Source organism: Monodon monoceros, unplaced genomic scaffold (genome assembly GCF_005190385.1).
Source record: "Monodon monoceros isolate NGI ecotype Baffin Bay Population unplaced genomic scaffold, NGI_Narwhal_1 Super_Scaffold_12, whole genome shotgun sequence".
NCBI lineage: Eukaryota > Metazoa > Chordata > Mammalia > Artiodactyla > Monodontidae > Monodon > Monodon monoceros.
In genome coordinates, this window is record NW_021703768.1 from 56,614,354 (window position 1) to 56,722,208 (window position 107,855).

Sequence of the window (107,855 nt, forward strand, 5' to 3'; positions counted from 1 at the left end):
TTTATTTATTTATTTATTTATTTATTTATTTATTTATTTATTTATTTAGGCTGCGCCGGGTCTTAGTTGCAGCACGCGGGATCTTTGTTGTGGCATGCAGGATCTTTTTTAGTTGCAGCACATGGACTTCCTAGTAGCGGCATGCATGCGGGATCTAGTTCCCTGACCAGGGATCGAACCCTGGCCCCCTGCATTGGGAGCGTAGAGTCTTACCCACTGGACCACCAGGGAAGTCCCCCACATTACATTTATTCATCATATTTTCTTAATCTCCCTCAAACCGTGACAGTTCCTATGACCTTAAACACTCTTTTTTTTTTTTTTAAGCTAAGGGGAAAGTCAAGAGACTTCTTCCCAACAGGATGGAAATTTTATTTTATTTATTTATTTTTGGTTGCATTGGGCCTTCGTTACTGTGCGTGGGCTTTTCTCTAGTTGTGGCGAGCGGGGGCTACTCTTTGTTGTGGTGCACGAGCTTCTCATTGCGGTGGCTTCTCTTGTTGTGGAGCACGGGCTCTAGGTGCGCAGGCTTCAGTAGTTCTGGTGCACGGGCTTAGTTCTCTGCGGCATGTGGGATCTTCCTGGACCAGGGATTGAACCCGTGTCCCCTGCATTGGCAGGCAGATTCTTAACCACTGTGCCACCAGGGAAGTCCCATGACCTTAACACTCTTGAAGAGGAGTAGTTAGATATTTTTAGAATGTCCCTCAATTTGGGTTTATCTGTGTGTTCTCATTAATAGGCCGAGGTTATGGATTTTTGGAAAAATATCACAGAGGAAAAGTACTCTTCTCATCCCGTGTTATCAGTGGGCACATGATGTCAGCATGATTTATCACTGGTGATGTTAACCTTGATCGCTTTGTTAAGGGGATATTTGCCAGATTTCTCCACTGTAATGTTACTGCTGTATATTTCTCCTTCCACAAATATTCACGAGTCTCTACATCGAGCCCACACCCAAGGGGAGGGGAATTAAGCACCATTTCCTGAAGGGCAGGGTATCAAAGAATTTGTGATCATATCTTAGAACCACCACAATAATTAGTGAATTTTAGGAGCAATACTTTGAGGCTATGTTTCCCCTTACATCTTCTCCCACTAATTTTAGCCTTTATCAATGGATCCTGCCGACAGCAATGATTACTGTGGTATTCTAATGATGAGCTGTTTTGCTCATTTATTCTACATTTATTAATTGGAATTCTTCTTTAAGGAAGACCTATCCTTCTCTTTATTTATTTATTCAATCATCTCAGAATGGACTCATGGATATTAATTTTGTTCTTTACATTATAATCCAATATTATCATTATATAATTAGCGTCTCAAATCGTTCTAGGTTTGGCTATTGAGAGCTTTTTCAGGTTGGCTCCTGTATGCCCCCTCCATCCTTTTTTTTCACCTTAGAATCAGCCATTTCCCCAAGTAGCCTTGGATTCTTTTATTGAAGCAAGGTATTTAGAAACTAAGATCTGGGCACTGGGCATGATGTGGCTACTGGGTGTTAACTGTTTCTAGGCTGTCTCTGCAGACAAAAGTAGGAAGTACATATGTGTCAACCAACCTACTTGTGCTCATAGTATTTGTTTCAGATCTCTCCTATAAGGTGAGGTGCCGCCGTCTACCCTGTTTTCTGACTGTCTGTGTACATAGCAGATATTCTCTACCACCCCATATGCTCTCAGAGAGCAGAGTTCATGCCTGAGACATGTTATATGCACTCTGGTGCCTGGCATATGAGAGGAACCTGGTGTATGTTCATTGGTTGCATAAATGAGTAGTGGGGATCACAGGCTTTATGATTTATCTGTTTTTTTCTTTTAATGGTAAGAGCCACAAGTGTTGAGTTGAAGCATATTTAAGTTACTAATATAAACAGGTTCTGCCATTTGAGGGGCGATCCCACTCGTGTGGAACAACTTGGTCCTTTCCAATGCTGGAAGCAGGGAAGGTTCCTACGTTGTTATTGTAACAGCTGATGTTTGGAGAACTCAGATTTGCTGCCTGGCAGGGGACAAGCTGTGCTTCTGTGTGCCATCCCCATATTTAGCTCTCCCACAGATGCCCGAGGCTGGTGCTTCGTCTGCCCTGCCCCCAGCAGGCCTGGTCCCACTGCCTCAGGTCCCGATTAGTCAGTCACTCAAACGTATGAGAACAAATATTTTTTGCTTTCACCAGTCCACTCCTTCTATGCTCCCCAAACCCAGGGACTGTGGCCATAGTTTCATAACTCAGGAAGCCTCTCCACCTGTCAGCTTGGGTTCCTATTTGCAGGCCTAACAGTTTTTAGCTGCTGGTTTTCTCTAAGGCCTTCTGGGTGAGAATCTAGACTCTGTTTCTGGTTGTGCTGACCCCGATTCCTCTCCTGGCCACCAGCACCCACTCTCACCCTTTCCTGACCCTGGTTTGATGTTAGGTCAGGCGGTCAGTAAGCACATGCTCAGCCACTGCTCTGTTGCATACTGGAGGCCGGGGCAGGGTGCAGCTGGGTCGCCCAGGCCTAGGCTGGCAGCTGGGAATAGGGTGCCCCCCCACCCAACTCCGGACAGTGGCTTTCCCCTCCTGCTGGACTATCCCCTGCCTGCTAAGAGGCAGAGCAGCATGTGGTCCCCCCGCCCCCCCGCTCCACCTGGGCTGGGAACCAGAGCCTGCAGCCCAGCGTCGGCACTGTTTGATCTGGGCCTGGCTCAGCAGCTGCGGGGTAGCCAGGCAGGCCGGGTGGCTCCTTGGGTCGGGCGTGCGGTGGCTCACATTCACATGGGTTGCTGTGAACCACGACCTGGTATTTGCTCTGGCTGTTTGCCATAGGGATGTCTGTGAGAAGCCAAAGAGGGGAAACAGTAAGAATGGGCCTGGGGAGACCAGGGGTCAGATGCAACCAGGAGGTGGGAGGAGGCATGAGCATCTTGCCAGCACCTCAGGTCCAGTAGGAGCTGAGTCCTGCCTGGAAGATCAGCGATGACATGGCATCTTTGTTGCTCGTGTGCATTCTCATTCTCTCTCTCTCCCCCCCCCCCCCCACCACTCTTCCACTCTGGGATCTACAATACAGAGTGAGAGAGCGGCATCCTATTCATACCCCGAGTGTCACCAATGGAAACAAGAGGGATTCCTGCGACAATCACCAGCCTCACTAAGGGTCACAGCTACAGGGTCCCTGGACCTTGTGGAACAGCTGGCTCTCCTTTCCATCCCCACCCAAGGGGCTGTTTCTCTTCGGAGCTCTGCAAAGGACTGGCTCGAGTTTGCTTCTTGCACACCCTGGCCTCCTTGTCCCCGGGGCCCTGCCCATCTGTTCCATCCAGGCTGCTGGGAGGCTAGCAGACAGAGAGCCTACCCCAGGGGCAGGGGCCGTGCTGCGTGTTTGAGCGCTTAACTCACTTTAATGGCTTCAACCAGCTTTCTTCTCCCTTCAGATAGGAGGCCATTCACAGTATTAATTTCCTTTGCATAATTTTCTCCCTGGGCCTGGCTCACAGGCTATTGTTCTGAGAACACAGACAGGCAGCACCAGGCCTCCACCCAGATTCAGCAAACTCCTCAATGCCGGCAGGAGATGATTTTCTAAGGCAGATTAACTTGAGAAGGTTCCACCATGCAGAGGATCCCAGGAACCACTGGGAAAAGACCCGATGGGCCTGGTGACAGCCAGGGTAACCCTGGATTCGGGGAAAAGAGAAGACAGCAATACCTCAGGAAGCATCTCTGAGTGAATGAACCTTCTAGGAGAGAAAAATGTATTCTAGAAAATGCCAAACTCTAAAAGTATTTTTAGGGGGATAGACAGACGCATATCTTTATTTTTCTTGAAGAGCAGTCATTGAACCTAATTTAATTTTTTTCTTTCTTGGGAGACTAATTATCACAGGCTGCTAGTACTGTGGAGTGGTCAGTGTCTTCTGAGATGTGTGGTGCTGCTCACCCCTTCCCTGAATGATCCTAGACTCCGAGTCTCTGGAACTCTCTGTCCTTCTTTTTCTTTTTTAATTTTTTCCCTTCTGTCTTCTTTATTGTTAGCTACTTCATCTGTTGGAGGTACCAGTGCACCTGTTTCTTGGATTGCTCATTCCCCTAATTTGTAGATTTTGGTCTGTTGTGAGCTTGCAAACTGGATTTATAAACTTGTTATATTATGTTTAAAGTAAAAATGATTAGATAAATCCTAAGGAATACACACACACACATACACACACACACACACCACACACACCACTATTGGAAATATTAAACAAGTTCAGCAAGTTGACGTGATACAAAAATCAATTATAGGGGCTTCCTTGATGGTGCAGTGGTTAAGAATCCGCCTGCCAATGCAGGGGACATGGCTTCGAGCCCGGGTCTGGGAAGATCGACATGCCGCGGAGCAACTAAGCCCGTGCGCCACAGCTACTGAGCCTGTGCTCTACAGCCCACAAGCCGCAACTACTGGGCTTGCCTGCCACAACTACTGAAGCCCACGTGCCTAGAGCCTGTGCTCCGCAACGAGGGAAGCCACTGCAATGAGAAGCCCGCGCACCACAACGAAGAGTAGCCCCCACTCGCCGCAACTAGAGAAAGCCCGCGTGCAGCAACGAGGACCCAACGCAGCCAAAAATAAAATAAATTAAATAAATAAACTTAAAAAAATCAATTATATTTCCACATATGAGCAGTGAACACTGGAAAAAGAAGGAAAACAATCCCATTCATAATATCATTAAAAAGAATAAAATACTTAGGAATAAATTTAACAAAAGAAGGACAAGATTATACATTGAAAATTACAGAATGCTGCTGAGGGAAATTAGAGAGGATCCAACTAAACAGAGAGGCGTTTCACATTCGTGGATTGGAAGACTCAGCAGTGTTAAGATGGCACTTATTCCCGTACTGATCTATAATTTCTATAAAAATTTCAACCTTTTTTTCTTTTTTAATAGAAAGTGACAGGCTATTCCTAAAATTTGTATGGAAAAGCAAAACCTAGAATAACCAGAGTAATTCTGCAAAAAAAAGAACAAAGTTGGAGGACTTTCACTTCCTAATTTCAAAGCTTGCTGTAAAGCTACGATGATCAAGACAGTGTAGTATTGGCATGAGGATAGGCATATAGATCAATGAGACAGAACTGAGAGTCTAGAAATAAACCCTTGTACTTAAAGTTGATTGATTTTGACAAAGGTGCAAGGCAGTTCAGTGGAGAAAGAAGATATATGATCACTAAAGACCTGAAAATATGCTCAACATCATTCGTCGTTAGGGAAATGCAAATTGAAGCCACAATGAGGTACCATTTCACACCCACTAGAATTGCTGTAATCAGAAAGACAGATGATAACAAATGGTGGTGAAGATGTAGAAAAATGGGAACACTCCTACGCTGCTGTGAACATATAAAATGGTCTAGCCACTTTGGAAAACACTTTGACAGTTTCTTAAGTTAAACGTAAGTGTACCATATAGCACAGCAATTCTACTCCTAGGTTTCTACCCCCCAAAAATGAAAACACGTTGACACAAAGACTTGCACACAAATGTTAATAGCAGCACTATTCATACAGCTAAAAAGTGGAAACCATCCGAATGTCCATCAATTGATGAGTGGATAAATAAAATGTGATATATCCATACAATGGAATATTATTCAACCATAAAAGGGAAAGAAGTACTCCTACACGCTACGACATGGGTGAACCTCACGGTCATCACGCTAAATGAAAGAAGCCGGACACAAAAGACTACATATATCTATGATTCCATTTATATGAAGTGTCCAGAAAAGGCAAATATGGAGATAGAAAGTAGGCAAATGGTTGGTTAGGGATGGAAACAGGGATTAATTGCAAATGAGATGAGATGAATTTGTTGAGATGAGGAAAATGTTCTAAAACGATTATGGTGATAGCTACACATCTCTATAAACTTAGAACTCATTGAATTATATGTTTAAAGTGGGTGAATTTTATAATATATAGATTATATCTCAATAAAGTTAAGTTTTTAAAAAGAGTAGTTAGGAGCTCAGTGAGGAGCCCAGGTACTCTCCCTCAAGTAAAGTACTTGCGCCATAGTCATACATTAAGTTGTACGCTTTTCCACCAGCAGTATCTGGGAGGGTGGGGTCCTATTTAATAATCTCCTTATCCTCCTTTCTGGGGCGTAGCAGTTCTCAATGCGTCTTGGTAGAAGAAAGGCATGGGTGAATGATGGGGCCACTAGTTTGGTTGCTAGAGGTGACGTGCTCTTTCTTTCTTGGTTCTTGGAGCATTGTGCATGGTTGGTGTTCCCTGTGCCATACCTGTTCCAGCTCCCCTGACCTCTCTCCTCTGAACTGCTAGCGGGCTGGTGATTGTTCCACAAAGCCAGTGCTTACCCAAAGCCCCTTTATCATGCTGTTGATCCCTGTGTGCTAGTCCGGAGGGCAGAATTCTTGTCCTGCCACCCTTATGTTCCTTAGAAAGCCCAGCAAGAGCATCTCGTGTCCTCTGCAGCTCGACTCATTTGCTCTTAACCCTGAGGCTGTCAAGTCACTGGGGAGGCAGAGTCTGAGAGATGGAGCTTCAGACGGTGTTTCCCATAGAGGCTAATGACCGAGAGGTACTCCAGCCAGGTGTAAGTGAGAGAGCCAAGCTGGGGGGTCTGCAAAGCTCGGCCTTTGAAACTACAGGCTGGATGTTTCAGTCTCTGCAAACCAGACCATTTCATTTCTTGCCCTCTCTGTTTATTATGTTTTCCTCCATTACTTGTTCCCTCCATTTGGTAAGGACAATACATTTCCAAAATGTGGCGAATGTTCTCAGATCTACAGAAATAAGATGCTGCCCTTTTTGTAAGTAAGGTGAAAAGACAAAACAGATCGTATTAAAATAGATGCATTTCTTTCACACCATAGAGACCATCTAGTCTAACCCTGTGTGTTTTCCAGATAAGGAGACTGAGATCCAGAGAGGGTTAAAAAAAAAACAAACTCGCCCAGAATAACATAACTTGAAAGTGGCACAGGCAGGATTCCAGCTCGGTTCTGACTCTGCAGAGGTCAGCCGGCACCAAGCAGCGGAGCCAACACCATGTGGGAAGTGAAGGCAGGAAGGCAAAGTGGAATATCTTGATTTCTACATCTGGGGAAAAATAAGTCCCCAGTTTGCAGACACCTAGAAGATCGCAGGCTTGAGGGCAAAAATAAAACTTGCTTTCTGACAGCGCAAATCTTGTCAGACTAATCTAATTTCTCCTGGCCTGGGAGCCAGGCTTGGCTGTTGAGAAGGAAACAGACTTGCTGCGTAGGGGTTTGGCTGGACCCGGTGGGGCCTCTCCACTAAGGATCTCCCTCGTCACCTTTGGCCCTGGTGTCTCTGGAGTTTGTTACCAGGTTGGAGGGAGCTTCCTTGGCCTCTCCCATCCCCAGAAGGGGAGTCCTGCCCAAGGGGGAGGTGGTCACAGGGAAATGAGATAAAAGATCCAAGAAGCTGAAGTCTGAACAAAGGGTTTCACTTGCTCTTTATTCCCTTTTATTTAATACTGGGTATTTTCCACGTTGCTTCAACTTTCTGCCCAAAGGTGGGATCATTCGACCCTCCAAATAACCTCAAAACCTCCAAGCTGGTGTCTCCTTTGGTGACAGGGACAGACTGCAGAGGGCTTTGCAACAAATGGCTTGCAGATGAGCTCTGAGTTGGCAACAGTTGACCCTGCAATTGGGTTCTGAAGGTAGGGAGTATTCTGACCCATCTCTTGTTTCACCAAGGGCAGGAATTAAGAGCTCTGCAACATTTACTCTCCATCACTTTTCACCTTATTTGGGTGCAAATGGACAAGCTCTCCCCTCATCTCTCCTTTAAAAAATGTGTGGGCATGTAGGTCACATCAAAAGAGCAAGCTATCGTGATTTCTAAACAGAAGGATTGTTAAAAAAGGATTTTCAGAGAGCATCCTGTTTCCTCTGTTGTTGCCGATACGCAGCCCATCTCCTGGAAGGGCTTCAGAGAGCCACAGACATGGTGCATGGTTCTGGTCTGCTTTCCCAGAGGAGGAAAGGACCCTCCACTCTGAGGACAGGGACCTCAGGCCAACGTAGTGCCCGTTCCCCAGGTGCCCATCGTGCGCAGGTCTAGTGGATTGTAGATGCTTTATAAATGTTTGTTGCACTGCCCCGAGCAGAGGTGAGACCACATGGGGAAGTGAAAGTTGAAAAATGCGGCCACAGCTTTTTTAAGGGTTATCACCGGTAAAGCTGGGGCGGGGGGGGGGGGGGCATCTTTTAATGTTTCCTTCCCATTCCCTTTCGTTCACTCCTCTGTCTCCTTCACTGAATTTAGACCCTTACAATGACACTCATCTGCCCTTTTCTCCAATTTCATGGTGTCATCACTTTAGACCTCATTATTACCAACAGTGTCCTTGCTGGCTTTCCTGCCAAGGCTGGTCTGTCTGCTGTTTAGCTGATTTTCTAAAACACAGCTTCTATTCAATATGTCACATTGCCCGGCCTGAGCACTGGCCTGGCCTCCTATGACTGTCACTGACTCCAGAGTCTTCTGCGTGCTTTTCAGAGCTTCCAAGTTCTGGCCCCAGCCCCAGTGATCTGGGGCATTCTTTATGGCTCCCAGCTCATGCCACGCTTCAGCCAGGCGGGTCTGCTCTGTCCCCCTCAGGGCCAGGGCTGCTCCCACCTTTGCTCCTGCCGTTGCTTTGCCTGGGATGTCCTCTATTCTTCCCACTTAACTAACAAAACGCTTCGATCTTTAGGCCTAGATGCTATTCCTGATGGAAACTCTGCCAAATAGTCTAGCCCACACTAGTCATGGTGGAGAAGGTGATCCTGGTAGGAACAGTGACAGATTATTAAGCACCTACTGTGTCAGCCAATGTGGTATAGTGGTTAAGACTGCATCTAGCCAGTCTGTCTGGGTATAAATTCTGGCTCCGTCACCTACTAGCTGCTGACCTTGGGCAAGTTACTTATATCTTAGGGACTCAGTCACCTGCTTTATATATTGGGGATGGTAATAGTACCTACCTCATAGAGTTAATCTATGTAACAGTACGTGATAGATAATAAGCACTATAGGAATGTTATCACTATATGGTAATTTATGTATGTTATCTGTAATCTTTAAAACAGTCCAGAAAGGTGAGTGTTCTTATTCCCATTTTACAGATAAGTAAAATGAGGCTCAGGGAGATTAAGCAACTGTCCAAAGTCACTGAACTAATATGCAGCAGGTCTGGAATGTTGGCTGTGGTTTACCTGCCCCTGCTGACCAGTGCCTGCCTGTCATTTCGATCGCACTTAGGGCTGCTTCCACAAAGTTTAATGTCCGGATGCCCTCTAATTCTTCCCCGCATACATGCTGCTTTATCTCCCCAGATTTTAAGCTGCTTGGGGGCAGGATTGTTTCTTACACATTGTGTCGTTGCAGTGTTTGGTGGGAAAGTATCGATGACACAAGTGCACTCTCTGTGAATAAAGGGCACAGACAATTAACTGTAGGCCGATGGCTGTGAATAGCAGGGTCCTCCCCGTCGGAAGGGCCAGGTCCTCTGGCCTTCCAGTCCCCGTGGAGCTGTCCAACAATGAGTGAGTCCACCTGACAAGGGAGAGGATTCTGTCAGCTCCTCTGAGACGTCCTTACGGGCAGGGTCACATAAAACTTCTTTAGCATCCGTAGAGTGTGGACAGTGGTCACTCAGGTATGGCATCTGGATATCAAGGGGTTGGGAACCAAAATATCTGCCATGAACAATAAAGATGTGGGGAGAATTTAAAAAAACAAAGTATCCCAGGCCCATGATAGACTCCCATGCCCCAGCCCCTGTGGACCGGGCATTGCCCTCTCACAGTTATGAGGCCGAGCATATCTGGTCAGATGTCAGGGTCAGAGAGAAGCTTCACGTTCACGTGATGTGAGCCCATCCCTGTGATAGAGGCCCATTTGTGACCATCCTGCCATGGTCATCCAGACTCAAACAGGGATAGGAAGCTCGCTAGCCCAGAGCTCGAATCATTTAAGAGTGTTCCACATAGAGCCGAAATCTTCCAGCCCCTGTCCAGCTCTGCCCCACAGCAGGGCACAGACAGATCCCTTGTTCTCCCGCCACTCTGCATGTGTGTGAAGGTCTGGCACCCCCTGCCTGGGCCTCTTCTCCTTCAGGTTCTGCATCCTTACTTCTTATGGCTTCCTCTTATTCCCGCAATACAAAGCCCTTTGCAAATAAGCCTCAGGGTGACTTTTCCCCCCATTTAAAACACAAATTTAAATCATTTCATCCCAAGTATGTCAGGTTTAGAAACTAGACTTCCCAGATTATTGCTGACTCAATCGCTCTGTCTCTGCCATCATTTCACTGCAAAACGCTTGTGGCCATTTTCACCGCAAAACTCACAGGCAATGGCAGGTGGAAAGGGCATTTTCTGTCTGAAGCGCTCTGTCCCTGCTCTGCCAGCTGCCTACTTGCCTGTGTGTGCTGGGCAGTGGCTGAGTGTCTCTGCAAACAAATTTACACCCCGCTCTCACACTCTCTTATCAAAGCCACTTGATGGAGGGAGTGGATTCAAGCAGAGGAGGTGCCCAATTAGTGTAGGCCTGCTGGAATGGTGTTGATTAGCAATATCTGTATTGCAGCGTGTCCTCCAATCTGTTTGCTCAAATCCGTTAATAACACCTTGCACCAGCAACTTAAAAATTAACCCTTCATGAAGATTTCCTGATCTGCCACAAGTCCAGGGAATCATTTGAAGATGGAGGCTGACATTCTAATTAGAGGTGTCGAAGCTCCTGAGTGGGTCCTGCCCACAAAGGCGGGGCAGGTGGGAGGGGTATTAGCTTGAGGACTAAGCTTACATAAAGGGAGTAGTTAGGGAGGAACTCAAATTAGAAAGAGACTGAAGTGAGGACCAAGCAAAGGGGATGTGGTGGACATGTTGGTACCTGGGCAGAGCAGTAACTGAGGGACCAGAGGCAGGGGTCAGTAGGGGCAGAGCTGTGGGGTTGCCCAGCCCAGGAGAGAAATCCTTGAAATGTGGGTCTGAGGAAGGGCATTTCTTCACACTGAGCTTGGAGCATCTTATCTGAGCAGGTTGCTTCATAAAGGAGTTGCATGGACTCTACTCAGCCTAAACTCCATAGAATATCAGCATCGGATATGACCTTGAGGACCTTAATTCCAGCTGTCTCTGCTTGTAGACATGGCAGCAGAAGCCCAGAAGGGCTAAGTGATTTATCCAAAGACACACAGTTATTAGGTAAAGTAGCTAGACGTGAAGGCAGGATTTCTGATTCCACAGCTGGTGCCATCTCCATTGCATAAAGCTACTCCATTGTTATTTTGTCGCTTAATTTATTCAGGAAATGTCACTCATTTAGGTCATTCACTCATTCTATGAACATCTACTATGTATTATCAGGCATTGTGCTAGGTGCTGGGAATAAATAGAGTTACCATCCCTCTCCCCACAAGGAGTTCACAGTAGTGCAACAAAGGCAGATTGAGTAAACAATGGTAACAAATGCAATGTGAACCCTGCTAGGGTCAGGACGTGGGTGTGTCGTGAGCACAGAGGGTGTGTCTGTGCCCCCCCCTTGCCAATGAGGAAACATCACTGCCTGTGGTCACACGGCAAGGAGGCAATGGACACAAAGTTCAAAGACAGATTTGTCTGAATCAAAGCCCGTCCATCGTGGGTTCCCCTCGTGCGTTCCACCAGCGTGTTGGGCTTTACCTCGTAGCTCACCCTTCTTTAGATATTGGGCTGTATCCAGGGCCTGGCATTGTTGGGGCTGAATTCAAGCCTGATAAGTATAGACATGACATTTTATTGACCCTCGTCCAGGAAGCGGTCCCTGAACCCAGCTCCCTTCTCTGTGCTCACGTGGCACAGGACCTGGCACACGGTAGACAAGCATCACACGCCTGTGTTACGCTTGGCCCCTGTGCATTCCAGGATACACGATTCCAGCTGCCCATGTGGCTGGTTTGGGAATGATTACTTTGCCTCAGTCATCAGCTGGCCCTTCCTTGGGAAGCAGTCAGAGGCCTCCCTCTGAATTCACAGACTCAGAGAGCGGTAGCCTGCAGCTTCCCTGAGAAGAGACTGCTGTTGGGAGAACAGCTGCCTCAAAAAATTCCAACCTGCTTTCTCTCTCACTCTGGGCCTGCAGTGTTAATTAGGAAGACTGCATGTGTGAACGCTTGGCTTTCCTTTTCTTTCTTTTCTTTTCTAATCTCTCAGAAAAGCTCTTTTGATCAGCACCGTGAGTAGACGTGCAAAGGCGGGTTGAGAACATGCAGGAGGTGCCGCCTCTTTGACGCTGGCCTCTGCACCCTGAGAGGGGGTTTCAGAGCATTTTGTCCTCTGTTCCCAGCTCCCAGATGGCCTGGACCACTGTTGCTTGCACTTGGAACAGCTCTCCTACTTTCTGCTCCTGCCTGAGCCCCTGCCTAATGAGTTTGTGCAGAATCAGAAAGGCCAGGCCTAGCTGGCTACCCTCGGTGCCCGGGAGAGCCTATGGCCAGATGGGGCTGCCTTCACCTGGATCCCTGGCAGCCTGGGCCCACGTGCTGGGGCTGGTGTTTGCCCCCAATCCTGGGCACTGCCCCTGTGAATGACCACGTGGGTGGACTTGCTTTGGAAGAAGGGAGATGGGGAGGTATGGGGTGGTGTGGATGGGGGCACTGCAGAATGTGCAGGATGGAGGCCCGGGCTACTAAGTAGATGTAAAGGAATGTGGGGTCAGAATTCGCAACTTCCATCGTCTTTTCTCACCCCCATCCGTTACACCAACCATCTTTTATCACCATAGGAATCAGGTGCATATGTACGTGGCTGTCCCCTAGTTTTCCCCCACGCCACCCCCAAAGCAGGATTTTGCATCTTCCTGCATCTCTTAGAAAGGAAACTCACTCCAAGAGGCATTAGTGAGAAATGTAGACTTTACTAATGGTTTGTAGTGGGGTCTGTATTGCATAGCACAGAGAATTTCGTGAGACAGAGAGGAAGGAAGGAAGGAAGGAAGGGAGGGAGGGAGGGAGGGAGGGAGGAAGAGTGGAGGGAGGGAGGAAGAGTGGAGGGAGGGAGGGAGGGGGAGGAAGGGAAACCTCATTAGGGTTTTGCTTTCCTCAAGTCTTACTTCCCAGTGTTCAGCCACAGGCTGTGCCTCTCCCTTCATTCCCTCCCCATGAAGCCTCTAATTCTCCCCCAAGTCCTGTCTACCACTCAGGACTTCCCAGAGGACTTCTCTGTGTCTTCCTGTCTGATCTGACATTTGGCACAGGCCCTGTTCCTGCAGTTTGCATCTTCCCTGTTATCACTAGCTCAGCAAATAATGTACCCCTGAGCTGCTTCAAAAGCAGTAGGAATACTAAATAACCTCCATTTGTTCTTGTCAACAAAATGAAAGTTGTAAGAGCTCCAAACAGTACAGAAGTGTGGAAAGTGAACGACCACACTCCCCCTCTCTCCCAGATCCCAGTCCTACACCTGGCCCTCCGGTTCCCTCCCCCAGCCTCTGAATTCCTGTCACAGGGACTTGCAAATGACTCAGGACCCTCTTCTTCTCATGTCACACACGCATTTCTTTTTCCTAAAACCCAAGAGGTATTATTCATTGCATTTGGATTCTGGAGTTGTTGTTAGAAGTTTCAGAGAATGCCTTTGGTGCATAGAGGAAAATCACCAAAAGGGACTCCCTCCAAATAAATATAGAGCAGAAATCTCACAAATGTAATGGAACTCATCACAGCAAATTAACTTCTCTGGTACAAAACATTCTTTCAAAACATGCCAGAGGCCTTGTGCTGCACAGATTCTTCCTTGGAGTGAAGTAAAAGACATGGTTTACCTCATCTGTCCTCTCCATCCCTGGCTCAGCTGCCAGTGCAGCTGTACCCTCTAACGAGATCAGGTATTATTGTTGGGAGCAGGTATGAACGAGACCACGGCATCGAGGGAGAACACTCGTCTCCCCTCTCCCCTCGGCGCTGCCAAAGATGGCCCTCCGTGCCGGCTCTGTGTATCTGTCTCCGTGTATCACGTCTCGAGCCAGGCTCTGTTCTGTTCCCAGACCCTCTCAGAGCTGCGCTCGCAGTTTGGGCCGGGACTGAGAAACGGGGTAACGTTTGTCAGCGGCTGTGATCCAGCACCTTCCCTCACTGGAATGTGTCAGCATACAAAAGGCAGTAGCTTTCAACCAAGAAAAGGAAATGTTTGAATTAGCTTGTGGAGATTTAAGTTGACACAAAAGGGGGCGTTGGCTGAGTTATAAGCTGTTTTCTTTTGGAGAAAATGGAGATCTAGCTTTTAGTTGACATAACAAAGCCAAAGCATATGACCCACTTATTTTAGTGATTTACCTGCAGAGAGAGAGATATATATATAAAATATATGTATTTATATAGTATAATATACATAAAATAACATTATAATATGACATATGTCTATAATATAGAGACATATAATATACATATGCTATATATATACATACGTGTGTGTGTATATATATATATATATATATATATATACATATAAAATGTCAATAACACTTTGCTCTAAAACGATCCGTCCTCTCTCCAGCTTCCTATTGGTGCCTGAGAGCATGTTTGTATCATGGGACAATAAACAGAGAAGCTGGCAGACTAAGAACCCATCCCTGGTTGCAGTTGCTTGGGGAAGAGAGGGCAGGAGTACTGATCTCACGAAGGCTTAGCTGATCTTAGCTGAGCGGCGTTCCTCCAACTTCCCTTTCCCCAGGTGGCTTTCTGCATTCCTCTTGCCACAGCCGTGCAGGGCTGCATGTCCACGTCCAGTGAAATGGAACACTGACAGACTGACACCTGGGCTTTGGTCCCACCTACCTCTCCACCGTTTAGGCAAGCATTCCCACAGACCCAGCCGAGCCATCGGAGCAAAGGGCCCTGGGCCAGGAAGGGGGTCTGTGGCAGTGATTTGTGATGGAGGTGGTGTGGGGTAAGGGCTGGGGAGGCCCCTTTGTCTGTGCCACCGCAAAGCCGGGTGGCTCTCCCCACGTGACTCCCCTTCCCTGCGGCTGCTTCTCCTCGTGGGGTTAATTACACCCACCCGAATCTCAGGGAGGGTGAGTGAATTGCCAAACACTTTACAATTATCAGGAGCCCACGAGGTGCTTCACCACCATAAAGCATTACCTCTAATTATTGTCCATAATTATAAAGGCTCTGAAGTGCCAAGGACTCCCATGGCAACCTTAACTCTTTTCCCTTCTCTCTCTCACACACAGTGATAGAGTTTTTCATTACAGTACTAAATGCAGCTCATAAATCTGCCGCATTATTGGGCAAATATTTATTTTTATAAGCTGAGATAAGTAGGCAGTGCTGGGGTAATGATTCCTGTTCTGAACTCTCTGGATATCCCAGTCCTCAGGCTGATGGCGTATACACAAGGTGCCCAGAATCGCAGCCAATGCACCTTGCTTCATCTGCAGCAACAAAGTCTTTATCGGATAGACGTCACGAGGAAGGATGAGGAGTGTGCCTTTATTTACTAAGAAGAACCCAGGTTGACTGAGAGTGTCTTATAAAAATAGCAGAAACATATCCTTAAACAAGCAATATAGGAGAATATAGACCATTGATCAATTGAAAGGCTGCTTTGCAGGGAGATGATGGGTTGTGTCCCAGAATGAAAGTTCAAGGCTAAGAGACTTGGCAAGTTTATCATGTTGGCTAAATGAACTGCTCTTAAAAGTCCAGTATAAAAGCAGCTTGACTCTTACAGATGCTTTGTGCGTAGTAATGGTGGCATCAGTGGAAGGAAATCAACCTTGTTTACATGGATATACTTGAAACTCAGCTATGTGTCTAGCCTGGGGCATCTGCAACACGAAGTTTCCTAAAGCTGGTGGTTTGGGGTTGTCTGGAAATGCTGCTACCAGGGGGGTCTCGTGTGGATGCTCCACTCTCACCATCTGGTTGGGGGGTGTATCGATTGGTTCTGTAGTTCTCAGTGGGGACTGGTGGTTAGACTTGGCTTTCTTCTCTTCTGCACACCTGGAGCCTAGAGCTGATTTCCTCTGGGACTTTCCTTCTTGAAGAAGAGCAGCTCTGACCCCTGTGCTTGACTTAAATTTGGAGAGAATACTGGATGCTTTCAGTAATGTCTTCAGGTCTGGGGTGATGGCCAGTGCCCTTGACTAGAGCCCACTGACGCTATTAGGTGGAGCTGTGCAGGCAACAAAGGAGGGGGATATTTATCTGGAAAGATGGTAAACCCAAACCTCAAGCCAAGGGAGGAAAAGCTCATGAAAAGAAAAGACCACAGTGCTATAGCGAAGGTGCAGCCCTGAAGAGCTGGCCCTCTCTGAGTCAAGTGACCTGGCCAAGTGAGTGAGTCAGTGTACATGGGGTGGGTATGCTCTGTCTATAGTGTCCAGGGAGGGACTGCAAAAGAAATAAAAATAAGATAGTGGACTCACCTTCCAGTAGCTCAGAGGCTGGGTGTGGTGAATGGGGTGGGGATCAGAGATCCAAATGGAAAAAGACCTCAGTGGGCTGCAAAGAAAGAGATTTGGTAAAGGGAAGATTGTCATGGAACTGCAAGTCGGCAATCAGGGCCAAGGGTGTGGTTCAGAACACCTCCACAGGAAATGCAGGGTCGTGACCTCAGGGCTGCTCAGACCTGGCTGGAATCCTGGCTCAGCCACTTAACCAGCTGTGAGACTGTGGGGAAGTTACTTCACCTCGCCTGGCTTCAGTCTCCTGTTCTGAAAAATGAGGGACAATAGTAGCATATATATTGAGAAGTAATTGTGAAAATCAAATGAGGTACTGGATGTAAAGTATTTACCACACTGCTTGACACACAGTGAGTGTTCCATAAATATTAGTGTTAGTGTTAATTGATAAGCTTGAGAGGGTGAGGAGGGACCTAGGTGGGTAATGAGAGAATATGTAGATTAAAGACATTGAGATTTGAGAGTGGGTCTCTGTGGTGATGCTTGTTATCTCAGGTAAGCTTTGAAGGTGCAGAGTTTTCAGCTTGGGCTCAGACTAAGACGGTCTGGGTTTATATCCCGACTGTGCCTCATGCTAGGTGTATTCGGCAAGTTATTCACCTCTGTACCTGGGTTTGCTCATTTGTAAATGGGGATGATTACAATAATACCCATCACTTAGGACTGTTATAAGAAAATGAATTAATACATAAAACACTGAGAACAGTGTCTGGCACATAGTAAGTGCTACATGGTACTGGCTGTACATGGTATTATTGATGTTATTGTTATGTTGTTTCATATGTATACTTACTTAGAGCTAAATAAAAACCTTTACTGGTTATCAGCTATAAACACAGAGTATCCAACCCAAGAGTGTTCGATTGGCAAAGTAAAAACAATATCCATGAGCTACCAACGTCAGGCCCAAGTGCCTGAGGGGCACTCACAGGAATAAAGGACGTTGCTGAAGTGAGCGGTTCTTGGGTACCACTGTGGCAATGTGACGACAGCTGGAGCATCCGCCACATCTGTATCATGTTCAAAGTGAAATCTTGGTTGCACAATGAACGCCAGAGGAGAGACACCAGTGTCCAGGATGCAATAAAAATTCAGGAACACGTGATAATAGTAGATCCCAGCAGTGACTAGGGTCACAGAATAAAGACTAGGATATGAATTTTCTTGGGTGGCTCTGCATCATGCCGGCTGAGGGACCTCCCCATCGTAACCATGAGGAACATGGTTTAAAGGAACAACCATGAGGGCTTAGATGGCGGTGCTGGGGTACACGGCTATTAAATTTTGAGTCTATAGTCAGTTAGCTTATTGCTTATATGGTTACGAAGCCCTTGCTTTAGTTTCGTCGGAAACTACGATGCAAAGTTTCCAAGCCTGGGCAGGAGTGACAGGATCAGTGCTTTTTGCACATGCGGAGACCAAGGCCAAGTGCTGAGGAGCCAGCGCAGGCAGTCTGGCAGGCTCCAACCTCCTCCAAGTGCGTCGCATATGAACACAGTATAGGGCTGCTGGCAACCTGGAGGGAAGGTTGGAGAAAGCATTTGTTGGGACTTGGCATAGGAGATGTGACAGCATTCACCTGTCAATTCACCCATCCATTTATTCACCAAATATTTATTGAGCATTTTCATGTACCAAACTCTGTGCTGGGCTCTGGGTTGCAACAACACACAAGGCAGATGTGGTCCCTGGGCTGTTGACAGGCCGTTAAGGTATAGTTGGCAGGTGTTATGTAGGGAAGGTGGAGCACAGATCACTTAAAAAGAGGAAAGTAGAGGTTCTGAGCTACCTTCGGCAGCTGAGAGGTCAAACTCCCTGCAGAAAGGGAGACAAACAATCCAAATTTGGTGTTTATCTTGAGCAGAATCGATAACTTTTGGTGAGGTCTGATGGAGTTGTTTAAACCACGGGGGCTAGCCCCACAATGTGCTTCTATCCCACTTCTAAGCACAGGACAGCTGAGCTATGCTAACGCCAGCAAAAGCGTTGCCTTCTGTATGTCATAGGTTTCCAGGCCTTGGGTGGAGCAATACAGTGGGATCACAGGTACAAACACAGGACAGGACCTGGAGCTGAATCAAGGCTCTAAAATCTGTTCCTCTCTACCTATCTTTCTGGGGAATAGAACGAACTGCGGAGTAGTATAAGGATCATTGACCTTTAAAAGCAGATTTCAGCTTAATACTTGTGAAGGACCTCAAAGACATACATAAAAGGTTTGAAACACATAATAAAATCCATGATAAATAGATCTCTCCACTCCATCTCTTACCTCATGCCACAATTCTTTGTCCATTTATTTTCCAGGGAACATGGGAAGTTTAAAAATGAAGTTGCAGCCAGTGCTTCTAGCAATGCTGTGATGTCCGGCACACCAAGTCATTTTTCTTCCAAAGGAAGTAGGAGTCACCTTTTTTGTATGCTCTTGACACCCACCTACCAAACCTTAGGAAGACCCCTCAACCTTGCTGTCCTGACCTTTATCAATTACTATACCGAAAGAAATTTTTGTTGCTTAAGTTCAAGTAGGCCAATAGGGTTTTCTCTTTACAGAGAACTTTATAGAGACCTCTGTAAAATCAGAAAGTAAATCTCAATAACAACTGAGAAAAAAAGAGTCATTCACAGCTCTACAGGAAGATAGCATTGAAAGAATCCAGATTCATAATTCACACAGATTAAATTACTCCTTAACTGCTTGATGTCAAGAACCATGTTACTGATGCATATTTTAAGCATCTCTTAAATAAGATTCATTTGTAGAATGACAGGTAATGCCACTCACAAGGGGAAAATAACAATTTATCCTCCTAGATTACGAATTAAAAAGCATTTCACGGCAATTTAACAGATGAGCCAGAACCTTCACCTGGAGATCAGTTCTCATCATCGCGGTATGCAGCTCATTGACTGGGGGACATGCGGAAGAGGTAGGACGCCCGTGGGCTTTGTGCGGGCCCATCTGCGGGTCCACCCTCTGGGCTGCACCTCCTCTGCAGAGGAGGGAGCCATCTTACAATGTACCTAAGCAGCAGTCTTTAAACATGTAGCCCTGTCTTTCATGACTTTGGCTTTAGCTTAAATCATATTTATTTTCCGATTACAAAATAAATAGAAAACAGTATTTATTGAAAATAATTAGAGGGACTTGCCCAGCGGTCCAGTGGTTAAGACTCTGCACTTCCACTGCAGGGGGTGCAGGTTCGATCCCTGGTTGGGGAACTAAGATCCCACACGCCACACAACGTGGCCAAGATAAATAAATAACTAAATTTTTAAAGAAAAGAAGATAATTAGAAAATTTTTAAAAAGCACAAAGGACAAAATAGTAGTTTTCAAAATCCTATCCCTTGAGATGCACACTGGTAACATCTCCCTTTGTCTGACGAGTTTGTACCTACAACGTTTCGGAAGAGGGACAACGCTTGATGGAAAGTGAAAAGGCTTTGTGGTGAGAGCAGGTTGCTGTGTCCAAGAAGGAGCAGATGTCGCTGGAGCAGAGTAAGCCAAGAGCAAGAAGGAGAATGTTAGGAGAGGTGGTCAGAGAGATAAACAGGGGCCAGAACTTACGAGTTCTTACAGGTCAGAGCAAGGATTTGGGGTTTTATTCTGAGTGAGACAGGAAACCACTGAAAGGTGTTCATCAAGGGAGTGACATAATATGACTAAACTTCTAAAAGGATCTCTCTTCTTGGGAGAGGGGAGGTGAGGAGCACAAGGGTAGGAATCATCAAGAAATGATGCTGGCTTGGAAGAGGATGCCAGTGGTAGAGGTGGTTAAAAAAAAAAGGGGTTAGATTCCGGATGTAACTCAAAGGCAGAGCCTAAAGAATTACTGATAAATTGCATGTAGAGGACAAGAGAGAGGAGTGAGGATGGTTCCTGTGTTTTTCTTTTGTTGTTTTTTTTTTTTTAGCGGTACACGGGCCTCTCACCGTTGTGGCCTCTCCCGTTGCGGAGCACAGGCTCTGGACGCGCAGGCTCAGCGGCCATGGCTCACGGGCCCAGCCGCTCCGCGGCATGCGGGATCCTCCCGGAACGGGGCACAAACCCGTGTCCCCTGCATCGGCAGGTGGACTCTCAACCACTGCGCCACCAGGGAAGCCTGGTTCCTGTGTTTTTGTCCTGAGCAACAAGAAGGCATTACTGTTTACTGAGAAGTGGCAGACTGAGGAAAAGCAGATTAAAGTCAGGAGCTTAGCTTTGGGTGTGTCACATTTGAGATGTCACTTAGATATCCAAGTAGAGGTAACAAGTGGGCAGTTGGATTTATGACTCTGCAGTTTGGGCTACAGAATTAAATTTTGGAGTTGTCAACCCGGAGCTGGCATCTGAGGCCACTAAGCTTAATGAAATCACGCAGGGAGTGAGTGTACATAGAGATGTGAAGAGATCTGAGAATGACATCAGAGGAGCTCAAGAAGGAGCAGCCAGGGCGAGAGGAGGGGAAACAAGAGGTTGGTGTCGCAGAGGTCAGTTAAGAAAGTCTTTCAAGAGTGAGGCAGAAATCATCCATCAAATCAAAACTGCTGATAGGTTGCGTCAGATTTGCTGAGCAATGGCCATTGACTTTGGCAATGCTGAAGTCAACAGTGACCTTGACAAGAGCAGCTGCAGTGGAATATTTGAAGTGCAGGGGCTTCACGAGCGGATGGGAGGAGAGAAAGGGGAGATGAGAGGTAGAGGCCAAATAGTAGCTCAAAGCAAACATTCGGCAAGAATCTCAAGGCATTCATTGTCAATGTAGTGAAATTATGAAAAGTCTGAGTGTTTACTCAAGAAAGAGAAATTCACTTCTGTCTGTGGGCATCTGTGAGGATCAGCTTGCTGGGTGTCTGCTAGATCGGGGATGGTGACGATTTACCCAACTGAGAGCTTCAGAGAAATGCTTATGTCTCTAAAGATGGGATTAATGATGTCCAGCAGAGAACCCTTTACTGTCCATTAGCTGTCATCAGATAAGAAATGCAAAAACTGGAATAATTTGATAAAAGCAGCTCACATTTTTCTGTTGGCTTTCGCTTTGCAAAAGTGTCTTCACACATGTCACCTGATCCCCACAAGGGCAGGGGAGGGAGCCATTATTTCACAGGTGAGGAAACTGGAACTCAGTCAAGGTCACAGATGGTGTGAATAGAGGAGCTGGGACTCAACACAAGTTTTTTGACTCCAGATGCCAGCTCATTCCACTTTATCATCCTGCCTCACTTAAAAGGGCGACATTGCTTTTTTATTTTTTTAAGCTTGCTTACAACAGTGAAATAGTTACCATGAGTCAGGCCCTCCTTGATGGGCTTTCCATGAATATACCATGTCAACCTCAGAACAACGCTATCGGGCAGTCACTATTATTATCCTCACTCTATAGAGGAGGAAGTTGAAACAGAGAGGCTAAGCAACTTGCCCAAAGTCACACAGCTAGGAGGCTGTGAATTAGGATTAGAACCCAGGCATTTTAACTTTAGAACCCATGCTCTTAATGACTACCTTCTGCCATTTCATCTTCTACTTACACAGCCCTTCAAGCAGAGAAAATATGAATTTATTTGACCAGAGTCACATGCGGATTGATATTGATCCTAGTCCAGAATTCTGATAATTTCGGTCAACTAAAGGGATTTTTACTGAGCACCTTCTGAGAGTGACACATAGGGTTACTTTGAAATTAGTCACAAAAGAAGTTGAGATATGGTTTCTTCGTTTGAGGAGGTTACAGTGTCAGCAAATGTGCCATCAGTTGTCTTGTTTGGCAATTCTACTGTGATTCAGGGCAGTAAGGAGAATTGCATGGTCCAGTAGATTATATTATTGTTCAGCAAATATTCACTCTCCCCTATACCTTCCCCCGACCCATGGGAAGAGTGTACTTCCCTGCCCATGTTGGGTTTGGCCATGTCATCTGCTTTGGCCAGCAAAATATTGGCAGATACAGTGTGAGCAGAGGTTCTAATTGTGCTTTCAGAGTTTGGCTTGGTCTCTTGCATTTCTTCCATCCACCATGAAAGTTATACATCCCTGGGAGCCTCTTAGCCTGTCCCAGGATGAGAGACACAGGGAGCAGACCCAACTCTGACTTGCAGCCTCAGGCCACGCCTAGCTGACTCTGCTTGAGTTCAGCTGAAGCCAAAAGAGCCACAACTCAGATCCACAAATGAGAAATAAGTATTTGTTGTTTACGTCACTGGGGTTGTTGGAGTAGATACGCAGCATTATTATAGAAAGAGATGATGAATCCACATAGGATACACAGACAGAAAATTCACAAATACGGTTGGAAAACTTAGTTACCGTTTCAGTTGATAGGCGATATCTATCTGTAAATTAGAACAGATCAGTTCACTGCAGCCCCGGTTAACGGCCATTGCCTTTCCCCTTGGAGCCACACTTTGAAAATACTCTTTGAAGGATAGAAAACCAACTGCATGTCCATCACCCCCCCACACTGCTTTTTTTTTTCTTTTATATTAGACATGTCAACCATGATGACTGTCACACCCGTGTAGAACAAAATGCACCACAGCCACTGGTAGAGGGACAGGCTTAGGCAGCCACATTCTAAGTCATACACGTATAACCCAATCTCTCCCAGCTACATCTGATTGGACCAGAGGCAGACACCTGACCTAAGAACAGCTGACCCATAGGCTGGCCTGAAAAAAATGATTAGCTCAGCCAATCAAGTCCCTCCAAAATTTGAACTAGGAAGTACTGAAACTTGGTTGTTTAAGTAGAGACGCAGAGAAAATTAGAATAGAAGCAGAGGAGAGGCACAGTCTCCTTAAGGCATGACTAGACAGCTGCAGACTGAAGATCCAGGAAACCCTCCTGCAGGGGACCCCGTGATTCCTGGGGTCCAGAATTGCCCTCCAGCTCCATTGTGTAGGAAGCTTGGCCCCCAGGCACTTCCTGTTCTGAGATGTTCCTGAGATGCTCTTTCCATTGTTTCTCAATAGGCAATCTTCCAGCCAAGCCCCATACTCACCCAAGCTAACCTAGAAATGTTCTGTTCCTCGCACATTTCTCATCCATCCTTGAAAACCCACTCAGTTCTTCTCCTCCCTCACTTCCCTGGCTCTGACGGAGAGGAAAGGCAGCAGCCACTTCTTGCGTTATTTTAATGACCTGTGATATTGTAATATATGGTTGGAATGCAAAGAGAATCAATTGAAATAAAACACCACAAAGTGTGTCCCTTTCGAAGTGAAAGGCAGAGATGTTTTGCAGGCTGTTGAATAGCATGCACAATCACACACCCATGCTCAAGACTCAGTGCTCATGGCAGACAGCTCAGAGAAGGTACGAGGACATGGTGGCCTGAAGGAGGAAGCTGCAGAGGCATGTAGGGCAGAAGGGGACACCAGCTTCAGAGAAATATTGTCTCCTGGAGTAAAAATACCACTTTTGCATTCAGAGATGATATTCTAATTTCCTCTGGAAGTGATAATAATAAATGAGGTTATTAATATGCCCCATTTAAAAAACTGTTTCATCATTCTATTTTTTTTTAACATTTTTATTGGAGTATAATTGCTTTACAATGTGTGTTAGTTTCCGCTTTATAACAAAGTGAATCAGCTATACATATACATATATCCCCATATCCCCTCCCTCTTGTGTCTCCCTCCCACCCTCCCTATCCCACCGTCTAGGTGGTCACAAAGCACCAAGCTGATCTCCCTGTGCTATGCGGCTGCTTCCCACTTGTTATCTGTTTTTTGTTTTTTTGTTTTGCGGTTCGCGGGCTTCTCACTGTTGTGGCCTCTCCCGTTGCGGAGCACAGGCTCCGGACCCGCAGGCCCAGTGGCCATGGCTCACGGGCCTAGCTGCTCCGCGGCATGTGGGATCTTCCCGGACCGGGGCACGAACCCATGTCCCCTGCATCGGCAGGCGGACTCTCAACCACTGCACCACCAGGGAAGCCCCTTGCTATCTGTTTTACATTTGGTAGTGTATATATGTCCATGACACTGTCTCACTTCGTCCCAGCTTCCCCTTCCCCCTCCGCATGTCCTCAAGTCCATTCTCTACGTCCACATCTTTATTCCTGTCCTGCCCCTAGGTTCTTTAGAACCTTTTTTTTTAGATTCCATATATATATGTGTTAGCATACGGTATTTATTTGTCTCTTTCTGACTTACTTCGCTCTGTATGACAGACTTTAGGTCCATTCACCTGACTACAAATAGCTCAATTTCGTTTTTTTTTTTATGGCTGAGTAATATTCCATTGTATATATGTACCACATCTTCTTTATCCATTCGTCTGTCGGTGGGCATTTAGGTTGCTTCCATGACCTGGCTATTGAAAATAGTGCTTCAATGAACATTGGGGTGCATGTGTCTTTTTCAACTGTGGTTTTCTCAGGGTATATGCCCAGTAGTGGGATTGCTGGATAATATGGTAATTCTATTTTTAGTTTTACAATGAACCTCCATACTCTTCTCCATAGTGGCTGTATCAGTTTACATTCCCACCAACAGTGCAAGAGGGTTCCCTTTTCTGCACACCCTCTCCAGCATTTGTTGTTTATAGATTTTCTGATGGTGCCCATTCTAACTGGTGTGAGGTGATACCTCATTGTAGTTTTGATTTGCATTTCTCTAATAATTAGGGATGTTGAGCAGCTTTTCTTGTGCTTCTTGGCCATCTGTATGTCTTCTTTGAGAAATGTCTATTTGGTGTTCTGCTAATTTTTGGATTCGGTTGTTTGTTTTTTTAATATCGAGCTGCATGAACTGTTTATATATTTTGGAGATTAATCCTTTGTCCGTTGATTCGTTTGCAAATATTATCTCCCATACTGAGGGTTGTCTTTTCGTCTTGTTTATGGTTTCCTTTGCTGTGCAAAAGCTTTTAAGTTTCATTAGGTCCCATTTGTTTATCTTTGTTTTTATTTCCATTACTCTAGGAGGTGGATCAAAAAAGATCTTGCTGTAATTTATGTCAAAGAGTGTTCTTCCTATGTTTTCCTCTAAGAGTTTTATAGTGTCCGCTCTTACGTTTAGGTCTCTAATCCATTTTGAGTTTATTTTTGTGTATGGTGTTAAGGAGTGTTCTAATTTCATCCTTTTACATGTAGCTGTCCAGTTTTCCCAGCACCACTTATTGAAGAGACTGTCTTTTCTCCATTCTATATCCTTGCCTCCTTTGTCATAGATTAGTTGACCATAGGTGCATGGGTTTACCTCTGGGCTTTCTATCTTGTTCCATTGATCTATGTTTCTGTTTTTGTGCCGGTACCATATTGTCTTGATTACTGTAGCTTTGTAGTATAGTCTGAAGTCAGGGAGTCTGATTCCTCCAGCTCCATTTTTTTCCCTCAAGACTGCTTTGGCTATTCAGGGTCTTTTGTGTCTCCATACAAATTTTAAGATTTTTTGTTCTAGTTCTGTGAAAAATGCCAGTGGTAATTTGATAGGAATTGCATTGAATCTGTAGATTGCTCTGGGTAGTATAGTCATTTTCACAATACTGATTCTTCCAATCCAAAAACATGGTATATCTCTCCATCTGTTGGTATCAGCTTTAATTTATTTCATCTTTATCTTATAGTTTTCTGCATACAGGTCTTTTGTCTCCCTAGGTAGGTTTATTACTAGGTATTTTATTCTTTTAGTTGCAGTGGTGAATGGGAGTGTTACCTTTATTTCTCTTTCAGATATTTCATCATTAGTGTATAGGAATGCAAGAGATTTCTGTGCATTAATTTTGTATCTTGCAACTTTACCAAATTCATTGATTAGCTCTAGTAATTTTCTGGTGGCATCTTTAGGATTCTCTATGTATAGTATCATGTCATCTGCAAACAGTGACCGTTTTACTTCTTCTTTTCCAATTTGTATTCATTTTATTTCTTTTTCTTCTCTGATTGCCGAGGCTAGGACTTCCAAAACTATGTTGAATCATAGCAGTGAGAGTGGACATCCTTGTCTTGTTCCTGATCTTAGAAGAAATGCTTTCAGTTTTTCACCATTGAGAATGATGTTTGCTGTGGGTTTGTCGTATATGGCCTTTATTATGTTGAGAGGGGTTCCCTCTATGCCCATTTTCTGGAGAGTTTTTTTCATAAATGGGTGTTGAATTTTGTCAAAAGCTCTTTCAGCATCTATTGAGATGATCATGTGGTTTTTATTCTTCAATTTGTTAACATGGTGTATCACATTGATTGATTTGTGTATATTGAAGAATCCTTGCATCCCTGGGATAAATCCCACTTGATCATGGTGTATGATCCTTTTAATGTGCTGTTGGATTCTGTTTGCTAGTATTTTGTTGAGGATTTTTGAATCTATATTCATGAGTGATATTGGTCTGTAATTTTCTTTTTTTGTAGTATCTTTGTCTGGTTTTGGTATCAGGGTGATGGTGGCCTCAGAATGAGTTTGGGAGTGTTCCTTCCTCCACAGTTTTTTGGAAGAGTTTGAGAAGAATGGGTGTTAGCTCTTCTCTAAATGTTTGATAGAATTCACCTGTGAAGCCATCTGGTCCTGGAGTTTTGTTTGTTGGAAGATTTTTAATCACACTTTCAATTTCATTACTTGTGATTGGTCTATTCATACTTTCTATTTCTTCCTGGTTCAGTCTTGGAAGGTTATACCTTTCTAAGAATTTGTCCATTTCTTCCAGGTTGTTCATTTTATTGGCATAGAGTTGCTTGTGGTAGTCTCTTAGGATGCTTTGTATTTCTGCGGTGTCTGTTGTAACTTCTCCTTTTTCATTTCATTTTTATTGATTTGAGTCCTCTCCCTCATTTTCTTGGTGAGTCTGGCTAATGATTTAACAATTTTGTTTATCTTCTCAAAGAACCAGCGTTTAGTTTTATTGATCTTTGCTATTGTTTTCTTTGTTTCTATTTCATTTATTTCTGCTCTGATCTTTATGATTTCTTTCCTTCTGCTAACTTTGGGTTTTGTTTGTTCTTCTTTCTCTAGTTCCTTTAGGTGTAAGGTTAGATTATTTATTTGAGATTTTTCTTGTTTCTTGAGGTAGGCTTGTATAGCTATAGACTTCCCTCTTAGAACTGCTTTTGCTGCATCCCATAGGTTTTGGATTGTTGTGTTTTCATTGTCATTTGTCTCTAGGTAGTTTTTGATTTCCTCTTTGATTTCTTCAGTAATCGCTTGCTTATTTAGTAACGTAGTGTTTAGCCTCCATGTGCTTGTGATTTTTACGTTTTTTCCCCTCTAATTCATTTCTAATCTCATAGCGTTGTGGTCAGAAAAGTTGCTTGATATGATTTCAGTTTTCTTAAATTTACTGAGGCTTGATTTGTGACCCAAGATGTGATCTATCCTGGGGAATATTCCGTGCGTACTTGGGAAGAAAGTTGAATCTACTGTTTTTGGATGGAATGTCCTATAAATATCAATTAAATCTATCTGGTCTATTGTGTCATTGAAAGTTTCTGTTTCCTTATTAACTTTTATTTTAGATCATCTGTCCACTGGTGTAAGTGAGGTGTTAAAGTCCCCCACTATTATTGTGTTACTGTCGATTTCCTCTTTTAGAGCTGTTAGCAGTTGCCTTATGTATTGAGGTGCTCCTATGTTGGGTGCATATATATTTATAATTGTTGTATCTTATTCTTGGATTGATCCCTTGATCACTATGTAGTGTCCTTCCTTGTCTCTTGTAACATTCTTTATTTTGAAATCTATTTTATCTGATATGAGTATTGCTACTCCAGCTTTCTTTTGATTTCCATTTGCATGGAATATCTTTTTCCATTCCCTCACTTTCAGTCTGTATGTGTCACTAGGTCTGAAGTGGGTCTCTTGTAGACAACATATATATGGGTCTTGTTTTTGTATCCATTCAGCAAGCCTGTGTCTGTTGGTTGGAGCATTTAATCCAGTCACGTTTAAGGTAATTATCGATATGTATGTTCCTGTGACCATTTTCTTAATTTTTGGGGGGTTTCTTTTTGTAGGTCCTTTTCTTCACTTGTGTTTCCCACGTAGAGAAGTTCCTTTAGCATTTGTTGTAGAGCTGGTTTGGTGGTGCTGAATTCTCTTAGCTTTTGCTTGTCTGTAAAGCTTTTGATTTCTCCATCGAATCTGAAAGAGATCCTTGGCAGGTAGAGTAATCTTGGTTGTAGGTTCTTCCCTTTCATCACTTTAACTATATCATGCCACTCCCTTCTGGCTTGTAGAGTTTCTGCTGAGAAATTAGCTTTTAACCTTATGTGAGTTCCCTTGTATGTTATTTGTCATTTTTCCCTTGCTGCTTTCAATAATTTTTCTTTGTCGTTAATTTTTGCCAATTTGATTACTATGTGTCTTGGCGTGTTTCTCCTTGGGTTTATCCTGTATGGGACTCGCTGTGCTTCCTGGACTTGGGTGGTATTTCCTTTCCCATGTTAAGGAAGTTTTCGACTATAATCTCTTCAATTATTTTCTCGGGTCCTTTCTCTCTCTCTTCTTCTGGGACCCCTATAATGAGAATGTTGTTGCATTTAATGTTGTCCTAGAGGTCTCTTAGGCTCTCTTCATTTCTTTTCATTCTTTTTTCTTTATTCTGTTCCACAGCAGCGAATTCCATCCTTCTGTCTTCCAGGTCACTTATCTGTTCTTCTGCCTCAGTTATTCTGCTATTGTTTCCTTCTAGTGTAGTTTTCATTTCAGTTATTGTATTGTTCATCTCTGTTTGTTTGTTCTTTAACTCTTGTAGGTCTTTGTTAAACATTTCTTGCATCTTCTCGATCTTTGCCTGCATTCTTTTTCCGAGGTCCTGGATCATCTTCACTAATATTATTCTGAATTGTTTTTCTGGAAGGCTGCCTAGCTCCACTTTATTTCATTGTTTTTCTGGGGTTTTATCTTGTTCCTTCATCTGGTACATACCCTCTGTCTTTTCATCTTGTCTATCTTTCTGTGAATTTAGTCTTTGTTCCACAGGCTGCAGGATTGTAGTTCTTCTTGCTTCTGCTGTCTGTCCTCCATATAACATTCTTAAAATGACTAAATTATAGAGATGGAGAACAGGTGAGTGACCACCAGAGGTTAGAGATAGTGGGGGGTGGGTGGCAGTAAGTATAACTGTAAAGAGGTAGCATGAAGTCACTGATTTAGAGCATACATTGTGTCCTGAAGGATGGCACCCCATCATTGCAAGGTACCCCTTCCACATTTGCACTTTAGCTGTTCCTTCAGTATGTCATTCCATTACTCTGTCATGCTAGCTGCTTCTGGGTTGTATGGCATTGACATAACCAGTGGATCCCCTTCACATAGATGCTTTGCTCTAAAATGATGACTTCCTCTGTAAACGTCCAGTGGTAGAGTTGGCTTATACCCTGTGGGTAGGGGAGACAAATCCATATCTGAATATGTATCTCTTATTGTCAGAGTGAAGCACTTCCCCTTCCAGGATGACTGAAGTCCAATGTAATCAACCTGCCACCAAGTGACTGGTTGACCTGCTTGAAGGATGGTGCCATATCAGGGACATGTCCTTGGTGACCGAGGCTAGCAGGTTGGACATTCAACAGCAGCATGGGCAAGATCAGCCTTTGTAAGTGGGAGGCATGTTGTTGGTGCTATACAGTCTCCATCCCTACTGTGATTATTCACGAGACCGTTGTATTGTCACTGGCATGGCCAATGGTAGGGGCTGGCTGATGTCAAGTGGATTTTTAATGGTTCTTCCAGGGTGGGTATTAACATGAAATACTAAAGTCTCCATATTTCAAGCTTACTCCCATTTGTCCATCCACATCCCTCTGCCCTCTACCTCTTCTTTGTCCCTGACCTTCCCATCTGTTTCCTCCCAAACTTTTGATCAGCTGGCTATGCCATTTGCCACTGCCCATGGGTCTCTGTGAGTTCTAACCTCTGACCATTTCTCTTGTCACACAAAGTAGATGAGCAGATTCACTGCCAGGCTCTGCTCATTGAGAGGATTTCCCCTCACCACTGTCTTCAGGTTCACCCATGAGTGTGAACAGTCATCTGTTTTTGGCTTATACTCACAACCAAACCAACCCATCTATGAACTGAACGTAGGCTTCTTTTCTCCTTTGTCATCTGGTCGTAAGGGATCCCCCCGACGTGGCCACATGTATGAGCTGATGGAGAAGCACTCTTCAGCTGCAGCAATTTCCAAAGAAGGCTGACAGCTGGCACCAGTCCCAGCAGCTGGGAGGAATGTCTTGAAGGAGAATCTGAAGGACGTACAACTTTTGTTGTGTCCAACAAAAGTATCAACTACGGCTAAAGATATACCTACCCTATCACCCAGACATTCCTCTCTTAGGTAAACATGGAAAAGGAATGAGTGCATTTGTCCAACAGCAACAAAGAAAAATATAACAATTTTCATAGCAGCTTTATTCATAATAGCCCCAAGCCTGAAACAACACAGATGACCATGAACAGGAGAAAAGATAAATGAATCAGGAGTGTTGTCCTACAATGGAATATGAAACCACAATGTAAAAGAACACACTGCTGATAGGTACAATAACATGGATGAACCTTACAAACATTATGTTGAGTGAAAAAGCCAGAACCCAAAGAGTATAGACTGCCTGATTTCTTTTGTGTAGTTTATCAAGGACAGGCAGAACTCACTTATTGTGTTGGAAGTAAGAATACTTCTGGCAGAGGTTGGTGGGTGTTGCCTGGGAACTTTCTGGGATGGTGGAAATATTTTGTCTCTTGATCTGGAGGTTGGTTATGTTGAAATAGATACATGTATGTAAAAATTCATGAAGCTATGCGGGTGAGATTTATTTGTGTACTTTACAGATTTCACTTTAACAAAATTTTATACCTCAATTTTAAAAAACTGCAAATAAGTAGCATCTGCAAGTGAAACAAGAAAATAATAGTGTGCAGTAAAAAAGATATACTATGTGGTTTCTTAATTTATGACACCTCTGTTTTGACTTTCTCAGCCGTTTTTTAATAGGCAAAGCCTCAGGGCATAAACACTATGTTAATCCCACTTTGCTATCAATAAATTACATAGTTACAGTGTTGTGAATTTACCTGATGTGATTCTTTTTGGGTCTTGGGGTTTCTGCTCAACTGTCCTCCATCTACAGCAGCATCTTCTCTCTGACCTTCCTGGAATAATTTCCATTTCTGGAGCAAACTGCATTCTACAAAATATAAATATGCTCCAGTTCCCTTCCCTGTACCTCTAAATCTTCTCCTGTGGCTGGTGTCCTGTGTCTTTTATATTAGAGGCATTTGATGTCACTATTCCTCAGCTATTTTCAATTACCCTGTCACTTCCCTTTCCTCATCCGGCAAGGCTTTCTGTGTGTGGATGATTTAGCAGGACTCAGTAATCAGGTATTTAAAGGGACCAGCTTCTTTTGCAACAAGACAAGTTTTTCTACACAAAATTAAGCCCAGTTAACACCATGATATGAGTTATGCACAGCCTTGTTCCCATGGTGAATATGTCAGGCAATGATTTATCTGTTGGGGGTAGGCAGGTGTGATGGGAGCATTCTATTCAAGTTATTTAACCATTTTCTTCATCTGTAAAATAGAGAAATAATGAGGGGTAATAGGATTGCTGTGGAAATTATGCCAGTAGATATAAAACACTAAAACAGTTCCTGACAACGGTGAGTACCTTAATGAGAATTCTGATCTGAACCACGATGCTCACTGAGCATGTGCAGAACACATCCATGGAAACCGGCAACAGCAGGAAAATGTCTCTTGTGTAAATAAATGCACCTCACTTGAGAAGGACGAGTCCCAAACAGGAAATGATCTCCTGTTGTTAACAGGCAAAACAGAGAGAATGATTTAAGTTGCATAGAGAGAATTTCTTTAAAGACTGAGCTGAATTAATTATTAAAGACGTACGTGATGTGTAGGCAGGATAATATCAAGGAGTTTTAAATTATTTACACTTTATTGCTGTCTGTCTGTGGGCATCTGACATGCCTCATCTTCTATTGGGGGATTCTGCAGAATGTTCTTAGCCCAGAATATTTCCTGGTAATGCACCTCCCTGAGAAGATCTTGAAGCTTCTTACTCATTTAAAATAATCAGTGTCTTGAATTCCCTATTACCAAGATTCTGCTTTGGGGAATAGCTTCTTTCAGGTTGCAGATTGTACCTTCGATTTTAAGATGTGTGAGATGCAAGCACTGTTTGCAAGGGACATGTTAGTTCTGAATGTACAATCAACTCTCTACCGTTTCTGAAAATCTTGATATGGTGATAAAAACAATAGGAGGAAGGTTTCTCTTTTCAGATGCACCTTACTGCTTCTTCTACTTGGGTTATTTCCTGGTGCCTTGGAGTTCCAAATTGTCCGAATACGCCCATGTACTGTACTGTGGTAATAAAAGTTAACCAACTATTGTGTCTTACCTACACGTCTCCTGGGCCTGATGCATGTGTATGGGAAGGGAACTGAAAAGTTCTCATGGTACCAAGCTGCACAAATATGAGAAGAAGGTGTGTTTGTGAACACCTATGAAGAGAATTTTGAAAAGGGATGAGGGCTCAGTGACTAACCTGGGGCTCTTTCTCATCTTTAAGTGTAAGTAGAGAATGACAGGCATAAAAGTCCTGTGCAAATAAATTGTCATGGGGTCTCTTGAGCACCCCAGCTTCCCAACCTTGCTCTGCCTCCATCAGGATGACTGATTTTGGGGTCCCACCAAAGGCCAGGTGTCTTGGATAGGTTATGGAAAAATCCAATGCATCTATTATTTTTTACATCAATTTTCCCCAGGCGTGCAGAGCCCTGGCTGTAAGAAATAGCCTAAAGCTAGGATTTGGGGTGGATGTGGGGCAGTGGAGGTGGTAGAGAAGGAAACAGGAGGGTTAAAGTGGGTTTCACTTTGACCACTGTCTCCTGACAGAAAGGTTTCTACTCTAGGAATCTCTATGTCAACATGCTTACCTTGGTTTATATCCTTTGGATTAAGGAAGAAACTAGGAATTTGAGAGAGATGATGAAAAACCCTAATCAGGGGCCATCCGTAGCACTTATTTACCTTCTTTTTGTAATCCTACCATCATCTCTGTGCACCTAACTTCTTGACTTTTGGGTCAGCTACAGTTGGGCTGATTGATTCTAATGGGGTCTTTGGGTTATTAGAAGATAAAAGAGGAGGGGGCAAAATCTCTCAGTCCTAATCCTCAGGTATGCCTGGTAAGGCTTGTGAATCCAAACACCATCTTCCTTCCCTTCAGGGGGTTTGAATAGCCAGGAAGCAGAAGAGTGGCTCTGTTTGGGCAGGTCTTGGCAATGCTCTGGAGGTGATGTGTCTATTCCCTGGAGTGGGGTGAGGACCAGAGGCTGTTAGCAACACGGCGAATTGAGGTGCTCCATCCGAGTTAGTTCTTGTTTTTGTTTCTTTTTTTTGCGGTACTCGGGCCTCTCACTGTTGTGGCCTCTCCCGTTGCGGAGCACAGACTCCGGACGCGCAGGCTCAGCGGCCATGGCTCACGGGCCCAGTCGCTCCGCGGCATGTGGTATCTTCCCGGACCGGGGCACAAACCCGTGTCCCCTGCATCAGCAGGCGGACACTCAACCACTGCACCACCAGGGAAGCCCCGAGTTAGTTCTTATATCTCAGATGCAGTCTTTTGTTCTGCATTAATTTCCAGGCTCTCGGGGAGATCTTTATTCAAATGAATTAATTCAGAAGAACAACCCCCGATTAATTAGTGTGGGTGATTTTAATGTTCCCCTAAATCAGAGTGGTGGCTCTCACTGTCCTTGTGCCTGCCCATGCTTGACCCCCGCAGCGCTGTAACCGGGTCCTGCCATTCCCCACCTTCTCCCTGTACTCTCCTCAGGTTTGGCTTGCATTCCAGATCCTCTGCATTTCTTTTCACAAGGTCTTTGACTGTTTCTAATTCTACATTCCAGACGATTCCTGACCTGCAGCTGCTGCTCTTTATGGGAGCTCTGGATGTGGCCTTGTCAGGATAGAGGCCCTTGGCTCCTGTTGGCCAACAAGCTGGCTGATCCCTTAATGTGACTGAAGGTCTTTTCATTTTTAAATTTCAGTTTCCCCTCCCCTCAGAGACCTTAGGAAGTCTTCTGTATCTTTGCCCTTATTCTCAGATGGTGCGTTAAATCTGTAGAGGTGTTTTCTCTCTAAATCCCAGCCTTTTTCCTTTCCCCCATGCTAGGAGAAACCCTTTTTTCTTCAGAAAGAGGCCTTCTGGTTGCTTTCCCCAGCCCCTTCTTCCTTCCCTTAGTTGCTATCCACAGCATCCTTGAAGCTTATCTGCAAGTGTGTGGGTGGGTCTTCGGGGAAGGGACAGGCAAGAAGACCCAGGACTGAACAATGACCAGTCCTTGCTTAATGAGTGTGGCCCCAGGAGAAGGGGCTTGGCTAGGTGAGGCGGGAATGCATCCCTTCCCTGGCTTGTTTCTGTCTTGTCCAAAAACTGCAGCTCTGCATCCCATGACACCCAGGGCAGCACTGTCTTCCCAGACACCAAGTAAGAGTAGCCTTCCTTTACTGTTGGCAGCCATAATGGCTAATATATGTGGCTACTTAGCATGTGCTAAGCTTGGTACATTATTTTATTTCATCCTTGCTCTGAAGCAATTCTGAGAGGTGGGTCCTATTATTCTCTCAGTTTTACAGATGAGGACACTGAATTCTAATGCAAAGGAAGTGGCAGAACTCTGCTTGAACTCAACTCTGCCCCTAGAGCTGGAAGGCTTGCCCTGGCCCCAACATGAGCCCAGTCACTCCTGCTCTGTGACTGCCCTGCCAGTGTCCTCTCTGTTGTCAGATTATTTGGGAAGCTGCAGCAACTCTCTCAAGTGGAGGGGACACTTTGAGTAAATCAACGTTGACAGGCACGGTCAAAATAGCAGTGTGTTCTGCCCTGTCAAGCTATTCCTTGTTCTCTATGTGAAAACCCTGGCTCCCTGTCACTCTGGGCCATTGTCACTTTGGTGTGACTAGTTTGGGTTCAGTTTTGAGTGTTTTCATTTCTTTTTTTCCCCAGACAGAATCAGATCCAGACTTTCTGCCTCATCCCTTTTTGGAGGCACTCATCCTTTCTCTGTAAGTGATTGACCAGTCGGGGCTGAACCTAGCCGGAGCCCTGTCTTGTTTCTACTCCCCTGCTGTGCCTGTCCACTGTACTTTCAAAGCCCCTTGGACATACTTTCCCTTCCTATAAGATTGCAACTGACCTTCTGTTGCCTCTCCTAGACCAGCAGTCTCTAGAACATGGTGGACAGCCAATAAATGTTTGTTGAATGAACGATTGAATTAGGCTTTCAATGTGTCTAGAGAATCATGGCACTCTGACAGAACTGCTGTTATAATCCCCTTGGGAAGGATCCACGTGCTTAATTTCAGGCTAGAAGGATTGTGGCAAGTACATTGTACTGACCTCTGTCTCTTTTGATAGCTTTGGCTTCATCCCAGACCCTTCCCATGCCTGCCAAAGAGAAACTCACACACTAGCTAGGTGAGAGGCAGACTGGTATTGGGCTCTTCCCACCCCAGCCCAGCATTTCCATTTAGGGGCTCGGAAGTAAGCGGACCATTGTCCTTCTGTTTCAGTAGAGTCAGTGTGACATCATCATGTTCATCCCATGCCATTGGGCAAGAGCACGTAGGTGGGGCATTGCCTCAGATGCTATATTCTCGTGAGATATAAAACTTCAGTTTCCAGCTCTGGAGGGGAGAATAAGGCCTTATCGAGATTGCCTGGCAGAGCACGTTATTTATAAACCCACCTGGCTTATCACCAATGAGAATGTAATCTTCACTGAGAGAGGCTTTTAAAGATTTCTCTTTAATAGTTGCTTCATCATTTCAGAAAGTCTTTAGCTAGGCCTGATCAGACAGTTATTTCTGGCTGGGTACAAATTCCATTTTCAGAATATTGCTTGGCTCTCTGTTCCTTTCCCCTCCATGCTATCCAACCCCTAGCCTGACTTTTCTCTTCTAGAACCTCCTCTGTCCTTCCTTAAACCACTGGGAGTGATTTACTAAAGGCATTTCCCAGCCAGCTCCCAGACGCTGGCTAGAAAGACCAATTAACGGGAACAAAATGTCCCCAAGTTATCACTGGGTCATGATCCAAAATTCATTTGAGAATCAGCTATTGGAATTAACAATGTGTTTTCTCATAGGTACAGTGGTGGTGCTGGGTGGGGGTGGGGGGCAGCTCAAGACATCCTTCTGAAGCCATTTTATCCATAGCAAAGCTGAATTATAATGCAAATTAGGGGTCTAGGAACAGAATATTGGTGTGGTACAGGAGAGGGTATACAGGGCAGTGGGGGAGATAGAAGAAGAAATGGGAGTAGAAGGGGGATTTTTTTCCACCTTCCCTTATTAATACAGTTCTAGTCTTGGGCCATAGTTCATAATAATCAGGTCTTATGCAGGCAGTCTCTTGTGGCCTTAGAGTCAAAAAGGATTAGAGTTCAGGGTCTGACCCCTGTTAAACAAGCTTATAGTAGCTTGATGTACCAATCAGAATAACATTATTGGCTATCTAGTCCCTGCATAAGCATGTTGCTACCAGTTTCCTCCTTGGTAGCAAATCTGTAAAGGAAGCTAGAGAGCAATCAGAAAGCTATGTGGTAAGCCTCACTTAGATCAGGACATCAGCTGTCACAGGACTGGACAGGACATCTTTAGGTCCCACTATTCTCTCCTCTGGTTACAGCATGCATAATCAAAACTCAGGGCTTTCTTCTTTCACCTTCCCTTTTCTAAGCTTCCAGGTCCTTTGCTAGATACATTCTTGCTCTAACAGTGGTGGTTTCTTCAATCAGATTAGAGCCAAATCTGATTTCCCAATAGGACTGATTCTTTAAAGCTGATGTAGTATCACTCCCTCTGTTCTGATCCAACAATTGGGTTTTGTAGTTTAACTAGCAGGAAACAATGTTATCAGAGGTCACTTCAATTTAATGTTTCTAACCCCCTAACCATGTTCCAACTATATATTCAACTATAGACAGCATCACTGTTTTATGTATGTATGGGAGGGAGAGGGAGAGGGGAGGGAGAGGGAGAGGGGAGGGAGAGGGAGAGGGGAGGGCAAAATCAGTCTATCTTTTTTCATAAAATCCTCAAAATCCAGAAATATTTGCTGCCTCAAATCCTTTTCAGAAGTAGCAGGAATACAAAATAGGACAGAAGACATGAAGAAATATACAGTCATTTACTAACTTTCATCCTTAATTGGAACTTCCTTTTCCTTAGAGCAAGTGATCTCAGCAATATGTTAGAAAGACAAGTGGACAAATTTTTTTAGTAATTTATACTAATGTGTGAATGACTACTAACATCTCTAATAACATCCAAGGAGCTTTTGATCTTTTAAAAAGAGGGTATACAGTGATACATATGCATCTTTAACCAGTAGAATTGCAGGCAGTATAAGAAGCTATTTCCCATAGAAGAAAACTTTGGGGAGTATTGTGGGGAAGACTTCAGGTTCAGGCTGGTCTTTTGCTTTGGAGTTCAGCTTCCCTCAGCTAGTTATAGCATCTTCTTTTCTTTCTGAACATCAATCTCAGAGATTCATAAGTCTCCAGGGTTTATCACAAAAATTCCCATGGCAGTACTATCAGGACCTCTAGTTGTGGGTGTGAGAGAGGGGCCAGGCTGCTCAGGGGAGAGGGAGGGCAATTGTTGGCACATTTGTACAATGGGAGACCCCTCTACTAGCTTAACTTGACCTTTTATCCACTTCTGTTGCTCAAGTTTCTCATCTCTTTCCAAATGCCCTGTTTCCTTTAATGTTTTGGCATTGCTTTTAAAAATGAGCTTGGCGCCTTTACAATTCAAGCATTTCCCTGACATTTTCCTGAAATCATTCATGTTTTGTTTCCTCTCCTTCCTTTCTCCTATCTCGCTTAACCTTGGTACCCAGGATCCCACTGTATCAGGATCTTCTTGTTTCCTAGCAACTCAGTTTGATGCTGACTTTACTGGGTTAGTTTCCTCCTTTTTCACTAGTTTCTGAAGTTCTCCCCCATCTTGGGGAGAAGTATTCTACCAGCCGTATGAATACCTACAACATGCCTCACCCTCAGCTTCACAAGCCCCCTGTCCTCTGACCCTCGTTGCTGGATACTCAGCGGGGCCCTCGGTGGCTGCTCCTGACCAACAGAGAGATGACTTGAATAGTATCTGTAATGGACGATTTGGTTCTACCATGTACCCCTTAGCCACATCTGGACTAATCCCAAGCTCTGCATCTAGACTAAGAATAGGGGTCCTTAGCTATGGTAGGGCTGGGAAATGCTATAGAACAAGTTTTTGGTTTTGCTTTTTAAAACTTCACATTGATTACTCTCACAATATAAGCATACTGCTTGTGAGAATTGGCCAGAATGACCTCTAGGGCCTCTGCTATCCTTTTGTTCTATGAATCTAGATCTCAAACAAAGCAAATTGGATGGGGACACCAATGCTAGGGACCATGGGGTACGCTTGGGACGTATTTCACAAGAAACCTTGTCGTCCTCTTTCAAAGGGCAACTGATATTTCCTCATAACTACTCTCCTACCTTAAAGAGATTCTTTGTCATCAATTTTTAAGAATCCCAGTGACCTAGTTAAACATTCAATGAATTGGCCCCATGAATATGTAAAAAAATCATTTTATTTGTGCCTGAAGGTTTAAGAAACCAATATCGACAGTACCAAGAAGCTGAAAAAGTTTCCGTGTATATGGTTACTCTTATCAAATCAAACATTGATGGAGTACCTACTGTGTGTGGCACACTGTGCTAGACCTCAGGGACATTGCAGTGAAGAAAGGTCCACATCTGCTCTCCTGGATCTTCAGGCAAAAAGAAAATCATGGTACTTTTTCCTGACATGTAGAAGACCAACCTTTCCCAGTGGCCCATGCCATATTTTATCTACTGTAGGTGTATATGCAAATCCTCATCCGATTTCTCCTGCTAGACTGTAAACTCCTTGAGGGCACGAGTTGTTTCACTTTGGTGCTTTTCCTTGGAGCCCTATGCTGTGCTTTCCTGTTGCTTGCCTCATGGCTCTATGATGTTCTCCTCCCTTGGGTGTAATGGCGGATGCATACTGAGTGCTTACTGAATGCCACACTCCTGTTCATGACCTTGCTTTACCCAAACACCATCCCTAAAGGAAGCTGCTATTATGGGCCCCAGTTAACACTGTTCTTACCTTGGGTCTACATAGCCCAGTATGACCTGGCTGCAGCCTCAGCTCTCCTACCTACGGCCACTTCCCCTTGCTCACAACCTCCGCCACCCTGGTCCCTTCCGACTGTTTGGCCACAGCAGCCATGCTCCCAGCTTGCTCTTCTCTCTGCCTAGAATGCTGTCCTCCCAGACTGCCATGTGGGCCTCTGCTGACTCAGCCAGATCTCTGACCGATGCTACCTCCTCAGAGAGGTGTTTCCTGACCATCTAATAAGCAACCTCCTCCTCCATTCACTGTCCACTCTCCCTGCCCTGCTTTTCTTCATAGCACTTATCATTCCTGACATATTATATATCTGTTGTTTCATTTTTAATATCCACTTGTCAATATCTGAACGCCAACGTCACTTGGGAGGGATTTTGTCCGTCTGGTCCAGAGCTAGAGACATAGCACCTAGCCTGTGCTGGGCATATAGTGGGTCTTCAATAAATATTTGTTAGATAAATGAGTCTCCATTTTACAGATGAGGATATGGAAGCTTAGAAAGATTAAGTGACTTATTCAAGGCCACACAACTAGGAAATGTCAGAGATGAGATTTCAACCTGTGTCATCTGATGCCAAAGTCCATATTCTTAACCACTCTATGTGTGTATTTAACTTTCATTCTTCTCCACCAAGCTCTCAGATTCTCCATGACAAGGACTATTTGTTTTCCATCTTGTAGCCTAAATGCTCAAAGGGTGTCACCCATGGAGGGGGTTTTATAAATGTCAGATGAAAAAAATACGGTCAGCTAATGTATGACTGCTTGAGCAGGCAGAGAGAGGCACGTTCCAGTGAAGCCACAGTGTAGATATAGACACGAGGGCCTAAGGAACATATTGGAAATAGCAAAGTACTATTCAGCAGAGTGACAATGCCTGTGAGAGTGGCTAGCTTATCACCAGGGGCGGCTTAGGCAATATGAAAAATATAATCTGTTGAGTAAGTATAATCATTGCACATCCCCTTGTAGCAGCTGGAGCCATTGTCCCATACCTTGCTCACGGTGCACACGCAGGTTTAAATGCCTGAAATGCTTTGCTAATCTCCCAAAGACTTCATTACGATGCACTGGAGCCATGGTAAAAATGCACTAGTCTTTAAAACAAGGACAGATGGCAAATTGATAACACTATAAAATGGCCACAAGACTTAACACTGGTTCTGAATGTCTGCCAGACGACAGGTGCAATGTTAACGTTTACTGAGAGAGTTGGACGTAAATGATCCCAGTGAATCTGGAGGTGCCTGTCCAACAACAGATTTATTTTGTTACTTAACTGCAGAACTCTGGGCTCTCAAGGGTAAATAATAGTCTGGTGGAAAGCAGTGGTAGAAGAGCCAATTGTCCTGTTTTTCAGAGCTGGTCCCCTTCTTCCTTATAACATGTTGGTTTCTTTGCACAGCTCTCGTGCTTTCCTCAGCAGGCGAAGCAGGAAGGAGGTGCAATCAGAGCCCTCCCTTGGGGTTGGCCCATGTGAGCCAAGACAGATCCTCCCAGCTGGCTGGCTAGAGGGGTGTCCACCATTGTGTGCTACCATCAGGAGAGTGTGGAGTGAGATGCACATCTCCTTTTCCACCATGGAGATTTGGTCACTTACGATGCATCCCTTTTCTAGGGTCCTTCTCTCCCACCCATTTTATATACCCTCTTCCATCATCACTCATCATATCATCCTACCCTTCTCCCATTAGCTCTGCATCAAAGAAAATGTGCTGCCCGACTGGCAGGTATTATACCGGGGAAGCAACGTTTCAAAGCTTAACTGCTTGTCTCTTGAAAAGTGCTTTCTAAATTAAATTGGTGTGTTTCCCAGCCTCTTAAACACCTTTTTTTTCTGTGGGAAGATGGAGCCAATCTCCTGCTGTGAGATTACAAAGATGGAAGCATCCATCTTCTTGTTGCTTGTCCAGAACCTCTTCAGAGCCCTGACCACCCCCTCTAAAGTCTGTTGAATGGCAAGAGGCAGGAGACATTGGCTCTGACACCAGAGGCCACTGCGAGCACTGCTAGGCCTGCGCTGAGAGGGATGTTCTTTCCTTTATGGTTTGTACTTTGTTCGTCATAGTTAAGAAATAATTCTCTATGCTGAGTTTGTAGGACTTTCTCCTCTATTGTCTTCTAAAAATGTCTTCATTGTACCATGTGCACTTAAGTCTTTAATCCACGTGGAGTTGATATCTGTGTACGGTACGAGGTAGGGATCAGATTTCATCTTTCTATATGAGAAACTGTCTAACCTCCATTTATTGTATAGCTCATCCTTTCCTTGCTAACATGTAATGCCTGTTGTTATAAATCCAGTTTCCATATATACATGAGCCTGTTTTGAGGATCTCTGGTCCGTCCCAGCCATCTGTTTGTCTATTCCTACACCTGTACTATACTGTCTTAATTTCTGTACCTTTATAATAAATCTTTCTAGGGGTTAGTATCCCCTGCCCCACCTTGTTCTTCTTCAGAAGCATTATTCTTTGTTCTTTGATTATGAACACACACACACACACAAGTCAGCTTGCTGAGTTCCATGAAAAACCTAGTTGGGAGTTTGATTGGACTTGCATTAGTTTTATAGATACATTTTTTGAGAGAATGAACATCTTCATTATATTGAGTCTTTCTATCCAATAACATGGAATACTGCTTCCTTTGTTTAGCTTTTCCCTGTCTTTCGGTAAATTTTTATAATTATAATTTTTTTCCAAAAAGGCATATATTGTACATCTGTATTTAAATGTCTTTTTTTTTTTTTTTTTTTGTGGTACGCGGGCCTCTCACTGTTGTGGCCTCTCCCGTTGCGGAGCACAGGCTCCGGACGCGCAGGCTCAGCGGCCATGGCTCACGGGCCCAGCTGCTCCACAGCATGTGGGATCTTCCCGGACTGGGGCACGAACCCGTGTCCCCTGCATCGGCAGGTGGACTCTCAACTATTGTGCCACCAGGGAAGCCCTAAATGTCTCTTTAGAAATTCTTTTGTTGTTGCTGTTATTGTAACATCTTTCAATAACTGACATTTTTTATTTTGTCTAATATATAGAAATGTCACTGATTTTTTAATATTGATTTTGTATATAGCAACCTTGCTACTAATTCTAATAATTTATCTACATATTCTCAGGATTTCTTTGTGAACAATCATAGCACCTACAAATAGTGACAGTTAAATATTCTTTTCAAATCCTTATACTTTATTTTTCTTTTCCATCTGTATGGTTAAGATCTCTAGTCCAATGTTGAAAAGGAGCAGTGAAAGCAGATCTTCATGACCTTAAGCATTCTACCATTAAGTATGTTGTTTACTGTAAATTGTGTTTAGGAAGTTTCTTTCTATTCCAAGTTTAACTAGAGTTATATTTCTTTTTAAAGCTGAATGGATGTTACATTTTATCGAATGCTCTTTCTGCAACTCCCATGATTATCTTATGTGTTTACTCATAATTTATTAATATGATGGATTACATTAACCAACTTTTTAAACCAATCATCTAATCTTGGGACATACCCAACTTGGTCATGATGTTTTATCTTTCTTTACACATTGTTGAATTCACTTTGTTAATATTTTGCTTAGGATTTTTGCATCTACTTTTATCAGTTCTACTGGCCTGCTAGCTTCCTTTTTCTTTCCTTGTCTAGCTGTGTTATCATGGATATTCTAGACTCATATTCTAGACTCATAGAATGAATTGGGCATGTCCTCTTTTTTTTAATGTTTTCTTTTACATCTTCATTAAGGTATAATTTATATGTAGTAACATTCACCTTTTTAAAGTGTTCAGTTTGATCAGTTTTGGAAAAATGCACACATTTAGCAACCATCATAATGAACTTTTAAAATATTTATATTGCCCTGAAAAAATTGTAGACAGTATATACTTGGATCTCCCTTTCTTATCCAGTGTGTCAATCTGTCTTTTGACTGGAGTGTTAGTACTTTCACATTAATTTAATAATTAACATGTTTGGATACAGATGTGCCTTTTTGTTATTTGTTTCCTATTTGTCTCCTTTCTCTTTTGTTCTTCTGTGGCTGCAAGAACCTTAATTGTAGTTGCTGCGCTACACTTGGGGACACTTGCTAGAGCAGATTAAGAAGGCCTCAGACATATGGCCTAAGGTCAGTAGCTTTTGTGAATGTGTTCTTTTCTATTCTGATCACAAAAGATTAGAAAGAGTTTGTATTTATACGAAATGGACAATAAATATTCATTTTCAGTTTTGCCCTAGGGTTATGTTAACTTCCCCACTTTCTGTCATAATATATTCCAAGGAGATCTGGACTGTCTAGACATCCTGTGGAACATTACATTAATCTATTACTGATTAGGAAAAATGAGCAAGAGAAGGTAGTGCACTGAAGTCCATTTAAAACCCATGGGGTCCAGAAAGTGGGAGAAGAACCCTAGACAGTTCGGGAACCTGACACTTCAGTAAAGTTTTTAGGGTGTAGTGGTCAGGGATGTGCTAGGATATCTCCACCAAAGTATGAGAAAAAGGATAGCATTTTGCATCCCCTGTCACAAAGAAGGAAGCACAGTGCCTGGTAGGCCGCTTGGGTTCCAGAGACAACCCATTCCACACCTAGGAATGTTGCCCTGGCCTGAACACCTGGCTGCCAGCTTTGAGTGGGGTCCAGAGTAAGAAAGAGCTCTGCAGCAAGTCCAGGCTGTGGTGTAGGCAGTCCTGCTATGTGGGTCATACAGTCTAACAGGCCCTATGGTGTTGGAGGTGTCAGTGGTGGGAAAAGATGCAGTGTGGAATTTATGGCAAGCCTCTGTGAAAGAATGGCAACACAGGCCTCTGAGGTTCTGGAGCAAGGTCATGACATTTGCAGCAGAGAAATATACACCTTTTGAAAAACTGCTCTTGGCATGATATTGGGCCCTGGTAGAGATAGAATGCTTGGTTATCTGGAGAACCAAATGACCCTGCACCTGGGACTATCCATTCTGTTCTGGGGACTATCAGGTCTGTCAAATCATAAAGTTGGACAAGCCCAGTATCGGTCTATAATAAAACGGAAATGTTCTAGGTTCAAGCCTAAGCAGAACCGAGAGCACAGATAACTGCATGGGCAGGTCACCCATACTTCCATGTCGCTCACTATAGTTGCAGCAACACCCATCTCCCAGCTCATGCCTGTGGCTGTAGGGAAGATCTCATATGATTAGCTGAGGGAGGAGGTAAAAGCCTGAACTTGTTATCCAGTTGAGTTGACTCAGTGTGTGGAAGCCAGCTGAAAACAGATAGTGCTGCATTATATCCACATTCATGGGTGACCTTGAGAGACAGTGAAAAGGGAAGATCTTCCCAGTAGGCAGTAGCCAGTAGGCAAGTGACACAACTGGTCATTCACTTTGAATGGAAAGAGAAGTAACACGAGGTCAGAATATATGTGCAGATTCCTAGACAGTGTCCAATGGCCTGGGTGGTTGGTCTGGGCCCTGGATGGTAAACAGGGAGATCAGTGACAAGGCTGTGTCAATCGAGTAGAGGCTTGTACATGGACACATGGGAGTGGGAACAATGTGAGATTTAACACCCACTAGAAAACATCCAACAGAAGAGCCGTTGAATAATAAAGTAAACGGAATGTTTCAGTTAGTTGACATTAGCCAACCTTCGTCATTGCCAACCCAGAACTGGAATGATGGGCACATGAACAGTTGCTTATATGGATGTTCTCTCACCACAATATAATTAAGTTAGAAATCAACAACAAAAAAGATATATCTATAAAACCCCTCAGTTATTTGGAGAGTTAACAATAGATTTTCTAAATAATCCATGAAACAAAGAGGAAATCATGAGAGAAATTAGAAAATATTTTGAAATGAATGGAAATGGGAGCACAACATGTCAAAATTTGTGAGATGCAGCTATAGAAATTTTGGGGATTTATGGCATTAAATGCTTACATTAGAGAACAAAAAAAAATATAAAGTCAATGATCTAAACTTTTACCTAAAAAGCTAGGAAAAAAAGAGCAAATTAAACCAAAATAAGCAAAATATAAAAACATAAAGATGAGTGAAAATCAGTAAAACAATAAGCCTACAAATAATTGGCAAAATGAACAAAGCCAACAGTTGTTTCATTGAAAAAGATTTTTGTTTTTGAAATTGATGAATCCAGACCAAAATTGACCAAGAAAAAAAGAGAGAAAACACAAATTATACCAGGAATGAGAGAAGACATCACTACAGCATCTATAGATGAGAGAAGGAATGAGAGAAGACATCACTACAGCATCTATAGATGAAAGAAGGAATGAGAGAAGACATCACTACAGCATCTATAGATATTGAAAAGATAATGAGATATTATGAATTCATTTTAATGCTAATAAATGTGGTAATTTAGATGAACTAGATAAATTTATTGAAAGATATAACTTAGCAAAACTAACACAAGAAATATAAAATCTGAATAGCTACATCTGTTAAGGAAATTGAATTAATAATAAAATACTTTCACACAAATCTCCAGGCTGCATGGTTTCACTGGTGAGTTCTGTTCAACATTTTTAAGTAGGAAGTAAGATCAATCCTATAAAATCTTTCAGAATAGAGAGAAAAGTGGGATGCTTCACAACTGATTTTATGAGTTCAGCATAATCCTGATACCAAAAGCTGACAAGACATCAAAACAAACAAACAAACCAAAAAGCCAGACCCATATCCCTCCTATAACTAGATGTAAAAATCCTTAACAATATTGTCAGTTGAATCAAACAAGATACAAAGAGGATACTTACATCAAGACAAAGTGGGAGATTGTTTTAGGAAGGCACGTTTGGTTTAATATTAGGAAATCAATAAAAGTAAGTAAGAACATCAACAGAACCAAGGAGAAAATTATGATTAGCTCAATAGATGCAAAAAAAGCATTTGACAAAATTCCAACATTTATTCATGACAAAAGTAGAAGCTCTCAACAAATTTGCCATAAAGGGAAACTTCCTCAACTTGATAACAGCTATCTACAAAATAATTAGCTAACATCATGTAATAAAACTAAAATATTGAATTGAAAACAAGTCAAGGATAGGATATGTGTTCTCACAATTTGTATTCAGCATTGTATTGGAAATCTTAGGCAGGGCTAAAAAGAAAGATTTAAAAAAGACAGAAGGATTGGAAAGGGAGAAGTAGAACGTTTATTCACAGATGAGATATAGCTGTCTACACAGATAATCTGATTTCAAAGGAATCTACCAAAAACTATTAAAACTAATAAGTGAATTTAGTAAGGACATAGGATACAAAGTCAGTATCTAAAAATAATTTGTATTTCTACATACTAGAAATAAAAATTAGAAAATGAAATATAAAAGTCTACATTTACATTTACAATAGCATTGTAAGGTACAAAATACTGAGGAATACATTTATCAGAAGATGTGCAAGACTCCTAAACTGAAAGCTATAAACTACAAAACATTGCTAAAATGAAGAAGACATAAGTAAATGGAGAGATATACTGTGTTCGTGGATGAGACAGTCCAATATTGTTAAAATGTTATTTCTCCCCCCTTTAATCCAAAAAATTCAACGTAATCCCAACTAAAACCTCAGCAGCCTTTTTTACTGGTAGAAATTGTTAAGCCAGTACCAAAATTTCGATAAAAATAAAAAGGAACAAGAATAGTGAAAACAATCTTGAAAAAAGCAACAAAGTTGGAAAACTAACATTCCCTACTTTCAAGAGTAAATATAGGGACTTCCCTGGTGGTGCAGTGGTTAAGAATCCATCTGCCATTGCAGGGGACAAGGGTTCGAGCCCGGGTCTGGGAAGATCCCACATGCTGCAGAGCAACTAAGCCTGTGCGCCACAACTACCGAGCTTGCGCTCTAGAGCTTGCGAGCCTGAAGCCCGTGTGCCTAGAGCCTGTGCTCCACAACAAGAGAAGCCACCACAATGAGAAGCCCGCACACCGCAATGAAGAGTAGCCCCTGCTCGCTGCAACTAGAGAAAACCTGCGTGCAGCAACGAAGACCCAATACAGCCAAAAATAAATACATTAATTAATTTTTAAAAAAGAATAAATATAAAGCAGTAGTAATTAGAAGAGTTGGTATTGACATAATGATAGACAAACAGATCAGTGGTATAGAATTCAGATTCCAGATATAGATATAGTCAATTGGTTTTTGTTTTGTTTTTTAATAAAAGCACCATCACAATTCAATGGGGAAAGGAAAGCCTTTTCTACAAATGATGCTGGAATAGCTAGATAACTGTACAGCAAAAAATGAACCTCAACTACTACTTTACACCATATGCTAGAATTAAGTCGAGATGGATCATAGACCTAAATGTAAAGGCTAAAGTTATGAAGCATCTTAAAGAAACTTAGGAGAATATCTTCATGAGCTTCGGATAGGCAAAGATTTTTTTAGACAGGACGCAGTAAGCACTAACCACAAAAATAATTATAAATTTGACTTAATCAACATTAAAAACTTCTGCTCAGCTTTCTCCTAGTCTGAGGCCTACTTATCTATTTTCTGACAGAAGAAAAAGTTGTAATCAGAATATTTTAAAACTTCTTAAAATCAATAATAAGAAAACAAACAACCCAATACAGAAATTGACCAAGGAGTTGAACAGACACTACATAACGGAAGATATGCAAATGATCGGCATGCACATGGAAATATGCTTGATATTACTGGCCATCAAAGAAATGCAAATTAAAACCACAGTGAGATTCCATTTCAAACCCACTAGGATGGCTAAAATTTAAAAGATCAACAATACCAAATATTAGTGAGAATGTATATTGCTGATACAATCCTTTCAGAAAATTGGCTTTTTTTCATCAAGTTAAACATATACCTGTCCTATGACCCGGAAATTCCATTCCTAGCTATTTACCCAGAAAAATGAAAACATATGTTCACAAAAACAATTGTATAAGAATATTTATAGCTGCTTTAGTCATGATTACCAAAATCTGGAAACAACTCCAATGTCTACCACCAGGAGAATAGACAAACAAATTGTGGTACATTCATAAATGGAATCTGCTTAGCAACAAAAAGAAGTAAATTACTGAAACCTGCAAGAAGATGGCTGAATCTCAAAAGTATTAAGTGGAACAAGAGAAGTCAGACATCACAGAGTACAAACTGCACTATGATTCCATTTATGTAAAGTCCAGGCTAATCTATGGTGATGGAAATCCAAACAGCAGTTGTCTCTGGGAAGGACTGGGGGATTGACTAGGAAGGGACATTAAGGAACATTTTGGGGCAATAGAAATGTTCTCAATCTTGATGAGGGTTTAGATTAATTGGGTATACACATCTGTCAAAACTCATCCTATACTTAATGCCTGTGCATTTCTCTTTATGTAAATTATAGCTAAATTTTTTAAAAGAAAAGAACAAGAATATACTGAGTATCTGCTATTCTCTGGCATTGTTCCAGGGGCTAGGGATACAGCTGAAAACAAACTGACAAAAATGTTCCTGCCCTCGTGAAGGTTAATTCTAGATTACACATCAGATGTATCAATAAAATGCTGATGTGCTAAATTGAACCTCTGCAATCACAGATTTCCCCCTGCCTGTAGAAAATGGCTTAGGGTGTCACACCTCCTTACCCCTTCCCATTAATCATCTTGCTGCCCTGATGGTAGATGCTCTCAAGATGTGGAGATAGGCCAGTCCACCTGGTTGGGAAGTGGTGTGTTGGCATTTGGTATTTCCTATAGACCAAGATGTGTTAACTGAACTGAAAATGAGCTGTGGAAGAAAACCCCTCTGGGCCGTATTTCATTTCCACATAAAGCAGGATTCATTCAATTACATGCTTTGAATGGGATTTGTGGGGACAGGCTTGGTTTGGGCAGATGGTGCAGGGGAGGCAGCAACGAGGTTGCTACAGAGCCTGTGATCTTATCAATCTGCAGAGGCTGGGCCCTAGGCTCATCTATTAAAGGCATGCTTTACAAAGCACATGGGACAGACTTGAAGGGGCACAGGAGAATAGACCTCCTGCTAGGACAAAGTTTAAACCCAGGCAGCGTCCAGCAACTCCAGACATCCTAGGGACTTTCAGCCTTTTGTGAGTAGTTAGACCCTTTGTTTTCCCTTTCTAAACCTGTCTTGGGGCTGAGAAGGTAAGAAGTTGACAGGAGAAGGTAAAAAGTGGTTGTGAAGACATCTCTTTCTCTGTTCTAGTCCTCCCCAGGAAGCTACTCAATCATATACGATTCTAGGGCCAGGGTTCCAAGGTGTCGTATGAATTTGCGTCTTGGGCTGGAAGGTGCTGAGATGGGAGTGAGTGGGAAGTTGCTAGTAGAAATGAACAAGTTGACTTTCAAGGTTCTTTCTAGATCTCTTAACTGTGATGGTGTTGGATGCCTTCTTCTTCTACTGAGAATTTGACAAAATTTTTATCATTGCTAATATTTACATAATGATTTATATTTTATAAAGCACATTTCTTATAATAACCACAGCTAGCTTTATTGATTGTGTGTGTGTGTGTGCCTGAGTATCTTACTCAGATTCCCCTAAATGCAGACTCTGAGAAAAGAATTGAAGTGCAAGGTTTTTTTTGAAGTATAGTTGATTTACAATATTATATTAGTTTCAAGTGTACAGCATAGTGATTCAGTATTTTTATAGATTATACTCCATTAAAAGTTGTTACAAGCACAGGGAACTCTACTCAATACTCTGTAATGGCCTATATGGGAAAAGAATCTAAAAACGAGTGGAGATATACATATATATATATATATATATATATGTATGTATAACTGATTCACTTTGCTGTACATCTGAAACTAACACAACATTGTAACTCAACTACACTCTAATAAAAATTTTGAAAGAAAGTTGTTACAGGATAATGACTATAATTCCTTGTGCCATACAGAATATCCCTGTTGCTTATCTATCTTATACATAGTAGTTTGTATCTCTTAATCCCATACCCTTAATTTGCCCCTCCCCCTTCCTTCTCCCCATTGGTAACCACTAGTTTGTTTTCTATATCTGAGTCTGTTTCTGTTTTGCATATACATTCATTTGTATTATTTTTTAGATTCCATATATGTCACATCATATAATATTTGTCCTTCTCTGATTTATTTTACTAAGTATAATGTTCTCTAGGCCCATCCTCATGCTGCAAGTGGCAGAATGTCATTCTTTTTATGGCTGAGTAATATTCCATTGTCTATATATACCACATCTTTTTATCCATTTGTCTGTTGATGGGAAGTGAGAGTATTTTATATCAATATTTGGGAGATGGAGGAAAAACTGGTAGGAGAGTAGGGAAGTAAGACAGGGAGGAAAAGTCAGCCAATAAAAGGTACATCTTGTTGGCCAGGTACCACTAGCGGAACATGAGACAATAGCCTGAGTTGCCCTACTGAGAGGGAAGGTTACTGGCTTGCTTATACAGCTACCATTAGACATTGGTTGAGGGTTGTTCCTTGGGGGAACATTCATTCCCTGGCCCATTGGTCCCTGGCACGCTGGACAGCAACTCTGGTCCAGCTGCAAGAAAAATCCCTCAGAAAAGAAATGCAGGTGTTGGCAGTTGGAAGGTTGAAGGTAGAGATGGTGTTCTCTGGGGTGTAAGGCAGGTGGGTCACCAGTAGCATCTGCTACACAGCACTGTGCTAAATGCTTCTTAAGCATTTTTGACTGAGCACTCACAGCTCTATGAGTTGGCACCATGGCCTTCATTTTAAAGAGAGGCAACTGAGACGCAGAGAGGTTCAGTAGCTTCATCAAGGTTGAATTACTGATGGAGAGTTGGCTCTTCTGACTCCAGAACTCATTCTTACTATGCTATTCTGTTTTGTGTTTCTTAATTGCTTTAACTGCATAATAAACAAGAGGCATTTTTCTTACTTCATTTGGTAAATAAGGAAACAAAGCCTCACTGGCGTCAAACAACTTGCCCAATCGAACAAATTAGACCTCTAGTCTTTGAAGACAGAACTATCAGAGAGGACATAGAATGTGTTCAGTATAAAAATTAAGTGAAGTCCAAGATCAAGTGTCTAGAAGGAGATATTTTGGTCAAATTTGATCACAATAAGCCAACACTTTTATGAGCTTGAATCCAGTTAACATTCCTGGAGATGTCTGAGCCACAGCTGCATAGATAGCAGATGGGAAGATCTTTTTCTGCATATAGAAGCTCAACCTGCAGGGGTAAGAATTCTGACAGGACCAAAGGAAATCTTGAGATACCGTAGGTATAGAACTTACTCCCCTAAAATGGCCCAAGGAAGGCCTCAACCATGGCTTGAACTCTTCCATGTAACCAATGGGGAACTAATTCAGTTCTCCAAACTTCTGTGCCACTGGAGGTTGGCCATTGGTCTTTCATCCAGATATCTGGCTTCCCACCTCTGTGGGGAGATGTGCGAACCACGGAGGTGTGCTGCTGCTCAGATATCCTTTCAAGAGAACTTGCTGCAAAGATGGTACCTGGAGGATATCTTCCAGATGCCGCAAATTCAGGTCTCCAGCAGAGCTCCCACTGAGGCCATGTTCTCCCTGGTTTGACATCTGCCAGGACTGAGCATAGCAGGGACTCTAGAGCCATGCCATTTCTGTTCAACACGAGACTCCTATTATGGGAAATCTTTGCTCTGGGGCTCTCTGTCTGTCTAGCTGAGACCTTCTCAGATCTGCCCTGCAGTCAGGGGTTCTCCTGCCTGTCCTCCTTTCTTACCTTTCTCCTTTTACCTTGACACCCTGTAGAGGGATCATTTGAAACTAAGGGCCATTAAAAAACAATTCAGGACTACGTGTGAGAGCCAGACAGCCTCTTTGGACAATTAAAAAGAGTCTCTTATCCCCCTGCAGTGGAATAATGATCATAGTTGAAGAGAAGCCTCAGAATCTAATAGTTTCTCAGAGCTCCAGAGACATTTAAATGATCAACCAAAACAGGGCTGTTATGCTAAGGTCAAGGCCCTGGCTGGGAAAACCTTGGACCCTGAAACTTTGCATAAGGACATCTTAGTGGATGCCCCCAAGACTTTTAGCTATGTAGACTCCCCTGAACCTTTAAAACTTGCTAAGGCAGCCCAGCCCTGTCTATTAAGAGATGTACTTCCCAGTTTCTTGGGACACAGACAAAATCCTACCCTGGGGTATGGGGAAAATTCATGGCTAAAGTGGCTCTTAGAAGCCTAAAGAATGTAATGGGTAACACTGAGCAAAGTGGACATTCCTGAATTGCTCTGGCAGATGGTAGAGAAAGGAATTAAAAGACCCAGGGAGGAGAGGATGCTGGAATCAATATTATATGTGACATCAGAAGGACTGGATTGCTTAGGAGAGTCCAGAGGACACACCATTCATCAGGCCATCAGGAATACTCTGTGAAGTTCAGTGGCGGCAGGGGTGAGCTGGGCTTATTGATAGCAATGGGAAAATGGAACCTGGAAGTAATAGAGGCCAGGTGGCAGCACTAAACCACTGGAAGCTAGGGGACTGCAATTGCCATAATGACTGGCAATGGCAGAGGGGCAGCCAAGGGGGCTTGGCCACAGGGAATTGTGGAGATGGTCAGTGGAATATGGCCAAATAGATGAGAAGCCAAGAATACTGCTTAATAACGATCAGAAGAAGATAAGAATAGAGGAGAAGGAGATTGAAGACAGTTACCATGATATAAGGTCATGATCACCTGCTCAATTACCAGTCTTGAGCCAGTATTCTGATCTGGGATCCATTGACTGAAGAGGTGGCCAGATCTCCAGGAGAAACACCACAGAAACTATATGCTATAATGACTCCCTTCCTCAAAAATACCTATGGCCATTTACTTGGGTGACTGTACACTGGAAAAGAGGAATACCCAAACATTTCAATGAGTGTTGGACACAGAGACTGAGTTAAAATTGACATTTAAAGACCCAAAATGTTATTATAACCCCCTAATGAATGGAGACCAGTTTAGTCTGGTTTACAGTGGGTTCAAATGTCCATAGACCCGTACTTGGCAATTGGAATAACCCTTATTTTAACCCTTGCCCTGTGGGTAAGAGCTTGCATAGTAAGAAGGTGAAGGGGAAGCCTCCAAAGTTAGTAAAAACACTCTCACATCCAGAGGTTTTGTTTTGGGGTTTTTTTTTTTTTTTTTTGGAAGGAGATGGATGGTGGAGATTAGTACCACCATTTAAGATCTATGGGATGCAGGGATGGTGGTTCTTACCACATTTCCATCTAATTTACCAGTCTGAACCCTACAGATACAAGGTAGATCATGGAGAGTGGCTGTAGACTACCACAAGCTCAACCAGGTAGTAGCCGTGATGCCAGTGCTATCTCAGACATAGTATCTTTGCTACAGCTAATTAATAAGGTCTCAGGTAATGGCTATTGATTTGGCACCTGCATCCTTTCTGCTCCAGTCAAGAAACCGAAAGATCAGAAACAGTTTGCATTCACATTGAACAAACAACAATATTTATTTAGTTTGGCCCAGGTCTATGTGAAACATTCCCCCTCACTGTCATAATATAATCTGAATAGATCTGAAGCATCTAGAAACCAAGAGGGTGAAAGCAAGAATAGCTCCACTTGCCATCGTTCTCAGTGACCCACACGGGGGCTTTGCACTTCCCATCCCCATAATTCTGGGCTTTGCAAGGTTAGAGGTTCTAGTCTCCAGAGAGGATACATTTTTGTCAGAGGATACATCGTGTATCCCATTGTACTACAAGCTATGGTTTACACCTGAGCATCTTGAACGTCTAGTGTCCAAGGATCAGCCGGTGAGAAGAGGAGTCATCATTGTGGCAGGGGTAATTGTCCTTGGTAATTTTGGCAGAGGACGAAGGGCTACTCTGACACAATAGGGACAGAGAGGAATATGTGTGAAATGCAGTAGAGCCAATTGGGCACCTTTTAGGGGTCTTTGCTCAGTGGTACTGGGGGCTCAGACCTTTTAGGAATGAGAGATTGGAGTCTACCATTGGGTAAGCGATCAAGACCTGCCCAGGCGACACTGAAGGTGAGGGGCGTTTAGAAGGGATAGTGGAGGACGGAGGCAATGACCAACTGCAGAGATGGGGCTATAGTTTACCCAACTAACCTCTTCTAATTTTCTCCTGTAGAGGAGATGCCAGTGGGAAGTGGGGGATGCTGCTTGCTGAACACGTGTAGAAAAATGGAACTGTGTGGACATGGCAGCCATGGAAGTCTCCCTTCAAGAGAAGTTGCTCTAAGGAGAGTAGTTCATGGGCAGCTTCCTGCTGTGCGCCTTTGGATCGAACGCAGCATTCACGCTGAGGCCTTGCTTTCTAAAGGTTGCATTTACCCAGTGGCCAAGCACGGTAAGGAGACCAGAGCCATTGTTGCCCAATATGGGACTCCTCTAATGGACAATCTTTCCACCGGGGCTCCCTATTGACCTGGCTGGGGCTTTATCAGAGTTTCACTGCAGTCTAAACCTCCTCCTACCCACTTCTCCTTTTTCCCTTCCTCTTAAACAGCTATCAGCCCTGCCTAGGGGTCTGAAGGCTCTCCCTGCTCAGTTCTGCTCCCTCCCCCCTGAGCAATGTTCACAAACATTTCCCTTCTGTGTGTTTTATTCTGGTTGGCATCTGCTTCTCCAAGAGGCACAGGAAGCCTCGGAAAATGGTAAATAAAATACCTCTACTAAAAAATTGAAAAAATTATACCATCTACTGCTGGATGGAGGAGTGATTGGGAAAGCATTCAGATATCCATTTTCTGGACATTTTTAGAAATTCAAGGAAACAGGAGTAACTGTCAAAGAGAAAGTCTTTATTCCAAAGCTATTTTCGAGTGTCTCCATAATTCCAAGTTCTGTTAACTTGTGTGAAAGCTCTCATGCTTGTCAGGTCAAATTCTTGTTCTCTGCCATGATTGGGACGTTTCCCTGCCAAGTGGCAAAGGCCAATAATTGAACTTGTGGTCCTGAATCTTGATTGGAAGGGGATTGGCCCAAATCTTATCTCTCCCCAGCCTCTCTGAGATCACCAAGGGCGACACTCCTCCTGACTTCCAGAGGGAGTCGTGGAAAAGCATTAACACATTGCACTTTAGAGCTTGTCTTGAGGGGCTGAGAGCATGTCCTCACCCATCTTCTTGTTACCAATCCTGTGTCTGCCAGGTCAAGGAGAGTCTCTGCTAGTACCTCTTTTTTTAAGCAATTGGATGATTTGCCACTTCCACCCCATCATGTGCTTAAAAGTAAGATATAATTGTACACTGAATAGTTGAAACTAGAGCTAAGCCGAAAAAGTGACATTCCCTGCCTTTGGTAGAAGAAATAGAAGCAGTGCCATATGGGAAATTGTTGAGAAAAAACTGAGGCTAAAAATAGGTCAGAAAGAGAAGCAGACTCTCGCTCTGCGATTGTAAAAGAAGCAGCAGGTCCTCTGCCTACAACAGGCCGTTTCTCATGTCTGTATTTTTTTTTAACAACAGGCTTGAAGCTACTGAAAAAATTTTCACCACACTCATTTTTCTCCTCCCAAATCAATAAATGAAACAAGAAAATATCCATGACTCAGTTGAATCAAATCCTCTGTCAAAACCTGAGTTATTCCACGAATGAAGGAAACGAGAATGGATGAAAACGGCCTTCGTTCCAATGATAACGGCTGCAATGGCCGAGCGTGTGCAATGTGCCAGGGGCTTTCCATAGCTGCTCTCAGCCCCAAGGACACTACAAGGTGAGTATAATTTCCCCCACTGTGCAGAGGGTATCACCAGACTCAAAGATGTCAGGGAATGTTCCCAGGTCATGAAGCTTGGACAAGGCAGAGTCCAGGCAGGTGTGTTTCCAAAGCTGGTCCATCCTCTCACCTTTCCATCTTCAGGTGAGAGAAAGATAGAGGAGGGTCAGGGAGACGCTGAGGGGGAAATCATCTTCAGACCAGTGGCAATCCTTATAGTGAAAGGAAATCAAACCAAATCATGAGTTTTACAATAGTTGGCAAAAATGAGAGCCACACTGATAACATTAGGGATACTGTAAGATCTGGGGAATAATCTTGGCAGGGAGCATTTAAAGGGCAAGCAGGTAATTCTTCCTCTTCTGAACTTTGCACTCCATTTGAGCATGTCGTCTGGCCCATATTAGAGCTCAATAGGTATTTTGAACGAATAAATAAATAAATTTGTACCTCTATCAAAATAGCATTGACTTTTTGCCTTGTATTATAGGTATTTCTACATGCTTTAAATCTTCCCTGCTGGGCAGTCAGTATCTTCGTATCAATATAGACCCTTACATTTATATAGCACTTTATAGGCAGATTTTGTGTACATCATTTTATTCAGAGCGATGTTATGAGGTTCGAAAGACAAGCATTCTTTTCTTCATTTTGAAGACTTTGAAGCTCAGAGTGGTTAAGTGATTTGCCCAAAATCATATACCTAGCAGGGAAAGCTTGAACTTGAATTAAGGATTTCTAACTTCACATCTGTTTTCTTTCAAACATGCCAAGTCTTCTTACAGAAAACGTCCCCTTGTGACTCATCAGTGCAGTTTAACACAGCCAAGGCCCACACCTGACTCATGATCACGTTCCATACATATCTGTTGGCTCACTTTTGTGAATGAATGACTGAATGAGGGAAGGAATAAATGAAATTCTCCATAAAGTGGCCTAATGTTGTTCGCTTTGGGCAGTTTGACTTTCAGATCTGGATGGAAGGTGTTCTAGAAAATTATTCTGTCTACTCACATTTCATTTAAATAAACGTCCTCCCTGATGTTCTCAAAGGAGATAGCGTTACTGCACTTTCTACTTGAAAAATGTTTGTGTTTGGTCCTTTCAGATATCATAAATCTCTCTAATCAGTTCCTGATGGTTTGGGGGATGACTCTGAGCAAGTATCCCATTAATTGAAAGAAGAGTGTTGTCATCTGCCACAGAGATTCCTCATTATGTTTCATCAAATTCAAAACAGAGCCCTGTTTGGAATTCTGTTATGAGCAGTGTAATTACACTGCATCCTATGGTGTTTGGAAGTAGCGCTCACAATTAGCATCTCTGTCGTGAGTGGGAAGTGATCCATGCGAAATCGGAGCTGGGCCAGATGGGTCTTGCTAAGACCCTCTCCCCTCCCCCTTCAGCTCCATTAAATTAAGCCGTCCCTATGTGTGTGCAAAAGATACAAATCAATCTTCTACTTCTGTGTATTAAAGAAAAGCATCCGCTTCCATTAATTAAAAGTCAAATGCTTCTGTTTACAGTGATCAGGGTAAAACAGACCCTTATGCCAAAGAATTCCGGAGAAGCAGATCCTGGTGAGATGCCACAGGCCTCCGCATGCTGGGCAGCAAGAGGAACTCAGATGTGAATGAGCCTGTCCTTGTCTTGGGAGGTAAGGGACAGCACCTCAGCACACCCAGGTCTCTATTTCCTTGCTGCAAAGTGGCCCCATCCTGGGGACCTGGCTGGTATTCTCCACAGCTGCACAGAACTCAGGGCCGTGCCTGATGAGTGGGGGGCCCCTGACATGCCAGTCACGTGTAGCAATGTACACTTTGTCCTGGGGTCTCCAATTTCCTCCTGTGACAGTCATTTCTAATTGTCCCTTTCACTTCAACCCCTTTCTCCTCCCACCCCTACATGCCCTTCCCCAACACACACACACACACACACACTCATGATCTTTTCAGGTATTTACTGCTCTCTTGTCTTATTCTTCCCTTCTCCCCTTGCAGTTGTTGCTAAGTCATATATCAATCATTCACACCTTAGTAAGAAGTTTAGCCAATGGGGCTTCCCATATATACAATATTATATATTGTATGTATGTATCTATGTATATTATATAAAGTATATAGAGTACATACTCCATATATTTAGTATACATATACATATATAGTATATATTAATACATATATACATATATAGTATATATTAATACATATATACATATATAGTGTATATGTATGTGTGTATATATGTGTGTGTACATATATGTGTGTGTGTGTGTGTGTGTGTGTGTATATATATATATATTTATAGCTTAGTTCTTCATTATGGGGAAAAAAGGTTTTGTAACTGATTAGAGAAATTTTCAGACTTCATTCTTAGGTATCGATGTTCTTTTTCTGCCATAAAACAAGTGTAATAATGGATAAATTGGGGGAAATTCTTAAAGGAAAAGTAAAGGAATCCCACCTATAATCCTATCCCTCAGAATTGACTGCTATAAATATTTTGGTGTATTTTTCCTTCTCTTTTCCACTTACAAAATTTTGAAATTATTTTGCTTACAATAAATTATAGAGAATAATATAATAAACGTTACATATGTATGCACCCAATTCAAGAAAAAGAAATTAGATATATAATTTCCTTTCTTACTCACCAGAGCTAACTAGTATTCAAAGTTTGATGGTTATTGTGTTTAGTGTTCTCATGCATTTCTTTATCCTTTACAACAAATCTATGTACCTATAAACAAAATATGATATTGCTTACATACTGTTAAGTTTCAGGTAAGTGGTATTATTCTACAGCTTGCTTTTAAAGTTCTTCTAAAACTTGTGTTTTTGCTGAAATTATGTTTTGTGAAAATTAACTAGGTTATATGTTAATTTACATGTAGTTCTATTTATTCACTTTAACTGCTGTATAATATTCTAATGTTAGACTAAATATATCACAATTTATTACCCATTCTCCTGGAGACGGACATTTAGGTCATTTTTAAGCCTTCTGCTACCTCAAATAGTGCTCCAGTGAATATTACGCCATGCCTGCCAAATACACACGTGGGAGGGTTCTCCAGGGGATAAAGCCTGGCTCTCTCAACTGTGGCCTGTGGGCAATCCCAGGAGACAGACAGGGATGCTGTGACCGACCCCTGTGGAAGGGAGAAGGCAGTGCTCATGGGAGGAGACATGGTTGCACTGAGATAGCCCAAATTGTCTTCTGATATTCAGAGTTCATAGCCTAGGCAGTGGACAAGTCAGGAGTTCATCATAAGGCCATTAACAATAACCTTGCAAACATCCATGTCTCCGTGTAAATTCATACCGGGCATATAGTCCACCTCATTTACCTTGGGTTCCTTATAACAAATTTTGACACGGGGCAGTGGAGCAGAAAAAGCCCCAGAACAGTCAAATAAGTAAATCTAAAGGCTGAAGCTCATGAACTTTAATCAGAAGAGGGATGACATGTCCCTCAACTGGAAACTGCTTACTCTCTTGTTTCAAGCATGGCTCTGACAAGCTTGGTTTCATTATTTCCCAGTCCACAGTAGATTAGAGATAGAAATTTTAATGCAGGGAGATTGACAAGGGAAGACAGCAAGCAGGAAAGAATTGTAACTCCCCTACTCTGCACTCCCGTGTTTATCCTCTCACAGGCTGATGAATGAGAAAAACAGAGTCAGACATAAGAGTTGGGGGCCTTTAGTGTAGGGCAAATAGTTCTTTATATACAGCTTGAAACTGAGTCATCAAGAAAACGCCTTGAACTCTTTAGAGAAGGCTGAAAGCTTTGTGATACTTTTTCGCAACATTTCCATTGAAATTTAGGTATTTGGAGATTTTAACTTTGGGACAAAATAGTACTCGATGTCTGCAAAATTTGCAATTTAGTAAACACTCTCACAAAACTTGTCTTCACAACCAGATTGTGAGCCCAGGTAGCCAAGCATTTTCCTTAAGAACAAGGAAACCAAGACCCAGATAGGCTTAAATATATACACAGATATTTTAATAAATTAATTAATTTATTTTTGGCTACGTTGGGTCTTCGTTGCTGTGCACGGGCTTTCTCTAGTTATGGCGAGCAGGGGCTACTCTTCGTTGCGGTGCACGGGCTTCTCATCGCAGTGGCTTCTCTTGTTGTGGAGCACGGGGGAGCTCTAGGTGCATGGGCTTCAGTAGTTGTGGCACGCGGGCTCAGTAGTTGTGGCTCATGGGCTCTAGAGCGCAGGCTCAGTAGTTGTGGCACACGGGCTTAGTTGCTCCGCAGCATGTGGTATCTTCCCAGACCAGGGCTCGAACCCATGTAGCCTGCATTGGCAGGCGGATTCTTAACCACTGCACCACCAGTGAAGTCCCAGGCTTAAATATATTGCCCAGGTTAGCCGTGGTTCTTCTGGCTCCTCACCTTGCATTTTTCCTGTCTGGCAATACCCCCCTTTTTTCTTGGAACCCTTCCCTGGAGAACTGGGACGGGGTGCTACAGGGTCAAAGCTAAGAACACTGATTTAACACAGGTGACTTCTCTGTGTGGTGCTTAGAACACGCATTCCAGGGATAGATAGCCTGGGTTTGACCCCTGGCTTAGCGACTCACTAGTAGTGTGACCTATCTGGGCCTCCATTTACACATCTGTACTGTGGGGAGAATATCCTACCTACAGCTTAGGGTTATTGGGATAGTTAAATGAGTTAATTCACATGAAGTACTTAGACAAATTCTTACTGTAGGCAGTAAGTACGATATCCCAGCCCCCAACCTATAACAGTATAGATGTGAATCTAAAGTATTTAGGAAATAAATTATGATTTGATTGTAGGAACTTGAATAGAATAACACATCTCTGCCTTCCATAGAATATTTTAATGCTTCTGCGCTAGTTTATTACTAAGTAGGTTTTGTTCTAATAGTTTTCTTATTTTTTTAAGTTAGTTTTCTGCCTCAACATATATATTTTAGTAAAATGTTAAACATAAAAAATGATATACTGTTAAATGTAAAACATTTATGTTTGAGCACCAGCAAATTGCTATAGTCTGCCTACGCTTTTTTTTTTTTTTTTGCGGTACGCGGGCCTCTCACTGTTGTGGCCTCTCCCGTTGCGGAGCACAGGCTCCGGACGCGCAGGCTCAGCGGCCATGGCTCATGGCCCCAGCCGCTCCGCGGCATGTGGGATCTTCCCGGACCGGGACATGAACCGGTGTCCCCTGCATCTGCAGGCGGACTCTCAACCACTGCGCCACCAGGGAAGCCCTGCCTATGCTTTTGACTCATGGTGTGGTTTGGGTCCCTGTGTCTGTCAAAGTTTGGGAACAGTGTTAATGACATTTTAGTAAAATATTTTAAAATATGTAAACGGGGCTGTGCTGCACCTCCTCATCCCCAGCCCTAGTCTCAAGCCTGAGGAGGGGTCCTGCTGTAGGGAAATTGAGTAACCACTTTTCAAAATTATAAAAATACCTTTATTTACTGCCACCAGTGCGATGTTTACAGGAAGCCACCGAATGATCCTCTCTAGTGGCAGCTGGTGTGGTTGGGTTGGCAGTTGGGAAGCTGTGAAAAACTCACACTTCGCCTTTAGCAAATAAAAATATTCACGTTATTTCATGCAAAGTCCTCCCTTTTTCTTACAATATTCTGGAATAGACTGGGAACGTCGGAAGGAAGAGTGAGCTGCTTGGTTGGAGCCAGTGAGAGCATCTTTCTCTTTGGTGCCTATTATTAAAGCAGCTCCACAGGCATTCTGCCCCTTCTCTCTCTGTTCTCTTCTGATTATAATTATTTCCACTTACAAACATAATTGCTGTGAAATTATGATCATCATATGAATACTATTTTGCAGTCTTTGTTTTTCACGGACCATAAACCATTTAAAAATGTTTCTGTCAAGTCTTCCCTTGTCTCCTTTAAAATTGTATGAGATTTTATCTTATAAATTCACTGCAAGTTTATTTGACCCTATCATTGGACATTTCCCAATATTTTCCTATAAATATCTTTTTACGTGTAGTTTTCTCCTTTTTCTTCTTTTGAGATGTTATTTTGGGACCCTTTCCCAAGGTTAGGATTAATAGATCAAGGAATGTGAATACATTGTTGTTTTTGTCACATATCACTGTTAGGACTTCCAGAAAATGTCAACAAACATTGCTGTGGAGATGATTCTTTTTAAGAGAAAGTAAAATAGAATTTTATATTCAGCGATTCACTTATATATATATGTGTATATATATATATATATATATATATATATTCTTTTTAATATTATTTTCCCGTATAGGTTATTAAAAAATACTGAGTATAGTTCCCTGTGCTATATAGTAGGTCCTTGTTGGTTATCTATTTTATATATAGTAGTGTGTATATGTTAATCCCAACCTCCTAATGTATCCCTCCCCGCTTCCCCTTTTGGTAACCATGAGTTTGTTTTCTATGTCTTATGAGTCTTTTTCTGTTTTGTAAATAAGTTCACTCGTATCATTGTTTTTAGACTCCTCATACGAGCGATATCATATGATATTTGTCTTTGGCTTCACTTAGTATGATCATCTCTAGGTCCATCCATATTGCTGCAAGTGGCATTATTTCATTCTTTTTTATGGCTGAGTAATATTCCATCGTATATACGTACCACATCTTCTTTATCCACTCATCTATCAATGGACATTTAGGTTGCTTCCGTGTCTTGGCTATTATAAATAGTGCTGCTATGAACATTGGGGTGCATATATCTTTTTGAATTATAGCCTCTTACTTTAACTTTCAGGGCATCCAGTAGAATCATTCCATATGTTAGCCTATTGGCCATGAAGCTTTACTACTGGTACTTTTTGGTACTTTGGGCCTCATACACCTCCCATTTATTTATTTATTTATTTTAAAATTTATTTAAAAGTTTATTTTTGCTGTGTTGGGTCTTCGTTTCTGTGTGAGGGCTTTCTCTAGTTGTGGCAAGCGGGGGCCACTCTTCATCGCGGTGCACGGGCCTCTCACTATCGCGGCCTCTCTTGTTGCAGAGCACAGGCTCCAGACACGCAGGCTCAGTAGTTGTGGCTCACGGGCCTAGTTGTTCCGCGGCATATGGGATCCTCCCAGACCAGGGCTCGAACCCGTGTCCCCTGCATTGGCAGGCAGATTCTCAACCACTGCGCCACCAGGGAAGCCCCCTCCCATTTATTTTTAATCATTTGGATGGGTCCTTGGTTAGGAGGGTAGATACTTTTCCCATCAGAAGAGTGTGAAATGAGCTCACAGGCCCAGTAATTGGCAGAATATAGACCTTTAGATTGCCGACCCTGGGGTTTATTTATTGACCCTTTCAATGAATGGGAGAAGGGGGAGGTGTCATTTCTGGAAGAGTCTGAGCTTTAATTTCCCACTAGTGAATTTCATTTGAATAACAAAACACCCACATGTGTATTGCTATTGACAGTATTGAGTTGAGGGTATCTTGCTCTGAGATTCCCAGGATGTCACCACCATGCACCCAGGTAGTCACCTTCTGTTTGTTTATCCTTAAAGATAACCTCACCATGATGGGTTTTCTTTCTTGAAGTATGTGAGAAGCATAGGTATGAATTCTTGCAGTCTGTAAGTATCCCAAATTCAAGGGCATGTTGGATTTCCAAAACTACAGGTCAGATGTTTGTGACTTAAAATAATTTCCCATTAGAAAAAATTATAAAAACGACATCTCACTTCTTAATCATGTTTAATAGCTTTCAGCTATTGCTCAGGTGTTCATGTGTAAATTGTTATGTGATTTCATTTGATCCTCACAACGATTTCGGGTAGGGAGTATTATTAGTCTACATTACAGATGGTGGAGTAAAAAGAGACAGAGAAACTAAGTCAGACTTTTCAAGTTCATGGAGCTGGTGAGTGGTAGAACCAGATCACTAACCCATGTCCTTGGACTCTAAGTCCAGTATCTTTCCATGTCAACACTGTTGGCCAGGTTCCTGGTTCAACACTTAGGAGGCTCTTTTACCCACGATTATTAACACTGCAATTTAGGGAAAGTGTTTGCCTCCCAGTTTCAGGATTGGAGGCAGGCTCTAGGATGTGAAATGATCTGTAATCTGATGTTGTGAAATCAACTATGCTAAGCTTGTCTTTTGAGCCCTTGGGCTCTTTCTCTGTACCCCTGATGCTCTTTTCACTGGCCCAGCTCCAAGTACACTAAATTAGATTATCCAGAATCACTGTCCAAGAATTTGTATTTAAAAAATAATAATCTCACACAAAAGAAGACAAACAAAATGGAAAGGTAAACCAATTTCTTGCATAAGAAAACAGGAAGACTTAACATGAAGACGTCATTTTCCCCTACATTAACCTGTATGTTAATACCTCAAAACAATACTTCAGGGAAAAAAAAAACTGGAAGTGATTCGCTGATGCTAAAGTTTGCTTGGACAAACTAACAAGCATGAGGCCAGAATTTCTGAAAAAGGAGAGCAGTAGATGCCTTGCAGGATTTTATAACATGATGTGAAGGAGCCAGCTCCTTCCATCTCGCTAGTATGGCACTTCCCTCAGATACAGGCCGAGGTGAGCTACGCACAGTCATTGTGCTCGTCTTCATCAAGTCAGCGCTGAATGTTTGAGGAGACGAGAGCCTGGCTGTGAGCAGAGAAAGCGTGGCCAGACATGAGAAGAATGACTTGGCTCTGAAGAACATTGGCGAGACAATGGCTTAAAAGATTTAAGAAGACGCATGTACATGAAAGTGTGTAGAAACAGGCACTCATATATTGCTGGTAGGTAATTATCCTCAGATACCATGTATCAAATATCATACATACAAGGGTCTTTATTCTTTAAAATCTATCTTCTAATCCTTCAATAATGTCATTCCCTTCTTCACTTCTGAACCTACAGGGTCTTCAAAAACTGGCAATTTTCCCAAATTTCTCAATTTTTAGGAGCAGTGAGGCCCTCCGGGGAGATCAGGATGCAGGAAGACATTTTCTTCTGTGTATTGTTTGTGAAGCACATATTTCCAAGTATTAAGTGAACTGAGCAAAGTCCTAGTTTGCTCAGACACTCACAGTGTACGGTTGTTGTCCCATATTTAATATAATTATTAAGATTTCTTCTCATAGATGTCCTGATATGGACGATAAACTATATGATCACTCTGTTTATAAGGCATCTTTGTGTAGGTGTATGATAGCTTTGCCTAGATGACTTTGCATTCCTCTCTAAGATATGGAAGAGGGTCCCCCACACCCCAAACTCCCTTGTCTTGGGTTGACTCAAGGGCTCTTGGGGACTTGGGGCTGAAACAGCCTTGAGTCCTCATAAACAAGATGGGATCCCGGAGTGTTCCATCAAATGCACCCCCGTTAAGCTGTCATTTATCCAGTTGGAACTGTGTGTGTGTGTGTGTGTGTGTGTGTGTGTGTGTGTGTACTCACATAAATGGGTGTGGTAGGAACCTAATCTTTCCATGGGTCAGAAGAAAAGTAGAAATACGGAGAGAAATGCTCTTTATTACTGGAAATGCCTGATCTGTCTGTTTGCAATACAAAGGAGAGAGAGAAAGGTTGAGATGTATTTAAGGCCACCATTGACTCCAGGGTCCTCTCCCTCCCCTGCCCCCAGGCACACACTTCAGTGAGAGTGGCTCTAATAGGAATGTTTTTTGTAAAAGGCAGCCTGTCTCCGAGCTGCTGTACAGTGACCAGTGACGCTGGTCGTCTCTATAGAGACGAGTCGCTTTCCTAGGAAACCTCGGTAAGCAGGAAACCGTAGCAACCAGTTGAAGGCCTTGTTTTTTTTTAATATGAGGATTTTCTGTACTTGAATTCAAAAGACCCCTCCCTGGGAAAGCAGCTTGTGTCAGGCAGAAGAGGGCGGGCTAGTTTGCCTGGAGGCTGAGAGTTTGGGAATAAGATTGGAAGGCTGTTGGTGGACCAGGGTAGGAGAGGGAGGAAGAGAGGTTACTGTTTGCTATGCCAGGTTGGCTGGTTACAGCCTGAATTCATCTTCAGCCTGCTGTATGGGAGCCCACCACTGCCAATTAATCCACGAAATGATACCCCTAGGGACAAAACAAAGCTTCGATTGCCTTAGCAACCTCATCATGGTTTTCCTTTTCACCTGGTAAATTCCGGGCATTAGTAGCAGGGAGAGATCAGGAGCTCAGGGGTTGCAAATCCAAACGCTATGCAACCCAGCGAACCTGCTTACTTGGCACAAAGTAAATGCTCCATTTAACTGACATTTAGTTCCTGCCTGTTCCCATGGAATCAGCGCAAACATCACTTCTTAAGGAACGTCTTCGTTCTTAGTAAGAGATTGCACTGGGCTGCATGTAAAGAGAACCAACTGAGGAGTTTGACCAAATAGGGATACTTTTCACCTAAGAAGTCTGGAAGTGGGCAGTTCAGGGGGCTGCCAGCTCCGTGGTGTCATTCACGTCCTAGCTCCTTTTGGCTCTCTGCTTGACCATTTTTGGAAAGTGTCCCTCCACGGTATAAGAGAGACCCCCTCCAGCCATCATTCCATGTAGGATGAAGGAGCAGCAAAAATTAAGGAGGAAAGAGAGGTGCCCGCGTAAAGAAGCAAGACCTTTCCCAGCAGGTTTCTAGTTCCTTCTCATTGGCCAGAACTGGGTCCTATGACTGTAGCCTCCAGGGAGGCTGTGATGTGTGTTTTTTTGGCTGAGCAAGTTGCCACCATAAACAAAACAGTGGTTGCGTTTTTTCCTTTTTTTTTTTTTTTTTTACTTAACTAAAATTCATTTATTTTTCATTTACATTAAATCACATTACCCTAAAAATTTAATATACATATTTTACACATAAAATTTAAACTTAGAAATGAAGCAACTGGTCTTGCTTTTACAGCCCTTTCCGCCCAAAATATGAAAAGAGGATTCTGGCTCCATGGCTCAGAGGGATAGGACACTGATATGAGTGTTAGAAAATGAACAATTAGTTCTTCATCATGAATAGCAGAAAGGCAATATTCAGACATGGCAGGTGTCTGCCCAGCTATCGGACCTCAGTATTGAGGTAGAGCATCAATCACGTTGACCGAGTCCTTCACTAGGAAGCATCATCAAACACTGTGATAGTGTCAGCTCCGAAATGGCTTTTGCAGTCTTACAGGAATCAATTCTCGGTCCCCAACATTCAGAGAATTCACAACATACATATTCCATCCACTGTCAACCTAGAGTGAAAATGCAGTCAGTTCTGTTGTTGGGCCATTATCTGGCTACCTGGCTGAATTTCCATTTTCAGGTTCTATACGGAGGCTGTGGTGTAGGAGTGGATGACTACCTACATCTTATGATTTCAGGGGGTCCCAGAAATTAACGTCCAGAGTAAATCTGTAACAGCTGTGAGCTGGTGGTCATCACCCAGACAACCACACTGCATGAACCACAAACTATGAAATATTAACCTACATAAACAGGGGGAAATAGTCAGGGTTCTCCCAAAAAACAGAACCAAAGGGCTGTGTATATATATAGAGAGAGGGACATTTATTATAAGGAATTGACTCACATGATTATGGAGACAGGTTCCAAATCTGCAGGGTGAGTCAGCAAGCTGGAGACCCAGGAGGGGCAATGGTTTAGTTCCAGTCTGAGTCTGAAGGCCTGAGAACCAGGTGAGCCAATGGTGTAGCTCCCATCTGAAGGCCGACAGGCTCAAGGCATAGGAAGAGCCAATGTTTCGAGACCAACAGTAGAAGAAAAGCCAATGTCCCCGTTTGAAGGCAGTCAGGCAGTAAGAATTCCATTACTTGGGATGAGGGCAGTGTTTTTGTTCTATTCAGGCCTTCAGCTGATTGGACAAGGCCCACCCACATTAAGGAAGGCAATCTGCTTGACTTAGTCTCCAATATAAATGTTACTCTCATCCAAAAACACCTTCAGAGAAACACCCAGAATAATGTTTGACCAAATATCTGGGCACCCCGTGGCCCAGTCAAGTGGACACATAAAATTAACCATCACAAAGGGTAATTTAGTGGTTTGGAGAAGGCCCAACTGTCACGATTCCACCCAATTCCCCCTTTTTTGTTTTGGCCACACCTCATGGCTTGCGGGATCTTTGTTCCCTGACCAGGCGTCAAACCCCGGGCCCCTGCAGTGGAAGCATGGAGTTCTAACCACTGGACTGCAGGGAATTCCCTCCGCCCAATTCTTTTTTAAATTTATTTATTTAATTTATTTTATTTTTGGCTGTGTTGAATCTTGGTTGCTGTGTGCGGGCTTTCTCTAGTTGCGGCGAGTGGGGGCTACTCTTTGTTGCAGTGCATGGGCTTCTCATTGCGGTGGCTTCTCTTGTTGCGGAGCACGGGCTCTAGGTGCACGGGCTTCAGTAGTTATGGCTCGTGGGCTCAGTAGTTGTGACTCACGGGCTCTATAGCGCAGGCTCAGTAGTTGTGGTGCATGGGCTTAGCTGCTCCACGGCATGTGGGATCTTTCTGGACCAGGGCTCGAACCCGTGTCCCCTGCATTAGCAGGCGGATTCTTAACCACTGTGCCACCAGGGAAGCTGGGGAGAGGTGTGACGAGATGGTTTTCAGAGCGTATGTGCAAGTTGGGCCAGGGGCATCAAAGCCTACAAGTCATAACTATCAACAAGAAAATACAATTTTATGGGCCTGGGGCCAAAGTAGGTAAAGGTCTGGACTGTGCCCAGCTCAAGACAGAACAGCTGCCTGTACAAAAGGCCAGTACATCAGACCACTCTTATATGTATTCCAGAATTTCTGTCTCAGGTCCAAAAATATGTCAACCTTTTGCTGGAGAATACTCATACCGAAGTAGAAGGCAGAGACGTACACCGGCCCGCCGAGCGCCTGGTCGCACAGCACTTTGGCCGGGACGGTGCGCATGCGCCATCAGGCGCAGCCACACGTAGTTGAAGTTCGCATGGAAGGCCACGGCCACGCTGGCCACGCGCTGTGTGTGCCGCCGGTCGGCAGGGCCACCCCGCGGCCGCTGCTGCAGCGCGTCGCCAGCTGAGAAGAGCGTGGCGTAGAGCAGCAAGTTTGTGGGCCAAGGGTAGCACCGGGTGGTGCACAGGAGCGCCCGCCAGCAGCCTGCCATGCCCGTGCCCTGGGCGCCGCAGTGGTCGTGTTTTAAGGGCAGAGCTTATTTAAGAATAAGTATGGACAAACAGCTAGTGTTATCTACTGCACCTTGCCTGATGGCCTTGTGCAGGAGTGTGCTGGAAAATGTTTAATAACCAGCCATCTGGGACGAAAAAGGACGCTGGTTTGTCGTGCTTGCCAATTTCTGTGGTATAAATACCTGATCATGGCCAATTTCAAGCTATTGACATGATGCCGCTTCCCCCCCTGGAAGTTTATAGAGAGAGACTTGAGGAGTTCCATTAAGAAGTAACACACAGCCTGGAGCCAAATACAGACAGGTATTGGGTCTTCTCTGTTCCAAAAAGTACTGGGGGCAAAGCACTACTACTATTCCTCCTCCTCTCTGAAAAGGGTCTCTACCTCTGCTCTACTGACATGAATTAGAAATGTAGGAGCAAGGTGGAGTGTTCCTAGCTTAGTGGCTCAGCCCTACAGATCCCAGGTTTCCATGTAGCTCCTGACCCATGGGACATCTTTTAGAAAATTAACATTGGTTGCCGCTCTAACATGAGTTAAGCTTTTGCTCAGGGTTCAGGAGCCCAGTGCTTCAGTCTCCAGCACTCAGGTAGGAATGATACTATGGGAAAACTGACAGCCTCACCCCCAACTCTCTGGAGACAGTGTAGCATAGAGACAAAGTAAAGAAGGAACACGGAGAATGGGGTGAAAAAATCACTGAGTTGTCTAGTCCCCTGGCTAGTGCACAGCTGGAGGAAGGAGAAGCTGGAATGTCTCCTGCATGTATCTCTGTGTTGGGCTCTGACCTTGTAATTCTGGCCACCTTCAAGTTTTATGAGCCCTGCATCCAACTGATTGGCTGGAAAGCTGTTCTTCATGTTCTACTGTTAAAGCCAAATTCCCTGAGAGATGGGTTTCAGGGCTTACAGCCTGTACCACATTAACAATTGTCTAAACGAGATGCAAATGTTGCCTAGTAGAGGATGAAGTGACCTGTGATGGTACATTTTGGGACTAACCACCACAGACTGGACCATTTGGGATCCCCTCAATAAAGCTTAAAGAAAGTCTCGCTTATTATATGCTCACCTAAGATGGAAAAGTCTGGTTTTGTGAAACCAAGAGCAAGATAGAACCAGTACCCTCATTTTCAGGCTGTGAGGCAACTCAGTTTATCAAAATAATATCAGGCAGTGTCCATGACTTGATTTATTAAAGACAGTTACTCTTGGGCTCCTTTACTACTTTCAGGGACTAGAAGCATCTAAAAAGAAGTACAGACTTAGTTCCAGGTCCTGATGTAAAGCAAATAAAGTTCACATTTATTGTCAAGGGGCTGTTATCCAAGCCCGGGATCCCAGCATGCACAGAGACCTCCAGGTAACTGCTGTGGTGCATAGGCATGAAGTGCCTAAGTACAATGCTTGGTTTCTGCAGGCTAATAATAGACAACACTGTCCCTCTAGTGGCAGGAACCTGAATTGCAGGCCCAGTGCCTTGGAGGGACCCGTCAGCAAAAGGACGGAGTTATGTCTCACTAATACAAATATCACAAAAACTTACATTTTTATAGGACTCACAACTTTAAAAGTTCTTTCACATGAACTCCCTCTTTTGACCCTCACAACCATCCCATGAAAAACAGCTTGCATTTCATTTTTCAGATGAGGATATAAAACATAAGCTGGGCTTCCCTGGTGGCGCAGTGGTTGAGAGTCCGCCTGCCGATGCAGGGGACGCGGGTTCGTGCCCCGGTCCGGGAAGATCCCACATGCCGCGGAGCACCTGGGCCCGTGAGCTATGGTCTCTGAGCCTGCGCGTCCGGAGCCTGTGCTCCGCAACGGGAGAGGCCACAGCAGTGAGAGGCCCGCGTACCGCAAAAAAAAAAAAAAAAAAACGTAAGCTGTTTAAGACCACGTAGCTATTAATGGACTTAGGTCTCCTGACTTTAAATTTAGGCCTCTTTCTACCACTTCGTGCTTCTTTCCTCTTCTGGACATCAAAATGAACTGTTCTGTGTTATGTCCAGGTCTGAGATGTCACCATGATGTGGAAATGAATATGATTGTCCCTTGTGCAGTCACTGTATTGCCCCCATCCTAGACAACAGTTGAGGAAACTTGGCTTTGCAGGGAAATGCTTTAACCTTAAGAGACAAATAGTGAGAATTTCAGGTACTACTGAAGGCAAGTGGAGGAGAGGTTTCCAACTTGGAAGGTCAAACCTTGGAAGCAGCCTCCTGTTCTCCAGAGCAGGACTGGAGCTGGAAGGAACTAAAGTTCCAAAGTCCATAAGGTCTCCTGCCCCTAAAATTTCTCTCCTATCAGTGGGTTGATGTGTGACCGTCCTTTATAAGGAGAAAAGGCTTTTATTTAGCAATCAGGGCTAAGGCTTACAATGCAAATGACCCTGGGAGAGAGAATACATTGGCTTAAATTTGCACTAGGTTGGAAATGATTGATTTCCTGACAGCCATTTTGCTGCAGTCTGGCAGAGGCGGGAGGGGAGATTCAGAATGCCATGTAGAAGCAGAGAGTGGATGATGGTTATGCAGAGGACCATTTCTGAAGATATGCCCCGCCTGCAGGACTTTCTCCTGAGAAGTAAACCAGCCACAGCTGTCCCTCTCCCCACCACCCTCTCACCTTGACCCTCAGCTTTTGACTCAGCCTCTCCTTCCAGGCAGAGCTTCAGCTACATAGCTTGGCGACCCTGACCCCAGGATGAACTCTGCATCCAGCCCTCGGCTCCCCAGACTGCCTCATGCTCTTCTGTTTCATGGCTCCTTGGAGACCTTTGAGGGAGCAGACATGGAGGGGAGGAAGCTGCTGCCAGCTCCTCTGCATCCTCTCGTGCTCCCGAGGGTATATCTGAGCCTTTTCCTGGATCTTAAAACAATTAAGATATTGAATTAGCATGCTGGAAGACCCCACTGGATGGACACACAGCAGAAAGAAGAACATTTCCTTTGCAGGGAATGTATATAGAGTGAGCATTCATGGGTGTGTCCATGTATTAGCATGAAGAGAGCATTTTTGCTACATTCCATTGTCCTGAAATAAAAGCCATCAATGTTACAAGTATTCCCCAACAGGCACACATACACACAACACACACACTCACACACACACACACACACTCACACACACCCTATGGGCTCCTTTCTGAATGGATTTTCATCTCCTGAACTTTTTGCCATAGGCTTTGTCTTTCCCATGACGCAGAAAAGACTAGGGAAGAAAGTGATCAAATGGAAACCCTGGGCCCCTTCTCCACTGAGTCATTGAATGCTCAGGGCTGGACCACCAAGGGCCTAGCGCTCTCAGCAAGGCCCAGGCCCCGTCTTGCTGCCCAGCACACAGCAGGCACTGGAAGAACTCTGGGGCATAGCCAGCTCCCTGGAAGGGCAATGCTTCCTTGCCATGGAATTGCTCTTCTCATTTTTATGTACATGGCAAACCACTGCCCCCAACTCTGGATGCAACTGCTTTTTTCCATGTAATTAGATCCTTTCCAACAACCAGCCACCAACAGATTTCCAGAAAAGACCCAGGAAAAATTGTGTAGCCTATCCTCAACCTGGTTCCCTGCTTCTGTGGGAAATTCTCTCAGAGGGGAGAGCAAAGAACCTGGGCAGCCCTTCATCTAAAGACTCAGTCACTGGCCTAGTACCCACCCTGCCAAGGCCATTTCCAGGGTTAACCCAGAAGGATGGAAGCACTGTGTGGGGGGGGTAGGGTGGGGGCTTGTAATACGCTGGTCTGACCTGAACTCCTTGAATCTCTATCACTCATCTCATATATCCCAGGACCAGCCCACAGGTGTATGCTTTGGGCAGTGCAGAAAGAGTCGGGGGAAGGTTGCTGAACTCCGAAGAGGAGAAGGTGTGAAAACACTTCGAAGGAAAAGAAAGATGTGGGCGGTGGGTGGAATGGAAAGAGACCAAGGGAAATAAGTTACTCCTCCAATTACAAGGAGCGCTAAATGGATGGGCTTGTCCCTGCAGCGAGGCAACAGGCAGCAAGTCAGGGTACAGACATCCAGGCCTGCCTGCAGTCCTGAATCGAGGGCTGGGGTTTGGTGTTTTGCTAGATAAACAGGAGCGAAACCTTGAAAACTTGCTTGATTCCATCAAATGCTTTCACTGATTAGAGCTTAGAAGCTGCCAGAGTTCTTTAACTCCTGCTGCTACCAAACAGGCGTGGTAGGTGAGCCCCGCAAACGCTTATCTGAATTTAAAGGGAGTCGAGAAATGTGGTTGTGAAGTCCCAACCCAGCAGGCGTCAGGGCTGGAGTTTACTGCTCGCTTGAAGACACCGAGGCCCTGACGAGGGGCTGGAGTGCAAGCATGAGTCCCAGGGTGAGAGACTCGGGAACTGCCGGCTGATGTTAAAAATAACATTCTGCTTTGGGTAGGCTCAGTGTCTGCCAGGGACTTCAAGAGAAAGATAAGCACATCTCTGAAGCTCCTGCTGGCCCAACAGTGGCATCCTGGGAAGGGAAGGGAGGAAGAAGAACCAAACAGGCCCGAGGAGAAATGACCTTCTGGCTTGAATGTCAGCAAACCCACCCCACTGTCAGGTTCCTGGGCTTGGGCTCATGGCTGAAGCTCCTCCCAGGAAGACCGTGATCCTTCTGGGTGAGAGGCCACCTTGCTGTGGGACGTGCAGAAGAGATTCTGTCCCCCCCATGAGCAGCCCCAGCACCTACTCTGAGTAGAACCCAGAGCACAGAGGCCCCCTTGGATGAAGACAAAACCTTAGCTGGATCAATGGCAATACTTCTGGACCTGGCCAACAAAACCAGATGGAGCCCTGAGGGCCTCCATTGAGAAAGTGGGGTCTTTTCTGTGTGCCTAGTTATCCCTTTATTTCAAGGCACAGTTCTTTCAAGAAGACAGAACCTGGAAAAGTATCTTTAATGAAGACCATAAAATCAGAATGCAGCTGTGGATCCCCAAGCCCATCTTCCTCATTTTACAATCGAGGAAACAGAGGTCAAGGCCACACAGTGAGAGGCAGAGATGGTAGAGCCCATGGTTCCCATCTGAGCCTCATTCACTCCACCTGCTACCTCTGCTTTGTACCACCTGCAGGAATTCCCAGCCAACCCACCAGGCAACCGTGAACTGAGAATTCTTTTTTAATAGACTTTATCTTTCAGAACTGTTTTAGGTTTACAGCAAAGTTGAGTGGAAGGTACGGAGATTTCCCCCACACGTACAGCCTCCTCCATTAACAACATCCTCCACCAGAGTGGTCCATTTGTAGCAAGTGACGAACCTACCCCGACACATCGTAGTCACCCAGAGTCCATAGTTTATATTACGGCTCACTCTTGATGGTGCCCATTTGTGGGTTTGGATAAATGTATGATGACATATATCCACCTTTACAGCATCATACAGAGTGCTAGTATGTACTGTCTCACACTAAAAATTCTTGCACAGAGAATTTTCACGACAACTCCTATAAACAAAGAACAAATCACAAGGCTCAGTTGCTGTTAGTCTGGGGATTCATCTGTGGTGCACAGCTGCCTAGGTGCTCACTGGCTTGAAGCCATTCTGCTCCCCACGTTCCTTGCTGCTGGCTCCTGGGATGGAAGTGTTTAGACGTGCGGGTCCAGGATGAGGATGCAGGCGCCTGAGACTGACAGATAGGGTCAAGACAGGGCCAAGGCGTGATATATAGAGTTGTCATTGTAGACAAATCTGTCTTTGAAAGCTCCTAGTTCCACCCCTATAATACCTGCATGCACGTACACACACACACACACACACGCACGCACGCACGCATACACACCCCTTCTATTCCTTTCTTCTAGTACAGTGAACTTCTCTCCATCCTTTTGAAGGATCCTAGTGCCCTCTTGCACCGTATTTCATTCTGACTATAAAAAAGTGCTTCAGGAAGGGATCCAATGTCAGTTATTTGCGATTCAGTGTCAGCTGAAGCCGTTGCGTTTTCCTTCCTGGGATATTGGCACCATGGGCCTTAGCTCTCCTTGTATAATGAAGTTTTATCTTTTAGAAATTTTAGATACCTAAAGCAGGTGAGAAGATGAAGGCTTTTCCCTGGGTCCTTGAAATCACCTGAACTAGGACCTGCTTCTCCTTTGCCTGGCACAGGTTCTAGCCTCTCTTCAGCCAGACACAATGGGGAAGAGCCAACACAGGACGTGAATACAGAAGGGGATTTGAATTAGAAATGGTCCTTTGGAGCAAAAACTAAAGTTTTATTTTTCCAAAATATAAAGCAAGTAAGAATAGATCCCTGACTCAATGCTATGGCACAGATGTGTGGTATTAGAGGAAAAAGCACTGGAAAGACAAGGATTCTAGTCCTGGGTTCATATAAAAGTGGCTGTGGGACTTTTCAAGTCATTCTACTTCTGTGAGCCTTGATTTCTTGCTCTCTAAAATGTGTGGGTTGGATTAAATGTTTTCTGCAATTTCTTCCAGCTCCAGTGTTCTACAGTTCTATAGTTAGAAGAGGAGCTAAAATCAAACCAGATGAATTCAGGGTGCCAGGCTCCCCACATCCTTTGCTTTTGACAAAGGTGATTGAAGTGGCCGGAGGAAGCTATTTTCACCAAACCTAGGCTGGCCCTATCCCAGGAAGTAGGTGCTAACGCCCAGGAGATTGCAAATGCCACTATGACAAAGAGCCGGGCTCCATTTTAAAAGGAAAGCATATTGATTTTTGGAATAGCCATCTCCTAGAGAATGTAACTTTGAGCCAAACCAAGAAAATTTATGAGGGTTCAGTCTATTCTTATAAAGTTTTTAAATCAATAAGCTGTCTGGAAGAACCTGGCCATTGTGATGGCTCAAGAAGGCAGACGCAAGGATAGTCATACTGGCCTCAGATGTAACAGACAAAGTGAATCATATGACAGAGGGAACGTCTGGGCTGTTGTATCTGGTGGAAAGCGTACTAGGCTTGGATCTGGAGTTAAGACACGTAGGTACAACTTCCAGCTCTGATACCAGTCATAGGTAAGCTACATCACTAAGGCAGGGACCATATCTGCCTGGCTGACTATAGCAAACAGTGCCTGGCATCTAGTAGGCACTCAATAAATATTTTTTGAATCAATGTTTTGCAGTGTCACATAATCACTGACCCTTGGCTTCCCTTTCTTACTTGCTCTTTCATTGGATCCCTTCTCAGTCTCCCTACCACTGCTTCCTTATCTAGGTCATTATTGTCGCTGCCTAGATTATTGCAATAGGCTTCTAATGTCCTCACTGCCTCTGGTCTTGCTGCCAATCTAGCCCATTTTCCACACTGCAGCCAGAGCAATCTTTCTGAAATGAAAGTCTGGCCATATTACTCCGTTTTTTAAAAAGTCTTCTAAATTGTCATATTTATTGGCATAAAATTGTTCATAACACACTCATTTTCTTTTAATGTCTATTAGATCTATAATATCATCTCTCTACTTTAATGCCCAATATGTGGTAGTATTTAGTAAATGTTTCATATGTACTTGAAAAGAATATGTTCTGAAGTTGTTTGTTGCAGTTTTAAATTAGGTAAAGTTGCCTAACCATATTTCAAGCTTCTATTTCCTTAATGGTTTTTTTGTCTACTTGCTCTATCAGTTACTGAGTTATGTTAAAATTTGTGGTTATGATTTTGTATTTGTTTATTTCTCCTTTTAGTCTGTCAAATTTTGCTTTACATATCTTAAAGCTGTTACTAAGTTCATACAATTTAGAATTTTTCTGTTCAATTGACCCTTTTGTCATAATGAAAATTTATGTTTTCTCTTTTTTACTGCATTAGTCTAAGTAGAGAGATTAATTTTATTAATCTTTTCGGCACTCTATATGTAGTAATACTTTCTGACTGGTCTTTTTTTGTCTGAAATTAAGATACCCATACTAGTCTTTGGTTTATATAGTGTATCTTTTTCCACCTTTTTTCTTTCAACCTTTCTATATCCTTGTGAAATAATAAATATATATATAAGTGTATATGTACCTGTATATGTGTATGAATATGTGTATGTATAGATATATGTGTATATATATCTGTATGTGTATATGTGTATGAGTATGTATATGTGTATATGTACATGTATATGTGTATGTGTATGAATACGTAATGTGTATGTGTGTATGTGTATGAATATGTATATATGTACCTGTATGTGTGTATGAATATGTATATGTGCATATGTACATGTATATGTGTATGAATATGTATATGGGTATATGTACCTGTATATGTGTATGAATATATATATGTTTATGCATATATCTCTGCCCCTGGTTTCTGACACATTGCTCCTAAAACCCTTGTAATCTTCTGAGTCATAGGAGTGCTAGGAGCATCTCTAATTCTAATATTTGATCTTTTACTCCAGACCCTAACACAGACCTCCTAAATCCCTTGGAATTTCCTGGGTAATAGGAATGTTTTGTTTTAATAATATGACTCTTGTTGGACTCCTAGATGGGGACTGGTCACCAGAAAGACCAAACCATGCTTAGAACCTTGGAACTTTCAGCCCCAACACCCATCCTCATGGGAGGGGAGAGAGGCTGGAGATTGAGTTAATAATGCCTATGTGGTGAAGCCTCAATAAAAATCCCTGAAGTATGAGGTTTGGAGAGTTTCTGGGGTTGATGAATACATCCATGTGCTGGGAGGGTGGCACATCCCAACTCCATGGGAACAGAAGCTCCTGCGCTCACTCTGTGTACCTGCTTGTCTGACTGTTCAACTGTATCCTTTCTCATATCCTTTATACTGTATAATACACTGGTACATGTAAGTATTTCCCTGAATTCTATGAGCCGTTATAGCAAATTATTGAACCTGAGGAGGGTGTCGTGGGAACCCCCAATTTGTAGCCAATTTGGACGGAAGTGTGGGTAACCTGGGGACTACTTGTGATTGGCATCTGAAGTGGGGGCAGTCCCATGGAACTGAGTCCTTAATCTGTGGCATCTGATGCTAACTCTAGGTACATAGAGTCAGAACTGAATTGAATTTTAGGACATGAAGCTGCTGTTGGAGAATTGGTCGGTGTGGGGTAAAACCCATACATTGTGTGGCCAGAAGTGTTCAGTACGTAAAGCCAATAGAGCTTTTTTTCCCTTTCAATCCTTATATGTAAAGTTTGTCTTTTAGAAACAGCATTTAATTGGTTTTTAAAGTTTTTCATAAATGTTGAAAATCCTTGTCTTTCATTCAGTATTTATTTATAATTACTAGTAAGTACTGATATAGTTGGTTTTAAGTATACATCTTTATGCCAATAAATTTAACAATTTGGATGAAATGAACAAGTTCTTGAAAAGCACAATTCCCTAAAATTAAAACAAAGATAAGTAGAACCTTCCCGTATCTATGAAATAATTTGGATTTCTAATTTAAAACATTCCTATATGGAAAACTCCAGGCTCTAATAGCTTCCAGATATTTTAATAGCTTCCAGATATTCTAATTCTTCCAGATATTTTTGGAAGAAACAATACTAATCTTATACAAACTCTTCCAGGAAAAAGAAGAAAAACAATGAATAATTCCCAACTCATTTTATAAAACCAGCATTACTTTCATCAGGTGATACCAACATCTGAGAATGACATTTCAAGAAATGAAAATCACAGACCAATCGCACTTATAAGCATAGAGGGAAAAAAACCTAAAGAAAATTTAATAAATTAAATCCATCAATATACAAAAAAAGATAATACATAAAGGCTATATGCCAGGAATGTAAGTTTGATTTAACGTTCAAAAATCAATCAGTGTTTCACTATACGAATAGAATAGGGGAGAAAAATCTTATAAATCCTCTCAATAGATGTAGAAAAAATTTGACAAAATTCAACATCCGTTCTTGATTTAAAAAACAAATCTCAGCAAACTGCAAATAAAAGGAAATGTTCTACAGCATACATTATACTTGATAGCAAAATATTACACGCTCCCCCCCACTGAGTTCAGCAAAAAGACAAAAATGTCCACTTTCACCATTACCATTCAATATTATACTGGAGGCCCAGGCCAGTACAGTGAGCTTAGCATAAAGGAGGTACAAAGATTGGAAAGGAAGAAATAAAACTAGCATTATTTACAGAGTACATAATTGTATAAAAATAAATAATTCAAAAGAATCAACCACAAAACTATTAAAATTAATAATTTAACAATATCACTCTATGCAAGGTCACCATACAGCAACCACTTGTACATACTAGCAAAAAGACAATTAAAAATTAAAAAAAAATTTTAATGTCATTTTATAGTAGCATAAAAAAATAAAACGTCTAGGAGTAAATCTTACACAAGACCTCTATGCCAAAATCTACAAAACATTATTGAGAGAAATGTTAAGTCCTCAGTAAATGGTTGGATGAATATGCCAAGTTAATGGGTTGAAAGACTCAGTGTTGTTAAGACGTCAGTTTTCCCCAAATTGATCCACAGATGAAATGCAATCCCAATCAAAATACCAGCAGGTTTTAAAAAAATAGAAATTGCCAAAATTTAAAAATTTACATAGATGTGAACAGAATATAGAATAGTTAACAATTTTGAAAACAAAAGGAACAAATCTGGGAGACTCACATTACCTGATTTTGAGACTCACTATAAAATTACAGCCATCAATTCAGTGTGGTATTGGCATACGGATAGATTAATAGATCAATGGATCATATTACAGTCCATAAATAGACCCACACATATATAGTCAATTGATTTTTGACAAAAGCTCCAAGATAATTCAATGGGGAATTCCAACAAGTTGTGTGGGGAAAAAATGATATTTATATGAGGGAAAAATGATTCTCAACCCCTACTGTATATCATAACAAAAATTTGTCTCAGATAGATCATAGATCTTCATGCAAAAGAGAAAACATAAAACTTCTAGATGAAAATAAATATCTTCACCTCCATGGGTTAAGCATTAATTTTTAAAATTGAAGTATAATTGACCTACAACATTATATTTGTTTCAGATGTACAACGTAATTCGATATTTGATATATTGTGAAATGATCACCACAGTAAGTCTAGTTAAATCTGTCACCGTACATAGTTACAGAATTTTTTTCTTGTGACGAGAACTTTTAAGATTTATTCTCTTAGCAACTTCCAAATATGCAATACGGTATTACTAACTATAGTCATCATGCTGTACACTATATCCCTAAGACTTATTTATTTTATAACTGAAGGTTTGTACCTTTTGACTTCATCACTCACTTTGCCCACCTTCCATCCCCTGTCTCTGACAACCACCAATCTGTTCTCTATATCTGTGAGCTAGGTTTTTTGTTTATGTTTCTGATTCCACATAAAAATGAGGTCATACAGTATTTATCTTTCTCTGACATTTCATTTAGCATAATGCCCTCCAGGTCCACCCAAATGGCAAGTTTGTTGCAAATGGCAAGATTTCATTTTTTTATGGCTCAATAAAATTCATAGATACATGAATTTTCTTCATTCATCTGTCAATGGACACTTAGGTTGTTTCCATATCTTGGCTATTGTAAAGGATGCAAGCAATAATTTCTTAAATAAAGCACAAAAAACACCACTGGAAAAAAAATGATAAATTGTATCTCAAAATTAAAACCCTGACTTTTGCTTTTCAAAACACTCTATTAAGAAGAGTGAGGGCTTCCCTGGTGGCACAGTGGTTGAGAGTCCGCCTGCCGATGCGGGGACGCGGGTTCGTGCCCCGGTCCGGGAGGATCCCACATGCCGCGGAGCCTGCGCTCTGCAACGGGAGAGGTCACAACAGTGAGAGGCCCGCGTACCGCAAAAAAAAAGAGTGAAAAAGCAAGTCACACAGACTGGGAGAAAATATCTGCAATACATATATCTCACAAAGGATTTATGTCCAGACTATATAAATAACTCCTTAATAACAATAAAAACAAACAATCCAACTTTGTAGAGATCGGATTTGATCAGACACTTAGCAAAAGGCATATGAACGGCCAATAAAAGATTCTCAACATCATTAGTCATTACGGAAATGCAAATTAAAACCATGAGATATGACTTCACACCCACTGAATAAACAATACCAGAAGTGGTTGAGAATGCGGCGAAACAAGACTTTTCAAAATTGTTGCTGGAAATGTAGAATGACACAACTTCTTTGGGAAACAGCTTGGCGGTTGCTACTAAAGCCAAACTCATGCATACAACTCTACGCTTGGGTATTTACCCAACAGAAATGAGTGCATATGTTGACCAAAGATGTGTACAAGAATATTCACAGCAGCTTTATTCATAATCACCAAAATCTGGACTCAATGTAAATGCCTATTAATAGGTGAATGGATACACAAATTGAGATATGTTCTTACAATGGAATATTGCACAGCAACGAAAAGGGACAAACTATAGCAATAACCAGGATGAATCTCACAGGCATAAAGTTGAGTGAAAAAGCTAGACTCAAAAGGATACATATTGTATAATTCCATTTATACAAAGTTCAGAATGAGGCAAAACTAGTCTATGGGAGATTTTGGAAGAGTGGTTACTTTAGGAGAGGAGAATTGACTGATAAGGAGGCATGAAGAAGCCTCCTAGAGCTTGATCTAGGAGGAGGGTCCATGGTGTAGACATCTGTAAAATTGACACTTTAGATGGGATGACCAACTTGTCTCAGATTACCTGGAACTGACCTGGTTTTAAAACTATAAGTCCTGTCCTGGGGAAACCAGAATGGCTGGTCCCTAACTTTAGGTTTGTGCACTTTGCCATGTGTATGTATGTTATTCCTCAATTTTTATAAATCTGGCAAAGAAAAAAAAAATCAATAAGGAAAAAAATGTTTTCAACAGCTCTCCATTGCCCTCAGGACAGAGTCCAAACTCCTTCCTTACGGTACGGAGAGCTTTTGCAGCGTGGCCCACGTGAGTCTCTTCATTTTCACGTCCTGCCTCACTCCTTGGCCCCTCTCTGCCAGCCACACTGACTGCTGACATCTCCCTGAATATGCCTTGCTCTCTCTTGCATAAACTAGTCCCTCTGCCCAGAAACCCTTTCCCCTAGCTCCTCCCAGCTAGCTCCAATTCATCCTTCAAAACTCAGCTTGGATACCATCAGCTGTCGGAACGTTTCCCTGGCACATATCCAAGGTTTGGGATATGTCATAACACATGTATAAATGGTCAGTTATTTATTTATTCCTTTATTTAATAAAACATTAGATTAAGCTTCTAAAAAGGTGCCAGGAAGTACCCAGCCTTACAGGGCCTCACAGTCTAATAAGCATATAAATAGACCATGGCAGAAAATATAGGTGTACGGGATACACACTAAGGCACCATCTCCCCCACCACAAGCCTGCAGGGAGAAAGAGGGCTTTTAACAGCTATTTCAAGAAGAAGAAATGATACCTACAAAATAACTTCTTTAAGCCTCTTTCAAACATTTATCACTTGCACAGATCAAAAGGTATCATTTTCTTTGAGTAATCTTTAAAATAACTCAGTTTTCTTGCTTTTCTGCTCCCCACCCCCAGTTTTATTGAGATATAATTGACATACAGCATTGTATAAGTTTAAGGTGTACCACCTAATGATTTGACTTACATACACCATGAAATGATTACCACCATAGGTTTAGTGAACATCCATCATCATTGCTTTCCTACTTTTAAATATCATCCAGAAAAGACAGTGGTACTCAGTAGCAGTGAATTGTCCAATGGTTATAACAGTGTTGTGTGCAATTGCACAAGGCTGTCTGAGTACTGAGGAAGTAGAGTGTAGTTAGGAGCAAATCCTCAGGTCGGACTACCTGGGCTTGTATACCTGATCAATCACTTTCCTAGAGCTTTGGGACCTTGCCCAAGTACTTAGAACTCCCTGAGCCCCAGATTCTTCATATGCAAAATGGAATAACAATTGTACCTATCTCTTACAGTTACTGTAAGCATCAAATTAATCAGTACACAAAAAGGACTTGGAAAGGTGGCTGAAATATATACAGTCAGCACTCAGTGAGTGTAGCCATTCTTACGTGAAAGACTAGGCAACAGTGCAGACATGTCTCCTTTCATTATTACCCCACGTCTCCCCACCTCCCTTCTGAGCCTCAGGCTCACAGTTCTCACAGCCGAAAGGATGTTATCACCTGATTGAAATATGAGTAGCTCAAATTCAACATTAATCAATCCCAGATCCCCTTCTTGATTTTTTTCTTTCTTTTTTATTTAAAATTAATTATTTATTTATTTTTGGCTGCGCTGGGTCGTCTTTGCTGGGCGCAGGCTTTCTCTATTTGCGTCGAGTGGAGGCTACTCTTCGTTGTGGCGCACAGTCTTCTCATTGTGGTGGCTTCTCTTGTTATGGAGCCCAGGCTCTAGAGCGCAGGCTCAGTAGTTGTGGCATGTGGGCTCAGTAGTTGTGGCTCTCAGGCTCTAGAGCGCAGGCTCAGTAGTTGCGGCGCATGGGCTTAGTTGCTCCGTGGCATGTGGGATCTTCCCAGACCAGGGCTCAAACCCGTGTCCCCTGCGTTGGCAGGCGGATTCTTAACCGCTGCACCACCAGGGAAGTCCCCCCCTTCTTGATTTTTTCTGACTAATTATCTGTTACCTAGACTAAAAACATCACAATCATACTTCTTTCCATCTTCTTCCATATCCAGTTATTCAATGTCTTGAAAATTCTCACAGCCATTACTTTTTATTTTTTCTAGTTCCCTTGCCACTTCCAGAAATAGAATTTCAGATCATCACGCATTTGGGTTTCTTCCATAGCCTCTTAACTCACTCCCCTCTAATTCAGACTGGTCTTCCTAGATCATCCCTTGACCCCACACTCTTTTGCCCAAAAATCTTCAGTGGAACATAACTGTCCTTGGGAATCAGTCAAAACTCCACAGTCTGACATTCAGTGACCATCACAATCTGACCCAAATCCTACCTTTTCAAATCAATTTATCTTCTACACAAAATTTCTCTGTCAACTTGTTTACCTAATCTGTAGCACTGTCTGGCAAACTTGGCTGGAACGGGGCTAAGGTGCAAGGCCTATAAGGAGATTCTTTCATCCTCTAAGCCCAAACTTAGAGCTTAGCACCAGTCCCAAACCTAATGTGAATGAGGCAGAGAACCCAAATACTCATGACCAAAAGCAACCAAGATGGCTCCCCTCAGGCCAAAGTGATCCCTATCTTTCCCATCCAGCCACATGGAGAGAAAAGGGAGAAGAGAGGGCCACACCCAGCTTTTTGCATCAGCTTTTAAAAATTCCAATGTCCCTTCCTGCCACCAAAGCCTGGTCCTATCGTTGTCCTGAATCTGGCCAATTGGATTTGTAACTCCGCCTGGGGTGGAGAGAGTGAACTGGAGTTATAGTGTCTTCCTTCACCTGGAGCCTCGACTTTATAGTGCTTCCCACCTCTTTACCTTGCTTACATCATTGACCCTGACTTGAATATCTTTTGCCTGTTGAAATTCTCCTTGAAGTCCTTCCAGATCTAGAATGACATTCTGCTTCTTGATCACCTTACTTCACACTCGTATCTTTTCAGTTCTAACAGCACTGACTGTACTCATTTGATACTTAGCATCTCCTGCCTTGCATTATTAGCTGTATTTTCCTGGGTGTATATATTTACTTCTAACTGTACTTACAGCTCCATAAGCTATAGACCATGTCCCTGTGCAAGTCTGGAGCTGTTAATTAAGATTCTCTTGTCCAGTTGTTTTACTCTGATGCCAACTAAGCGTAACAAATATGTGTTGATGAGTTAAATGTTTTATGCATTAGGCTTTGAGGTATAGATTTTAGTGTGAAAGAGATCTAAAGATTTGGGTCACATACAAGGCTGCTCATTGCTACCATACTTACGACGGCAAAAAATTAAAAACCAAGAAGTGTCCATTAGCAAAGTAATGGCTAAATAAAATCTCTTAAATATCTATGTTGAAACACTACTCTGAATAAAAATGATAAGCTACGTGTATCAACAAAGATAAATCTAAAACCATAATGCCTAATGAAAAGAGCAAGTTTTAGAACTATATTATATCCTACCAGGTATGTAAATTTTAAAAACACAGCTAAAATCGTATATTCTATTCATGGATATGAATAGAAGAAAAATAGGGTATAAAAATATGAATCAAACCTATTCGTATTCATATTTATCAGTTGAAAGAAGGATTGGTCAAGGAGTCTTCCAACTCTTTTCTGTAATTTTTATTTTATTAAACAAAGTAAACACAACAACATGGGGCTTGTTAGATTGTTCTTTGTCTTTTCGGTATTTTAAAAGCTTCTCAAAATGAAGAGAAACAAACAGAAAGATAGCATTCAGTCCAGCCCCCTGTCCTCTGACTGGCACGCTGCTCTTCTTGCTGTTGTATGAGTATAGAAATCAAGGCAGAGAGGAGGGCCTGAAGCTGTTCAGAGGCTAGGGCATGGCTTGGCAATTACTGTTGATGAAAGTTCACTAAATCCTTTCAATCTGCTCGTTTTCTTAGTGATTTTCTTGTAAGTAAAAAGTGAGGTGGACGTAGGGGGTGGACAGGAGGAAAAGAAAAAAAAAACCTTTCTTGTTGCCTGGTTACAGTAGATCACTGTATATTGTTTTTCAGCTCTTGAAAAGAGATGCCTCATTCTTTATACCCTTTTTGGGTTGATGCTTTTTCCAGCAAAGGTCTGTACGTGTCTTGTACACTGTCTGTAATAATAATAATAATAACAGCAAGTGCTCACAATTTTCAAGAGGTTATTACGTGTTGCGCATGGTACACTTTACATACAGCTTTCTGTCTGTATGGATACTTCTGGCTGCAAGTACCATGAAACTCTACTCCAACAGAGTGAAACAGTAAAAAAATGTGTTAGGTCACATAACTTGGAGACCAGAGATTGACAGCCTTCAGGACTGGTTCGTTCAGAGGCTCAGTGATAAAGACCCAAGACTCGTTGTGTCTTTCTGTCCTGCCGTTTGAGGACCAGTTTGTCCTACTGTAGGAGAGACCCAAATTGGCTCAGACCTGCCCATCCCTAACAAATCACTGTGGAGGAGATGGGGTTCTAGAAACTCTTTAAAGCCTTAAGCAGCTGGGGTGGAATGGATGTTTGGGAAGAGGACACCGTGTCCACCACAAGTATGTTCTCATTAATCCTGTGAAGTCAATGCTATTACAACCTACATTTCATAGATGGGAAAACGATCAATGACAGGTTAAGTGGTCTGCCAGAGGTACACAGCTGGTAAGTGCCATGCTCTCCCCGACTGTATTGCACTGCCTTCCAGTACCTTCCAGTGCAAGGTTAACCATAACTCAGTAGTCAGCCACATGGTCCTCCTGCCACTTAAACCCTGCGGTGATGGTTGACGGGTGGCCACCTCCAGGTCTCCACTGTTCCGTTCCTTCAGCTCCTGACTCTCCTTTTTCTTTTTACCACACTGATGCCATCTTTTCTGCTCTGGGAGTTCCTCTCTCTGCAAGCTTTGCTGTGAGTGATAGATGGATATACCACTTCCCCAATTCCCTGCTGTCTTTGGGAAGTTGGCCCCTAAAGTGGTTTTATACTATTAATCTTTTTTGAAACAAATTGTTAGAGACTGAGAACAATAACAACAAACTTGGGAAATTTACAGAGCCTCCAGAAACTCACAGTTCTCTTAGTCATTGAGCTGGATCTCTTCCCAGTAAGTAGGTCTGAGGGCCTGTCCCAGAGGAAGGGAGGAAGGCTTCCTGAAGCTCGTATCTCCCAGTGTTGGGGGAACATCTCAGGGCTCCTCCCCAAGGTCGCCCCCTCAACGCACTCACCTGATGTCTTTGTCATCTTTCAAGGTGTCCTCCTTGGGAGCACCACCTCCACTGTGCAAGTCCAGTTTTCCTGGACAGGGTTGCTGGTTCCCAGGAATGCTGTGCACCAAGATTCTGGGGCCCCAAGTCAGGCACATGGGTCAGAGTCAGCCAGTGTTCTTCATAAGCCACGTGGGCAAGTGAGGATGTGCTTACGAACGTGCAGATGGATCTTATTAAAATGCAGAATCAGATGCAGTAGGTTTGGGGAGGGAACTCCAGGCTCATTTCAGTACTCTCCGGGGGATGCTGATGTTGCTGGTGCATGGTGCACACTGGAAAGGACGGGGGTGTGAATGATGCTAACGTTGGCTCTAGGTCAGCCATCCCATTATGGACACCAGTGTGTTTGGGGCTTAGGGCCAAGGAATCAGCGTGTCCTTGAGCCATCTTTTCTGGCCTGACGTGATGGGTGGTCATCATAGGCTGCCAGAGATGAGTAATCCCAGATCTCCTCAAAGCCCTAAGATACCAATGCCAAAGGGCGGAAGCGATGGGAAAACAAATTTCCTTTTAATATGAAGGCTAGTTCTAATAGCACAGAGCTCCCTAGACCTGGCTGGAGCCAAGAAGGGCCCAGACGATGCTTGCAGAGGGTGTAGGGAGGGCAAAGACTGGGGTAGGGGGAATTACACTGGGTGTTCTTAAGGTCCCCCTTCAGCCCTGAGATTCTCGAAACCATAATTCAGGGACAGAAAACAGTGATGAGTCAGAAGGTCCTTGCCTTCTCACCAGCTTCCTATTCAGCCAGATTATTCAAAGTGATTTGTGTGAAACCCAGCTTATCATTCTAGCCCTGTTTGTTTTATATCTGTAGTGCTCTCCCCCAATAAAGCCCTGCCTCCTTCTCTCAAGGGTCACAAAGGGTTAATATCATCAATGCAGTTGCAGAAGAGCGAGAGTGCGGTTTTAAAGTGAGAAGAAAAATATTGACAGGTTTGTACAAGAGACATAATTAACTCCATGCTCTGGTGATCTGCCAACATATCTTTCTCTCCTTCCAACCTTCTAGCTCTTCCATAAGTCTTAAAAATCCTATTTTAGCCTTTAAAGGCAAAAAAATATATAATTTGGCTCTGAGAAATGTTCTAATCTTATGCAATTTAAATTTGGTATCATCTTTAAAAGATAACCTGATACAGATGCTGTGGGTAAGAAACCACTCTGTACTGACGCCAGCCCCCATGTCGTCCATCCTCTCCTGACAGTCCAGCTTTCTCAAATGCTTTCTGTCTCAGCAAAGGTCAAATATTAAAAGTCAGAGAGCTCGGAAATACAAACGAACACTATCTAAGCCATAGCCACAGAGGCAGGAGAGGGCCTCTGTAAGAAAAGAAATGCAAACAACAAACAGTGCAAGTAAAAGCATGCGATAAACAGCAGGGTTTGTAATAAGGTGAAGCTCTGAAGTCTGTCTGCGGCATTTGGATGCTTCCAGTATTTTTAATGCGCCAGTGAGAGGAAAGCTTGGTGAGGAGGGCCATCTTTCATCTCTGATCCTCTCCCAGACAGTGGAAACAGGGTGAGCACATTAGCATAACAGAAGAAAGGGACAGATTGCCACTCCAGAAGGACCCGTAGGACACCTGTCAGAAATATTCAAAAGCAGGATAATCTCACAAAGTGTGAAATGTTTCATGGACCAGTCTCGAGATACTTGGTGGAAAGACTACACTGGAAGATCAATAAAATGTGGGCTGTATCCCACCTACAAACCCTCATCTTGTGAATGATTTCAAGCTCCTAGTAAAAGCCCTCTCCCCTGTCCCTTGATCCCCATTGAGAATCCTTCCAAGCTGTGAGCCCCTCTTCCGTAGTAGAGAGAATGATCGAGTTACTGGAACTCAAGAGAAATTTTCTTGGCTCCCCTCTCAGCCAAGCCAGAGCCCTCCCCATACGCCCTACCCAGATCCCCACCCCTAGTGGGAACACCCTTCCCTCCCCTGGGGCACAGGGAGATGTGTTCCTGTTCTCAGGTCACACTCAGACCACCTAGGAGCATCACCATTTTCAGTAGACAGAACTGAGACAGTGCGGTTAGAACAGTACTCCAGGCCACTGTGAGTTAGAAAAACATTCATGGCTTCCTGCATGTCACATGGTTTCTTGACAAATGCAATCCACGTAAACAACCCAATCTGAGGAGCGTGTCTCCGTGGGTCAATTCCACCGTAGAAAGGTAAAGTCATGTCTCCCCCAAAGACTACGATCTGATGGAAGCAGAACAGGGAGATGTTGGAAGAGCAGAGCATTGTTTGTGCGTGGCCGAGGGGACGCCCTTGACGTTTCATGTGTGGTATTGGCTGTGCTCCACAGCCCTAGCTGCAGAGTAGGAGGACAGTGGGTTTGGGGTTAAATTTCCTGTGCCCACACTCAGAGAGGGGAGAGTCTGCTATCCCCTAAAGATGTTTTGGGCTACTGAGACAAAGAATTCGAAAGAGATTGGCAGGACTCGGGGGGAGGGTAGGAATATAGAAGGAGACCTGCGCTTTAAAAGGACACCCTAGCAAGTGGCACACAGATCCTTTCCTTCCCCACGCCCTAGGCAGCTCTGGGCAGGAGGAGGAGAAGGCTGAAGAGCCTGAGCTTGCGAGGTGGGAGCCGCCCAGAACTGCCTGCCTGTGACTCGGGGTGGAATTTTCCTCCCAAGCAATGAAAATAGGTTGAGGTTTTTGTTGTTGTGGTCACTCATATTGATCTTCTATTGTTAGATCTCTCTCTCTCTGTCTCTCTCATAATACACACACACACACACACACACACACACACGCACACACACATGTATTTACATACTGTGTGTGTTGCCCTTTCTCTCTAGCAGCTTTCTAACTTAAGGGAGCATCAAAATCTGTGAAGCTTGATAAAAATGTGACTCCCCAGTCCCTCCCCTCAGAGGTTCTGACCCATGGGTGTAAAAGCATTTTTACTAATCAGAGTATTCGGCATTACCCTCTCTATAAAATAGAGTATATGAAATAGAGAAGAGTCTAGGCAACAAGATAAGTGGGGAAAAGAATTCAGAAATGCATAGCTCCAGCCACATCCATCCACAGCAGAGATGCCCAGACACCATCCAGCTCACCAGAGGTTTAGACATTCATATGAGGCTATTAGGTCGATAGGAAGTGATACTCCCAGTTGGAGGTCATGGTTCTGGACTGAAAGAATTGCCACCTCGGGGCTTCATGGTGTGTTGCTGCGGATGTTTGAGGGGCATCAATCTCAGGCTGTCTGAGCAGTGAGCTCTCAAGGATGCCTATAAGCTGGTCTAGTCATTGGTTGTTGATGTTTGGATGGGCCAACCTCAGGGTTTCTGCACATGGGTAAACAGCTCATTTTTTTCAAAGAAAGCAGCATGTTAGGTATTTTGGAAATTTATTGCTCTTTATCACTCTTAGGCAGTTTCAAATCATCTCCATTCTTGAAAGAATGAGCCCAGAGGACTCTTGATTCAAATATAACCATTGGTCTCTCAAATATCTTCTAGACCAGTGCTGTCCAAGAGGGAGGGGCTATGGGGATATACGTATGCATATAGCTGATTCACTTTGTTATACAGCAGAAACTGACACAACACTGTAAAGCAATTATATTCCAATAAAGATGTTAAAAAAAAATAATGTGAGCTACATATGTAATTTTAGTTTTCTATTAGCTGTATTAAAAAAATAGGAAGAAAGATATGAAATTGATTTTAATATTTAACCCAATACATCCAAAATATCATCATTTCGACATACAATCAATATTTTTAAAATTACCAAGGTAATACTTTACCCTTTTTTTGGACTAAATCTTCAAATTTGAGTGTGTATTTTATACTTAAAGCCCATCTCAGTTTGGACTAGACACATTTAAGTGCTCAGCAGCCACGTGTGGCTGGTGGCTACTGGACTGGACTGTGCCCGTGTAGACTATGGACCAACCTGGGACAGAGGGTGGGCGGAGCACCCAGTGATGAGGGGGCATGGAGGAGGAGAAGCTGACAAATGTTGATACACGACCCATATCCGATCCATACAGAAATGCTACTGGCTCTCCCTTCAAAACACGTCCAGAATCCTGCCTCTTCTCACCACTTGCACTGCTGCCACCCTGGTCCAAGTCATGGTCTCACCTGGATCGCTTCTTACTGGCCTTCCATCAGACAGTCCCTTCCCTTCCATCTTAGGAACATACTGCCTGTTTCTTCTGCTAGAATGGTCTTCCCCCAGACATAAGACATCTTCCAGGCAAACTCCTTCACCTCTAAGGTTTTGATCAAATGACACCTTCTCTTGGAGGTTTGCCCTGTGTAAGAGCACAGATTGCCCCACCTTCCACCATCCTGCTCCTCCCCTCCTCACAGTGAGTCCCCCTTATCTGGCTCCACTATATAATATACTCACGTTGTGTTTATGATTTATTCTCTGCCACCTCCCCAAATGTACACTTCATAAAGGCAGAAATCCTCATCTCTTTTGTTCATTGCTGTATCTGCAATGCCTGGAATAGCGCCTGGCACATAGTTGGTGCTCAATAAATATTTGTTGAGCGAATGAATGAATGAATAAGGGTGGAGGCACCCTGAACCCAGCCCTCCATCAGGCTCCTCTGTCCCAGCCTCCCCAGCCGTCTTCCTCATCTTCCCACCGCATTCAAAGGCTCACGAAGGAACAGCCGGGATCAGAGTGAGTTAATCATCCTCACTAAGCAAACACTTCTCTTGGAGCAATGGTTCTTCACTGGTTTTGTTTTTGTTGTTTCATCATGAACTCCCTTGGGAAGTTGATGGCAGCTATGAGTGTTCTCCCTCCAATATCCACGGAAGCACAATTTCACATACAATTTTGGGAGTTCATAGGCCTCTGCTGCTCATCAGGGACCTCACGTTAAGAATTCCTGCCCCAGAGGTTCACCCACACACAGTTTTCCTATCTGTCTTTGAAATCAAATCTTTCTGCTGCAACAAAAATAGAAACCATATCCAGAAAGAAATTTCATAGCTCTAAGCCGGAAGCAAACTTGAATGATGATATAGTTCATCTTCCCTCCCAGGAAAACTCTGCTGGGGGGGGAGTGCAGTTCAATATCTAATATCTGAAAGGACTTCCTTATACTTCATCTAAATTGCTCCTGTTTTAGGATTAACAGGCCTTCTTTAGTCAGATCTTGGAAAACAAGAAAAGTAAGTACTTGACTTAAAGATGAATAAGGATGCCCCTGTGCCCTGTCCTGAGTCCTTTCAGGCCAAATAAACAGACTTTCGGGCCTATCATCTAAGCCAGTATCATTGGAAATGCCTTTGCTTGGGAGGGCTGGAGACTGGGCTGGAGCCAGCCGGGGGATGTGTGCGAGAGACCCACAGGAGCATGGCCCCCAGGGAAAGGATCACATTCCAGGCAACTCTTCTCCTTTGCCTAGAAATGTGGCACATGCTGACTGAGAAAGACACAAAGCAGGGGCTCTCCACACCCTCTTCCCAGAAGCGGCTGCCAGATCCACAGTGCTGTCCCAATCTTAGTTTTGGGACAATTAATGTGTTTTCATTTCAGTCAATCAGATGATAATCCTCAAACAGGCCTTCGGTCAATGGAATGAGATAAAAGATAAATTTGCATTATTCTGAATTTCAGCTATTCATTGACTACTGACTGAAAGCTTTAAAAACACTTTACAGGGCTTCCCTGGTGGCGCAGTGGTTAAGAATCCGCCTGCGAATGTAGGGGACATAGGTTCGAGCCCTGGTCTGGGAAGTTCCCACATGCCGCAGAGCAACTAAGCCCGTGCGTCACAACTACTGAGCCTGCGCTCTAGAGCCCGCGAGCCACAACTACTGAGCCTATGCACCACAACTACTGAAGCCCGTGCGCCTAGAGCCCGTGTTCCGCAACAAGAGAAGCCACCGCAATGAGAAGCCCGCACACCACAACGAAGAGCGGCCCCTGCTCGCCGCAACTAGAGAAAAGCCCACGCGCAGCAACGAAGACCCAACGCAGCCAAAAATAAATAAATTAATTAAAAAAACAAAAAACACCTCACAAAATAAATTCTCAGAGCTCCTTTTCCAAAGCATGATTCAGCCAGCCAGAGAATTGTACAACTCCCTGGGCCAGAACTGAAACTGCCTCAGAATTCTTGAAATGAAATCAAAGGATGACAGTCTGTGTCTTCCCGAAGGAAATTCTATTCATTAGGCAATAAAAAGCAGGCTAGAATAAAACAGAAGGTTTATATCAGAGCCTGATCAGAGGGTTTGGGCAGAAATTGTTCCATCAATATTTTTTGTTGGGATTGCAGTTTATTTATAAGAAATTGCTAAGAGGCACTGATACATTGTGAGAATTCCTAAAGGAACAAGAATTGCACAATCAATGAAACTGAGGAAAAACACATTAAATTCCCTGAAGAACTTAAAGATTGAGTGGAAAATAAAATCAAACATACTGATGGCTTATAGTTGTCTTTCTTTGGCCACCTTAGGCTAACCAGAGGCTCATGGAAGCGTGGGGTTTCAGAAAACCTTTGACATTAGCGAGCCCCACAGTCCCCTGCGCTGTGTCACATGCTGAGCACGGGCACAGACTACACCTCCATAACCACCTCAAGTGGACAGTGCCAGCAGTTCATTCATTCCCTCAATTAACAACACACTACTGATGGGAAATTCACTAGCTCCCAAAGTCCCAATTCTATTCAAAGGGCAGCTCTAATTGCTACATGGTTCATACTTTTCTGGACCCAAAACTGTTGAGGAATAGTGTTAATAATCATGAAGAAGACAAATAATCCTTCCAAGAGGTTTAATAACTCAGCCAAGCAAAAAACTCTCAGATACTCTATCCTCCCCCATTATCTGATTTTAGTCTCTTGTGGCAAGAAAATATTGAGCAATTACAATTGGCCGCACATTGGTATCATGGCTTCCTTTTTCTTTTTGTTTGTTTTTGTATTGTCCAGACTAATTGCTGTCGAATAACTGTTATTTTAAACAGTGATGGGATGAAGGAAAAATTATGTAAGACTTGGAAAAATATTATAACTTAACACATTATAAAGATTTTTAGAAGGGAATTTTCTGACTCCCAAGTCACAAGGGACAATAATTTCTGTATTCCTTTAAGTTACTTCATAGGACCCCTAATGAGCCATAACTACCAAAACAGTTATGGTGTGTTCTGAGAACCATTCAGTTTGGACTGAATTATGGCATAGTCACCTCAGACTGAGGCAGAAAACCCTGGACATGTATTTGGCATTCAAAAGGATATTTTAAAGGACTTATTCACACAGGGCTCTGTGGAGGGGTTTGGGTCATTATATGGGTCATATCATTGAAAAGTTACTGGGTGAGACCTTTTAAGAGACACATAGGTTAGACACATCTTTGTGCAGGTGCTACATTTGGCTTGACTAACAAATGCTCAGAATCCAGACTGGAGATTTTCTGGGAGGAAAAGCTTTTGCTCTACCCTCTTAGGTTCTGAAATTAGACGCCTGTGAATTAAACTAGCAGGAGACAGGTTAACAACAACAAAAAAGGCATACAATTTTTATTAATATTTTACATGGATGGGAGTTCACAGAAAAGAAGTGAAACTCAAAGAAGTGGCTAGACTTGGGGGCTTACATATCATTTTAACAAAGGTAAGGGAATTTGGGATTTAAGGGAGAATAGATTACGGGGAAGTGACTAGGAAATATTTGGGAGAATTAATGGAAGATAGGGGTTATTTTAGTAAGGTCTGTTTGCACAAACTTGTTTTGATGTTGAGCTTTTGTCTCCAGTGATATGAGGGCTTTCCTCTTCCTGGGAAGTGGGAGACACCTTCACAAGGGGAAATTTATGCCCTGCTTTTAGGCAAAAAAAGAGGAAGGCAAAGAACTCTTCTTGCATCTGTTGATTCTTCATCACTTTCAGCTGAAAATAATCCTTACACCAAAATGGCATATTTTGGGATGGCATATCCTGCTCTCCTTCACAGCATCCTCTGGGTTGTAATACAGGAAGGTTAAAGTCCTCTAGTAAACTATCTTTTGAAAATGAGTAAAGGGATAAATCTCTCTTGCCACAAAGCGGGAGCAGGATTAGATGGAAAAATTAGGCTTTGTTCCCTCCGTTGGCAGTACTTATGAAAGTCTCCACCCCTAGAAATGTTGGAAAGGAGAAACTGACTGTTACTAACCAGCCTCATTCCTTGAATGAACTAATTAAAGAAAAAAGGGCCTTGGGACACCACAATTTTTTGATGGGAGGGACTGGGCTCTAGAGAGTTGCTGGAAAACTCACCTTCCAGAACATACCTGCTGACTACTGGAAACAGAAATCTAAAGGGGACAAGGATGACCTGGGAGAAAATGTCCTGGGATCAGACCAGGCTTGGGGCTTGTACGTGGACTTTTAATTCCTTAAGTTTTGCAGCTCTGTCTACAAATGTGTCCAAACTTTTCCTTTAATATGTAGGTGGTAAACCTGAAAAATTGTCCTTGAGGTTGTAGGCTGAATTGGTTGTTAGGGTTAGAGAACTTTAAGGAATCCTTCCCTAAGAAAAAAGGTCAGTAATTATACGCATCTTGAGGAATTTTAATAGTTTTTGGGTTTGTGTACGTGTTCATGCCAAGGCATGAAATTAAAAATCCATCCCTCTAGCTATTGGAGTCCAATTTCCTAAAATGCCAAGGTTATGAAGTTTACCAATTGGATATCATAAACTAAGTGTTCATTAGAATAAGTGGAAATCTTACCTTTCTTTGTAGGAAATACAGGTATGACTATGTACTATATTGTGAGATCTGAATAAAAAGGGTAACATTTTTACATGATTTTAATAGAAGCATTGCTCTGTTTTAAACTTATTCCAAGTTTAAATGAGTGAGTTTTTTCCTTTCTAAAGTGGAATTAAATCTTCTGCTCCCAATAATCAGTGCTGGGATAATTCAAGTTACTTACTTAGTTAAAAGGTAAACTGTTAGAGAAGATGTGGTTGGTTTTACCTAATGCCTGACCCTATCTGGAATCTAATTTTTGCACCTAAAAATCACCAAGAACCAGGCCCTTATTTATGTCACCATGTCCTGAAAGCATCCATTATACCATGCCTCACAAAACCGGGATGGATGGGGGTTGTTTGGGGATCTTAGGATAGAATGAAAGGAAATTGATTAGAACGTTCTGATAGTTGGAATGCAGTCTGAAATAAGATATTTTAAATAGATATGTTGGTGGAATCTATAAAGCCTTCTGGAGAATGAGCAAGCAGTTTGGTACTGGATGCCGTTACAAAAGAATGGGCAAGGGCAGACATAAAGAAAGATGTGGAGAAGGAAACAGGTTCAAATAGTGGCACTCAGATGGAAGAATGTGAATATTTAGAACAATTTTTAGCCAACTGAAAAGTAGAGATAGGATGAGATTTTACATAAATCCTTAAAATTCAAAATTATTGTACATGAATGTTCATAGGAGCATTTATTCACAACAGGCTAAAAGTGGAAACAGCCCAAGTGTCCCTCAACTGATGAACGGATAAACAAATACAGTATATCCATACAGCGGGATATTATTTGGCAATTAAAAGGAATGAAGTGATGACATATGCTACAACATGGATGAACCTCAAAAAGTGTATGCTCAGTGAAAGCAGTCAGATCAAAGAACACATATTGCATGATTCCATTTGTATGAAATGTCCAAATAGGCAAACTCACAGACATAGAAGGTAGATTAGAGGTAGCCTAGGGCTGAGGGTGGAAATGAGGAGTAACTATGAAGAGATAGGAGATTTCTTTGGGGGATGATGGAAATAATATAAAATTAGGTTGTGCAGATGGTTGCACAGTTCTGTAGCCTTACTGAGAATCATAGAATTGTAGATTTAAAATGGGTGACTTTATGGTATGAAAATTATTTTTTTCAGATAGTATTTTTTTATTGAAGTGTAGCTGATTTACAATGTTGTGTTAGTTTCAGGTGTACAGCAAACTGATTCAGTTATACATACATATATTCTTTTTCATAATCTTTTCCCTTGTAGGTTATTACAAAATATTGAGCACAGTTCCCTGTGCTGTACTGTACAGGGAACTATGCTAGTTCCTGTAACTATGTTAGTTATCTGTTTTATATGTAACAGTGTGTATATGTTAATCCCAAACTCCTAATTTATCCCTCTCCCCCCTTTCCCCTTTGGTAACCATAAATTTGTTTTCTATGTCTGTGGGTATATTTCTATTTTATAAATAGATTCATTTGTATCTTTTTTTTTTTAGATTCCACATATAAGAAGTGTCAGATGATCTTTGTCTTTCTCTGGCTGACTTACTTCACTTAGTATGATAATCTCTAGGTCCACCCATTTTGCTGCAAATGACATTATTTCATTCTTTTTTATGACTGAGTGATATTCCATTGTGTGTATATATACCACATCTTCTTTATCCATTAATCTGTTGATGGACATTTAGGTAGCATCCATGTCTTGGCTATTGTAAATAGTGCTGCTGTGAATATTGGGGTGCATGTATCTCTTTGAATTATAGTTTTCTCTGGATATATGCCCAGGAATGGGATTGCTGGATCATATGGTAACTCTATTTTTAGTTTTTTAAGGAACCTCCATACCATTCTCCATAGTGGCTATACCAGTTTACACTCCCACCAACAGTGTAGGAGGACTCCTTTTTCTCCACAATATGGTATTAAAATTATACCTCAGTAAGGCTGTTAATTAAAAAAATTGCTAGAAAAGAAAAAGAAAAAAGAAAAAAACATGCTATCAGACTACAGCCTCCTTTATTGTTATTGTTTTATCATTATTATTAAGTGTTCAAGGACTCTATGTATGAGGCTATTTTTTTTTGGCTTTAAATAAATTTCTTGGCTTTCCCTTGAGGTGTGGTTTCACCTGGTTTATTTTTTTAGGCAGCGAGAGTTGTGCTCAGGTATTGCTAACAGAGAAGAACAAGTGGCCTCCTGGTAATCTCAGGACACTTGGGCCAGAGGTCAGGAAGAGGGGTCGCGTCCCCCATCACTACCTCATCCTCATAAAAGTGCTGCCTCTTCTTCTCTCATTGTGAGCCGATTACCATTCCTCTAAGCCCAGAGGGGCACTGGTGGGATGATAGATGTCGGGGGTTTCAGTGTTTCAAGGATAAAGGATGCCAAGGAAAGAGTACCTTCTAGTAGGAGAGAAGATGTGCAGCAGTGTAGCGATAACCTCAATAATCATACAGGCCTGATGTTAATCGCAAGGAGGGATAATAACTCAGACTGGGGAAAACTTTCATATCCCCCCTACTGACATTATTTCTGCAAGGCAGGTGGTTTTGAATTGCCATGAATAACCTCATATTTACATAATGGTTTTCCTAGGTTGTTTTTTTTTTCTATTACCCCCAACAAATTGCTTTAGAATAACAATATTTCCAGAAAACCCATTCTCCTAGGAACTGGTCCAACCATATGTAGTATTTGGGTTTTTTTGCTTCTTCAAAGCATAACACTGAGGCTCATGCTGATGTTGTATATCTTTGGTTATCAGCGTTCTGAAATAGGGCCCCAGACAAGCTAGGATTAGAGATGTCTCCCGTCCCTTCTGTTACAGGTCACAGTGAGGAAGGGGGTGGGATTGTGAGCAGAGTTCAATTGGTAGCTTACAAGATGTGGGTGAAATCTTCATGGTCTGATTTGGGCTAGAACGAGGGTATGCCTGGTGTCCATGTCACTTGAATCTGCAAGCCAACAATGTCAACACTCCCTTATGTTAGCCCAGGATTCCTAAGATCCACACTGCCAAAGGACGTAGACATAAAAAATAATGTCTGTACTTCTCTTACTCATTGATCCTATTTCCATCCTCTGGGGACAGCACAAGTCAAAGCCTTCTTCAACATGACAGCCCTTCATAGAGTTGAACACATCTATCAAACACTTTTCTTCTAAGGCTTCTTTAGTCCAGACTGAGCATTCTCGGTACATCAGCCATTCCTCTAAAGATGTGAATTTTCAGTCTCGGCTGGAAGAATTGTCTCTCTTACAGTGTGCTGCCCACTTTAAGTTAAGATCTGACTAGAGACGAACATGGTGTGACTATCACCCTCCTCATTAGTGACAATGACAATTATTCATAAGAAATATAAGCTGTGATGAGAGAGAATTCTGTCTGGGCAGGGAGAGAGAGCTATTATCTGTGGGTGTTTGCCATGGGCAGACTCTTTTATAAGCATTAGCCCTTTATGCCCATTAAGCGGGTAGAGGAGGAGGGGTGCTTCTGCTCCCCTACTGGGGCTCACTTTGGGGATGAGAATTTTGACTAAAATCACCAGTCGGGTCCATCCATTCCAGACATCACCCTGAAGGGTCTCTTTCACTTGAAAGTTTACAAAGGCGAAAAGATGACTAATTGTAAATTACCATTCTATAAGAAAGGAAGTGAATGTCATTTTGCTCAAAAGGTTACTAAGCATGATTATGTCTAATAGTAAGGAACGAGTCGTTCAGCTCTGATGATAACATCTAATCCTTCTTCACTGGGGAGTTGCCTAAAGCCTTCCCCAGGGGTGAGCTAGGAGGCAGCCTGTGTCCTAGTCCTTTCATCATCCTAGGTCTGCATCACCCACTCATTCCCTCCTGGGCCATGCAGTTCTGGGTGTGGAGCGCTAGTCTGGGGTGTCATGACGGCTTTAAACCAACTGCTGAGAACTCTCAGGCATTATATCTGTGATTGCTTCAAGTTTACTCCCCAAGTGCAACCTTCAGGGATTGTGTTTCTGAGCGTGTTTGGTCTCCTTTAATGAGCATGCCACTACAGCTACACTCTGTGATCAGCATATTTACCCAAGGCTCTGAGCTGTAGCCATGGGGATGACTAAGTGGGAAGAGAGGGGCTTTTGGGGTCAGCCTTTTCCAATTCAGGAGCCTGCAGATGTTCACAGGTGGATCCTTGGAGGAAAGATCAATGCCAGCAGCAGGTGTTCTTCTAAAATGTATTTTGTATTGAACACAGATGAAAAATACTAGGTGTATTTATATAGTTGTTCCTATTGTAATGTGGTAACAAGCCTTTTGGGAGTGACCTGTCATACCCAAGAATGTGGAGAAATCACCAATGCAAGAGCATGTGCCTTTTAATCTCAACAGCACTGACCAAGCCATCACTGCATTGACCTGTGTCACTGGGGTACTTTGTCTTATATATTTAACATGTATTTGTGATGTATAATAGTTTAAAAGGTTTTCCTTTTTTTTTTTTTTTTTGCGGTACGCGGGCCTCTCACTGTTGTGGCCTCTCCCGCTGCGGAGCACAGGCTCCAGACACGCAGGCTCAGCGGCCATGGCTCACGGGCCCAGCCGCTCCGCCACATGTGGGATCTTCCCAGACCGGGGCACGAACCCGTGTCCCCTGCATCGGCAGGTGGAATCTCAACCACTGTGCCACCAGGGAAGCCCTACAAAGGTTTTTAATACCAAGATATAGGAAACTTGGTGAACAGTGGCTTATACAATTAAAACTCTGGTATTCTTACCTTCTGAGAAGTTGGGAGGTAGGCAGTGGCAGGCTTGTTTCAGCTGCTCGGTAACCAAACAAAAGATCCAGCCCTTTCTAGTTTTCTGCTCAGGCATCTTCAGCACGTTACCTCATGGTCACAAAGGAGGTTGCCTTTCCAGGCAACATGTTCACATAGGAAGCAAGTTGAGTAGAAGGTTGACAAGGCATGACTCCAGCAAGCTTTTCCTCTTGTGTCTGTCCTTTTATCTGAAAATAAAATCTTTCCTAAAACATCTCCTAGTAGACTTCACTCGTATATCTCATTGGCAAAAATTGGATCCCAAGACTACGGCTGGCTGCAAGGAAGGTTGGGAAAGTGGGTGTCTGACAAAAGGGAACAGGATGATTAAAACTGGTTTAAAGAAATCGAGATCCATAGAGGGGAGCTAAGCATATTGTCTCTCCCAGGCAAAAAGGTGCAGGGATGGAGACCCCTAGGTGAACAATGGTGATGGAGTGCAATGACCTGCTGTATATTGAATGTGTGGACCTCAAAAACTCACTTCCCATGGATCAGGTTCTAAGAAAAAAAAAATCTTAAATGAAAAGTCAGCTTTTAAACTGTTTCTGATTCAAATCAACACAAAACTAGAATTCTAAAGAGGAAAAGGAAACAACTGTGGATTCAGATTTCTAAAAAAATTGAGACTGAAGTATACAATATAAAGAAATTAATGATTTTTAAGAGAAAATTATATTGAATATCTATCACTAAACACAGAGGTGCCACTTGTCATTACTTTTCTGTAATAAATCTTTGAAAAAAGAATTTCTCCTATTATGCTAAAAACAACAACAAACAAAAAGGATAGACTTGATGCTTTACCTGATGGGAATATATGACAATATTTTCCCTATAATATACAAATATCCAATTGAAACATATTTCTCATTTTGAAAAGGTTGATGTTGTTCATGTTATTATTTATAAGAAGAAAAATTTTACTTGCAAGAGGCAATATTGTTTAATGAGTAAGCTCTGGAGCAAGGCAGACCTGGATTCATATTCTGACTTGGCACTTTCTAGCCTTGGTCAACACAGCGTCCTCCCTGCAAACTGGGGATAATAACAACATTGACTTCAGAGACTGGTGAGAGTCTTAAAGGGGCCAGTGCATATTAAACACAGCATATTACCAGGCACATAGTAAACCCTCAATTTACCTAGCTCAATACTTTTGTTGGTGTTGTCCTGCATAAAATAAAATAATTTCGGATCTAATATTAATTGTTAATTATAACAAATAATTTATTTGTGAGCTCCTTTTTGTTATTGTTTACTTTAATCCAGGCATGCATTATACCTTTGACCTCTTTCTGCTGGTGTTCTGCAAAGAAAGTACAATTTAAAAAATATTCTGTGGTGTGTTTTGATAACAACTCTCTAATTGGACCGGGACTTAAAAAGTCTACAGTAGGGCCTCCGTGGTGGCGCAGTGGTTGAGAGTCTGCCTGCCGATGCAGGGGACACGGGTTCGTGGCCCGGTCCGGGAAGATCCCACATGCCGCGGAGCAGCTGGGCCCGTGAGCCATGGCTGCTGAGCCTGCCTGTCCGGAGCCCGTGCTCTGCAACGGGAGAGGCCACAACAGTGAGAGGCCTGCGTACCACACACACACACACAAAAAAGTCTACAGTAGTGGATCAGACCACACCTAATGGAGTCGCTGGTATTTCCTAGGTGACACTAGCCATCCCCCTGGACCACAGCGTCCCTGATCTGCTGTTAACCCTCCATGTCCTGTGCTGTAGGCTCCAGATGCAGCAGCTTTGGGCATCATGGAGAAGTGCTGAGTCATGCTGGCTTTTCTTTCCCACACTCTCCAGGTCTCTTACAAGAAGTCTTCTCTTGTCCCACATGTCCTCAACTTTGTTCTTGAACAACTAAATTTTTGGACCCAAGTATAAAATGGGACTGTTCTATCAGCCGGCTCACATTATTCCATTTTGCCTTCAAGATTATCAAGAGACACTTTGTCAAATACTTTGTTAAGTCCATGCATAGCATATTTGTCTAGACTAGTGGTCTGGCAAAGGCACTGAGGTAAGCTTGGAATGCTTGTTTGTGCTATTTTCTCTCAGCCTTATTGGACAGTAAGAGCCAATATGATAGAAAGCATGTCTGTTTTTGTCACAATACTAGAGACAAAATAAATAATTTTCAGTTAACTCACAGACAGACTGATAAACTGAACCCACCTGACTCTGAATGATGACTAATTGTTTTCTTTATGTGCTCCCATGTCTGTCCTTTAATAATTATTTTCTAGAAAATCACCCATGATCAATGTGAAAGGCACCATCACTGTGTGGAGCCCATCTCAGATTTCTCCAGCCTGACTCCTCCTTTCTAGTATCATGCTTAGAAGATCCAGACATATGTAACCTGTCTAACCACAACCAGGGCTAATGCAGAGCAACGTTCTTTCAATAAGGCAATCTAAGCAAGGCTAATACCAGGTATGAATAAAGTTACCTTGGAACGAACTGGGGCTGAGCAGGCCATTTGTATAAGCCCCTCTTAGAACAATGGGTTGCTTTAGCTTTTTAAATTCCAGGCTCCAGCATCTCTGATGTGGTCCAGGTGGTATCAAATAAAGGCTGTATTCATTCTTCTGGGGAAAGTGTTTTTAAAATAAATTCTTTACCAAACATGAGGCAAGGGGAAGGTGGATTCTGGGAACTTATGCCACTTGACAGAATGTGGTTCTTTGGCTTAGGCAGTCACCAGGTATCTTCTTCACCCACAGACTTTGTTGCAGAACTGACTTTAAATTAGTGACTGGAAGGGACCAGGGTAGCCATTCATTGCAGTTGGCATTTCCGTCCCACTCAGAGTATCAGGAAATGTGGTTAGAAACAAAGAATAAAAATGTTCTTGGTGCTTAATCTGAGTATGAAGAAGAAGGGAGGGGAATTTGTGCTTCTTGGCATCAAATGTGACCCAGGGCTGCTGCTGAAATGTCCAGTGGAGACTGCTTCCCAGAAACAACTTATAGCCCAGAACAGAGCTTGAAGCAATGGAAATGGAAGCTTGGAGCAGGCAGGAGACTTCCTCAAGGTCAACAGAGTGACATACTGTAGTGGCCATGGAAATGGTACCACTCAGATCTCCTGCTATGGGAGATTGGTATTCCCAGCTTCTGCCCCTCTGGACTTACCATGACACTCATGTTAAGGCCGTGCTTACCCCCAGCTGCTCCTAGCCACCATAGCAAGGGCATTAAGGTGGGCTCCTTCTGTGAGATGCAGAACTCCTTCAAGGATAACTTTGTCTTAAGGACTCTCCATAGGCTTGAATCTTTCTTGAAACTTTGCTTTAGTCTGAGACCCTTCTTACCCAATCTTCTTTCCTTCCCCCTCTCCCTCTACATGTGTTAGACCTCTACTGTGGTCTGAAGGTGCTCCTTGCCTTTCAGGCTCTTTCCTCCAGGAAACCTCTTGCACATCTAATCCCATCTTGGCATCTGTTCCTTGGCAGATCCAAACTAATGTATGTAGCATTTCTTTGGCCATTCAACTGAGCATTGTTATTGCTCCAAAAACAAAACAAATCATACGTAGAGATTAGCTCTCTTGATCGGGGTGAGAAGAAAGACCAGATATATTTCTAATTCCTTAGACAAGCCAGGAGTGAGAGTGTCTTCTTCCCCCTGTCCCCCATCTTGTCCTCTTTGGCCAACCATAAAATACTTGTGTCTCCTATAACTTGTTTATAAGATAAGGACATAATACCATATTATAAGTTAATATACTTATTAGCCATTTGGCATGTTGAACGGGAAAAAAAAAGACCATCACCAAATCTTATGCTGGAACCTTCCTACTCTGGAATGTAGTACATTCTCTCAACTCTCCAAAGATGCCATAGATACATAGGGGCTGGGAGCTGTCCATAGAGAGAGGCAAAGGAGTGCATTTTACTAGACTTAAATGCTCTGTCTCAACTGTGTTCACTTATTCGTCTGTCCAATGGTAAGCTCCATGAGCTTAGGGCCTGTATTTATATTTCTCTTCTCTGCTTCCATATCCCAATTTCTTTTCAAGTTGCTGGCTCAATAAATATTTGCCAAATAAACAAACCCTTGCGTCCCACAGCCCTTTCTTTTGTCCTGGGTGATATTTCCTGCTAGCCTATGGAAGTTGGGTGGGTAAGGGTAGGGAGCAGAGGGCATCAAGTATTTTTACCTTTCAGTTTCCCATAACTGAGAAGTAAATAACCAATAGCTGCTTGTCGCTGAGTCTCTCTATGACAGTTTGTATGGTTCTTCTCCTTCTTCATTTTAATAAATCCTGAATTGTCTTTGAGTAGCAGAAGATAACATTGAAGTCTCTACATGAAGGTTGTGAAGGAGTTGTCAAGATAAGTAAAAATAATCTCAAAAAAAGTGCTGAATTTTGTAATATATTTACATCATAATGATCACAATGTGAAAAATAAATCCAAAATCAGTGTGTAAAAACAACTGCAACAGCTCATTTCTCTTTTTAAAAATGAAACTGAGCACCTTATTTGGGGCTGTTTTTTATTTGCCTTAGATATTGCAGGTAAACATTCTGAATGATGGAAGAAAAGTTGCAATAATATTATAATTCATTTTCAGTTTTTGTGTATTAATTCATCAGTCATACCTTCAGTGAAACAGAGTTTACAAGGTTGTATCCATTTGTTTGTGAGCACATTATGAATAACAGAGTTGCTTTATTAATTTGATAATTACAAGCTGTTATCTGGCTGGAGAGAACCAATTAAGTAAGAAGAATTTAACTCTCTCTCTCTCTTTTTCTCAGAGAGAAAGACAGAAGCTGACCAAGCTTGGGGGAGCATAAAATAATTAAAATAACCATACTGTATTAAAACTGGTAGAAGACTTTGGGATGATCTGGTCCAGCGCTCTTAACCTAGAAGCCATGAATACCTAGGGAATCAGTGAATTGGCTTCATGGGAGGTAGGTGTATCTACCCTTTAAGTTACATGCAAAATGTTATGGGAAGGTACATAAGCATATTTTTCTGGAGTGAGAATCCATAACCTCAAAAGGCCAAGAAATCAATGTGCTGTAGAAGTGATGGATGAAAACAGTTATGCCGGGGCCTTGACAACACTGTTAGATGGTCCTGGAGATGCAGAACAGTTCAGTTGCCCTACCGGAGGATGACATGGACTCAGTGGCTTCCAGAGCCCTCAAAGGCAGGATTACAAGGTGTAATCAGACCAGAGAAAGGAGCAATGGATTGTTCCTGATAAACTCAGTTGTCTGTGAGTATTCCCATGTCCTCCTGGGCTTTATTATCCCAGAACACGATGGTCCTATCATCCTGAAGGGTCAGCGCTACTGGGAGCACATGTTAGGCAAAGAAGAACAAGAGGTCGAAGACAAGGAGAATTGTGGTTCCCTGGACAGAAGCAGAAAAATGATCAAATGTTGGTTTGGAAGGGTAGTCAAGGGTTTGGCTTTCAACATATGACATTCGAGGAGTAGACAGAGCATCCAGGTTCAGGTGTCCCAAAAGCAGCTGGAAAGAGAGAAATAACGCTGAAGGCTCCCTGTTACCATAGCAAAATTCCTTCCCCAGGAGTTTTTCCTTCCTTTGGGGTTCTCCTGAAGCAACCCCAAAGCCACCATTGCACTCAGCCCCAAGACTATGCTGCATCCTCCTTCCTTCCTTTACCTGCAATAGTGTGCTGAGCTGGCTTATACCAGAAGATGAGAGTTGGCTGTTAGCCTTTCCTAACTTGGCCTTCAGTAGCTTCATATTGATAGCTTGAAGCTGACCATGGTGGAGTATTACATCATAGTATTACATGAGCAAATGTTACAAATCAGGGACACCCCCCCCACACACACCATGGGTTGTTAAACATTTACCAGCATTTACTAATCACTGCCTAAGAGTGAAATAGTGATAGAGAGTGTGTGAGGCTTTAAATAGGAGGTCAGGGAAGACTTCCATGTTAAGGTGGCATTTGGGAAAAGACTAGAAAGGCGTGCAAAAATAAATCATGTAGATATCTGAGGCATGGGCATTCTTGTCACAGGAAACAGCAAATACAAAGCACCTGACGCAGGAGTGTGCTTGGAGTTCAAGGGGCAGCAAAAAAGGGTAGTGTGGCTGGAGCAGAGTGAGTGAAGCAGAGAGTCATAGGGGATGAGATCAGAGATGGATGAGGGCGTGAGAGGCAAATCATGAAAGACCTTTTAGATGATTATAAAGAACTTCACTTTTGCTTTGAGAAAAATGGTGAGCCATTGGAGGATATAAAGCAGTAAAGTGACATAAGTATAACTTAGATTTTTACAGGTTTACTCCTTTTAAAAGGGATGCTTTGTAGAGATAGACTGCCAAGGGCCAATATGGGCCAAGGCGTCTATAGAAAGACCAATTAAGAGGCTATTGCAACAATCCAGATGAAACATGATGGTGACTAGGACTAGAGGGCTGGTGGTGGAGGGGTAAGAAGTGGTTGATATTCTGGAAATGAATGTGATAGAATTGTTATTAGCAGTCAGCTTTCAGCTTAATACAGATGGACCTTCCTAATAGAGATTGTATAATCTCCTGTGAATTACCAAGCTTTCTGGGCCTGGAGATAATCAGGAAGAAACGTGATAGCTACCCATCAGAGATACTGTAGAAGAGTTTCCTATGCTGGGAGGAGCTTATACCCACTGACCTCTAATATTCTACAATGGCATAGGAGCTTAGTTACACAATAAAATGTTTCTGTTCTAATGTGACAACTGACTTAAGGCTAAGGGAACAAATAGAGTTGGATATATCTATTAAATGGCTTCATTTCTGTTGATAGTTTTTCTTAGATTAATGTAACATAATATGACATATGATACATATAAAATATACATTAGGGCTTCCCTGGTGGTGCAGTGGTTGAGAGTCCGCCTGCCGATGCAGGGGACACGGGTTCGTGCCCCAGTCCGGGAGGATCCCACATGCCACGGAGCGGCTGGGCCCGTGAGCCATGGCTGCTGAGCCTGTGCGTCCGGAGCCTGTGCTCCGCAACGAGAGAGGCCACAGCAGTGAGAGGCCCGCGTACTGCAAAAAAAAAAAAAAAAAAAAAAAAAAAAAAAA

At 42.9% G+C, this 107,855-nt stretch overlaps 1 pseudogene; it reads right to left on the reverse strand.

The window, feature by feature from the left end:
* Positions 1–2,587: 2,587 nt before the first annotated feature.
* On the reverse strand, positions 2,588–69,404 carry LOC114892087 (annotated as a pseudogene).
* Between the last annotated feature and the right edge of the window lie 38,451 nt (positions 69,405–107,855).